Genomic DNA, 144,179 nt, shown 5'->3' with positions numbered 1-144,179 from the left:
AATTGGTCATATAGGGGTCTATTGGTTGAATTTTTGTCCAAATCGTCCTTGTTTTTGTGATTTCAAGGCATGTGTACCTAAAATTATCTATAATATGCATGTTATGAGATATAAATGGTCCATTAGGTCATAAATGATGAAAATAGGCAACAAATTGGTCATATAGGGGTCTATTGGTTGAATTTTGGTCCAAATCGTCCCCGGAACTTGGGGACTTGGTTTTTTTGTGATTTCAAGGCTTATACATGTAAAAATACCTATAATATACATTTTATGACAAATAAATGGTTCATTTGGTAAGAAATGTAGAAAAAAAGGCAAAGAATAGGTCATATAGGCCTTAGTTGGTTCTATTTGGGTCAAAATCGTCCCCGAAACTTAGGGAGTTGGTTTTTTTTGTGATTTCAAGGCTTATACATGTAAAAATACCTATAATATACATGTTTTGACAAAGAAATGGTTCATTTGGTTAGAAATGTAGAAAATAGGCAAAGACTAGGTCATATAGGCCTTAGTTGGTTCTATTTAGGTCCAATTCATTCCCAAAACTTAGGGACTTGGTTTTTTTGGTGATTTCAAGGCATTGACTTATAAAACTACCTATAATAGACATGTTATTACAAAGAAATGGTTCATTTGGTAAGAAATGTAGAAAATAGGCAAAGAATAGGTCATATAGGCCTCAGTTGGTTCTATTTGGGTCAAAATCGTCCTCGGAACATAGGGAATTTGTTTTTTTGTTATTTCAAGGATTATACAAGTAAAAATACCTATAATAGACATATTTTGACAAATAAATGGTTCATTTGGTTAGAAATGTAGAAAATAGGCAAAGAATAGGTAATATTGCCTCAGTTAGTTCTTTTTGGGTCCAATTCGTTCCCAAAACTTAGAGACTTGGTTTTTTTTGTGATTTGAAGGCATGTACATCTAAAACTACCTATATTAGACATGTTATGACAAAGAAATGGTTCATTTGGTAAGAAATGTAGAAAATAGGCAAAGAATAGGTCATATAAGCCTTAGTTGGTTCTATTTGGGTCAACATCGTCCCCGGAACTTAGGGAGTTGGTTTTTTTTTGTGATTTCAAGGCTTATACATGTAAAAATACCTATAATAGACATGTTATGACAAAGAAATGGTTCATTTGGTTATAAATGTAGAAAATAGGCAAAGAATAGGTCATATTGGCCTCAGTTGTATCTATTTGGGTCAAAATCGTTCCAAAAACTTAGGGAGTCGGTTTTTTTTTTGTGATTTCAAGGCATGTACATCTAAAAATACCTATAATAGACATGTTATGTCAAAGAAACGGTTCATTTGGTAAGAGATGTAGAAAATAGGCAAAGAATAGGTTATATAGGCCTCAACTGGTTCTATTGGGGTCCAATTCGTTCCCAAAACTTAGGGAGTTTGTTAATTTTGTGAATTCAAGGCTTGTACACCTAAAATTACCTATAATACCCATTTTACGAGAAAGAAATGGTTCATTTGGTAAGAAATGTAGATAATGGGCAAAGAATGGGTCGTATAGGCCTCAATTGGTTCTATTTTGTTCAGAATGTGCACCTTTTCATATGTGTATCTTGTAGGAGGCCTACCAGAAGAAAGTTGAAGAAGCCAGCACCCAAGGGATTCAGAAGAGTCCAAATGAGTTGTATTGGGAAACTGTAGGTGGTCGCAACAAGAAGGGTCGTGTGAAGGGACTTGGCCAAGGTGCAGACCTGTATTATGGCAACAGGAAGGGTTCCAAGTCTTCCCAGCAGTACACGCCTTCCTTCCTTTCCCAGATGCAAGATCAGATGGACTGGAGGGTGGAGCAAAGGTTGGAGGAGAGGGTGCAAGCTAAGCGGAGTGAAATTAAAGTCGAGATGGAGACTCGATTGGCCGAAATAGAAAGAAGAAACCAAGAGAGGTATGAAGATATGATGCATCGATTCTCCAGCAACGACCCATTTTCCAACATTCCACATCAGCGTCGAGACCCCACGAACGACCTGGGTAGCGGTGGTGCAGGGCAAGGTACTCTGGCTGTAGCTTAGAATTTGTGTATATAGTATGTACATGTATTTAGATTTAGATTATGTTGTATAGTTGCACAAAATGTATACATTATTTTTAATAAATATATAAAAATATTTTCGTAATTAAATCATCAATTCATAGTTATCTTAAATTAGGTGCGGGATATATAGGTGACCAAAATCAAATTAAATCATTTAATTTTTGCTAAATAAACAGGACTATTCCGACGGACTTTTTCGTTGGAACATATACTATTTCAACGGAATTTTTCGTCGGAACATATACGCTTCCGACAGAAAATTCCGTCGGAACATATAGTCTTCCGACGGAATTTTCCGTCAGAACATATACGCTTCCGACGAAATTTTCCGTTGGAACATATAAACTTCCGACGAATAAATCTGTCGGAACATTATATGTTCCGACGGAATTGTCCGTCGGAAGCGTATATGTTCCGACGGACTTTTTCGTCGCAAGAGTTTATATTCCGACAGATTATTTTTCGTCGGAACATTGCGAAGGACTCTCGTTTAAAGTCAAAATCAGCTCCGACAAACAGAAATCCGTCGGAGATTCCGTCGGAATTGGGGCTTCCGACGGAATTTTCCTCAGAAAACGTCGATTTTCCTACGAGGTGTATTGCGACAGACTTGTTCCGACGGAATTCCGTCGGAAAGCCCTATTCCGACGGATTTTTCGATGTTTCCGACGGAAAAATTCCGTCGGAATCCAGCTGTTTTCTTGTAGTGTCACACAATCTCTCTTTCACTTTGCACCTTGTAAGAAAAAATTTCTCTCTTTGATTGTTCTCCATAGGTACGGTTTGGGAGTGTAGTGCTCTTCTCAAAACCAAGCTTTTACCATGTGTCTCGGGCTCTACTTCACTCACATGATCCTCCTCTTCTTCATCGTTTTCTTGCTCCTTATCTTCCTCATAGTTACCAGCTTCTCACGCAACACTTGCTCTTGTTCCCACTCTTGTGCAGTCATCACTCTCTTTGAAGGACAAGTGCTTGATATGTGACCATAGCTCCCATACTTGAAACACTTTCTCTTATCCTCACCTTCAAGCTTCTTGTTAGGTTCGAACTTAGGTTTATCTTGCTTGGAAGTAGACGAATTACTAGCATTAAATTTACTGAAATTCGGCTTTACAAAAGTCTTAAAACCCCCTTTAGTGTACGGCCCCTTCTTCCCTTTTAATTGCTTTTCATTTCGAATGGCAACCTTACACACATCATCATCATAGTTCCAATATGGTTGTATCTCAACCTTTTCCGCAATATCTGCATTCAATCCAGCAATAAATCTAGCTATTTTATGCTCTTGCCTTTCATCTAAATCACAAAGCGTATCGAATCTTTCAAATTCAATAATAAAAGGTTCAACACTAGATGTACCTTGCTTGAAAGTTTGCATCTTTATGTAGAGATCTTGCACATAGTCTTCAGGAACAAATTCTTCTTCATGTGCTTCTTAAGTTGACTCCATGTATGAATCCTATCCCTACCTTCTCTTTTCCTTTTCTTTTTGAAGATATCATACCACAAGCTTGCATATCCAACCATTTTGCATTCAGCTACCATGCATCTTTTTCTCTCATCATAGTCCTTGAAATCAAATAAGGATTCGCCTCTCCTTACCCACTCAAGATACTTTTTGGGTTCAATTAGACTACCTTGGAAATCTGGAAGATCTAATCTCAAGATTTTATCATCATCCTTGCGCTTGTCTCTCCTTCTAGGCCTTGGAGATTCATCACTTGATGAGTAGTATTTCCTAGGTATTCTCCTTCTTGAACTCCCCTCATCAGTTGAGTCTAGATTAGAGTCAAAACTTCCCTTCTTTGAAGATGATTTGTCACGAACATCAAGTCTCCTTAGTACCTCATCCAACCTTCCTGCCAATTTGGTTATCTGTCTATCTCTTCGAAGGTTCTGTGCTTGTTCTAAGGTTAAATTCCTTGGAACTACTGGTTTCTCTTGGTCACTCATAATTTCTACACAAACACAATTAGTTTATGTAAAAACCTTAATTAAAAGATCGAATCTTGGATGAATAATGAAGCAAAACAAAATCGGGTTCTCAACCTCAAATCAGTGCAGCAACACCAAACGTTTGAGGCTGTGTAGAACTCGTTACTTATCCAAATATTACGAAATTTTAGGAAGTGGTAGATGGACGTGTTGGAGTCCAACGCAAAAAGAATCACTTATAAATTTCTAGTAGAAAGTTCCCAGTTTAATTTTTACCGAACCTGTACTCTGATACCAAGATGATGCGTATGTTCAAGAAACTTAAACACATACAAGGATAATTCAAGCCTATAATCACTTATAAATTTCTAGTAGAAAGTTCCCAATTTAATTTTTACCGAACATGTACTCTGATACCAAGATGATGCGTATGTTCAAGAAACTTAAACACATACAAGGATAATTCAAGCCTATTCCTCTATAGGATTCGTCCACCCCTTAATTAAGTTAAAGGTCACACCACCCCTTAATTAATCAACTTAAACAAACCTTAAAGAACCTAATCACCAGCTTCAAGAAACGAATGTTTTGATTGCAAAACAAACAAATACTTTGATTTATTAATCTAAAAAATCTTATATCTAAAAGTCATGAAATTACAACTATTTATAGACTAAAAACTAACTAATTCTAAGTCTAATAGGATTAGGACAAGTCCTTAGCCTTTATCCCCAAGTAACCCAAATAGAATAGGAAAACTAATTTTACTTAGATTAGGAAACTAATTCCAATTCTACTTAGATTAGGAAACTAACTATACTTAGTCTATATTTCCTAAATAAATAAAATTAATCCTAAGTGCTTAAACCAAGAAAAACCCTTTCAAGGGAAAGGTAAAAACTTGCAAGCAAAAACTAATTAAAAACCACTAAGTAGAGTAAGTAGAGTGATCTGGAGCTTGAGCTTGTACTAGACACCAAGTTCCTTTTCTTGAACCGTCCAAGAACCACCAATTTTTAGATTCTAATGAGTTAATGTTCAAGTTTAGGTTTTCCATGTAAAGATTTAACAAACTCTCGAAGTTCTCAATATCCGGATCAAACACTAATTATACCATTCGAAAGATAATTACATCATCCAAAAGATGATTATATCATATGACTAAATTGTTTAAAATACGACTATATCATTCAAAATATGACTCACAACAAGATTGTTATATCATCTAAAAAAGTGATTATATCATCCAGAATGTGACTATATTATTTGAGAGTGTTAAATATTAGGTCTACAAATAATTTATTTTAGACCGGGTCCATACACCTGTTGTTTTCTTTAAAGAAGAACAAGTTCTATCTATGTTTGATCTTTGAGAAATTAGTTTCTTTTGTTGGTTCAATTTTTTTGATATTGGAGTCAATCTTGTGTTATTGGTGAAACTAGGTTTTAATTGGATACACAATTTATATTGTTATACGTTTTATTGGTATAGATTTACTTACTTTTTTTGATATGTTCATTTTTTCATATATGTTGTAGATCTTTGAAATAAAATACTTGTAGAATAAAATACACTTGATAATCGAAACTATAAATTTTCAAGGGAAATCAAAACTAACCTCATTTTATAAAATTTCATAATTTCATAAATAATATTTTTAATTATGAAATTTAATATAATACATCAAAACAATCCAATAGGGCTTGGAAAATAAAGTAGATAAGGCCTTAAATGCATTAAGCAAGAAGGGAAGAAATAAACTTCAAAAATAATGAAATATACGGTAAATTTTTTTGACGGGGTTTCATCTAGTAGTTTCACATAATATTCCATTGTTTGTAAATCATTTTATGTAAATTGTTAATTCGTAAATAGTTTCATGTATATTATAAATTCATAAATAGTTACATGTTATAATATATTAATATTGACATTAAAATTTAAATTAATTAGCAAAAAATTAGCTTATTAATATTATAAGTATTAAAATCAAACTTACTAATCACAGTCAATACATTATGGACTATTGAAGTATTCTTTTGTCTATTCTGCCTAGAAAAGTTTTTTGTCCAAAGATAGAGTAAATTATTAAATTAATTCAATTAGAAAAATAATAATAATCATCTGTGAATCTGTAACTAGCCTGCCACAAATTGTACAAGTCTGTGATTTTTTTTTTCATAAATTATATCTTCAATTATTGAAATTTAATAAGGCCTAAATCTAATTAACTAAAAGTTTTCCTCCTTATGTCTCTTCCTTCTCTAGCATGTCATCCTATTTTCTTCCGAGAAACAAGCACTCAGACTTCATATGAGTCAATAGGGATTTTTCCGAGAGAAAGAACAAGCAAAATAATTTTTTAATTTTTTTTATTTATATAAAATAAAAATAAATATAAAATAACTACCTCATACAAAATACAGCAACTTTTGTGTGCGGCTAGCCACACCCTGTGGCCAGCTAACACTCGAGTAACCCCTCAAGTAACACCTAACCAAGTAACTCAAGTAACCCCTGACCAAACCCCTCAAGTAACCCCTGATCGAGTAACCCCTAACCGAAACCCTCAAGTAACTACTGATCGAGTAACTCGAGTAACCCTTGACTGAGTAACTCGAGTAACCCCGGCCGCCGGTGTTCCCAACTACATATAAAAATTTGTATATGCCAGAAAAGGAAAAGACCTGTAGAATTGTTTTTATAAAAAAATATTATTATTATTAAAAATAAATAGTGATTACAGGAATGGACAATTGCTTCATATATAGAAATGTTTTGAGAAGAATTAAATATAAGTGATTGCAAGAATGAATTGATATGACAGGTCTAAGAAGTCCCCCAAAAGAGCATCTTTCCAAACGTGTATTTTTTGTCACACCCCAAGTGCATCCCAAAGATATTAACTCAGGTAATGTACCTCCAATGTAGTGCTTATGAAATGAAATCTAAAATTAATAGGGGTGTCAATTCGGGTAAACGGTTCAGTTTCGGGTTGGGTTTATCGGTTTTGGGTTGTAACGGATTGGTTTAATTATAACGAGTTAAAATGATTAGTGGGTCGGTTTGGGTCGGTGTTGAAAATTATCTAGGCAAGTCAAACAAATTCGATTCAACTAGTCCTAATTGTTTCACAACAAAACTAGAAATAAAAGAATAGGAGGCTCCAGAATCAAACAAAGCTTTAACAAAAATAGAATGAATAGAAAAGTTACTAGTAACTACATTAGAAGACCTTTGAGCTTCCTTCTTGCCCATCACAGACAAACAACCTGGAGTGACATTCTTTCCATGATTCCCGGAGTTTTTGTTGCCAACATTTCTGTTCTTTGCATTCTAATTATGACCATTTGAATTCCCTCCTTGATTGCTTGTTAGGGTAAACTTGTTCCCATTCCTTTCCATCACAATCCTTTCTAGGATGATCCTTGCCACATCTCCTGCAGTTGTAATGCCTTTCAGCTTGGCCAATAGGTTTAGAAGATCCTCCATTGTTCTGAAAATTCCTATTTTAGAAATTCTCGTTCCTTAGCTTCTGAAAGTTACCTTGGTTACTCGAATTCCAAAATCCTTACGCTTTTCTCCAACATTTCCACTCTCAAGCGCACTCTTGACATTCAGACTATACATATGCGCTGCTCTCCCATAAACCTTATCAAGAGTCTTAAAGGTCTTTCCAGCCAAGTCCTTTTGTAACTACTTAGTCAAACCTTGCTCAAATCTTTGAGCCTTCAACTCCTCAGTAGGTACTACTTCTGGAGCAAACCTCGATAAGTTCATAAACTTTGTTATAGTACTCAGTAATCGACATGTTGTTCATTTGCAAATTGATGAACTCTTGAGCCTTTTGCTTCCTTAAGAATGGTGGATAGAAATTCTCTCTAAGTTTGGTCTTGAAAGTCTCCCAACCAAAAGTAGCCTTAGCACGAATCATATCTCCATTATCCCTCCACCAAATATCTACCTCTTCCTTCAAATACATGACAGCTTGATCAACTCTCATATTCTCAAGACAATTCAAAGCAGCAAAGATCTTATCAAACTCCCTAACCCACTTCTCCAGAAAAGTTGGGTCTTCATCTCCCTTAAAGTATGGTGGCTTGCTTGAGCAAGCTTCTTAAACATCTCACCAGCTGGATCAGGATTTTCACTGCGATTTTGGTTCAAATTCTCAGCTAGAAGCCTAATGGCATCGGCTAAAGCATCATTGTTAGCCATCCTCTTTCTCTGCCTAGAAATATAACGCACTCTTAGGCCAACATCAACACAAAAGTACTTTACTTGCACAACACATTACATACATGATCATCAAATATATTAAGGTAAAAAGGTGGACACGGCCACACGATCGCCCCTAATAAATCACTTTCAAAGGAAATGATTATTAAATTTTAATCATTCCTACACACAAGAAAAATAAATAAAAGAGTTCCCTTGATTCAATCCCCACCAAAATCCAAGCATTAAGTAAACAATATAATTAAATAAACATATATTAATAGTCACATAATTACATGCTTCACATAATAATTATTTACACATATCACATAGCACAAATCATCACATATCCTTCCATATTACATGCTTTAAACCTTAAACATGATACTAGGTGATCACTCAAATTTGCACCATTACATAAAACATACAATTAAATAACTTGCATAATCACTTCATACAATAATAAAAGCACAAAAGAATTAATTACAATGCATATAGAAAGAAATAACCTATCCTATACGCCCTTCCTAATACTACCCAAATCTCACCGATAGAATAAAATAAGCACACAAGTTTAAAGAATAAAATAATCAAATTCATTTTATTTCAAAATAACTAAATAACTCGAAAATACATTAAATAATTAAATACCTTTTTTTTTTTAAAATGCCAAACTAAATTTGGTAAATAATTTTTTTTTATTTTTAAATTTAGTTAACTTTGAATAAATTAATTAAATAAAATTCATTAGATTTCAAAAGATAGGCGCCTAAAAACTTTAAAAACAAAAATGGCTTTAGTGGTATTTAAAATATAACCTAAGCTCTCTGGTACCACTTTGTAACACCCTAATAATTCTGCCTTTTCTAAACCAATTACTTAAAATAAAACAGAGGAGAATCATTGGCATGTTACCGCCACGTGTTAAAACGTTAAGGCTTTATCAAAGTACCGCAGCGGGAAATCCAACTTAAATCTTAAAATAATATAGTTTAGAAAATCAATAAGTCAAAACTTACAAATTGGAACCATATAAGGCCTTTATTTAAAACCAAACCAATATTCAAAATCCAAAGCGTAAACAAAATAGTAAAACATAAATAAGTTTGAACACAAGGAACGAATACTCTCAATCACACCAAGCCCTTGACAATGCATTTGTCAAATCCAGAAATTTCACATTCATCAAGCTAACCTGTGAAATAATGCTCCCCAATAATACAAGTGTAATACTGGGATCATCACAAGGTCATTGAGAGGTGAAGGCCATACCAAAAGAAAACACACACAAAAGCACGCAATCAACAAAGCTGAGTACTTACAAGCTACAGCGCACCAACCTAGCATGCTCAACTAATTAAAGTAAATAAACATACATCACGAATTCATTAAACAAGACCCCTCACCTAAATAATTCAATCAACACAACATACTTACTAACCAATTTCAATCACTTGTTTCTTTATAATTAATTTAATTAATTGGAGTAAGCAATAGACGAGGTTGTCCAATCCACCAAACCAATTTGGTCCCAAATGACCATTTAAAATAAAAATATAGCGTGATGCAAGAATGGGCGCGACTCCATTTTCACAAAGTTAGTCTAGGATCTCATCTAACTTACATTATAAAATAAAAATAAAAATGCCAAAAAGAAAAGAGGACATGTTGATCAAACAAGCCTCGAAAAGCCACGGGCTACCACCATGTACCCCAATCCATATTGTCAATACTCTTGAAGTGCACACTTTCCAGAGCTTTATTGCTCATCCATGTTTCACTTTACGTGATTACAAGTTTAATTAATAGCCGGCACTACTATAAATAGGCCGGATTCCGACGGAGTTGTTCCGACGGAATTTGGGTCTGTCAGAAAAGTCCGTCGGAAAAGATAGGTTGCGATGGAAAATCCCTCGGAAATATTCCGACGGATTTTTTTTCCCTCGGAATTTACTGCTTCCGAAGGAAATTTCCCTCGGAAAATTGCTTTCGACGGAAATTTCTGTCGGAAGCTATAAATTCCGAGGGAAAAAAATCCGTCGGAACATATTAATTTCCTACGAATTTTAAATCCGTAGGAAAGTTTTGAGAGATTTTAATTCCGTCGGAAACTTCCAACGAAATTTAAAGCCCTTTCGACAGATTTATGAGTTTAAAAAAATAAATAAAAAAAACCAAAAACCGGAATCCCCATCCTCTTTTATTTCTCATTTCTCTCTCCTCTCTCCCCTCTCCTCTTCTCTCCGCCTCTCTTCTCCTTCTCTCTCCTCTCTTCTCCTTCTTCTTTTTTCTGTGCTCTTTCATTTCTCCATCACCTTTCTCTTTCTTCTCTTTCCTTTATCCTTCTTTTTTTCCTTTCTCCTTCTTCTCTTTCCTCTTGGTTATTTTTTTTCCTAGATTTTCGACAACAAATTGTATGGGTTTTTCGGATTTTCGTCAACAAGCAAATAATTATGGTATTTTTGATCAAATTCGACCATGCAAACTCTAAATTCGACGTTTTTCCGGTAGAATTGAAGTTATGTCTTCGTTTTCTTTCAATTAATTTGGTTTGTTTTTTTTTTTTTTAAATCTAGTTTTCAAAATTTTTGTATTAGAATTGTATATGTTTTTGTTTTTTTTTTTTGTTTTTTTTTCCCGGATTTTGTTCTTCAATTTGTGGGTTAGATCTGATTTTTTTTTATTTGTATATATTCAATTTTTTTTCTGTGTTTTCAATTTCCTGGGTTTGTATATATTCAATTTTTTTTTCAGATTTTGTTCTTCAATTTATGGGTTTTCAATTTCTGGATTTTTCGGATTTTGTATATTGTTCTGGATTTTGTTCTTCAATATATTTTTGGATTTTTTTCTTCAATTTCTGGGGGTGGGTGGGGGTGGTCTGGGTGGGCGTGGGGGTGATCTGGGTGAGGGTGGTCTGGGTAGGGGTGGTGGTGGGTGGGGGTGGTCTGGGTGGGCGTGGGGGTGATCTGGGTGAGGGTGGTCTGGGTAGAGGTGGTGGTGGGTGGGGGTGGTCTGGGTGGGTGTGGTGGTGGGTGGGGTGGTCTAGGTGGGTCCTGTTTGGTTAGGGGTAGGTGGTGCTCTGGTCTGGGTGTGGGTGGTGTGGGGTGGGGTGGTGGTCTGGTTTTTTTTTTCCTGCAGTTTCCAACAAAAAATCCGTTAGAATTCTTTGACGGATTTATATTCCGTCGAATTTCTGACGGATTTTTACAAGTGCCGGAATTCCACTTCCAACGGAAAAAGACCGCCAGAATTCCGTCGGAAAACTCCTTTACGACGGAAATTCCGTCGGAATATACAAAATTCCTACAAAATGTAATACGACGGTGCGTTCCGACAAAATTCCGTCGGAAACCGGCAGTTCCGACGGAATTTCAGGCTATTCCGACGGATTATTTCCATCGCTGATTAGCTGTTTTCTAGTAGTGCGACTCATTCAAGTAAACCATGCATAATCATACATATAATTTCACTTTTAATCTTATTTAGGACAACGATGATCACATCACAAATTGACCTTTAATTCCATTAAACTTCCAAGATGTCCAAAATTGTTGAACATAGTCAACCCACCTAGCCATTTCGGCTTAATCTACCTTTACTCAACATACTAACAAGTCATGTTTGAGTAATAAATAAAATAATAATAATCTCATGGGAATAATTAATAAATTCATTTCACTTAAACCATTCAATTACAATCCTTCAATATTCCAAATGTGGTTAATAAACCAATCCAATAAGAATATGCTTGTATCAACATTCCATACAAACTATTAATCCAATTCAACATGCTTGCATCCATAATTCCGCATACAAACATAATTAATTCACCAAAACATGTCTCATAAACATAAGTACATGAATTAATTCAATGTTTAACCAAACAATTTCCATCCAAGAGTCTCTAAACATGAAACTAAATTCTTTCCTTTAGGTACCTAAACATGATACTACTACAACGAAGTGGACACGTACGTACCTCGTGTAAATAATCCTTTGTGCCACTTTTAAGTACTTTTAATCACTTAAAAGTCTCCTAGTGAATAATCACCTCCTAGAAAACAATCAACAATAAAAAATTAATACCCAAAAAACTAATTTCCAGCAATATAAATTTGATTAAAACTCCTTACAACTTCCTTAAAAAAACATGTTTTTATACTTAATTAATCATTAGAAATACATTAGGTACAAAAGCCCCAATTTAATTACTCATTAGAACCCTAAAATCCCAATTTTAACAAATTAAAACCCTATGTTTTATAATCACAAAATCTGAAAATTAAAACAACAATTATAATATGAAATTATTACTTTAAATTATCAAAATATAGTTTTTCATACTAATAAAACTAATTTTAAACAATTAAAAACCAAAACTCAAAAATCAAATTATGAATGCACAAGTTTATAGAAACAAAGGAAGAAGAAGATAAGGAAGGTCAGCCACGTGGTGGTCGGCTGACAGGAGGTCGCCGGTGGCTAGGGCTGGCAATCCTTAACCCGGCACGATAACCCAGCCTGAAGTTACTAAGAGTAACATGACCCGAACCGAACCCGAATGACCCGAATTCGACTCTATTGACCCAAATTTTCATAATATTAAGTTTTACACTATTTTTGATAGTTTTTAAGCACAACCCGATATTGACCCGAACCCGATTGGCTAACCCGTATTGCCACCCCTACCGGCGGCGGCGTCGACTGGGCGGCTCATGGTGGCAGTAGGCAGCAATAATAAGAAGAGGGGGGCGTGAGAAGAGTTTCTCACGTAAAAAAAAAAGAAAAGAAAGAAAGAAAAGAAAAGAAAAGAAAAAGGAAAAAAGAAAAGAAAAAGGAAAGAAAGAAAATAAAGGAAAAAAGAAAAAGAAAATAAGAGGAAAGGAAATAAAAACTAACCTTTTGTGAGGGAAAAATTTGGGGATTAGTAAGGTATTTATAGGAAGAAAATTATAGGATATGTAGGGTAAGATTGGGCCTCATGAAAATAAATAATGGGCCACTTAATTAATGAAATATATTGGACTTTGTTTGATGGTCATGAGTTTGGAAAAATAGGAACATAAATATTCTTTTGTAATAAAATAATTTATCAACCCAAATTAGTAATTGAAATCTTTTAAAATAAATTCCGGAAAAATACAAATAAATATTATAAATAAAATAAAATTATATTTATAAGTATTTAAAGATATGGGGATTACAACTTGGTTCTTCTAAATTTAATTTATTAATAGTTTGGTGCTTAGGCGATGCCCAGATGGTTGATAAGATTTAAGATAAACATTTGGCGTGAATGTTAAATACGGTCATATAATCTCTTTTGATAATTTATATAGTAGTATACTTTTTTTAGTTTTGTTTGTAAATAGATATCTATGTTATTATTGACTTGAAATAATTTTTATTGAAATTTAATTTTTATCACTGAAATAGAAGTTTTTTTTTTAACCAATATTCAGTATTATTTTTTATAATAAATTAATTTATTATAAATGTATCTTATTTTAAAGAACTTTTTAAAACGAATTTTATGGTGGAAATAGAACTGAGTGATAGGATATTGATTAAAAGTTATGATTAATTTTGTATATATGAAATATTAGAAGTATATCGATAATAAAACTCTATACAACAATTTTATCTTAAAAAATCTATCCAAAATTCTCTTACTTAGCATCATATGTGTCACAATAATACCTAGTTTACGTCTATGTGGCGTGTCACTTGGCGAATAACTGGAATGCCAAGTGTCATTGTTTCTTGACATGGTTGCGAGACCGGTTTACTTATTAGTGATATGAATGATATGATATGATTATGCAGTTACACAAAAAATTAATAGTTTATCTTCCCTCTCTCACTTTTTACTCTTTCTATATCTTCTTTCTCTACTATTCCTCTCTTTCACCCAAAATCTATAATTTATCTCAAGTAAATAAAACTATCAAGATCTATACTTCAAGGAATAATAGTGGATTGGTGGTATTGAATTTAAGGGTGCATTCACATGTAAATGTTCTCAATTTTATTAACAAATAATTTTTTTTAATTAAGTTTTTAAATTGTTTACTTTCATTATTAGCTTCGCTTTGTTTCTGGTTACAATAGTAATAATTTAAGAAGAGTTTCTTTCTCAAAAAAAAATTAAGAAGAATTTTATGTGATAAGTTTTGTACAAATGATTTTATTCACCTTTGCATTGTCATAATAAAATCTTGATAGAAGTAATAGGGTTTTTTTAATGTTCTTTCTTTGATGAGAGAGATATATTGCATTACTTTATGTAGTATTACATTTTACTAATAAAATAATGCAATTTATATTTACACATGTTTTAATTTAAAAAAAAAAAAATTAAGAATAATCCAAATACACAATAGTACAATTCTTTATTAAAAACATATATTTAGCCAAAAAATTAACCCGTTTCTACTTTAATATAGTAACTATTTTGGTTCCCCGTGCGATGTCCGGGTTGTTTATTGAATTTTAAGATAAACTTTTTATTTATGTACCAATGTTTTAAAATATATTATTGATACAAAATTAGTTAGGAATTGATGTGATTTTGTGACGATTTAAATTATGTAGTAGGCACGTAATGACGAATAATAATATTGGTGTTCGATTTAAAAAATTATAAATTTTTTTGGCAAATTAAGCTTGAAATATTAAAAGTTTTTAAAAATTAGGCAAAAATAAATTAAACCAAAAAATTGTTTTAAGCCCGTTGGTTTGACCCGAACTTGAAACTTTGGGCTAGCCTTGAACATTTCTTGACCCATGACCTGAAATGACTCGACCCGAAATTACCCGTGACTCGACTTTATTAACAGGTCTACATACAACAATACTCCCTCTGTGTTTAAATAAATGAAATTAAACGTTTTCCTTTTTCTGGTCGTGTTTAAATAAATGAAACGTTTCCTATTTTAGTAAATTCTCTCCATTTTTAAAATAATATTCTCTCTATTTTATAATAATTATTAATATTCAATTAAGTTGTTATGGTCCCCACAAAACCCCTTACTTTCTTCTCTCTCCTCAAACTTATACTCCACTACCTATTATCTATGTTAAAGAGAAGAGGTGTTTAAAATTTAACCTTAAAATATAACTTTCATTTTTAATTACTCCATAAATTTAAAAAGATAACTTCTCTTATGGTGGTTATTTTTTCTCATATCAAATAATTCCTTCAAGTGTAGTTATGTTAGATGGTACATTAGTTTAATTCGAGAATGTTTATTTAATGATATAAATTTGACACTTGGTATTTTAAAAGTCGGTGTTTGTAAGTTTACATAGGTTTTTTCAACTTTTATATAAGTATAAAGCAACATACTATAGTTTAATTAGTAGTACGAATATTTACATTGTACACAAATTTTACAAGTATGTATAATTTAAATGATACAAGTTTAGAGGCACACGCAATGCGTGCACGATTATTCCCTTTAAATTTACTTAATCATTTGTAAATATAATACCTTGAATGGGTTCAATTCATCCTTTAAAAAAAATGAGTATGTATGTAATTTAGGATATATAACAAATGCACTGTAAAATTTAGGATTGTTTTGCATGGTTAAAAGCTAATCCCTTTAATGGATTCTTACCTTTACTAATTATAAAAAATACGGAGTAATAAAATTATGTCAATATATGCCATGTACGCAAATAAGTAAATTATAAAGATAACTTTATGCACAAAGTATAAAGAGGGGGGATAGTCGTGCACGCATTGCGTGCGCCTCTAAACTTGTTTTATTAATTTCAACTAGCCTTCTTAAAATTCGTAAAAGTCAAAACATTTCATTTATTTAAACACGGAGGGAGTAAAATCATATTAGATTGTGAAATATATTATTTCAATCGATAAGAATATATTATAAATGAATGTTGTACGTTTTTAACTACTTCCTTCGCTCCAAAAAAAATTATGATATAAAAATAAATTTATATGATAAATTATTTAATTGTTGTCTAAGTGGCGCAGCATTTGGTCAAAAGTTGAAACGTCAAGTGTCGGTGTCTCGTGGTCTTGCTAAACTTATAATTTATTTGTACCTGTGAAATATTGGTATTTTGTCAGAAATAAAACTCTAAAGCAAAAATTTTATCTTATAAATCTATCCAAATTTTATTGAAATAAACTCTAAACTAACTTTTTTTATCCAAAAAAAATCTATCCAAGTTTTTATCCTAATAAAAAAATACAACTTTTGTTATTTTATTCATAAAAATTTATTCAAATAAATCCTAATTTTGTGTCCCAAAAGATGTCTAGGCCAGGTTATTTATTAATATTTTAAAATAAATTTTTTGTCAAGTTGTGGGTGGTTTAGAGAAAGAATTTGGGTTATCTGGTAGTTCTTGAAACTTGAAAGTAACGCAAGTAGCATGGTCAAAAACAATTAGAAGAAACTAGTTTTGTGCCCCGTGCGATGCCTTGGTTGTTCATTGAATTTTAAGATTAATTTTTTGATCTATATGTCAAAATTTAAAATATATCATTGATTCAAAATTAGTTAGGAATTGATGTGTTTTTGTGACGATTTAAACTATATAGTAGGCATGTATGAATAATAATAATAATAATATTGGTGAAAATGTTCGATTAAATACATAAAAAAAAATATAGCAAAGTAAGCATGAAATATTAGAAATTTCTAATAATAACAAAAAGATAAATTAAATAAATAAATTGTTCTAAGCCTGTTGGGTTGACCCGAACCCAAAACTTTGGGCTAGGGTTGAACATTTCTTGACCCGTAACCTGAAGTGACCCGATATGAAATGACTCATGACCCAACCCGATAGACAGGTCTACATACAGTAATAAAATAATATTAGATCGTGAAGTATATTATTTGAATCGATTAGAATATATTATAAATGGATGTTGTACGTTTTGAACTATTTCCTTCGCTCCAAAAAATATTATGATATAAAATATAAATTTAGATGATAGTTCTTGAGGGTTATAATTCAATATTTTTTTGAATAAAATTATAATTCAATATGTACATATAAAATATTGGTATTTTATTGAAAATAAAACTCTAAACTAACAACTTTATCCTAAATTATATCCAAATTTGATTGAAAATAGAATTTTAAACCTACTTTTTTATTCGTCTATAGAAATCTATCCAACGTGGCGCGACACTTGAAGAAAAGTTAGAACGCCAAGTGTTGTTGTCTCGTGACCTGGCTAAAATTTTAGCTTTATATATTAGTTATGTGATTAGTTTGGAGATGCACCTATCTTCATGTTAGTTTGTGAGGTTTTATTTTTAATTGATTTAAATATATCATAAATTGAACGTGTTTTGAACTACTATTAAAAATAAATTTATGATGAAAATGTAACATTTTATACATATTATTGTTTCAAAGTTATAATTATTTTATACATATAAAAGATTTTTGCTGACTTAGTATCATACGTGTCACACTAATTCTTATGTGTTGTTTACATGACGTGACACTTGGCGAAAAGCCGAAATACCAAAAGTTGATTGAAATATATCATAAATGAATCTTGTTTTGTACAACTTTTTAAATAAATTTTATGATATATATATATATATATATATATATATATAACATATCTATAAGATATCTTTTGAAAGTTACGATCTATTTTATTCATACGGAAAATTAGAAGTACTATGAGTTAGTATTATATACTCTTGAATTAATATGGATCATGGTACCCAATATGCTTGAATTATTTCGCCTAAACTTTATGTTATTTTGCTTAAATCTTGTGTTATTTTGTTAAAATAATATGTTATTTACTTATTTAATTACTTCAACCTCATCTCATGCTATTTTACATAAAAGAACATGTACTTATTTTAAAAATAACATATATATAAATTAAAATAATAAAAAGTTCACATCAAAATAACATTAGCAGCGTTGAGTATTAGGGTATCGTGAAGAGAACCGAACACTTCAGGAGGTACTAAAATTCTGGACGTGAACACATTTGAACCCTTAAATGGCTTCGAATCCATTGATTTTTGGAACCCCGGAAAATTGGAAGAAGAAAAGAGGAAAGTGAAAGTGTGTTCGATTTTAAGTTGGAGTAGCTGAGAGGAAGAGAGAGAGTTAGTGTAGGAGGTTGATTTCTAGGAAACCCATAAAATTGTAAGAAGAAAAGAGGAGAGAGAAAGTGCGTTTGATTTTGAGTTGGGAGAAGGTATTGGGTGTGGACTGCCGCACGCAAATTATGCGTATGGCGGGCTAGCTGATATATTTTACTTGTTGGCTGATATATTTCATGTGTTGGCTGATATGTTTCATTTGGTTGTTGATATAGTTTTTGTATTGGCTAATACATTCCTTTTGCTGGCTTATATGTTTTTTATTTTTATTTTTTTTAATTTTTGATATGTTCCTTTTGTTGGCTGCTATCTGATAGCTTGCTTTATTGCGCGGTTTTAGAGTGATTTTATGCCTATTTATTATTCAAATCTGGCGATTTTGCCCACTTACTGCTCTAATCCCGCACTTTCCTCTTTTATCTCATGCTTCACAGGTGTGTTAGTGTTTTGATGCATTTTCAGGTATATTTTTGGGCACTATGAGACTTCCCGATGGTTGGCTATGAGGTTGAGGCCACGAGGTAGCCTTGGTAAAGCTTAAAGTTCATTTGAAGACCTCTTGGAGCTCTGCACGGTCGTGCAATGCTTGGCACGACCGTGCAAAGAAGTTTGAAAATTGACAAAGTCTTTTGTGAAGGCTGCACGGGCATGCCACCATCTTGCACGCCCGTGCTAAGAGCTGCACGGCCGTGCAAGATGGTGGCATGCCCGTGCAAGATTGTTGCTGGATACGTTGAAGTTTCTACCTAGGCAGCACGCCCGTGCCGTATGTGGCACGTCCGTGCCAGGCCCCAGTTCCAGATTTCCAGATCTTCTGCCTATGTTGCAAGGTCGTGCAATGTTTGGCACGTCCGTGCCGATCTGTTTTAGAGTAGTTTTCTCGCCCTATCCGCCCCCTTTGTTTTAGATTACTATAAATAGATTGATTGCCTCATTTATAAGGAGAACCAGATTTTAGAGAGAGAAAGGCTTGTAATAGCACTCTTATTGGGTTTTAAACAATTTCCTTCAAAGTTTTGCTAAGATTTCATCAACTTTGATACTTTGTACTAGCATTCAAGAATATTACCAAGAATTGGCAACATTTGTAATCAAGATTTTGAAGCTTCATTTTAGTAACTTTTCACTTTCCACTTTACTTAGTTTCTTATTTATTATGTTATACCTTGTTATTTGAATCCCTTTTATTTCTTTGATGATTGTTGTTGAATGTTAGTTCTATTTGAAATGAGTAGTGAGTAGTCATCTAGATAGGGGTTGGGTGAAACCCCACCTAATTGTGATTATGTAGATTTGGGAGTAGTTTTGATGCTGGATTGTGATTAAATTGATTGTGTGAGATTGCTTGTTAGTTCTTCATGATAGGAGTAGCTAACCTTGACTCTAGAACTTGATGGCATGTTATACTTAGTTTGACATGGAAATATGAATTGAGTATTTCATTACTTATTGCATTTTGACTATGTATCTCTTGTTGCTAAACTAATGAGGAATCTAAGTTTAGTAGTGTGAGTTGTTCTCCTATTGCATGAGGTTGATATATTATATGGTCCTTGCTATCCCTTTGTCTCTATTTCTCCCTATTTGCCTAATTGTCATGGTTGGGTGAATCCCATTCCCCTAGTGCTTTTAATCGCTTGATTTATATCTTTAGTTGTAGTTTACCTGTTAATCGCCTCCCTTTCAACTACCGATTTTGAATTAGCTTAGGTATTAAAGTCTTTAGCAATTAATACCCCGTTCTTTGTGGACCGAACCCTTACTTGTCATTATGCTTGGTTTGTGAGGAGTTTGTTATAAATGTGTTTGATCAAGTGTAGAATGTGCGATCGTTCTAACGCCTGTCACTATTAGACATCAGTTGGCTGATATATTTTTTTGATTGGCTGATATCTTTATTTTGTTGTCTAATATATATATTTTAATTGTTGGCTTATATGTTTCATTATGTTTGCTGATGTGTTTATTTTGTTGGCTTACCTGTACTTTTGTTTGCTGATTTCATCCTTTTGTTGGCTGATATGTTCCTTCTATTGGCTGATATGTTTCTTTTGTTGGCTGATATGTTCCATTTGTTAGCTGATATGTTTCATTTATTGGCTGATATGTTCCATGTGTTGACTGATACGTTTTTATTAATTTCTAACATGTCCCTAATATTGACTGATATCAGACATCAATTGGCTGATATGTTCATTTTAATGGTTGATATGCGTTATTTGTTGGCTAATATGATACTAGTATTTTTATTTCCTTTTCTCTCCTCTTTCCCCCTGTTCCTCTATTTCTTTCTCACGCCACTACCCAACAACCCACAACCCTGACCTCCCTCACCCTAACCCATGACACTAACCTCACGCCACCACCCAACCAGCCACCACCCAACTAGCCACCACCCTAACCCACGACCCTGACCTCACGCCACCAACCTAACCTTACTCACCGTACTAACCCACAACCTCTAAACACTAGACCTGTTACGAGCTCTATCATGAAGCCAGTAGGGCAGTAGTCAACCGCAGCCACGGCCAGCCGCGCAGCTAGGCAGAGTACCCAACCACGCAAACCAGCAGCGAACTCCACCGTACTAGGCCCTGCCTCACATCTAGGGTTTTAATTGCAAATCTACCATTGCTACCCCCATTTTCAAATCGTCATCGTCATCATAGTCTTCATCGTCATCTCCTCCGCTGCCGCACGAAACATATTGGGTACGGACCGCACCCAATAGTTTGTATTGAGTTGGAGTAGCTGAGAGGAAGTGAGTGTGAGTGTGGGAGGAAGATGACTGAGAAAAATGGCGATGAATTTTAATCAAAGTAGAGTGAGAGAAATATTTCATAGTCATATGCATGTATAAAATAACATGTACTTATTTAAAAATAACATATACTACCTCCGTTTCGTATTATCTGCAACAAACTTGGTTGCACAATCCCCAAGACAAAATTTCTTAAGCAAAGATTAGTAAAAAAGGGGCATGTGATTAATTGGATGAGAGAGAAAATAAACACCACTAAAACCCATCTTGTAACCACTCTCTCACCACCACTAAGATCTGAAACCCCACCACCACCATCCAAAACCCACCCAACCAACTCGCACTACCACCAATCAACTCGCACCACCGCCCAAAACCTACCCAACCAACTCGCACTACCACCCAAAACCCACCCAACCAACACGCACCACCAACGAATAGAGCCCCATGTCACCAGACCACCAACGAACGAAGCCCCACGTAACCAGGCCAACCACCACCAACGAACCGAAACAACCACCTTACCACCTCCAACAGACTGAAACCCCAACAAACCACCACTAATTTAGATCTGAAACCCCAACTTACCACCACCAAGGAAACGAATCGAAATCCCACCTCACCACACCAAGATCCAAAACACAACACCACCAAGACCTCACCTCGTATTGGTTAAGAAAAACCATCGAATTTGAAAGAGGCGGCAGTGAACTGGCAAGGGTGAGGTGAGATGGTCGGTGACTTGATCTGAGTGGTGGTGGTGGTGTGGTTGTGAGAGAAGAGAGAATAGGGCTGCTAGTGGTGGTGGTTGTGATGGAGGAGAGAGAAAATTTGGTGATGTTGTAGGTGGATGTGGTTGTGAGAGAGGAGGAAGAATGTGGGTTAGGGTTTTACTTATGGATAAATTAATTTGGGTTAAAGAGTTAATATGTTACTTATTGAAGTTAAGTAACATTTAGTAAGGGTATGCTGGTAGTTTTACACAAAAAAATTTACTAAAAGAGGAAACTTTTAGTTTGTTGCACATAATATGTAGCATCCGTTTTTGAAAATGTTGCAGATAATACGAAACGGAGGTAGTATATATATAAACTAGATGAAACTCGTGCGACGCACGATTTGTTTTTATTTTTTAAAACAAATATTTTTTGTATTTATTTGATAAAATTTGTTATTTTATTCGTTGTACGTAGTAATCATTAAATAGTTTTATTTTAAAATAATTGTGAATTTCCTCTCATACGTTATATATCAAGATAAAATTTCTAATTTAAAATATAATATTTTATATTTAATTAATTTAAACTTTAAAATCTCATTCGTCAATTTTGCTTACGTGGCATTTGAATTATTTAATTCTACAAGAAATTATAATCTATTATTTGATTGGCTATAACTAAAGTTTATAATCCTACATGGCGCGTTAAGAAAATTTCGTCCTATGTGGCTCTCTAAAAACTCTGGAAAAAACTCCCCTTTATATATATACAAGTTTGGTTCCCTTGGCGATGTTCAGGTTGTTTATTGAATTTTAGGATAAACCTTTTGGCTTGATTGTTAAATACGGTTATATAATCACTTTTGATGATGTAGGATATTTAGACATGAGATATCATACTTAAATTATTTTTTTTAACTGAAAGTTTTTTTACCAATTAAAACTTATTTTTACTAATTCTCTATTATTTTAAATATATTATAAATGGATCTTATTTTAAAGAACTTTTTAAAACGAATTTTATGATGAAAATAAAACCGAGCTATTAGATTTTTATTAAAAGTTATGATTAATTTTGTATATATGAAATATTAAAATTATATCAACAATAAAACACTATACAACAATTTTATCTTAAAAAATCTATGAAAAATTTGCTTACTTAACATCATATGTGTCACAATAATACCTAGTTTTTGCCTATGTGGCGTGACACTTGGTGAAAAACTAGAATGTCAAGTGTCGATGTCTCGTGGTCTAGCTGCGAGGCCGACTTTATTTATTAGTGAAGTACGTACCCTGGGCGATGCCCCGGGTTCCCTCCACAATATAAAATCCTTAAATTAATTGGCTAATTATAAAATAATTATAAAGTAATAATTTTATTCTCAAAGGCATTATCACTAATGTCTACATCTTTCCACGTTTGAATATTTGTTGCTTTAAATGTTCAAAATTAAATGAGTAATTTAATTTTACGGTTTCATTGACATTTAACAATTTGAACTTCCTGTCTACCAAAAAAAAAAAAAAAAAAAAAAAAGAACTCCTAGACTTATTCAAAACCTTTAGTTCGAAAGTAAGTTTTCGGCTCCTAGACTTTTAGGGTTTTTTTTTTTTTTAAAAACGATTGCTTATTTGGAATTTTAATTTTGGTGGCGATACCCGGTTTGTTTATTGAATTTTAAAATTTGGTGGCGATACCCGGTTTGTTTATTGAATTTTAAAATATTTTTTTTATCTATACGCTAGATTTTAAAACATATCATTGATACAAACATTGTTATGTAAGAGATGTATATCCCTTTTGATTTAGGATATTTTGACGAAGGAAACCATTGATTTTTGTAAGAGCACGCAATATATATATATACACATATATATATATATATATACACACTGTATATGAGAAAAATGATACGAAAATTCTCTCTTAGATTAATTCTGCTTGATTAATCCGATCCAATCTCCTTCAAAAAAAAAAAAAATTCTAAAGGATATTTAGACATACGATATCCTATCGCTTATTTATAGAATAGTGTACTTTTTGTAATTTTGTTTGTAAATAGATATCTATGTTATTATTGACTTGAATTTAAATTATTTTTACTAAACTGAAAGTATTTTTACCAAACCAAAATTATTTTTTACTGGTTAAACTTAATTTTGTTGATTATCTATTATTGTTTTTAATAAATTAAAAATTATAATTAAATATTTCTTTCTAAAACAAAAATTTCAAGGTAGTTTCAAAACTTGATATCTAAAAGCAAAAATAACTAAAAGCTAATTTAATTTTATCAGGAAAAAAAAGATAGATGATTTCAATTTTTATATATATGAATTTGACCGAATCAAAAAAAGAAAGATTTGTTGTTTATTAATAATTTCAGTTATTGATCTACTAAATAAATCAACCTGTAAATTAATTTTACGTTAGTTGGTATTGTTTTTAAGGATCTCAATGACATTCACCCAAATCATCCACAAACAATAATCAGGAAGATATAGGATGTTGCATGTAATGGTGTGTACAAAACTACAAATTCACCCAAATCAAGTCTTTTACAAATTCTATCGTCTAGCTTTGTGCTCTGGCGATGCCTATAGGTTTGATAAAAGTTTAGGATAAACTTTTTGGATGGAATGTTAAATGTGGTCATATAATCCCTTTTGATAATGCATGATATTTAGACATACTGAACTGAAATCATATTTTACTGAACTGAAAGTATTTTTACCAAAAATAAATTTTTTTCCCTTGTTAAAACTTATTTTCATTGATTTTCTATTATTTATGTAAATAAATTAAATATATTATAAATGGATCTTATTTTATAGAACTTTTTAAAACGAATTTTATGATGGAAATAATACCGGATATTTATTAAAAGTTATGATTAATTTTATATATATGAATATTAGAAGTATATCGATAATAAAACTCTATTCAATATTTTTATATTTAAAAATATATTCAAACTCCGCTTACTTAGCATCCTATGTGTCACAATAATACCTATTTATCGCCTACTTGGCTCGACACTTGGCAAAAAACTGGAATGTCCTGCGAGACCGGCTTTATTTGTTAGTGATATATATAAGGATATTTTTGATTTTAACACCTGAAAAAACCCGAAAATGGTTTTTAACACCCCAAAAAAAAAACTTTTATTTTAACACCTGACAAAAAATATAAAAATGCTTTTACCACCATTTAACTGATTCCGTTTAGGAATCCGTTAAGTGGGTTCATGAGCCACGTGTTGCTTTATTATTGGCCAAAAAAATAAAAAAAAATAAAAAAAAAACCTAAAACTACCCAGCCACCCTAGCCCACCGCCGCCCCACCACTACCACCTTCTTCTTCAGCTTGACCCACAGCCGGCGACGCAACGACCGACGCACCACCTCCCCCTCTCTCACCGGCCGACCTAAACCCATACCCACCCTTTTCCCGCAACCCTAATCCACCCTAGCCCGACCACCGCCATCACCAACCATGAATTTTTGGCCGTTGATTCGGCCACGAATTCGGCCATTGATGGCCGAAATTAGCCGTTTAAGGCCACTTAGCCCCAAAACCAGTCGATTTCAACCATTAATGGCCAAATTCGCCGGCGTTTTTGGGGAAGGAAGGTTGCTCAGCAGCAAAACCACCACCCTTGAAATTCGTCGCCGTTTTTTGGGCACGATTTTCGGTGGGGGTTCTCGAATTTTGCCTGCGGGAAGCAAGGGTACGTCAATTTCCGGCGTTAAGGAAGGTTCGGTGGCGAAACCCGGTGACGGGGGGCTGGGAGAGGGTGGTTCGGGAGTTGGCCGGGGAGAAGGATCACCGTTGGTGGCTGCCTTCTGGTTGTTTGAGTTTTTTTTAAAAAAAATCTATTTTTTTTTGTTTTTTTTTTATTTTTTATTTTTTGAAAACAAGTAAAATGGTGACACGTGTCACTGTGGACCCCACTTAACGGAATTTTTGAACGGAAACCGTTAAGTGGTGGTAAAAACCATTTTCGTAACATTTGTCTAGTGTTATAATAAACCTTTTTTTTTTTTGAGGTGTTAAAACCCATTTTCCGATTTTTGTAAAATATCCTATATATAATTTGATTTGATATGATATTAGATTGAAATAATAAGAAGCTCACGTTAGAATAACATGAATTTTATAAACCTACATTAATATAGAATTTGCAGTAAAGCGTAAAACGGGAGGAAATATTATACCATGCCGACGCTACACCGGAACACCAGGATGTGCGTCTATCACTTCTTTTCTCGTCGTTTTTCTTCCATTTCTTCACCCCTTCCTGCCGCTGCCACTGCAACAGGTCTGTTTTTCTTTGTCAATCAAACCTTATTTTCTTCTTCTTTTGTCGTTATCTTTTAATTGTAATTAATGTGAAATTGATGATTTATAATTGCTGAATTTGATATAGACAAAAAAGCCGAGAACTGACCACTTCTTGTTTGTTTATTGCCTTCTACAAAATTTTGATTACAACTGAATATGAACACTTTATGTATTTTAATTTAATTGGGTATTGTTGGAAATGCATTGTTTCATCGTTTAAAGCTTAGCAATTAGTTGCAATGTTTAAATTTTCACGCTTGCGAATGCATACCTTTAACCATTAAATGTCTGTAATTATCAATGAGTAAAGATTATTAAACAGTTGATGTTTTTTTTTTGAAACAAAACAGTTGATGTTTTGTAAGTATATGTTGAGACACATCTTACAAAATCATGCATGATTATGTTTTTTTGTAATTATAAATCATCAAACATAGTCCAATTAGAGTGTGTGAATAGTGTCCTAATATTTCTAAGTTAAGTATATTCATGGCAAGTTGAATATGGTTTTTCATTTTTTTCCCAGATTTTCAAATGCTTAAATGTGTTCTTGATGACTGTAAAACCTCCTCGGATTCGAAAGCAGTACTCGAAACCCATGCCAAGATTGTTAAATTAGGATTTGGCATGGACTATTCACTCGTATCTCATTTATTGCTGACTTATATTAATTGTGGGAAGCTTGATTTTGCCCGCCACCTCCTAGATGAAACCCCATGTTGGAAGGTTGATTTGATTACCGGCAATATAATGATTTCAAGGTTTATGAAGAATGGAGATGTTGAGGCTGCCAAAAGGGTGTTTTTTAACATGCCTCTAAAAGATGTTGTCTCATGGAATTCCTTGATTGGTGGCTGTGTTAAAAACTCTCGATTAGAGGAGGCATTAAGAATGTTTAAGGATATGTGCTTATTGGGTATTGAGCCAGATGAGTTTACATTTTCTTCTGTTATTGCTGGGTGTGCACGGCTTGGAGCTCTTGATCATGCTTTATGGATACATAATCTCTTGATCGAGAAGAAAATTGCTTTGAATGACATTTTGCTGTCTGCAATTATAGATATGTATGCAAAATGTGGGAAAATAGAAATAGCAAAAGAATTTTTTGATGGCTGCAGAAGCAGTAGTGTGTCTGTTTGGAATTCGATGATTACTGGCCTGGCAGTTCATGGTCTTGCCACTGATGCTATTTCTGTATTCTTTCGATTGGAAGAGGAAAAAATTTATCCTGACAGTATAACGTTTCTTGGAATTTTAGTTGCATGTAGTCATTGTGGTTTAGTTGAGCTGGGAAAGAAATATTTTGACATGATGAATAGAAAATTCTCTATAGAACCAGAACTTGAGCATTATGGAACCATGGTTGATATTTTAGGTCGTGCTGGACAACTAGATGAAGCTTATGCCACCATCAGAGCAATGCCAATGCAACCTGATGTGGTAATATGGAAGGCACTACTCAGTGCTTGTAGGACTTACAGAAATGCACCACTAGGCGAAATTGCTATTCGAAATATATCATCCCTTGATGGTGGTGATTATGTAATGCTGTCAAACACATATTGTTCTTTAAACAAGTGGAGCAGCTCTGCAAACATGAGAGAGGAGATGAAAAGGGAGGGGATCCACAAGGATCATGGAAAAAGTTGGATTGAATTGGCGGGGATCATACACCAGTTTAAGGCACGTAATCAGGCACACCCTGAAATGGAGGCAATATACAAGATTATGAAACAATTGATTAAAAGAGCCAAGTTAGGGGGTTATGTTCCTGCAACAGACTTGGTTTTAATGGATGTTTCAGAGGAGGAAAAGGAGGAGAATTTGATTTTCCACAGTGAGAAATTAGCATTAGCTTTTGGAGTACTTAAAACTAGTCTGAGAACGGAAATTCGAATTACAAAGAACTTACGAACTTGCTATGACTGTCATTCTTGGTTTAAAATAGTTTCAAGGATGTTGGCAAGGGTGATCATTGTCAGGGATCGTGTCCGATTTCACAAGTTTGAAGCTGGTTCTTGTTCTTGTGGGGACTACTGGTGAGTGCTGAACAAGTTCTAATGAACTTATGAAATTTCCTTCATACACGAGGCTGTTTCTTAGTGAGGATATACAAGGCTGACAAAGTTAGATTGGTAAGCTGACAGATCAGCTAATGCTAGAGAGAAGCAGTTAGTTTGTGTTGTTCCACTTCAAGTTTGGATATGAAGTAACGAAGGTATTCCACTTATGTTGAATCTGTTTTTGCCTGTTTCTTCTTCCATTAACCCCTCTTTGTAAGTCTTTGTTGGTCAATGTTAGAAGAAGAATTATGCATGTCCAAGCGTGTGAAACTTAGTTACTTAGTTATAATTCCAAGGTTATATTGGAAGAAATGAATGAAACTTAGTTATTCTTACAACTTTCAAGGTTCTATCGTACTCGGGTAATGAAATTCACTGCCCATCCGTTATTTTCTTATTTTTTTGGTCAGTTTGTTGTGCCAATAATTTGAATATTCTGAGGCACTAGTCTGTGGACCAGATAAATAGGTGTAATAATACACTCCAAAGTAAATTTCACCTTTGTCGGAAACCACTTAAACAATATGTAAGTGATTTTAGCCAATTATCATTCATTGTCTTTTATAAGATCTGTGGCTTAGAGTAGAAAAAGTAAATTCACGAACAATTAGAGGAACTAGTAAGATGTATCTACGTGTTTGAAATTGATGGCCATGAACTTTGTTTGGGTTTAGATTTGGCACAACGAACTGAACATGTTTGGTTATTAGTTCAATTAGAGAGTATGTTGTTATGTGATCAAGATTTTTTTTCTAGATTATAATATGTTCCTAGTGTAGCCTTTAGAATGCAGAATTGCACAAAAAGCGTACATGTTACTTCTAGTCACATGCCTCTCATGTACAAGGTATCAGAGAATTGGATTTAGAAAGTCTGCAGCTTCTAATCTTATTCTCGCAATAATTTAGTTTGTCTTTGTTTGGTTGGGTGTCTAGTCGATCCATTTTAGACTTTAGTCCAGGAGCTTCTCTGTCAGTGGATGTGCTCGGCTACCTATGAATCTATGATACCATTTTTTTGTCCCTTGAACTCCTTTTTAAATTATCATTTTTAGGTGATGACTTTGAATTTCTGCTCTGCAGGTGCTGTATTAGTCAATCTTACATTTTAACTGCTGACATGCTTCTAAGTGTCCTCAACAAGGTTGGTGCCTTTGATTGTAATTTGGATTCGTAGTCATCTAAAGATGTGACCTGGATTTTTATTTTTTTTTCCTCACAAGCTTGTTGAGTGCACAGTGTTCGTCTACATCGTCAACTGATTGTTATCTACCTTGCACCTGATGCTTTTGTTGAATGAAATCGATTGGTTCTATGATATACTTTGCTGTTCTTCCATACATAGATGGAACATGGAACTAAAGCACTGACCTATGTCTCTATATGTGGGTTACTATGCTGTAGAGATCATGGAAAGAATAGGAATCCACCCATATCTATATGTGGGTTACAATGTTGCACCTTATGAGGCTGGTTTATTAAAGGTCCAGTACAGTTGCTGGTGCTCCATATCAATTTCTTGGCTCTCAAGGATTCTGAGAAAATGTATGTTCCTACCTCTGCGAGTTCCTGACTTTCTTACTTAGTTGGGCCAGTCATATCCTAAAATTGTGACCCATGCAACTTTTTTGGTTAAGGTATCTGCTGCTAGACTTTGTAAAACTTTCCAGCTGAGATGTTGGTATAGAGGATTTTTCTCTCAGTTGTTTGTCATGCTTGATGGATTTTGAGGCCAAAGCTCAGTTTTATAAATTTAATGAATCTGTTTTTGAGCAAGTCTTACTGAAATGTAAAAGAAAGGGGATAGATTTCAGCTACGAGCGTTGCATCGAGTTACATATTTAAACAGGCTATGAGCTGCTAGTAATTTTGGAGTTACCAAATAAGTTTATGTTGTGTTAAATCTCAATTGAGCAGTGAAACTAGTGGTGACCTTTCCTTTTTTTTTTTTTTTTTTCATTGTGGGTTGACGACTTTCCCTTTTCTATCCTGCTTGCACTTGTAGATGAACTATGCTGGTTCTAAGAGGGGAAAGGGAGAAGTGTCTATTCATCCCTGGGCTGGGTCATCCTTTGGGTGTTATGGCTGGAATTGAATATTGGAATTATTTTGGAATAGGGAGGTGCCGAGGTGGGTCATGGACTCATGGCTGACTCGTAGAGTAGTTGTGTTTCCAATTGGTGTGGAATGGCAGATTTGGAAGCTTTTCCTTGACCCATTTAGAGGCATAACATAAAGGACCTTATATCTTATTTATTTCTTAAAATTTTTTTCCAGTGAACTTCTGCTGTATAAAATTTGTTTAAATGCCCAGAGCTTAACCTGTCAATACATACATGGGTAGAAAACTAGAAATGGTGGTATAACATAGTCTGCTAGAAATTATATGTTTGAATGCTATTGCTTAATCTGTTAATGCCTTGTATATACTCTAGGTAAACCATATATTCCCAAGCAAGCTTTGACTTGGAGTGTATTAGAACACTTGTAATTCCTTTACTTTGCAGGAATAATTGTGAGCTTTCTTATGAGACACAGAAAATTTTGTTTAGTATGTAGAGTACAGTTTTACCTTGGCTTCGCTGTGGGTTTCGCACAATAAAATAGGATAATCAGAATTTTTATATTGGTTCTACTAGCTTTAAAATATATTTGAATGTTTCTTGCTTATTCAAGCCTATAAAACTCGAAGAGTGACTTTATGTATTCAGTGTTATTATGATGTGATTGTTTTTTTCTGAATAGCTTATGTGATGCGTGTTGGTCTGTTTGATTCTCAAATTAGCATTCCGGATTTATATTATCCCAAATTGACCTTAGCTAAAGCATATAACATGGGATGGTACCTAAATCTTTGGGGTGTTGAACACTTGAACCTAATCCACAGACTATGAACTGTAACAATTCTGAATGGAGATTTATTTGGTTTCGAGTTTCTTGGTCATGGTAGTTAGCGAGCCATATCTATATGACATTTCGACTGTTTCCATATGCCTACCATGTACAATGCAGGGACATCATCACATCAGGAAGTGGGGGGAGAGTTTGGTTTCCTGTTTCAAGGAATTTAGCATAATTTTGGTACAGAATGTCAATTTTGAACTCAGTGAATATCAGTTTATCTGAAACTTAGATAAGCATATAATTTGTATTACATGTATTACTATAACTATTACTATGAAATTCATTGTGATTTGGAGAATGTTATCTATCTCTGCTTAGAAGTAGTAAGATTTATTCCTTTCTGGTGACGATGACAATATAAGCATTGCATGCAGGTACAGTGTATATATTAATATATATATTGTTGTCATCATACAGACATTGGTATTTCATAATTCAACAATAGCTAATCACGTAACAATTGTGGATTCTGCCTGCAAATCTAATGAATACACACTTTTCCAGAGATGATCGACGGGAGTGATCAGAAATGTAGGATCACACTGACTGAGTTCTTTTGACGGCTGTGGATCCTAAAGGGTGTCCTTGTGACTTTGTAGTGCTACAGTATCTTCAAGCATCTTGAATGGGCACTATTGGCAGTTTGCCTCCATATATGTCTGGAAGTTGGCTCTCCTCAATGTCTTCTAGCATGGTTGATTTTATCTGTTTTTTCTCCACAAACTCTATCTGCAAAAGTGTGAAGAATGGTGATGGTATGCAATCATGCTATGTAAGTAATACCCTCATGGTCTCATCCTTTATGTTAATGAGATTTAACAACCATCTCCCCCCCCCCCCCCCAACACACACACAAAAAAAAAAAAAAAAAAAAAAAAAAAAAAAAAAAAAAATCATAGAGGGCAAAGTGCTTTCGAGCACTCACTTTGGTCTTGGTGTTGTCATCGATGAAGGGGTAGATAACCTTCCATACTGCCATAAAGATTTTTGGTGCGTGCACTATTAACAGCTTCCCTAATCTTTCTGGGTAGCAGTCCTGAAACACACCCATAACACATAATTTTTTTCTGCAATGTAGAATTTATTTTTAATTTTTGATTTTTTCTTTTTGCTGTGTGATGGTTCATATGTGAGTAGTTTGTGACAAACATGCCATTGCCACAAACTCTAGGAGTCAAATGATCATTGAATTATAATCTTTCCCCTCTGATTTCTCTCAAGGGGCTCTTATTAGGAATTTGATCATAGTGTTTGTAAACATAGGGCCAAATGCAACTAAAACTGCATTTACCTGCAAAATAGAGAGAGCCCCAAGATATCCTCGGATGTCACTGTTGGAGTATCCCCAGCCCTGTAGATCACCTATAGCAAGAAACTTTTCCTGTCCAGCAGGCATCCTGTTTTATAATTACCTATATATATTAGTTACGCAACAAACGTTATTGAATGACACTTAACCACAATTATCCCTGAATTCTGCTGTAAGTCTAGGATTTGGGATGGCCTAAAACATTCCTTTGTTATTTAAGCAACTTGATCTCCCCATCGCCGAGATGGAATTATTTTGTTCATCTCTTCTGCTCCTCACTGTATAGATTTTTTTTATACGTAGTATGCAACATTGTGTCTGGATGGTTTGAGATTGGCAAATTATCACCCCAGAGATTGTGTACTAGAGATCAACAGAAAGAATTTTAATGAAGATGACCTTACTAAAATGCATTGTATACTTCGATTCGTGTACAAGAATGAAAACCAGAGAGGTACCTTGCGCATAATGTATCAAGAGTATACACAACAAGACCTGTTCAGGAACCCACCAGAGAAGTATGTTTAGAGCAGAAACTAACTTTTCTGTAGATTGTTGCAGCTCAAGTATAATAGAGCTATCTAATAGTTAAACAGTAAGAGACATACGCTTAAACTCATCAAGACCCCCTGATTTGGAATTTTGGTAGTGCCGACCTGCAAACGCAACCACTGTTTAGAATAGCAGAAGTATAGAGAATGTTTTTAGGGTTAATTTTTCTGTGTATTACTCTGTAGAAGATTGGTACATTTATACAGGAGGAAACAGAGAAAAATAAGGAAACTGTTATACAAGATATATGCCTAACATAATTAGTCATATTCTGTTCCTATAATTAAGGAGCTAAATATGACTATTTCCTACACTCCCCCTCAAGTTGGGCACTCAGAATCCCAATGCCTAACTTGCGCAAAGTATTACTGAAGGCTTCAGTACTGACAGCTTTTGTTAGGATATCTGCCAACTAATCCTTTGATCGAACAAATGGAAGTTTGACGATCTTATCTTCTAGCTTGTCTTTGATGAAGTGTCGATCAATCTCAACATGTTTTGTTCTGTCATGCTGAAAGGATTTCCAGAAATACTTATTGCTGCCTTGTTGTCACAAAACAATTTACAGGCTGTTTTCTGAGGAAAACCGAGCTCATTTAACAGTTTTCTAATCCACAGGATTTCAGTTATCCCTTTCACAATTCCTCTGAACTCAGCTTCTGCACTTGACAAGGCTACTACTTTTTGCTTCTTGCTTCTCCAAGTGACAAGGTTTCCTCCTACCAAGGTGAAGTATCCAGAAGTGGATTTCCTTCCATCCCGGTCCCCGGCCCAATCTGCATCGGTGTAAGCAATTAAATCGAGGTTTATAATATTTGCCAAAATAAATCCCGGTGCTGCTTGTACCCTTTAGATATCTCAGGATCCTCATTACGGCTGTCATGTGATGTATTTGAGGGAGATGCATGAATCTACTTACTACCCCTACTGCATATGCGATATCTGGTCTTGTGTGGGCTAGATAGATGAGTTTTCCCACAATCTTCTGATATTGTTCCCTATTGGTTGCCTTTGCCCCTTCTACGATATGAAGACCATGATTTGCTACAATTGGAGTGTCGGCCGGCTTACATCCTAACATTCCAGTTTCAGCTAAAAGATCGAGAATATACTTTCGTTGATGAATAAAAATCCCTTGCTTAGATCTTAGGACTTCTATACCAAGAAAGTATTTCAGGTTTCCCAGGTCTTTCATCTCAAATTCTTGAAACAACTTCCCTTTCAAGGCAGCAATTTCTTCCTCATCATCTCCGGTGATGATCATATCATCTACATATATGATTAGACAGGTGATCTTCTGGTTTGCCCTTTTTATGAATAAAGTGTGATCAGAATTACTCTGGCTATATCCGAACTTCTTCATAGCCTTAGTAAACCTTCCAAACCAAGCTCTTGGGGACTGTTTTAAACCATACAGGGCCTTCTTCAACTTGCATCCTTCTCCAACCTCAAAATCATGAGAATATCCTGGTGAAGCTTCCATATAGACCTCTTCTTCAATGCTTCCATGAAGGAAGGCATTTTTGACATCAAACTGATACAAGGGCCAATCTTTATTTGCTGCTATAGAGAACAACACTCGTATCGTATCTATCTTGGCTACCGGGGAAAACGTCTCTGAATAATCGATCCCATAAGTCTGAGTGTAGCCCTTGGCCACCAATCTTGCTTTGTATCTTTCAATAGTTCCATCTGCCCGGTGCTTAATGGAGAACACCCATCTACATCCCACCTTCTTCTTTCCTCTAGGCAGGATACATTTTTCCCATGTCTGGTTCTTTTTCAAGGCAACATACTCATCTTCCATAGCTTGTCTCCACTTCTCATCTTCAAGAGCTTCTTCCACGGTTTTAGGTATGGTTGTGGAGTATAGGGAGGCGGTGAAGGCAACAGCTGTGTTAGATAAGTTTTCATTGCTGATCTTTTCTATGGGGTATTTAGACCGTTGGTCTTCATATTCCGGGTCATATCTTTTGGGAGGAACACCTCTCGTGCTTTTGGGAGGTAACTCATATCTGTTTAGACAATTTTCACTAGGAACAGATACAGGGTCAGTAGGAACAGTACATGATTCATGGTTTTCAGAGTTTACCTCAACTGATATTGACTCAGGGTGCTCAGTGGTCACCATTAGAATGGATTGAAGAGAAGGAGCTGATACTGACGTTTCAGTGGCAACATCGGTGGTATTGCCTACTTGTGTTGGAGGGTCATGGTCCATCATTTCTGGATATATTAACCAGCTAAGGTCATCACTCGTAGTCTCCCCCTGAGGACCAAGCTGGGTATAGTAATAGGAGTGTTCAAAGAACTCACAGTCAAGAGTGGTGTAGATTTTATTTTGAATGGGATCATAGCATTGGTACCCTTTTTGATTAACCCCATACCCAATAAAAACGCATTTAATGGCTCGTGGTTCAAGTTTATTTCTAACCCTTTTTGGAAGATGAACATAGACAACACATCCGAACACCCGAGGAGGTAAAGAATGATAAGAAGGAATGGAAACATGGGAAGAAAGAGTGCCAAGAGGTGTTTGGTAGGCAAGAGGTTTTGTAGGTAGTCGGTTGGTTAAATATGTGGCTGTGGCAATAGCTTCTGGCCAAAAATGGACAGGAACATGGGATTCTAACATAATGGCTCTAGTAATTTCAAGAAGGGTTCGGTTTTTCCGTTCAGCTACCCCGTTTTGTTGGGGAGTATCCCGGCAGGTGGTCTGGTGAATAAGGCCGTGATCAGAAATAAACTGTTTCATATCCAGGTTTATGTATTCTCCCCCGTTATCAGATCGGAGGATTTGGGGATGGGCATCGAATTGAGTACAGATCATGTTGTAGAAATTTATAAACACATCATACACTTCAGATTTATTTTTTAGAAAATAAACCCAACTCATACGGGTGCAATCATCCACAAACAAGACAAAATAAGAATAGTTATGAAAAGCAAATTCAGGTGCAGGACCCCATACATCAGAATGAATTAAAGTAAATGGTCTAGCAGCATGAGTCAAACTAGGAAAGTAAGAGTGTTTATGGCTTTTTGCAAGTACACATGCTTCACAATCCAAAACAAAATCAATGTCCTTAAAAGAGGGAAATAATCGTTTAAGATAACCGAAAGATGGGTGACCTAGCCGTCGGTGCCACATCCAGATCTGATATTCCGGTGACCCATGAGCAAGCAAAGCGTTACCCTGTTGAGTCGCCTCGTCCACATAGTATAGGCCTCCTCGTTCAATACCACGACCAATGATCCGCCCTATGTGAGCATCCTGTACAATACAATCAAAAGAAGTCATTAGAATTGTATAGTTTAGTTCCTTGGTTAATTGACTAACGGATAAGAGTTTGTGAGTAAGACTCGGAATTAAGAGACAATTTTTTAAATGAATTTCTGATGTAATATCTACATTTCCGGCCTGAGTAATTGGAATAAATTCCCCATTTGCAGTCTGAATCTTGGTACGGGTAGTGGATTTGGAGGAATGAAAGTCGGACGGGTCGTAGGACATAGTGTCTGTGGCCCCACAGTAAAAAATCCAAGTGGATTTATTGCACATGAGGCCCAAACCGTAAGTTGTATGAAGGGAAGGAGTGTATTGGGCTTTAGTGGGTTGGGCTTCTGATTTAAAAGGAAGAAAATGAGGGGTACAGGGTGTTTGAGGGTTTCCGGTTTTTATGTTGTGGGTTTCATTTGTTGCCTCACAGAAAGTTTTAGAGTAAGCTTCCTCTAGAAACCTTCCATGTCCTTTTTCCGTCAATTCCTCCGTTTTCAGCCATGGTTCACCAGAAAATCCGGTGAACCCATCCTCGCTACTCGTACCTGTTCGCCTGTCAGTGACGGTAGTAGGTGGGTCCCCACTGGTATTGGTCGGTTCGCCTTCTCCGATGGCGGCATTAGCCTTGCGGCCGGTCTTTGTGGCCTTGGTGGCGGCTTTGCGCTGTCTTAGGTCCTCCCACCATTCTGGGTAGCCGATGAGCTTAAAACACCCCTCCTTGGTGTGTTTTGTCCCCCCGCAATGGCTGCACTTTAGGTGGTTTTTATCCTCTCGCCGGGATGAGGAATCCGAACGGCGTTGGGCGACGAGACCACTTCCAACCTCTGAGGGACCTCGTCTCAGTGATGATTCGCCGGTCATTATACCGCGACGGGCAATTTCCCGTCTGATAGAGGCATACGCGACATCAATGGTTGGAAGGGGATCTAAATACAGAATATCTCGTTTTTCCTTGTCAAGCGAGTCATTCACACCGGCCAAAAACTAATACAACCTCTGTCGTTGTATAAACGAGTTAAACAATGTGATGTCCTCTGCGCATTTCATCGGGTTGGGCATTCGTCTATCAATTTCTTTCCAGAGGGTATTTAATTTGCTAAAATACACCTCTATAGTGTCAGTCCCTTGTTTCATAGAAGCAGCCTTCGAATTCAGATCATAGATCTGCAGTTCATCTCTCCCGCTACTGAGGAGAGTCTCAATACCTTTCCATAAATCTCGGGCAGTTTTATAGTCCAAGAACTGGTTTACAAGGTCTCCGTCAATATTCTCAATGATCCATGAAAACACCATCGAGTCTCTTTGAGCCCATTGCTGGTACTCTGGATCGTCTGGTGAAACGGGGTTGGCGATGATGTGATTGAGCCTTCCCCGGCCACCAATCGCTATCTGCATCAGTTTACACCATTTGGTGTAATTGGTGAAGTTCAGTTTTTCAGCGACACGCACTGTTTGTGAGGTCCCTGTTTCGGTGTTGGTTGGGTTTTTGTTGAGTTTTTGAAACATTTGAAACATTTGTTCCATTTGTTCCATAGAAATAAGTTGGCTGGTGTTTTCCGGTGATTCTTCCATCACAGGTAAGTTACGGTAGATGATGAGCACCAGAAAAAGAACGATCTCCCGAGGATCGACCTTACGGCTCTGATACCATGTTTAGAATAGCAGAAGTATAGAGAATGTTTTTAGGGTTAATTTTTCTGTGTATTACTCTGTAGAAGATTGGTACATTTATACAGGAGGAAACAGAGAAAAATAAGGAAACTGTTATACAAGATATATGCCTAACATAATTAGTCATATTCTGTTCCTATAATTAAGGAGCTAAATATGACTATTTCCTACAACCACAATAGGGCGTCCTTTCTTGTCTACACCTCCTAGATGAATTTTGTTATGGGAAAGGTCATATTGTATCTCTTCCTTTGTGACACAACCCTTTGGTAAAAAAGTCTTCCTCCATTTCAAATACTTTAAGAACATGGCACCTGCCTTCTCCACATTTAGATCACGAGCTCTTAGAAATCTTCTCAACATCAAGTCATCTACCTCCTGGTGTGCACATCAGAAACCCTTCAGTTTTGTACAACACATAATTGTTTTTGGAATACATAAATAAAGTCACAAATGGTAAATGACATAGACGATAATACGAGATTCAATCTCGGCTCTTGAGTACAACCCCAAGAATACAATACATTGTTTTGTGATGTATATTGTAGCAACTTTAATTGTTTTGTGATCTTGAATCTTGATGAATAGTTAATTAGTTTGACTTCTGAATTCTAATGTCAGAGAGTTTTTAGAAATCAGTACTCGTAATGTTTAAGGCAACATGTTGTGGAGGACAATTAGCTATCGCTAGCATGAGCTGTAACACGAAATGCTTATTAAAGTACACAAGTTCATATGAAATCTTCCTAATTCATCTTTCTTGTTGGGGAAGGGAAGATTGAGCAAAAAAGTAGAGTAGAAAACCTTAGAAGAGGGAGGGGAAAAGAGGAGAGGGGAGGTGAAGCAAGGTTTTTCTTTCAAATCTTTCCACTTTCGAACGGATTTATCTTACGTAGTATTATAGAGTGGATATTATTTGGCCTCTCTCTCAGAGCTAATCAAACTTGGCTCAGTCCATAATCAGCTCTATTATCTAGCATTCTTTTGTCCGTCTACCAAATTGAGACCAGAATAACGGCAATGGATCCCTTGCTTTTCCTCTCAATCCCTTCTCTTTCAATTATTTGAAGAAAATGAACTAGTAGTTGGGATCACTTCTTTTTCAGGCAATTAATGAATGAAGATATACACGATCACAAAATAAAGTTTGTGAATGTGAATAATTGTAGAAGTAATCTGAAACTTACATTGGCAGCAAAGTGATGGAATATGTCATCTCATTTAGAAACTAATAGACAATGATCACATCCTAGTGATGTTATTAAACAAGTCAGTGATGGAGCAGTATGATGGATATCTTATACAGTCACAAAGCAAGCCCTAGTATTTCATAATTTAACATGAACTACAGAGGTTTATGCTATCGATTCTTCCGGCTACTTATATTCCCGTGGGAGTGTTAAGAGGTACTATCCATGGTGCAGGAATCATTTCAATTTTTTTTGAAAATTTTGTTTTCTGAATATAGTCTGTCTGTGTCTCGCTCTGTTATGCTAATTACTGTCAGGCATCTTGAATAGGTACTAGCGGCAGTTTGCCTCCATATATGTCAGGGAGCTGGCTCTCATCAATGTGTTCTAGCAAGGTTGATTTCAGGTGGCGATTCTCCACAAATACCATCTGCAAGGTTGAAAATGGTAATTTTAGTTACAGATGGGATCAATGGAATATTTCATATGAACTATGCTGTACATCTTACTTTACCACTAAAGTAAAAATCTTTCTATATGTTTGAAAATTGTTTAATGCATGTTTTGTATAACTAGCAAACTACATTATAACAGACTTATAAGATTATTTTGAAGTACCTTAGTCTTGGTTTTTTCATCTATGAAAGGGCAGATGATCTTCCACACTGTCATAAAGATTCTTGGGGCGTGTACAATCAACATCTTCCCCAATCTTTCTGGGTAGCATTCCTGCATTAAACGCAAGCATTGAAGCATCAATACATTGTTTTAGTCTGAACTCTGAAGATAGTACATCAGCAATTTGTCAGTAATGAGGGAATATGTTGATAAAATTGTCAGTATGTATGCCTTTGTTGCATAATTACATATACCTGCAGTAGAGAGAGAACCCCTATATATGCACGGACGTCACTGTTAGAATATCCCCATCCTTGAAGATCTGCAATACCCAGATACTTTTCCTGTCCAGGCGGTATCCTGGTATAGTAATCAGATACAATGTTGCAGTTTAGTCAGTCAGTAAAAATCATTTGATTGCACAACTAAAACGGACTGTCATATGAGATTGCGCAGAGCGTAACCTTGAGCATATCTTGTCAAGAGAGTAGACACAAAATCCTGTAAAACCAACGAAACCAGAGCAAGCTGGTTAGAACTTTTCCAGTGTTTCATAGTATTGCAGAAGATAGAAAATCTATGTTATCACAGATAGAGAGTAAGTAACATACGCTTGAACTCATCAAGACCTCCTGGTTTGGGATTCTGGAAATGTTTACTGCCCAAGACAACGTTAATAGGGCGGCCTTGCTTATCAAAGCCTTGCAGGAACATTTTTTTGTGGCCAAGATCATACTCTATCTCTGTCTCTGAGATAAAGCCATTGGGTACAAATGTCCTCCTCCATTTGAGATACCTCAAGAACAACCCTGCTGCTTTCTCCACATCTAGGTCGCGGGCTCTTAAGAATCTCCTCAACATCAAGTCATCTGCCTCCTGATGCATACAATACTCTTTGTTATGTTATGGAGACAATATCATTATACGTAGGTTTATGAATCATTGCAGTATTACAAGCCTTTGTTGTAATGTCACCGTGTCTACCATTTACTGTGCAAATTATACGGTTCTTTATTTTCTTCTCCGATTAGCTTAAAATCGAGAATGTGGTAATTATTGAGATAGTTTTGAAGTTTGTGGATCATTAAGCGAAATTTAAAACGTAGTATCTTGGAGATTATTTTGATATCTACTTCATTTGATGGTTTTCATGAAATTTTTTTTATTTGTCTTACTCATTTACTACTAGGCTAGATCATGGCCTTAAATGGGCCCCGCCTTGTTGCCGAGGCCTATCCTTAACCATGTTCATTTATCTAATACGAAATACGAGATTGAAATAAATTATTTTCATTAATTAAAACTGAATCTAGCACGATGATTTCTCATAAGCAATCATAACTAAAAACATTGATCGCACCCAGAAAAAATGTAATTATTGGAGAGCTGATCATCATTGTCGGCCTGATTTCATTTGGATTTGGTAAGAGAATTTCGGCCTTAAAGGTGGACTAATTTTGGCCATGGCCTCATGGGACGGACCACAAGCATTGAAGGGCTAGACCAATGATAACATGGAGTTAAAATGGTGTCGATTAGCTTAGTTGGTTAAATTCTAAATATCAGATAAAGATTTAATCTCGTATATATATCATTTGTTTAAATTTTGTAAGACCAAAAAGAAAAAGAAAAAAAAATCACAGATTCACTTAGTCACGTGCTGTCTTCTTCTGGATTTGGTGGCTGGTTATGAACAAAATCATAGGGTATTTGAATGTTATCATAGAACAATCCAGAGCATGATTGACACAATATTTTCTCCATGATTTCCGCTTTTGTCTTTGTTAATAATTTCTATTCCTTTTGCATAAAATTTAATCATGAACCTCTACTTGAACTATCACTTAGTATAACACACTCCACAATAATTCCGATCATAAATAGACTAAGCTTAAAATCATACAACCACTCTAAATTACCGAAGATGTTACACACATAAATTCAATACTAACCTTAGCCGAGGGATCTCGACGATCAACCATGGTTCTCATAAGAGAGACTTTATGTTGCTCCATAGAATTATCCTTGATTTCTTTGCCATTATTATTTTGATAAACTCTCTCTCCTTTAATTTCTGGGCTCTCTTCATCATGTGTTATTGCTTCATGGGTCTGCATTTCTTTGTTAGTTAATCTCTAAGTTTCTCTTTCAATTACCACAAATATATAGAGAGAGAAAGTGAGGGAGATATAGCAAAAGAACGGCAATAATATGAGCCAAGCATATGGGCTTAACAGAAATTTATGGCACGACTTGACTTAAGTAGTTTGTACAACTACAAAGTGTTGATTGTGGACCTTTCTTATACTAGTATTTTAATATTTGGGATTCCTTTTAAACTGTGAACTTTATTACGGAGTAGTAATATAAAGTTACAAAACTTATACTAGTAAATTAAAAAATGTTGGCTGGATGGTAAGGAAAATAAAAAATACCTTTTAACTATGAAGTTGATTGTTGAGAGTCCAATTTCAATTAGGGACATTTTAAAGATAGGGAGTCTTATTTGTTGCTCGGGTTAACTCATGACACTGACCTGTTTTTTTAGGAATAGCAAATAGCAGTTCTTTTTCTCTATAGAAATTCCTTAAATCTTTAACCTGTTTTTTTTAGCTACTGATTACAAATAAAAACAAACACAAACTATTGGGTGCGGCTTGCGGCAACCAAGTGTTTGTGCGGCAACCTTAATCCTCTCTTCCCTTCTCTTTCTCTCTCCTCTGCTCTCCTCCTTTTTACTGTACTTCTTCGATTTTTTATTTTTTTTTTCCATTCATAATTTCTATTAACACCCACAAAATCAATCAATCATTAACCCTAATTGAATGATTTTCAAAGCATCAACGTTCTGCTTCAAGAGGGAGTATTGTTCCCCGGAGAAGCGGCTGCGATTCGTTTGTTGTGACTGATTGGTGGACACTTTGAATTGAAATTAGGACTGCGAGTTCAGTGGAGGCTCAATTTGGTCATTGTACCATACCTATAAGTGTCCACCCTATACCATACCCATTAACTCCGCTTGTACAATGGCCATACTATGATATAAGTGCTTGTTCAAAGATTAATTTAAATACTTGAATTCAGAGTATTTGAATTAATCTTTTATTTTATTTTTTATTTTTTTTTTTCCAAACACATTTGAATTAATCTGATTTTTTTTTTTTAAAAAAAAAAAGAAAAAAAGAAAAAAAAACAATTAGTTATTAATCCAAATTAGTTAGCTCAAAGCCTCAAATTTGTTAAATTGAATTGTCAAAACTTATTTTTTTTTCCAAAATCCAAAATTAATAAAAGTTGAATAGAGCTTATAGGAGAAGTACGTTGATCGGTTGACGTTGGCATTGCAAATCAATAGTACTACTTGTAGTACTTTTTTTAACTTAACGTGAGGTCTTTTATAAAATAAAATAAAAAATGGATAATTATTAGTTTTTACTATTTTTTTTACAGCAATAAGTTTTTTACTTGCTACTCAGTACTTAAATAATAACTAGGTTGACACATGGCAATTCTCATTGAATACTTGTCAAAATTATTTGTAAAATGTTCTCTTTAAGAGAAGAATTGTACAGTGGCATTTAAAAAGAATTACTCGTGATAAACGCTACGCAACATATCTGTTATAAGCTAATCTGATCATATTTTCACTTTAGTTTGAAAGATTAAAGCTTAATTATGAAATAGTGTGTCGCATTATATCGGGTTGCTCCTTTAAACATAATGTTAGTGAGAAAGAGGATTTAAAGAGAATAACATTTTATTGTCTTGAAATTGTTGAGGCTATTGTTGTTTATTATTTTTTCAAGGCTACAAATAGTAAATTTTTTTTTTCTTTTTTTTTTTGCTTACTTAAAGATATACGAAGTATTTATCTGTGTATATAGAAAACACAAATTACGGTTGACTAAAATGGTATGAAATGTGATTTTAAATCTATGATTTCAATATTCGTTAAACGTATGGGATATTCTGTAAAATGGAGGTAGTATAATGGTACAACTAAATAGTCTTACTTTGTCTCCTTTTTCGATTTAGTACAGGGTGGCTAACGCGGCGATGCGCGCGTCATTAGAGATGTTAATGGGGCGGGTCAAGTAGGAGACCCGCTCCATCCCCGCCTCAATGGGACAGGGATGGGTCTCGGTTTGGCGGGTGGTGGGGCGGGGATGGGGATAAAAACCATATCCGCCATGGGTGATGGGGCGGAGATGGATTTTAGGTTGTACCTGCCCCATCCCGCTCCGCCCCATCTCTACCCCTTACCCATCCATATATTGTTTACAAAAAATTACATACTTTTATATTATTTCATATAAAAAAATTTTGTAAAATAAAGTAGTAAATATAATACATAGTTGATAATATACTTATATTATAAAAAATAAAAAAATAAATTAAAGTGTAATATAAACAATGAATTTTTTTTGTTGTAATCTATATTATGTAGTGTTGTTGTATTTGAGAGGCAGGGATTAAGCAGGTCTTGGAAGGGGATTAGGTAGGGGTGGATATCCAAGTGGGGGTGGGGCGGGGATGGTTTTAGAATTGGACCTGGCGAGGCGGGGATGGGGATGAATTTTGGACCTGTCGCGGGGATGGGGATGAAAATTAGGCGGGGATGGGGATGAGGATGGGAAAGCCAACATCCGTCCCGCCCCGCCCCCTTGACATCCCTACGCGCCATAGCTAACCATTTCCAGAGAGCTCTTTCAGTTGTTGGTAACATAATGAAGGAAAATATGTAAACAAATATTTGTAGGGGTATAAATGTCCGCACACTATTCTTAAGAGTTTAAAAAAAAACAATTAACATTAATGAGGGAAAAAGGTAAATAAAAATTTTAGAGGATACAATTGTCCAAACATTATTCGTAAGAGTTAAATTATTAAATCATATAAGAAAAAGCTTGGAGGCAATTAACATTTTATTAATAGGGGTATATAGGTAAACAAACATTTTAAGGTTATGATTGTCCTCACTCTATTAATAATTGTTTTCTTATACTTTTTAAAAGGTATGGATGTAATTTAGTTGTTCACTTGTTTGTGTTTCTATTATTGTCAAAAAAAAAAAAAAAAAAAGTACTCCATATTTAATATAATTATTATATTAGACTTGGCCTGAATAGAACGAACTTATCTGATCTTTTTTTTTTTTTTTATGAGATTTTTAATTAGATTATTGTGATATATATATATATATAATATAAAAGATACATATTATCTTGTATATATACTGATATTAGTCATGTATAATAATATTTTGAATGTAGCTTGAGTAAAATGTTTTCTAAATAAATACAAAGGAAGCTAAGTATGTTATTTAAAAATTATCATGCAATGGCAATGTTATATGATGAAATCAGTTTTAATAGTTTGTTACCAAGCAAAGCTTGGTGGAGTAGGTAGAGGAACTCACCTTGTGACCTTGTTCGAGCCCCACCAACTACATTTGCTTGGAAGTAGAGGGATTTTCTTACCTTCCCTCCCCCCCCTCTATTCTCAAGCGTTGATCTGCAAAGTTGGGATAGCTTAACCTGTGAAAGGTGTCGGTTCAGTAGTATCTTTCATCTTACCTTACAAAAATGTTTTAATAGTCTGTAATTTTTGAAATGACAATCTAATATATATCATATCACTAATAAATAAAGCCGGATCTCACAGCCAGACCACGAGACAACGACACTTGATATTCCAGTTTTTCGCCAAGTGTCATGCCACATAAGCAACAATAGGTATTATTGTGACACATATGATGCTAAGTAGACGAATTTAAAATAGATTTTATAAAATAAAAATATTGTATAGAGTTTTATTACCTATATACTTCTAATATTTCTTATATACAAAATTAATCATAACTTTTAATATATATCTTATAACTCAGCTCTATTTACATCATAAAATTCTTTTTAAGAAGTTTGTTAAAATAAGATCCATCTACAATATAGTAAATTATTTTTTAAAAAAAATAATATGGAATAATTATTTTAATTATTTTAGTACAAATAAGTTTTAATCGGTCTAAAATACTTTTGTTTAATAAAAATAATTTAAGTTTTATAAAAATAATTTCAAGTTAATAATAACATTTTTCCTCCGTTTCTTTATAGTTGCAACACTTTCCTAAAACGGAAATGTCACAATAGTTGCAACTAGGGGTGGGACTTTTCAAACCGAACCGTGAAACCGCCCGTTACCGAACCGAACCATCACGGACCGATCCGTTTATAAACCGATAAATGTAAACCGAAAACCGAACTGAACCGTTCAATATCAAACCGAAACCGAATTGAACCGCTCAATGTCAACCCGTTACGGACCGTAAACCGATAACAAACCAAACTGCGCAAATCCGAACCGAAACGAAACCGAACCGAATGGTTTATAAACCCGTTAATGACCCGAACCGTTTATAAACCGAAACCGTTTAAACCGAAAAAAAAACCGTTTAAACCGAACCATTTGTGAAACGCTAACCGTTTAAACCGACCCGTTTATGAACCGAAACCGTTTAAACCGCACGTATAAACCAAACCGTTATAATCCGCTAACCGTCTAAACAGAACTGCCATAACCCGTTAAACCGTTAAAATCGAACTGTTTTCGAATCGCAACCTGTTTAAACTTATCCAATTACAAACTGCTTAATTCAAATTGAATTATTTACAACCTAAAAGGCTAAATAGTAAATACAATTAAATAATTAATGTTAATAAATGTAGATCTAATCAAACGGCTTAGGTTTATACAAAGGTTTATATCACCTAGATCTAGGCCAACGACATTATTAATATCGTTTTAGATTACTTATTTATTTTAATTACAAGATATATCATTTGTATCTTTTCATTCCAGTAATAAAGTCCACCCAAATTATCTTCATTATTCCTTGATATTCATGATCATCCAATAAGATAACATAAGATTGGAGATAAATAACATTAAAATTAGAGTAATATCAACAAGAAATTAAAAAAAGTCACCATTTTCATTGATTAAAATTCACAATACATATACCAATACATAATGAAACTACTATCACTACTACCCAGATTAGATTTCAGATTTATCAACTGAAACATCATCAAGTTTAGGGTTGCAAAAAATGATACATGATAAGATGAAGGGAGGAGTGAGAATGTGAGTGATTTGGGAGCAGAATCTTGAAGCAGAATCTTGAAGCAGCAGCCCAGCACCCAAGAGCAGAGGAAATAGCAGCAACAAGCAGGAACCAGCACACGCAATAACAGATCAGCAACTTATCCGAAGCAAGGAATAATATAAGCAGAAGGGACTCAGCAAGAACTTATTTTTGTTTTTCAAATTGCTCTCAGATTTACGTTTATCGTATCATCACTGAGCAATGGCTGTTTAAAATTTAAAATTTTAGACCTAAGAGACCAACTGTTATCAACATAATGAGCAGTCAAAGTGAGATAGCCTCGGTTAGTACATGCAGTCCACAAGTCACATGTAAAGCTAACTCTACCAGAAACATTAGCCAAAGACTCAAGCAACAAGGATTTATATTTATCATGCTCAGCAATAACATACTTTAACATAGTTTTTCTACAAACATGCTGCACCTTAGGATTCAAATATGCATGAAGTTCCCTAAGATATTCATGCTCTACAATATTTAAAGGATATGCATGGCAGATTATAGCTTTAGCAAACTTTTGTAAATAAGTTTTTTGATCAAATTGTGATTCGTTACCGGACTGGAGACCATGCTTTTCCAAACATGCATTAATATGAGCTCTACAAGTTGAAGTACCCGCTTTACCAGGTGTTTTATATTCTTTGCCACACAAATTACAACGAGCATAATCTACATTTTCATTACCTATCGTCTTTACAAAAAAAGTGTAATGCTTCCATATACCTGCGGTTCTTTGACGTTTATTAACAGAAGGATTGATAGTGCCGGTATTACTAGCATCATCAACCGAGACAGAGGCAGCTTGAGAGCTAACAGTATCAAAATTTGATTGCCTCTCATAGTCAAATTCATCATACTCGCGAGACATGACTGAAACAAAAAAAAACAGCATTTATAACTTATAAGTACCAAATTAAGTGACAGATTCTACTAATAGTGAGCAATTAAGCATGCATTGTCTCATGTGACTGACACTGAAGTCACGACAGTGAATCCTATTCACTCAATACCAAAATTCAACTAAATAGATAGTTCATATTTCAGAATTTTATTTGCACTAGTCAATGTTTCAAAATTCAGAATTATACAACAAACGTGATTACAACATATATCCTAACAGAATATAGAAAGTTATATACGATACAGTCACATATGTGTACATTTTAAGTACTAACTTTAAGCCAATCATATACAATGCTTGTATTCCAACAATATGGGTTAAAAATATAAAGCTAAAATCCCAATAAATAAACAATGCATGTATTCCAACAATAATAATCACATAATCTGAACAACCCATCATCATTACTTTTAAATCGAGCATAATAAACAACAAAACAGCACAAATCTACCATTTTCCCGTAAAAAACAAAAATACAATCAACAACAGATTTTACTCATTTTAGGCATATTTCGACTATATTCAAGCAAGAACAACAACAATAATCAAATACAAAAACAGAAAAACTGTATTAAAAAAAAAAACAAAAAGGAAAAAGTAATTACCTTTGACGGCTTGAAGGAGATTTGAAGATGGAGAACTACATGAACTGGAGATCAAAAGAAAAAATCAAGAATGTAGATTATCAGAACTTGAAATAAAAAAAAAACGAAACGAAAACGAAAAAAATCGAATAAGTTAACAAAAAAATTACCTTAGGGTTTGACGGCTTGAAAGAGAGGAAGATTTGAAATCAGAAATCAGAAATCAGAACTTAGATCCAAAACAAAAATGAAACGAAAACAAAAACCCTAAATAAACAAACCGAAACAAAAACGAAAAAATCAAAACGAAAACAACAAAAATTAACAAAAAAACGAGAATGTAAAGCGAGAAATCAGAAATGTAGATCCAAAACACAAATGAAACGAAAACAAAAACCCTAAATAAACAAACCGGAACAAAAACGAAAAAAATCAAAACGAAAACAACAAAAATTAACAAAAAAACGAGAATGTAAAGCTAGAAATCAGAAATGTAGATCCAAAACACAAATGAAACGAAATTGAGCTTGAGATTCTTGAGAATTTCAGAACGAAAGAGTGAGAAACTGAGAAGTTAGAGAGAGAAACTATGACAGATTGTGAGATTGAGAGAGAAACGGCTGAATGAGTGAATGAGAATGGCTGAGAGAGTGAGAGTGGGTTTTTTTTCTAGGTTTAGGTTTTACTTCAGTTGATCTAACCGTCCATATTCAATCTCAACATCTAAGTTAGATCTAACCGTTCATTTTTTTTTTTTGATTCTAGAATATTCATCTAGATCTAACGGTCTAGATTTTCTTTGTGCTTTTCTAGGTCTTTTTGACCGTTTTTTTTAATTATTTATTATTATTATTATTATTATTATTGTTAGTATAATTATTTGTTAATATTATTATTATTACTAGTTTACTACTACTATTATTATAATATTATTATAATTATTATTATTATTATTATTACTATTATTATTATTATTATTATTAGTTTATTACTTATAAGTTATAAATTGTAAGAAACGCAAATGTTTCAAAATTGAAATTGATTCAATACGACATAGTTAATGACTTAATGAGTTAATGGCTTAATGCTCATCAATATGACAATATCTGACATCTGTGAGTCCGTGATTGTTATCAGTATATATAATAAACTATAAAACTAATAATAACTTAATAAGTAATAATACTAATAACTAATAAAGTAATGAAAATATAACCATTGTTTTTCATGGGCATTCAATCTAACCGTTGTATATTTGACTATTCGTACATTAGTATTGCATAATGCTTTCATCACCACTTTAATTAGTGATTTCGTGATTTCGTCCATTTAACTTATTAAGTTGTTTGAGTTAGTAATCTAAATAAAGTAACAAACTAAATAACGAATCCATTTCATCTCGTGTAAGTTATAATTTATAAGAAATGCAATGTTTGGAAATGGAAATTGATTCAATACGATATTGTTAATGTATATGTAATTATATTATTATGTATATGATGTATATCATATCGTACGAATGTACGGTTGGTATCATTATCATACTATCATAAGTATCATTGCCTCATTGAATTATTGGTATGTACTATAATCGATAAACATATTTAGTTATTTACATATCTGATCATTAAAACTTAAAAGTTTAAAACACTTGTTGATCAATCTAATTGAATACTTGTACATTCTTAATTATCGATTTATCGTATTATAAGTATCAACTCATTAAATCATGGTCATGATTTCGTGATTTCGTCCATTTAACTTATTAAGTTGTTTGAGTTAGTAATCTAAATAAAGTAACAAACTAAATAACGAATCCATTTAATCTCGTGTAAGTTATAATTTATAAGAAATGCAATGTTTGGAAATGGAAATTGATTCAATACGATATTGTTAATGTATATGTAATTATAGATTAATTATTATGTATATCATATCGTACGAATGTATGGTTGGTATCATTATCATACTATCATAAGTATCATTACCTCATTGAATTATTGGTATGTACTACAAATCTACAATCGATAAACATATTTACATATCTGATTATTAAAACTTAAAAGTTTAAAACACTTGTTGATCAATCTAATTGAATATTTGTACATTCTTAATTATCGATTTATCGTATTATAAGTATCAACTCATTAAATCATGGTCATGACGCGATCTTTAAAACAATCATGAATTCAATTCATGACCCAAACCGCTTATAAACCGAACCGACATGATCCAAACCGTTCATAAACCGAACCAATTGAACTGTGTAAACCCTCTACTAAACCGGCCCATTTCAAACTGAACCGACATGATTCGCACCGTTTATAAACCGAACCGATATTGACCCGGGTAAATCCGCCCCTAAACCGACCCATTTCAAACAAAACCGGCTTGATCCAAACCGTTTGTAAACCGAACTGACATTGACCCGGGTAAACCCGCCCCTTAAACCGACCCGTATCAAACCGAACCGACATAATCCGAATCGTTTATAAACCGACCCGCTTATGACCCAAACCGAATTTAAACCGCAAAGAAATAAACCGAAACCAAACCGAGCCGTGACTAACCCAAACCGAACCAAACCGACCCGCCAGCTAAACTAAACCGTTTCAATCCGAACCGCTCCAAACCGAAACTGACTCAAACCGAGGTCAAACCGAACTGCCAGACCGAAGTCCCACCCCTAGTTGCAACACACTATAAAGGGAAGGTTTTTATGGTGAAAATTATACTATTACCTTTATTTAAAGCTCATGGGCCCACTTTATTATACTCCTAACAATCTCTTAACCCTATTTTAAGTGTATTATATCATGTGAGGTCCACTTTTTTTTAAATACCATGATAAAGTGTGTGTTGCAAGTATAAAGAAACGGAGGAAGTAGATATCTATTTACAAACAAAACTATAAAAAAAATTACATTCTTATATAAATAAGCGATATAATATAGTATGTCTAAATATCATGCATTATCTTATCAAAAAGGATTATATGACCGTAGTTAATATTTAAGTCAAAAATTTATCCTAAAATTTTATCAACTACCTTGGCCTGGGCATCGCCCGAGCACAAAACTAATCTAATACATACATACATACATACATACATACATACATACATACATACATACATACATACATACATACATACATACATACATACATACATACATACATACATACATACATACATACATACATACATACATATATATATATATATAGGAAGAGGATCATGTAAAAACAAGATTAAATCTAAAAACTGAAAACGGACAATCTCCATCGTCCATAAAAATCAACGGCTGAGATTAGAGGAAAAAAAGTTATGCTGACATTCTATCTCCTTCTTAGGTCCTTTTTCTCTCTCCTCTCTTTAAGTTCTTCTCATTCTCTTTCTAAAGAATTCACAATTTCTGGCTGATTTCCAATAGGTTCGAGCTCCGATCTTCGATCTTCCTCTGGTTTGATGTCATCTTCATCTTCTTACTCTATCAATTTTAAAATCAAAATTTTGTTGTTTCAATTCTAATATTGATTAGAATATAAATTTGGAAATTCTTGATCGAGTGAGCAGACGAGTCGAAATTCGAAGAATGCGAATGTTTATCGAGGCTTACTGAGCAATAATTCTCACATATTTCTCTCGCACTCGTTCTCGATACGATCCTTGATGAGAGAAAATGCTGCTAAAGCCTTTGTTTGAGGTCAGTCTATCAATTGCCTGCTAAGTGTTTGTTAAAATGTCAATGAGAATTTCTTGCGATTTTAGTTCAAGAAAAATTGGATTTCGTTGAATTTTTCTGCAATTATGAACATCTAAGTGTTAATTACACTGTTAATTGGGGATTTCGGTTGATATGGTTACGTTATAGTTTTTCTGTAGATTCTAGGGTTTGTGTTGTGGAAATTTGGTAGAATTTTCAATTTCTGTTTTGAGTTATTGGTGATGGCGGATAAGGAATTAGGGTTTGTAAAGCCGAGTGCACCAAACTTAAAGGAACAACTTGCTAGGAAACCTTAAAGAATGTTAGATTGCAGAGGCATACATTATTGATCTTAGAGAAGATGGGATTTATATTTTTTTGTACCTTGTGTTTGGCGCCGTGTTATAGCGATTTATATTTTTCAGTACCTTGTGTTTGTCCACCTTTTATCGTTTGTCAATCTGTCATCATTTATCAGGTGTTGAGGTTATATAAAACAAAATGAATTTCGTTACTGATTGTATATTATACTTGGTGTTCTTTTATCTATAGTGTCAATATGCTGCAGTTGCATACTAACTTTTGGAGATAGAGTTGGGGTATTTTTTTTCTTGCGCGACTAATATCTAACAACTTTGAAAACACATTTCTGAGAGAGTTTTATGGCAGATCCTTCATCCATATTGACTGGGATAATTTGTTTGCTATTGGAATTGAGCATTTATTATTGAATTGTCTCTATTGCGAAGATTGTGTAACAATGTGAGATGGTTTTTGTTTCAGACAATTGAGAAATAGAGATGTCGCAATGAGATCAAGGGAAAGGAAGAAGATGTATGTCAAGGATTTGGAGATAAAGAGTCGGTATATGGAAGCGAAGTGTAGGAGATTGGGGAGTGACCTTTGTGTAAATGTGGTCAAAATTGATAGTTATCTTATTTTTGTAAATAGTGACTTTTTTATAAATGTGGTCAATGTTGTCAAAATTGATATAATTACCTTATTTTTATATATAGTGACCTTCGTCATTTTAATATATAATGGCCTCTATATAAATATGGTCAAAATTGATATAGTTACCTTATTTTTGTATATAGTGACCTTTATGTAAATGTGGTCAAAATTGATATAATTATCCTATTTTTGTATATAGTGACCTCTAAGTAAATATTGTAAAAATTGATATAGTTACCATATTTCTATATATAGTGACCTCGGTGCAAATGTCATCAAAATTAGTATAACTTGATATAATTACCTTATTTTTGTATATAGTGACCCCTGGGTTGTTTTACACCATCAGATTATCTAGTGAACATCCAATGGCTAAGATTGCTTGTTTTTAGTTTTCACCATAAGCTCTGTTTTTAGCGGAACCTCCCCGTATATATATATATATATATAAACGACTCACATCAAACGACCTCCATATCCATTCCATTTGTTGCACTCCTAAACGACCTCTCCGATACCACCGTCATCTTCTCCAACTTGCCCGCGCTTCTCCATTTCCAACTCTTTCCAGGTACTTCCTATCTCCCTTCTTTCTATTTACGCCATTTTTGGACCTCAAGCTTTTTCTGCAAGCTTTTATACTTACAACATTGGAGCTTATTGTATAGTCGGAAGGCTACAATGGTCCGAAACCGACCAAAAATTTGGTTGCTGACCGGGTCTCTGTCAACGACAATGTCGCTCGTAGCTTGCCTATTTATGTCGGCGGTTTCTTTCTCCTCGCCATCCTCTTCAATCGTACTGTTTCCAGCATTGCTCCTGTTGCCGACGCTAGTAGGTTAGTAATTTGACTGGCGAATTTCCGGAGATTGTTGTTTGATTTAATTGTTTTGCTTGTTGATTTCATTGTATTTTGTTTATTAATTAACGCTTTGATTTTCGAATTTAAATGATCAATTTTTATCTGGAATTTGTATTTTTGTTGTTGTTGCTACGACAAATTCGACCTGAGATAAATTAGGGTACATGCGGTTTGATAATTGCTGTAGATGATGTCGAATATTTGTTGTTTAATCATGTTTCTGATTATTGCATGAATGCATCGTATTATGCTGTAATTGATAGGACTAGTTTTAAAAGTTAAATATTGGTATTTTAGTTGATAATTGAAGGCAGGAAAACAGCTCAATTCGTCATACCAACCAACTCAATTTATAAGAGAACAAAGAAAATCAGAGGATGGTTACAATTGGAGGAAATATGGGCAGAAATAGGTAAAAGGGAGTGAAAATCCAAGGAGTTATTACAAGTGTACATTTCCAAATTGTCCAATGAAGAAGAAGATTAAAAGGGCAATTGATGGTCAAATTACTGAGATTGTTTACAAGGGTACTCATAATCATCCTAAGTCTGTAAACACCAGAAGATCCTCCACTTCTGCAGCTTTTCAGCAAGGTTCTGTTCCTCAATCATCTAATGGTTACCATGACCATTCATTGGGCCCACAGAGATCATCATCCGGGCAAATGGATTCCGTTGCTACACCAGAGAATTCGTCGATTTCGATGGCCGATGATGAGGTTGGTTCTCAGAGGAGTAGATCAGTTGGGACTAATCTTGACGATGTTGATCGGCCTGAGGCTAAAAGATGGTATACTTTTTAATTTACTCATGATTTTATGTTTTTTTCCCCTATTATGTCAACTAGATTAGTCGATTAAAATCTTGGGATCAATCCCATTTATGATTAATGCTAATAATTTGATTTGTTTATGTGAAATTAGGAGAGGAGAAGTGAAGAATGAATGTATGTCAACTGCACCAGGGAGTAGAGTAGTGAGAGAGCCAAGAGTAGTAGTTCAAACAACAAGTGATATTGATATATTGGATGATTGATATAGATGGAGGAAATATGGTCAGAAAGTTGTTAAGGGAAATCCAAATCCAAGGTAAATTCATACTTTTTTCCTTATTATAACTATTATCTTGTTTTTGGTTCAAAAAGTTAGTATTGGATTTTGGCTAGTTTTAGTATATAAAAAGTGAACATATTTGTATAAAAATTTGTCTGCCTTTTTTATGCATTTTAGGTCTAGGCAATAAAAAAAATACATATTAATGAATGATGATGGAATGGCTTTAATCTCATTACTTGGCTAATTAATGTATGATTGATTTGATGATAACCCGGGATGTTTGAGGATGGGTGTGATGCCGTGTCACTAGCTGTTGTTGAGTGCGTTAGGCAGTTGGGCATGTGGTGTATTGCAGGGTAGCTGAGGCTAGCATCAAGTGGGTGGTAAAATGAGCAACCATTTGTAAAATAAACAAACAATTCTTTGATCATTTGGAAAATGAGCAATCGATTTTTTGCTCTTTCATCAAATGAGCAAATAGTTGATTGCTTATTTGTCAAATGAGCAAATAATTAGTTCCTCATTTGTCAAATGAGCAAAAACTTAGTTGCTCATTTGTCAAATGAGAAAATGATTAGTTGCTCATTTACCAAATGAGCAAACATTTCCTTAATCATTCATTAAATCAACAAACATTTCTTTGCTCATTTGTAAAATGAGCAATCATTAGTTTGCTCATTTGTCAAATAAGCAAATAATTAGTTACTCATTTGTAAAATAAGCAAACATTTTGTTTGATCATTTGGAAAATGAGCTATCAATTTTTTGATCATTTGGGAAATGAGCAGGTAGTTAGTTGCTCATTTGTCAAATGAGCAAATATTTAGTTGCTAATTTAAAAAATGAACAAAAACTTAGTTGTTTATTTGTCAAATGGCAAATAGTTAGTTGCTCATTTGTCAAATGAGCAAACATTTCTTTAATCATTTATTAAATCAACAAGTATTTCTTTGCTCATTTATCAAATGAGAAACAATTCTTTTTTCATTTTATCAAATGAGCAAACAATTCCTTGTTGATTTATCAAATGAACTGATTAAAAATTCATAACATAAAAATGATTTAAAACATATGATAAAACCTATTAGCTCAATTGGTAGAGCACTATGCAAATGCATAGGGGATGTAGGTTCAATTCCTACATAGGTTATCTCTATAAACAAAATTAATTTAAAAAAAAAAATCAAATTCGTACTAAATTATATGAGCAAAAAACTGGTTTGAAATGATTTATAACTATATAAACTTAGTTATTACAATTGAAATCTCATACAAACTTGTGTCTCCACTTTACATAAATGAACCTACGCGGGATTTGAACACACATCTTTTGTGCATTTGCACAATGCTCTACCCTTGAGGTAGTAGGCTAACGTATTTAAAACATTCAAACACACTCACAAATGAGCATTTATTTGACAAAATGAGCAAGAATCATTTGCTCATTTGACAAATGAGCAAAAAATTAATTGCTCATTTTGCCAAATTATTTGCTCATTTTTGACAAATTAGTAAAGAATAAATCAGCAAATGAGCAAACATTTGTTTAATTATTGCTGATAGCATGAACAGCAAAAGACCTCACCAAATTACGATGTCAAGTAGAATAGCTCAAGAAATCATGCTAATTTTCTAAGCAATTCACATCTTCGAGGAACCTTGCAAATCTAAAGTAAATCATTTGCCAAAGCTTAATATTAGGTATTAAGAAGTTCCCTGTCATCAAATTCAACTACTACACATCAGACTAGCAATGTATATATTACACCTAATGATTAATTTGTAGATTCAGGAATATCTAGGCTCTGTTTCAGGCATTAAGTCAGAAAGCACATAACAGGAGCTCAGAACTACACTAATGCCAAGATGGTCAATACTTTCTTGGTCAATCTTGGAATGGTATTAGAATCATATATGTAAATTCTTGGTCATTCCTTTCTTGTTAAATAGACGCAAAAAAACCCTCCTTCCTTTTGCGCATCATGGCCACTGTAGAGAGGTAAAAGTATTTATTTTGACATAATTCATGCACATATATTGCATGCACCTGTTAAAACGAGAGAATGCATTTTTCATAATCTTCACGTTACCATACCTTGGGTAATCCTAGCACACTCACATCAAGTATTATAAAGCTAAACTGCAAAGCTACTTGTTATGCTCAAAGGATTCCAGCACTAGGAAAAGAACTTACCCTGATATTCCCATGACAACTGTAGGATCAGGTGTTCCATCATTGATGATACACCAATTATCAGATGAAGAACGAAGCAACTTTTCTTCAAGATGTAGTTGTTGTAGTATAGGTACTCCATTCATTCTTATTAGATTCATCAGCGGAAGCCTAGAGTTTCTCAGTTGGGATATAGCCATTACAGAAGTAACCTACAATCACCTCAGTTCCAATTTTACTAATTAATAAAATGCTTTTCATAAATTATGATGCAGTGTTACTCCTCTGATTTCTAGATGTTCTAGGAAAAAAAAATAAAAAAAAAAGACTCTGCAAAGGATAGAAGAGATTCAAGACAGGCTACTAACGGCATATTCTTATCTGCTGGAGCCATAATTTACATCTTGGAAGGGCCAGAACTCATTTTTCAACATTCTAACCCACCAACATCATTAGCACAGCTTATCTATAATCAGCCAAGTATACAAACTACAAAGTTATTAGAACTAACAAGAAGCAAAATGCAATATTTCCCTAAAGATCACGTAAATAACATTGGCTGAAACGCAATAATATTGACCAGAAAGTAATCAAAAAGACCCTTCTCTGAGTTCTCCCTATTTGGTAGATGGCAAATTACCCTCTCCTCTCAACATTGTTCATACTTCAGAATATAAATTCCTCAATCAAACCATCCTTTACAATTCCCACATCCTCTTAATATTAATAATTAGTTCTTTATCCATTGAAGCGCCCAATCAAATCACAATCTCTCTCTATACACTATACAGCTTGCTTCATACCTTTTTAATGCTTACTTGCTTCTTCCCAGCAACAGAAATAAAAAATTTGTACTTTTATGAAAAAAGAACAACATTCTGTTAAAAAGGGTGAAATTGGTTGCTAAAAAGAAAGCTAAAATTCGAGAGAACATCTATGACAATTGGCTGTATTCAAGTTCAAACATTAAAACTTCCAACAAAATTAGATTATACCCTGTATTACAATCTTCAATTTGTAATTAAGTACTCAATTTTCAGGGTTTTTTTTCTAATCAATTGAAAAAACCAATCTTGGGGGTCCAAAGCTTCAAACATTTAGCTTTTCGCTTAGACATTTTATCGAACATTTTACGTGCATCCTCAATTCCTCCCTCACAATAACCATACATGTCTAGTTTAAGCACCGACCCATGAAGCTATTTCTACAATCTCAAATCCTCGACTCCAGTATAGACCTAAAGAACAAAAGGGTATGAAATAGCTTGAAACACCAAATAGATATATAATTTAAAGATGGAAGATAAAATTAAACTAACCTTCGAAGCTTTGCCCCCTTCAGCTAGATCCGAAAGAAATGTTGGTGACCACCTCGCTGGAAGATCGTCGGATACGGTGGTTTAAATCTATGTTGAAACTATTTTGAAATTCAATAAATCTAGGGTTTTTGTTCTTTAATTCGAATGTGGGAGATCGTACAACATTCGATTGTGGGAGATCGAAATCAGTATTTAGAACAATAAACTACAAAATGTATAAGAATTGAAGTAGAAATTTTAAGGAATTAAAGTCGACATTTTTGGGGATAAAATGTCAGAGAGGGAGAATATCAGCTGCACCAATTTTAGAGAGAGAAAGAGCTAGAACGATTTTTATAAACTTTATTATATACAACTTAGAAAGTTCTTTAATTTACAATAGTGCCATTACTTTGACAGGAGTAGATATGGAGCGTTGGATCTTGATTGATCTAAAGGCTGTAAGTTGTTCTCACATATAATGAGTTCTCACATAAAGGAGGAGTTCTCACATGATCCCATTTATATATATATATATATATATATATATATATATATATATATATATATATATATATATATATATATATATATATATATATATATATCATATCACTAATAATTAAAGTCGGTCTCGCAACCAGGCCATGACACATCGACACTTAACATTTAAGTTTTTCGCCACGTGTCGCACCACATAAGCAACAAATATGTATTATTGTGACAAATATGATGCTAAGTAAGCGAATTTGAAGTAGGTTTTTGAAGATAAAAATATTGTATAGAGTTTTATTATTGATATACTTCTAATATTTCATATATATAAAAAATTATTTCTTTTAATAAATATCGTATAACTCGGTTCTATTTTTATCATAAAATTCGTTTTAAAAAGTTTTTTAAAATAAGATCCATTTATAATATTTAATTTATTTAAAAAAATAATAGAGAATCAATAAAAATAAGTTAAAATATAATTTAAGTTCAATAAAAATAATTTCCAATTAATAACAACATAGATATCTATTTACAAACAAAACTACAAAAAGTACACTATTATATAAATATAAGCGATATGCTATCGTATATCTAAATTTCCTGCATTATCAAAAGAGATTATATGATCGTATTAACATTCAAGTCAAAAATTTTATCCAAAAATTTTATCATCCATTTGGGCATCGCCCAAGTACAAAACTAGTCACTAATAAATAAAGCTGGTCTTGCAGCTAGGCCATGAGACAGTGACACTTGACATTTCAACTATTTACCAAATGTCGTGTCACATTAGCAACAAATATGTTTTACTATGACACATATGATGCTAAATAAGCGAATTTTTGATAGATTTTGTAAGATAAAAATATTATATATAGTTTTATTATCGATATATTTTCAATCTTTCATATATACAAAATTAATCATTACATTAAATAAATATCCTATAACTAGGTTCTATTTCCATCATAAAATTAGTTTTAAAAAGTTCCTTAATATAAGATCCATTTATAATTTATTAATTTTCTAAAAAATAATTAAGAATTAGTAAAAATAAGTTTTAATCAGTAAAAATAATTTTAGTTTGATAAAAATACTTTCAATTCAGTAAAAATAACTTAAGTTCAATAAAAATAATTTCAAATCAATAATAACATAGATATCTATTTACAAAAAAATTACAAAAAGTACACTATAATATAAATAAGCGATATGATATCGTATGTCTAAATATCCTAAATTATCAAAATGGATTATATGACCGTATATAACATTCAAACCAAAAAGTTTATCCAAAAATTTTATCAACCATTGGGGCATCGTTCGGACACAAAACTAGTATATATATAAAGGGGATTTTTTCCTGAGTTTTTAGAGAGCCACGTAGGATTAAAGTTTCTTAACGCACCATGTAGAATTATAAATTTTAGTTATAGCCAATTAAATAAGAGATTTGTAATTTCTTTTAAAATTAAATGATTCAAATGCCACATAAGCAAAATTAATGAATAGGATTTTAGAGTTTAAATTAATTAAATATAAAATATTATCTTTTAAAATTAGGAATTCAATCTAAATATATAGCAAATGAGAGGAAATTCACACTTTTTAAAAAAATAAAAATATTAAATGATATACTAGGTACAACGAATATACATTTTTTTGTATGAAGCTGGCCACATGGTGTGGCCAACTACAATATAAGGCCCATAGCGTTTCAAGCCCAACAAATTACGAACCCCATCTAAAATTTAACAGACCCATTAAATTTCCCGTTATTTTAGATTTTCAACCGTTTTATTTGAACTTCCCACTTTCCTTCTTATTTTCCCCAAACCGTCATTACTACTATGAGAGACTTGTCACTTCCATTTAATTTTTGCTCCAGTTTTCTTTAATTTTTCTCTCTATTTATTTTCGCTCCTCCTGCAGTTTATTTTATTCTATCTTCTCCTATACTTTTCTTTTATTCTCTCTCCTCTAAATTCTCTACATTTGTACGAGTTATATGTGTGTTTGTTATAAGTGTATTTCGTATGGCATTACTATTTCGTAGGGGTTGAGTATCCATACATATTCACGAATCTTTGTTGAAATTCAAGCTTCTGCCATGTTGTGTTCTGAATTTCTCTCTCCTCCATTGCATTTTTCTACAATTCTCTCTCCTCTAAATTCTTGTTCTTCGTTGCACTATGACTAAATATAAGGGTTACTTGTTAATTAACAAAAAATGGGGTCACTTGTTAGTAAAAGTGAGGTACTGGGTTACTTGTTAGTCTAGTAATATAGGGGTTACTTATTTATTAATGGAGTTACTTAATTGCTAAGTTATAACGGGGTTACCTACTAAGTAATACAGAGGTCGGCTAAATTACTTAGCATTTATGGGGTCACTTCATCAATAATAGTAGGATGACAAGGGAATAAACACGCCGTAAATTGTCTATTCCTAGATCAAATACATTTTATAAACAAACCTAATACGAGTATAAGGCAAGCATAGGGATCGTACCGCAGGGAACGATTAAACACCACCAAATGTTATCAACAACTAAGCTAGTCCAGAATAGGGGAAATGTAAACTAAAGTCTAAAGATGCTAAAAACAAGAAATAAAAAAAGCACTAAGGGAAATGGTTTAGGTATAGCATTCAATCAAGCATAAACAAAGCATGGAATTGAATCGAAATGTGAACTAAGCAACTCATGTCAATGATTTAAAGCACAATCTAACCACCTATCGGGGCTAATTGATTTATCAACTCAAGCGTAATTTACACTGTCATCATAAGCCACACGAATCGAGATACAAAATAAGTAAATCATTCAATGGACATTCCTAGATCACGCTATCGCCATAACCTAGTTCAACCCACCCAACTACAACAATTGATGGGCCCCTCAAATGCAATAATTGGTAAGACATGAAAAACAAGTGAATCGCTAAACATCGCCTGCAAATCTCCACATAAAGCCCACAAATTTGTATTGAAGTGACTTTATTGCCCTTTTCTTTTTTAAAAAAAACACTCTCTACATCTCTCTAAAAAAAATCAGAAAAATCTACCTCTCTGAAAAAAATTAATTACGACAATGTCGAGGCGGCAAGGGAAAGAGGTGGCGGCGGAGGAAAGGCGGCGACCTGGTGGCAAGGTAATTATTTAAATAATTTTTTTATAAAAAAAAAAATTAAAGGGCGAAGGTGGAGCGCCAGCTCCGGCAGCCAACGCCGGTGGCGTGGCGTCTGGCTTGGAAGCCCAGCCACCGGAGAGGCGTCCAAACCAGACACCAGGCCATAGGCTGTGGCTGCCAGAGTTGGCGCCTCTGCCTATGGGTGGGCATCCAGTTCAGGCGCCTGCCCACTAGCTATGGCTGCCGGATCTAGCGCCACCGCCAGTGGGTGGGCGTCCTGGCCAGGCGCCCCACCTGCCTTTAAATTTTTTTTTTTTTTTTTTTTGGAAAATCAAAAAAAAAATTTATTTTAAATAATTTTGTTTTATGTCTAATTTTTTTTGTTAATGTGTTTGATTTTTTTTAAATATTTATTAACTTTATGTGTTATTTTTTATAAATCTAGTATATATATTTTTTATAAAATCAGATTTATTTTTTGTGTTAATGTTTAATTTTTTTATGTTTGATGTGTAAACATTTTTTATGTCTTAATTGATGTAGTATGTGGAAATTGTTTGTGTTAATGTGTAATTGTTTTTTTTAAATGTGTAATACATTAGGGTATTATGTGTGTATTTGTGTATGTGTAATATATATATATATATATATATATATATATATATATATATATATTATGTTTAATTATTTGAAATAATTTTTTTTTTTTGGAAATCAGAAATTTTGTAATACATTAGGGTATTATGTGTGTATTTGTGTATGCTGTATAATATTTTTCTATGTTTAATTATTTGAAATAATTTGAAATTTTTGTTTTGTGTCCTATTTATTTATTATGTGTTTGATTTTTTATAATCTTTATTAATTTTATGTTTATAAACATGACGATATGTTGTAAGTGTTGGTATTTTGTATGTGTTTGTAGTTATTTATTTTTCTAACAAACTTTTGTATGTTTATATATTTTTTAATTTTTTGTAGAATTCACTGGGTCGTCATGGTGCGGGGAAGAATCTAGAGCTTCTTAGTAGAAGCTATTCAGTGGAGAGGTCGGGGCATAGACATGTTAGATCCCGTGGTATTTCGGCCTCGGCTCGTAGAGAACGGATCCACCGTCGGGATGAGGATGACGATGACGATGATGATGCTGAGGAGGGTGACCAGGAGGAGTAGGAGGAGGACGCATATGAGGATGAGGATGTGGACGATGGGAGTGGACCGTATGATGATTACGGTCCATTCATTCAGAGGGTTGATGACATGTACGAGACACATATGGTAGAGGTGCGTAAGGGTAGGGGTGGTAGGTTTGTTAGTAGATCTGGCACATCATCTGCGTCCACTGTGTCTGGGGCAAGCAGGAAACGGTCGAGGGTCGTTAATGATTCTTGGGTTGTTAGGAGTGAGGTGCCCGGTGGGCCTGTAGACGGGAGTGTGATTCCTAGCTTTCTAGGACACATAGCTACCCGTATTTGGGAGGACCAGGAGAGGCCTTCAGTTACGGGCTTGTTGAAATGTCATACCCGGGAAAAGACATGTAGCTTTTTGCGTACATGGGTTGAGGCTTGGCCGGCGGAAAGCGAGATGTTCGAGCGATTAGAGGGTACTGGGGTGAATCACGTTCCTGCCACCATGCACGATAAGATAGACACTACGCTGATCACGACTTTCGTTGAGCGATGGCAGCCGGATACAAACTCTTTCCACCTTCCGTTCGGTGAGATGACGATCATGTTACATGACGTCGAGGCCATTCTAGGGATTCGTGTTGAGGGTAAACGACTTTGTGCTGTGACTGATGCGGATCAGACAGATTTGCTGGCGGAGTTGTTGGCGGTGGACAGGGCTGCACTGTACACCTAGGTGCTTGGTGTTTGGGAACACGGCGGTGTGAAGACCGCATCCGTGTTGCAGCGGTGTTTGTACCCCAGTGCACGTAGGACGCACGATGCACAGCTGGCTGCTTATGTTTTTCTACTCCTCGGATGTACCTTGTTTCTAGATAAGAGCGGCGGAAACAAGCTCAGGCCGCGCGACATAGTTGAGGCGTGTGACCCCGATAGTGTAGGCCAGTTTTCTTGGGGATCGGCTACGTTGGCGTATTTGTATCGCCAGCTAGGATTTGCTAGTCGGGCTGACGCGGCAGGTATCACAGGGTGTCTGACTTTATTGCAGACATGAATATACGAGTACTTTCCTGCATTGCGACCACATCGTGACCCGGTTCCTATTGATGAGGGGATGCTGCGTGCTTGTGCGTGGAGTCCGCGCTCGAAAAAGAAGTCTGTTGACTGCCTCCGATCGATACGGTTATTGCTTGACAGGCTGTCCCCCTTAGAGGTAGAGTTTATAAATTATTTCTACAATTTATTATATGCATTTATTATATTCATGTTACTAAATTTTAAAATTATGTGCAGGTGAACTGGATGCCTTTCGGCCCGAACCCTAGTGTTAGGGTACCCAGGACCCTGTACACGGGACTCATTCAGTATCGTGAGATCGTGGAGGCGTACATGCCCCAGCGTTGTCTTCGCCAGCTTGGATTTGTCCAAGTTGTCCCTCCTCCCCCGGCATGCCCGATGAAGGCGGTCCGATCCGCATCGTCGAAGGACTACGTCGTGCATTGGCCGGATATCATGACTGGGACGTAGGACCAGTTTTCGATGGTTGCCCGCTTATGGACTGCGGAGTTGCAGAGGCTGCCATCTGGGGTTCCTCCCATGTGTGACCACTACTAAATGGAATGGTTCAACCGGTATTCGCACCCGAGGTTGATTGCAGATCTCGACCACAACGATGCTGATTATATGCCACCGCCTACTGCCGTGGAAGCGGTATGTCTCATAAAACATTTATCGTTGTTTTTTAATTAAGTTTTATATGTTCTTATTGTATTTCATGTTTTATTTTTTGTTGTATGTAGTGGATGGGAAAGATAATGCAAGACGTTCAGAAACTCTCTCTGGAGAAGGACAGCATGAGTGCAACAGTGAGAGCTGCTGTTGATAGTTTGGAACAGACCCTTGCGCATTGGGAGTCGGCGTCCAAGAGGGATTACTGATGGTTTTGGCATTTTATTTGTAGAGCACTTTAAATATTATCATTTTAGTTTTTTAAATTGGACATTATGTTTTAAGTTTGTAACATTTTAGATTATTGTTTTAGCTTTCAACTTTGACATATTATCATTTTGACATAACCTTTCGTGGATCCGCGCAACTTACCCATGCAACATATAAATGTAGTAAGCAATACAATATAAAAAATTAATGTTCTCATTAAAATAGCAACGTACAAATAAGGTTACATAGAAACAATGTAAACATGAAAAACTAAAAGGCAGCTAGGGTGTTCCATTCGTGGATCCGGTCATGATATAGCGCACCCAACCCTCTACGCTCGTTGTGCGAATGGTGTACCACTGAGGTATAATCGGTGGCACGGGAAAATCGGATGACATGTCTAGTCGGATGAAATGTTTGTATGACGACCCAAGAAACGCAATAGCTACCTCTCTGACCGCTGTAGTGACAGTCTCACGCGAAAGCCAAGGGAGAATTGTGGTACAAGGATAATAAGCTCGACTATGCAATCCCAGCCCGAAATGCATGACTGTACACTTGTAAATGTTTGCAACGACAAACAGATCTAGGGGCGCGTCAAAATAATGATTTTGACTGCAAGGTCCACCTCCCACCGGATACGCCGCAGAGCGCCATCCAAGTCATCCTGGTACACATGACGATAAACATTTCGGTTAGAGGCAATTTCGATGTACATCAACTGACGCACCAAACCGTAGTTGTCTTCGCCCATTTGAAAAACATCAGCCACGACCCGAAATCCGTAGTTACCATCTCCGACTACATCATTCCACCCTTCCAAGTACGGCATGATGATGTTAGGTATCCTTTCCTTGTACGGAAACTGATAAATATCGTTTCTTCCTATTCACCATATAATTAAACACAGTTAACAAGGCAGAAGTAACCTAAAAAACAATGTGCAATGTAAAAAAACCAACCGTACCAGTTCTCAGGGGCATATTCACAGACGATGAAGAATGACTACGACTAGATGACGATGTCCGACCACGACCACGACCACGACCAAGACCACGAATGTACTCAAACACACTCCTGTTCCGCCGTTGGCGACCTCGAGGACGGTCAACTCCTTCGGGTTCCTCATAATCTAAGGTAGACGTGTTGAACATGTCATGAAGTACATGAGTAGCGTCACGAATAATAGAAGGATGACTGGAGGACACTCGGTCGTACATCAAACGAAACTGCTCCAACTCCTCCTGTTCACGGTCGACCATTTGAGTATCTGCATGCTCACCAATAACGAGCGTCTATGAGTATGAATGAACCTGATCAACATGCAACGACGCCCTTTCTTCTGTAATAACGCGGTGAATGGTGCATGTGCAAGGTAATCCATGAGTTACTGAAATAGCACACCCGCACCGAGCATACACTTCATTAGCCAAGTCCCTCATCCTGTTCAGCTCAGTCAGAATCAACCCCAAGCAGTAGTGTGACACACGACCATGGAGAATCTTAAATATGAAATGGCTATACATTGTACCATGTCGTCGTCTGGAGTACTCTAGAGAGTTCCTGATGTCGTTCTTCTGAGTTTCAATTGACTTGTTAAGTCTATCGAACAGTGTATCCAAAGCAGCGGTCGAAGAATCAATCCAGTCCTTGGTAGCTCTATGAGCGCTCTCAACTCTACATGTTATAGTGTTCCCGAAATGAAGTACTTGGCTTGTCCAATATTTGACAAACTTTTCCTTGTGAGGGACCCGTTGCTGCATCACATAGTCCACCAGTGCCAGACACCACTGGTACGAATCCCTGAAGTTAGCCAATTCTCGCTCATACACTGCCTCTGTGGTAGCCTGTAGGATCTTCCGCCACTTACCATTCACCAATCTCTCTGCCATTTCCAAATTCTTGTTGAAAAGGTTGTAGGCTTTCACTTTCACGCAGTTGTTGATGTGCCATGTGCACAACAAGTGCTTCGACTCTGGAAACAACTCCCTAATGGGGGCAAAGAGACCTCCCTCACAGTCACTGACGATGGCTGCTGGATGAACATTAGGCCCGATGTAGTTTCTCAGCTTCTCCAAGACCCAATAATAACTTGGAGCCGTCTCATCCTTGATGATTGCATGACCAATCAGAAAGTTCTGGTTCGTTGGAGTCATCCCCATGATCTCAACCAGTGGGAACTTGTACTTGTTTGTCTTGTACGTTGAGTCGATCAAAATCACAAATGGCCAAGACTTGATCATATCAGCACAATCAGGATGCACAAGGAAAAGATGAGTCACCTCCGCTGTATCTTCATAAGAATTAAACCAGAACAGGTAACCACGTGATTGTGCCTGGTGTAGCAGCTGCTGTATAGGGTTCCTTCCCTCTGACCGTTCAAACCTGAGTTGTTGTCTGACGTTGTAGATGTGTCTTCGGTTTGGATGGTCTTCTGGAAATTTCTCTAACACAGATGCTAATATTTTAGCAGGCTTGACTTGAGCATCACTCATTTCTTTCACAACTAGTTTCGCAGCAGGACTTAAGCCACTCAGCTGTCGATGACCTTCTTCATATACTATCATCTCATGGTTGTGATACCCCCATTTAGAGTAACCAATCACTTCCCAACCGTCACGACTCCGTAGTTGTCGAACCTTAACTCTGAACTCATACCCACAACCTTTCCCCTTTGTATCAAACCGAGTGGCTGTACGAAAATCTCTTTCTTCTCTTTTGCGATAACGGTCGCATCTCAAAATGCGATCCATTCTACCATCCTGTTGAGATTTATGAGTTACTACTACCAAGCAAAATCCAGCTGTAATTGCAACCTGTTTTGCCCAATCAATCGCTTGTTGAGCATCTTCGAATGGACCATCATGTCCAAATATCCCACAGTAATCATTTCCGTCTCCACCATAATCCTGCATCAATTATATCTTATAATAAATATTAATTCAAGCTTAAATTAATACATTTAACACAACATTAACACATAATTAATATCTACATTTTTAATTTGTAAATTTCATTTCTACATTTAACGGATAATACATTTAATTTCTATATTTACACAGAATTAACACAAAATTAAAAACATAATTATGTATAATATTATTCATACACATACAAATTTAAAACACAATCATTTATAAAAGTTTTCATACACATAAACAATTAAAGCATAATAATATACATTAACACAAATCTACTCACATCATCAATAAAAACATTAAATTATTAAACTTAATTTAAAAAAAAAAAACCGTTTTGAATTTTTAATTTTAAATAAAAAAAAACCATTTCCAATTTTTTTTTAATACAATTTCGATTTTTCAAACTTCATTTAAAAAAAAAAACCATTCTGAATTTTCAAACTTAATTTTTAAAAAAAACCATTTCGAATTTTCAAACTTAATTTTAAAAAAAAAAACCATTTCGAATTTTCAAACTTAATTTTAAAAAAAGCCATTTCGAATTTTCAAACTTAATTTTAAAAAAACCCATTTCAAATTTTCAAATATAAAACAATTTCGAATTTTTTTTAATACATTTTCGATTTTTCAAATTTAAAAAAAAAATAAAAAATAATAATAATAAAAAAAAAACAGCAGGGCCGCCACAGCCACTGGACTGGCGCCTGGCCAGGACGCCTGTGTGGTGGTTCTGGCGTCAGGGCTGGACGCCGGTGCGGTGGTTCTGGCGTTTGGCTTGGACGTCCATGCTACGGTACTGGCGTCCAACCTAGGCGCCTGCGCCACTGCACGACCACCTCTTTCAGACGCCATTACGTACAACGTGAATTTTAACGGTGCTTTACCTCGTTTTCCGTCAACGACGACGTACCTCCGGCGTCCCCCACATCTCCGGCCTGCCCTCCGGTCTCCCCCGGCGAGCCAGTACGGCCCCACATTTTTTAGATCGAGATTTGTTCAATTTTAGAAAATGGGCATAATTGTCATATCAAGTCTAATTTGTGGGCTTTATATGGTAATTTGCGGGCGATGTTTAACAAATCCCGAAAACAAAGCATTTTAATCACAAACAAATCAATTTGAAACCCTAAAACATGCTCAAGATCTAACTCCACCACAACCATCCCCTTAGTTGGGGAACACTCACTAATCATGCTAATCACAAGATTAATCAACAAATTAACAAGCATCAACATGATTAACAAGCAATACTAACAACTAAAGCAATAATCAAAAACAATAATTAAAATAGAGAAGAGAAGGTAAGAAATTGCTCATTGATTGATGTTGGAAATCTTCAATACAAGTGGTGTTCTTAAATCTTCAACAACCAAAATCCACCATTGATTTCCTCACTTTCTCTCTCTATAAAACTACTCCTAAAGCTAACCCTAAAAACTAAACAGAGAGAGAGCTAAAAATATCTCATTAAGAGGTCCAATCATTGTTTAGACCTAAAAATGGGTATTTATACTAAGGTAGAAAAATAGAAAATAAAATAGGGGAAAAATAATAAAGAAAGAAAGAAAGTAAAAAGAAAATAAAAGAAAAATAAAAGAAAGTACAGAGGAAATAAAAATAAATAATAGGAAAACAAAAATGATAAAACTCAAAATAAATCCCCCAAAGCCAAACGGTTGTCATCTTCTTCGATTTGCTGCTCTTACTCTTCGTCAAAACGCATCACCATGAGGCTTCATAATTCAATCACCACCGTTCATCACCATCGTCTATCATGGAGCATCAAATCAAGACCGTTCGATCTTCTTTAATAATCACGTGCAAAGCTCGTGATTAAACCCAGATTTGCGCGCCCGCAAAGACACCACACAAATTAAAGGGCGCACAGAGTTACTGCCTGAAATTGCAATTGTTGCTTAGTCTTGTATGCTCCCGCGCATGTAAATTGCGCTCTCACGACTAAATTGGATCGAAATTGCCGAATTGAGGTTGCTTGATTATTTGCGAATTAGTGATATAGGGGTTACTTGCTTAATGATACAGGGGTTTCTTAGTGATAAGGGTTACTCGATTATTTTAAAATGATTACTTAGTTATATAAGGGGTTTTGGTTAGTTATTATACATGGGATATTTCTAATTCATTTTAATTGAGAGATTTGTGAGTGATTCGTGAAATAAATAAGAAAGTGTGTGCTTTTGTGCAATTAAGAGCACTCCCGGCAGTGAGGAAAAAAGCCCTCACGAGTAAAAATAAAGGTGTAAAAAAAATACCCGAGCATTACGTTAGTGAGGGAAAAAACCCTCACCGTTGAGAGCTATGGAAAACGCACAAGAGTTGAGGGGAAATACTCGTGAACAGTAACCGGTGGGCCCCACATGTACACGCTGCTTTCCTTTTTTTTTCCTTTCTGGCTTGCAAAACGACGTCGTTTTGCCTTAAAGAAGGGCGAAACGACGCCGTTTTGAGGGGCAAAAAGGGAAAAAAAAATAAGGGGGCACTGGCCTGACGCGCGTCAGACCCAGCCAATGGGGATGCGACACGCGTCAGGCTTTGTCCTTCCAACCAATCAGATTTTTTTGCTTTTATTACAACGGTTATATTTTTGTAAGGTAAATATAACCGTTGTAATTATAAAAAAAAAAAAAAAAAAAAAAAAATTCACCAACGGATAGATTTTTTTTTTTCTATAAATAGACATGCATTTTGATATATTTTGATATACTTTCAAAAAACCCATAAATACTACAAATTTTCTTCTTTTCCCAATTTCTTTGAGTTATATTATTTTTAAACGTAATTGAAAAGTAAATATAAAACTTATAAATTGTTATTAAATTATACATTTTTATTAAATTATTTTTAAACGTAATTAAAAAATAAATTATTTTCACATATTTTAATTGTATTGGAAAATTAAATATGTAGTATAAATATTATTTCAAAATAAAGATAAAATAAAAAGATGATGTGTATTATGGTGGGGTATAGTAAATAGTGGAGGAAAAAGTGATGAGAGGTTTTTTTTTCTCCTCATTGATGTAGTGAAAAAAACATTTGATGAGAGAAATTGTATGGGAGGAGTGAGAAAGTGGGTAGAGAGAGATTGAGAGGTTTTTTTTTTCCTCACTGCTGATAGTGGTCTAATGTAGTGTGTCGAAGCATTTTTTATTAGCTTTTAGGGTATGGGTCAAAGTGTGTTTTAATAAAGTGGTGTGTCAGTGTGTTTTTTAAGAGTAGTATGTTAGTGTGCTTTTTGAGAGTTTTAGGTTTTTGTTTTTTTTTTTTTTTTTTTTTTTTTTTTTTTTTTTTTTTTTTAAGAAAGTAGTGTGTGTTAGTCCTTTTTAAGAGTAGTATGTCAATGCGCTTTTATAGGAATTGACGAGTTAGCGCGCTTTTTTAATAAGTGTGTGAACTTCGTTAATTTTTTTCATTGTCCGTTATTTCAGTTTGTTTTTATTGGAAAGAAAAGCGCATGAAAGCAAATCCCGTTATGCCCATCAAATCTCGTTATTTTTGCTGAGTTGGCAGCTGGCCACACGGTGTGGCCTGCTGCACTAAAAAGGCTCTGTGAAATAACAAATTTTATCACATAAATACAAAAAGTATTTATTTTAAAAATACAAACAAACCGTGCATCGCACGGTCTGCATCTAGTATCATATCACTAAAAAATTAAGCCGGTCTCGCAGCCAGACCACGAGACAGTGACACTTGGCATTCCAGTTTTTTGCCAAGTGTCGCGCCACGTAGGAGATAAATAGGTATTATTGTGACACATATGATGCTAAGTAAGCAATTCTTGGATAGATTTTTTAAGATAAAATTTTTTTGACACAATTAATCATAAAAAATTTTTAAGATAAAATTGTTGTATAGAGTTTTATTATCACTATACTTCTAATATTTCATATATACAAATTAATCATAACTTTTAATAAATATCGTATAACTCGGTTTTATTTCCATCATAAAATTCGTTTCAAAAAGTTCTTTAAAATAAGATCCATTTATTATATATGTAATTTAGTTAAAAATATAATAGAGAATCAATAAAAATAAGTTTGAATTGGTAAAAATAATTTTGATTTGGTAAAAAGACTTTCAGTTCAGTAAGAATAATTTAAGTTCAATAACAATAATTTCAAGTCCATAATAACATAGATATCTATTTACAAACAAAACTAAAAAAGTACACTATTATATGATATCGTAGGTCTAAATATCTTGCATTATCAAAGGGATTGTATGTCTATATTTAACATCCAAGCCAAAATTTTATTCTAAAATTTTATAAACAATCTGGGCATTGTCTAGGCACAAAACTAGAGTTGTATTATGGATATAGTTCTAAAGTTCTAATATTTCATATATACAAAATTAATCATAACTTTTACTTCCTCCGTTTCATATTTTTTCCAACTTTGGGATATTATTTGTGAAATATAAAATATTCCAAAGTTGCAAAAAATATGAAACAGATGTAGTAATAAATATCATATAACTCGATTCTATTTCCATCATAAAATTCGTTTTAAAAAGTTCTTTAAAATAAAATCCATTTATAATATATTTAATTTATTTAAAAAAATAGAGGATTAGTAAAAAAAACAATTTAAGTTCGATAAAAATAATTTCAAGTCAATAACAACATAGATATCAATTCACAAACAAAACTACAAAAAGTACTCTATTATTTAATTAAATAAGCAATACGGCATTATCCTACATCAACAAAAAAGGGATTGTAGGACCGTATTTAACAATCAAGAAAATTAGTTTATACTTAAATTTTATCAACAATTTGGGCATCGCCCGGGCACAAACCATTCACAGGCATAGAACATCACATATCACTAATAAATAAAGTCGGTCTCGCAGCCAGGCCACGAGAAAACGACACTTGGTATTCCAGTTTTTCTCCAATGTCACGCCACATAGGCGACAAATAGGTTTTATTGTTACACATATGATACTAAGTAAGCAAAGTTTGGATAGATTTTTATAGATAAAAATGTTGTATAGAGTTTTATTATCGATATACTTCTAAATAATATTTCATATATATTAATCATAACTTTTAATAAATATCTTATAACGCGGTATTATTTCTATCATAAAATTTGTTTTAAAAAGTTCTTTACAATAAGATTCATTTATAATATATTTAATTTATTTACAAAAATAATAGAGAATAAGTGAAAATAAATTTTAATTAGAAAAAATAATTTTAGTTTCGGTAAAAATACTTTCAATTTAGTAAAAATAATTTCAGTTCAATAAAATATAATTTCAGTTCTGTTTGTCTAAATATCCTGCATTATCAAAAAGGACTATATAACGGCATTTAACATTCAATCCAAAAAATTTATCCTAAACTTTTATCAACCATTTGGGCATTTCCAGGGCACAAAGCTAGTATATATAACGGGGAGTTTTTTCCCGAGTTCTTAGAGAGCCACATAGGATTAAAATTTCTTAATGCGCCATGTAGGATTATAAATTTTAGTTATAACCAATTAAATAAGAGATTTATAATTTCTCTTAAAATTAATAATACAAATGCCACACAAGCAAAATTGGTGAATGAGATTTTAATGTTTAAATTAATTAAATATAAAATATTATCTTTTAATATTAGGAATTTTATCTAAATATATAATGAATAAAATTATTAAATGATATACTACGTATAACGTATAAAATAACTAATTTTATCACATACATACAAAAAAAATATATGTTTTAAGAAAATACAAACAACCGTATATCGCACGGAGTTCATCTAGTTTTTTATATGACTTTAGTAGTAATATTTATCTGCTATGTTACTCCATAATTTTTGAAATAAACTCACTAATTAAATTTCATACCCTTATTGTTAAGGGGTATGTAAATTTTGTTATTAGGTGATTTAGGTCACAAAGGACACTAAAATCGACAACATTCTCTCTCATTTCTCACGTATATTTAATTAATTATTAGTACAAAATTGTAAAAAGTTAACAACTTGAAAATATACATTGAGACTAAAGTTGGTTTAATAACCTTTACAAATATTAAAAATATTTATTGTTGTAATACAATAGTAAAAAAAAAATGTTCATTATATGGTGTACAATTAATCTAAAAGTGAAAATATTAAATATACATAAAATGGGAAGAAGTGTTAGTTGGAGTTTTAAGTTGTGTTTTGCCTAATCACAACTTAAGATATGGTTTAGACCTTAAGAGAGTATAAATATAAATAAAATAAAAGTCAAAATATTGTGATTATAATACAACGGTGAAGTAGTAGCTGGAAAAAAGTGTCAAATAAGTTTTGACGTCGGGAGTAGCTAGCATAATTGGGCGGATTTTGCCAACTACTTGTATTTATGTTAGCGTGAAAGATATGGTTGTTTCCAAAATTGATATAGCAAAACTGATTGGACTCTACCAACCACTTTTATATCACTAACAAGCAGTTTCCTGGAATTGTTAGAAGTTTTCTGTGCTTGTATATTTTTAATTTTTTGTTTTCTTTTTAACCATTTGATGACAACTTGTACAATTTTCAATTAATCGAAAACATACTGATATAACTTGCACACGTGAAATCCTCAAATAATTGAAATAACTATTGAATACGGAAGCTTTTACAATGACTACAATTTTGTCGGTGTCTTTGATAACCAATGAGGTTGGGTAATGCTAATAATGGTAAGTGCCTATCTGTCACGGTAGCGATTATAAAGGGGGAGAGGTAAGGTTTTGGAGTCCTGGTTTATAGGAGAATATGAAAATAATCAAATTCATGTCACACATCTTTTTCAATTGAGGAAATCAGCTCATTTTAGTTTTAGTACTCCTTCTCTTGTCACATTCAATAATCAACCACATGTGATTGGGTGTGATTAAGTTAGACTACGTACCATAATTCTCCTTTGAAAATTGAATTTTTATTTGCTCAAACTATTGTTGTCTTAATTTTGAGAAACGAAAGTACTAAATTAGAAATATGACATATAGTAAAGTGACGGAAATGTTACACTAACACGAGTATGAGACATATAGGTCATACTGGTAATCCGTTTCGTCAAATAATGACATAAAATAACACTACGTAAGTTGCGAAAATAATGTCTGTAGTACGTTCAATTACTAGTGCTTAGCTTGCCAATTCAGAGAATATTATGTACTTCTGCTCAGATAGTCAGATGGTACGTTCAAAGGGATTAAAAATGAATAATATTGATAACAGTTGGACTGTTGGAGCTCTACTTCTGAAACGCTATATTTTTGTACTGTCAGGCAACCTGAATAGGCTTCAGTGGCAGTTTGCCTCCATATATATCAGGAAGTTGACTCTCGTCGATATCTTCTAGCATAGTTGGTGTTAGCTGCCGTTTCTCCACAAATACTATCTGTCAATAACCGCGAAAATGGATTATGGTTTCAGTCATGAAATCTGGCCTTGTAAATCAGTCTAAATTCATCTGTTGATGAACTTTTAAACTTTTGATTTGGAATACTTACTTTGGTCTTGGTGTTATCGTCGATGAATGGGTAAATAATCTTCCATACTGCCATAAAGATTCTTGGTGCATGGACTATGAACAGCTTACCTAATCTTTCTGGGTAGCAATCCTGAAAACAAACTCTCCATATGAACAAGAAACTCAACAGAAATAATTTCTATTTAAATTTGTTACTGAATTGTATGAAAATTAGGTAACGCAATTCGTATGAAATGGTTGAAATGGGTAAATACAAGTTTCTCTTATTGATTAACAAGATTGTATCTCAAGAGGGTAAACTTGTAATTTCGACAAATAAGTTAGGGTTAATATTGTAACTTTGTAGAAGAATGGAAGAACTTCAATGGAGATATTCACAGCTTCAATGGAGGAGGATGCAGATTCAATGGAGTAATCGAAGCTTGGGAAATAGTTTCAATGGAGGATGAAGATAACCTTTTCCGTTTGGAGTTAACCATGCCCTAATTTCTCTATTTTTTTCTTAGGGTTTTCGTTTAATTCGGCGGCGAAGCCGTTGGAAATTTAGTGGTGGAGATGGTGGTTGGATGGAGGAGGAAAGCATGAGTAGATGGAGGAGGAAACTAGTAACAATGATGATGTGCGAATTTCGATGACGGAGGTAAACAGGGAAGATGAAGGAGAAGAACAGGGAAATAAAAGTACAGAAAAAAAAAATACAGCAGAAAAATATAAAATATGAAAATTATTGATATTATTTACCATTGTGCCATCTTGGAGAAACAATTTTGTTTCTCAAGAAGAGAAACTCGGGCAGCCCCGAATTAAATTAGGCCATACGGCTATATTGTGATCATATATTACCACCTACGAAAGGGGCCGTCAAAATACTAATCCCATTTGTCTAAAGCAGAACAAAAACTGGTTTTACCTGTAAGATAGAGAGAGCCCCAAGATATCCACGGATGTCGCTGTTCGAGTAACCCCATCCTTGAAGATCTCCAATAGCACAAAATTTCTCCTGTCCAAGGGGCATCCTGTTTGAATAATTAGATCAAATGATACATTTAGTTAGGCTTTCAACATCAATGTTTGACACTCATTAACCACAAAATATACCAATAAACCTTATATTTCAGGTTATCTAATATAAATTCAAACATTATTCACTAGCTAGTAGAATTACTCAACCAAAAAAAAAAAACCACAAAGTCAACAAATTTGCTGTAGTAACCTTGTGCATATCTTGTCAAGAAAATATGCAGCAAATCCTGTAAAACCACCAGAAAACCATGTCATCAGAACACCGAATTTCCTGCAGCTGGTGCGCGCAGCTGTAGAATATGGGAGCCTATATATCTAGCGTGAAGAAAAGGATGAGATAGCATACTTTTGAATTCATCAGAGCCTCCAGGTGTGGTGTTTTGGAAGTGTCGACGAGCCAATACAACTAATATAGGACGTCCTTTCTTATCATTACCTCCTACAAAAGCTTTGTTTTGGGAAAGTTCATTTTGTATTTCTGCCTCTGAGACATATCCATCAGGTATGAATGTTTTCCTCCATTTCAGATACTTCAAGAACATCGCCCCTGCCTTCTCCACATCTAGATCGCGTGCTCTTAAGAATCTTCTAAGTGTCATGTCATCTACCTCCTGCTGTGCATTATAGAAACTTTTTTAGCTTAAGTTTTAAAGAGAAATATACGTAGTATTTAATTTTGTAACGCTGTTTATGTTATTGGATCAAGTAAAAATATATAAAGAAAATATTCATGCATAACTTTGTGTATTAGACATTCTCAAACTATTCATTTTTAGCGCCTTCTTACTTGCTCAATCAAAGTAACGCTTATTAGTAATTAGCAGAAGAAATGGAGGACACCGAAAATTTTGTTACGTTGATCAAAAGAAGGTAAAACACTTGAAGACATTACATAATTTTAGTCCAATGCTTTTGACATTTTCGTACTGTTTAAATATTGTGTTTGTACTTTTTCCATTTATATGCAGAACATATAAAACTAAAAATATATATTTGTAACAAACAGTTAAGAATTGAAAGGGAGGAAACCTTAGTAGAGGGATCACGACATTCGAGTAAGGCTCTCATCTGTGACAATTTATCTTGTTCTGCAGTATTTTCCTTGCCTTGAATGCTTTCCTTGATATCACTCCCTTCACCGGTTACTTCCATTCGCGACTCTTTCCTTTATTTTTTCTTGGTTTTTTTGTTTGGAAGTTTATTCGTGTTGTCTATGTAATAATCTTTCTCTCTAACTCAAGTAGACGAGAAGCTTATGCAACAACAATTACGTGACAAGAGGGGGAAGCGTGATTAACCAAATAATTATGTATCAACCGAAATTAAATGAGCGGAATTATTTCTAGAATGTAGTACATATGCAGTATATGGTCCTGAAAAAATACGCACACAATTATTATAATGTTAGAGTGTTAGTATGTTATAATTCGGCATTCAAATAACCAACTACTAGAATTTATGAGTAATTTGCGTAATTGAGTATGTAGGCCAGTTGGAATGGGTTGATGAATGGGACAACAACGTGAGCTGCATGTTGGCTAAAAAATATTTTGTTGTTTTTGAATTGAATGCGTTTAAAGAGAGTAACTAGAAAGTGGAAAGACAATCATCTAACTACATTTATTTTGGAATGCATAATTCATGTATGATTTTGTATCGGTGATGTTGACTAGTTGTACTCATTCTAGAAGATGGGAGATTTGTCACTAGTTTTGTGTTACGATTAAATTAAACGGGTTGTATGTAAAACATCATTTCGTTATTATCTTGTAAAGCTTTGAGATCAGATTAGATTTGAAAACGCCGAAATCTATCTAGTGCTTACTGAGGGGATCATCATTTTGTGGTGCACAACATTGTAATGTACACTTCATAATCTTGTTAGAGAAGAGATGGAAACCAATTTATTGGAAGCTCACCGACTAATAACCTTTTTTTTTTTTAATAGGTTATGTATGAATACTCTATAGCAAGACTTCATTCACCACTTGTTTTTTTAAAAAAACATATTATGTATAGTAGGACTTCACCTTGGTGGCCTTACATTACAATCCATTTCAATATTCATTTCAAGCAATAATATATCCTACATTTAAGGATATACTAATAGTTATCATTGTATATGTTAAATTGTTCTTCCAATTATTATGTTTTAGGTTCTTCTAATCTCTTTGTATTAATTCACTCGTTACTAATTTTGATTCCATTACTATGCATATATGCTTGATTTTGAAAAGCATAGAAGCACTGAAGCACCGCTAAAGCATGACATGTCTGGAAACATATCAAGCGTGCGGGTAAAAATCTAGCTCATAACGTTACTCGTTGGGATGCTAGAGGTTTGATTCCATTACGTTAATCAATGGCTTCTCTGGCGTGGGCCTCTTGGCATTGCAGGAATATGTCTGTTTTTGAGCAGACATCATTCAATGCGGTGGAGGTTGCGAAGGGGTGGGTTAAGTTGGTTCAGGAAAGCAATGTGTATGCTGCTAAGGTTTTTAACAGGGCTGTCCCTCTGGCTAGCAGGTCTGGAAACTCGTGGCATTGTCCGGATGCAGGGGTGGTGAAGATTAACTGTGACGCTCACCTTGGTGCTGAATCTGGCTTGGGTGTGGTGTTCAGAATTGAGCAGGGGTCCCTGCTAGCTGCTGCTGTTCGCAAAGAAGGGGGAGGCTGGGATGTTGAGGTTGCTGAAGTTGCTGCGTGTCGCTTTGGTTTGCTACTGGCGAGAAGATTGGGCTATTCACAGGTGCAGCTCGAGTGTGATGCTGAGAGGGTGGTTCGGGCAATCAATTCTAAGGCTGTAGGATTTTCTCCAATTTATTTGCTTTATGAAGATATCAATTAGTCTATTTAGTGTGTCCCATATCAAGCGTGCGGGTAATAATAATCTAGCTCATAACGTTGCTCGTTGGGATGCTAGAGGTTGTAATGAATTTGTATCTTTTGGTCCGTTTTCCCCCAAAGTTTAACGACTCTGACGGAAATTGATTTGCTTTAATGAAATTCACAGCTTGATTTCAAAAAAAAAAAAAAAATTTACATTTTATAAGAAAAAGATTGATTAACTTATATATGTTTTGATCCAACTTATGCTCATACGAATATAAAAGTTTCATTTAATTTTCTATGTGTAAGGGAAATATTTCTACATTGAAGGATGTATCCGCTGCAATAATGTAATTTCCATAAAAAAAAAGCTACAATAACATTTTTATTTCTTGTGCTATGATCGAATGGGGTTATTATAAATAGGATAAAATATGTAAATTTAACAAGTTTTATTTATTATAATAAGAAAAATTATAAAGACTATTGATTAAAGTTTTATGTAGGGATGATCTATATTTTCAAATATTCCCTCTGTCCCTTATTTTTCGCCCCATTTAAGTTTTTACGTTGTTCAAGACGCGTCTTCAAATGTTTATATATATTTCCATTTCTATATACATAAAAATTATTAAAATTTGATATTAATAAACTAGACAATGAGATAACAAGATCTCACATGAATATATTATTACTTATAGATTAACAAGAATTCTTGGTCAAAGTTTTAAAAGTTTGACCCATATTTTTTCAATGGGGCCAAAAAAAGGGACGAAGGAAGTATGTTGTATTTCTTTTAGTCAAAGGTCAAAATTAAAAGATTAAAAAATGCAAAAATTAGCCTCAACACTCTGAACTATGCTTTAAGTACACCCAGCACCCTTTACTTTGCATAATAGTTAAAACACCCCAAACTAATGACTTGGGTGCATAGCATACCTTTAGTGAGTTTTCCAACCACCATTCTCGCCAGAGCTGGTGAATTAGGTTTTGTAACTTTGACCCTTAAGGATCCAAATTAAGCTCCGAATAAGAAAAAAAATAGCGTAAATGACTGGTTTTGCGTGTTAGAAAATATCGATTAGTGTGTCATTGTTTTTTAAGCCGAGTTAAGTCATTTACATTATTTTTTTTGCTTATTTCGAGCTCAATTTGGACTCTTAAGGACTAAAATAACCCCAAAACCTTAACGGGACATTTTTTGGCATGCAAATCGAAAGATAAAAATTTAATTCACCGGCTCCGACGAGAATGGTGGCCGGAAAGCTTACTAAAGGCACGCTTTGCACCCAAGTCATTAGTTTGTGGTGTTTTAGCTACTACGCAAAGTATAGGGTGATGAGTGCACTCGAGCCATATTTCAGAGCGTTGAGGTCAATTTTGCCAAAAAAATAAATCAGTTTACAAACTCTTATAATTTAATGCAAGTTGTTGCCTTGGTAAAGTGAGCGTAGATCACCCATGCATTTGAATTGCCAAGGTTGCAACAAGCATTGTAAACTAGTACGAAGTATAAGTGAAGATAACAACACCCACTAACAATAACTTGCACCAGACACATGCATCAATATGGGCACAAGGCCTAAGGATCGGGAGCTGCCTCATATGGGACATGCAATGCTATGCCAGAGCGTTGGAGCTATTGTTAGCACATGACAAACTCCCCCACATAAGCCAAAAAAGCCCTTATTGTGGCGCTGGGATGCTCGGTCCACATTGCTTCCCAGCACAACAACATACCACCAGAAAGTGATGACATGTTTTTAACACGCTTGCCTAACGATGAAGTTATATGCCGGCACAACGCATCCCCTACTTAAGCACGAAAAGACAAATCCTCTTTGACACCATTTCTTGTTGATGCTTCACCATTTTCTACACTTCGTCCTTCCCTAGGCACTCAAAAATATTCCCTTGAGTTAGGTCCCTCTATGTAGCTATCACGAACATACCCTCAATCTCGTCGAGAGGCGTTCATTCACCGAGCTCGCTTGCCTATTCTCATTGTTACCTCACCACTACTTCAACCAATATAGTTCTCCACCAATCACTCCCGATGCCCCCTACACGACGAGTTTCAGATGCCCTTTATATTCGTGCCAGACATGGTGAACTAAACCTTGTCCCCCTGAACGATGTTAATAAGTCAACTCGCTCTAATACCACTTGGTACTGGACAAGCACAGATCGCCCATGCAATGCCTGAATCCCGTGGCTTGTTCCAGACCAGCCTTCTCCAACGTGCAACAATCATTATAAATAGCTATAAGTGAGGATAACAACACCCAATGATACAAATCTGCACCCAAAACATATAACAGTAGTATAGGCACACATGCAAAGGAAGTTGCCTTATAAGACTTATTCTGCCAGAGGATTAGGAAAACTGTTAGCACGTGACAATGAGCTAACATTTAAAGAAGGGGAGATTAGTAAACTAAAGATCTAATGTTCCAAATCCAATTTAAAATGGATAGTATATATGTACAATATTTCATATTTTACTGATCATTTAGCTAAACCAAAATCACAAATCCATCTATTTAAAAGATCATATAAAAAGTTTCACAATATAAATATCCAAAAATTACTTTTAGCTAGGTGCTTAATTTACTTATCCCTCAAACAACATATAAAACACAAGTGTTAACTAATCAACCAATCGTAATCTTTATATAAATTTAATTTATAATATAAATATAAAAATACCTTAAAGACCACATTATATGTATATTTTTTAATTAGACATAAGGTCGTAATGCTAAAGTTGATCATGTTGACCCAATTTTGGGCGAGGTTTGGGCAAAAAAATTTAGCTGAAGTCGGGTTGGGCCTATCATGGACGATTTTTTTTAATTTTCATGCGGGCCTTGAGTATGCATTTTTAAGTTTTTTTTTTTTTTTTTTTGTTTTTATGACCTGATTTGAAAAGCCCGTTAGACCTGATCTAATTTCATGAGTTTAGCATTTTTGGCTCGAACCTTGGCTCGACCCAACCCGGCTTGATCAATCGAGCCGAATTCTACCCTCGGCCTGGCTCGGACTGCTCTTTGGTCACCTCTTAGTCATGCAAATGAAATTTCACACATACATCGCGTAGACGCGTACCGCGTACATATACGCTAATTTACCATGGGCGAGGTGGTCGGCGAAAGAAAAGGAATGTAAATAATGAGACTGTAAAACTAAGAGCCGAGAAACAGGTTGTAAGAAAGATTTTGGTACATGAAGTTGACTCTTTATCGACCAATCTACACTATTCAAATTTACTGAAAACAATATTCTTGCAAAAAGGCAACTATTATAAGCTATTTCAATTTACTGCACCCATCTCAGCTTCATCAGACAACGATACTATCGTCTTCCCTTGCAATCCCAGCAAACAATTCCAAAGGGAAAGCTTTGGTGTATGAAGTAGACTTCCTATCCAACAATTTCAGCTTCAAATACCCAATTTTTCTCTTCGAAATTACAATAATTTGATGAGATTTAGTTGATTTTCCAGTTTGTTTCGTAACCCAGAAGTTTGATTTTGTTAAGAAGAGTAAAAATGGAGATTTGGAAGTTGGGTTTGTTTCTGATTGCTGTAATTTCGTTTTCTGGGGTGAGAATTGATGCAAAGAGGATGTCTCAGCCTCATCCGACAGAGCGCATTTCAGGTTAGATTTCCTTTGATTTTAGTATTTGGGTGTGTAATTGTTTGTTTGAAATAATGGAATGTGTGTTGATTACTAGATTTGAAGTATAATCTATGTGTTTCTAGGGTCTTTGTGAAGTTGGGTTTTCTTGTTTTTGGTGAATTTCTGATTTTGGTTGATTATTTTGCTTACTTTTGGGATTTTTTTCAGTACCCTGGTTTTTGTTGGATTAGTATGACTAGATGTTGAAAATGTTCTTATTTCCCCGCATTTTTGAGGCGGATTTAGGGGAATTGTTGCTTGTGGAGTTGGGTGAGCAAATGAAAGTTTCAATAAGTTATTTCGTATTAGATTGATTTTGTTCTTGATTTTGAATGTGATTTTGATGTTTTAGTGTTTGGAGTTTTGCTTAATTGATGACATTCTTCTGATGTTCTTACATAAACGTTTGATATGATTTCGATAACAAATGGTGTTATATTTTACCAATATGTTTAATTTAGTCTCTTGTGAACTCCTAGAACTCTAGAAGTAATCATACTACGTACTAGTATCTATTTTGAATCCTTAATCCTCGTGTTAGAAAGATCATGGACGTGGTAGTGACACAGCTGATTGGACTGAAATAGCCATTTTAAGTGGGTATGCCCATAGCAAAAAATAATCCTTGTCTTACAAAATGGAAAATCTGGAATTCTGGATTCTGCATTAAATATGGTGGTGCCAAACTCAAAAACTAAAACCCCCTATTTACATTTTATTGGAAGATACGGTCATACGGAGTGACTTTTTCTTTGCAGTCCAGATGCATAGCAAACAAGCACATCTAAACATGATATTTGGTTTATAGAGGACAAATTTGGTGAATTTGGAATACTGTCATGGGTTTTTTAGTTACTATTTATTTTGGATAGCAGTTGCTTTTGGGTTTACATTTGGATTAATTGTGTGAAAGATGAACTTGCTCGTTGAGTAGGGATCTGAATAATTGCAAAGGCAACTAAAATGAAGAGCTCCTACCATTTACTTAATCGATTGTTTGAACCATTGCTATCAATGAAGACCCTTCTAAACTTGTATATTTTGCATTATTGAATTGATATAAGTTGTTTGCCTATTGTTTGATGACTTAAATGATGAGGATCTAAAGTCATCCTAAGTTAAGTGGGGTTCTCTGCTGATATTACAGATGCCGGTTTTCTGTGCCCATGCTTTGTTTCTGTTGTCAAATGTGGAAAGTTTGGAGGACATAAGTATTACCATGTGGTCAGATTCTAGGGGGATAATGGTTTCTGTAGAGAAAAGGGAAGGATGGCTAAAGAAGTGTTAGTCATTATGAAGTACTTATCACTGTGACGGTGTTACAGTTGTTAGAACTGATGCAGAAGAGAAAAGAGGGGAAGAGAGGCAGGAGGCATAACAGGCAGAGACCGAAATAAGGAAAGAATAGCATAGAGATAAGATCTAAACAATTGTGTTGCGACAAATGCGGTCTTTAATTCTTAGGTGTATTTTTTTTTTGGGTTGCTGTACTATTTGGTTGTCACTTGTCAGTTGTTAGATATTGAAAACATTGAAACTATGATAGATTCGTTGTTTTGACATGTTCCATTTCATCAATAATCTCTTAGTCTTAGTCTCTGAGGCGAAGCTGTCACAAGCAGTATGTTTTGGTGAAATCTTTTGGTTATTCTCCAAGCTAACAAGCAAATTACATTGTTTTGTCTTTATCACTCTATAAAGTTAGTGTGCTACTTGTGGAAAGAAGTGTAAATATGCTCATTATGGTATGCAATGACTCATTAAACTAGCTACCCCTTTCATATGTTGTGAATAGCAAATTATCATTACTCTTTGGATCAAGGTCTCAAGGATCTATTGAAAACAACTTCTATTTTCATAGAGGATCAGGGTCTCAAGGATCTATTGTAAACAACTTCTATATTCATAGAGGATCAAGGTTGCAAGGATCTATTGCAAAATAGCTACTCTGCAATGGGTGCAGGAACTATCTAGATGTAATGGAATAATATTAATGTTAATACTTTATGTCACTGTTCCCGTGGTTGATACTTGATAGCCTAGTATACTTACAATAGGAATAGGAATTGTTCTGATGAGTTGTCGAGCTGTTTAGACCTTTATGCCTATTCTTTTTTAATAATTCCTAGAAGTTACACACTTGTAGACTTGTAGTAAGTGGGCGTTGATTGAGTTATCATTTTAGGAATACTAAGTGCATCTTGAATACTCAAAGTCTAAATAAATGAGGTATTTTCAAGAAACTGGCCATTCGACCATATCGATTGGTTCAAAGGAATAAAAGAAAATGTTGCTTTTGGGGATTATGTGTTGGTTTTGGGCTTGACCATGGAACTGATTTTATAACCTATAATCTGAACTTTTACTTCTTATAGGTTTAAACTGAAAACAATGTATTAGTTTAACCAATTCATTGTAGATTTAGGGGGTATTTGGTACAAGCATTGGAAATGGAATAGAAAGGAAACAAATAAGAAGGGGGAAATGAATCATTAAACTCTTGGTTTTATATGGAAAGGAGTCACTTAGACTTAACTCTATTTCTTCTTGTTTGGGTTATCTAATGGAAAGCTTGTTTGGGTTATCTAATGGAAAGAAATCACTTGCAAGATGAGAGAGGAGGAGAAAGAAAGTGAAATTGTTGAGAGTGAGAGAAAAGCTGGAATTTTGGTGTTTGAGGATGGCAATGTTAATTGATACCTTAGGTTTTAAAGAGGTAAAAAGTAAGTGGAAACCATTGTAATGGTAATTATTATCCGAACCTTATAACCAGACACTCGATAATAGTAATGATATATTCAATCCATTTCCAATAAAAAAAATAAAAAAATACTCTTACCAAACATGCTCTTAGAGTAACGATGGTTTTAAGGGAATATTTGTGGTCTGGTACAACCATTTTCTTTGTGTGCTAACTTTAGTAAGGATTTTTGCAATGTTAATTAATTAAAATAGAATAACTTATTCTTATTAGAAATCATTGATGCAACTTGCAGTACAAGAATGTCAATAATTTTTCTAAAAATAATTCCCTCCATTCCGTAAAGCTTTACCCATATTTCCATTTTTGTTTGTCTCGATTACCTTATTCACTTCCTTATTTGAAGTGGATCTCATTATCATATTATTTCTATGACCTCTCTTAATCAATTTTCATTCTTTATTCTCCTAAACGCAATTACTTCCTCTTTCCTTAATAAATAAAAAATAAAAAAAACAACTGCCCACTAATATTATTTAGTTTTCATATCTTTTCTCAACAAAACCCCATCATCAAATTTCTCCTAACATCGTGTGCCCTAAGAATGGGTAAGCCTTTGTGGGACTAAGGAAGTAGTAATATTGAAATGAAGTGTTAATTATGTCTCATGAACTTATCTTTCATAGTTTCTAATCGTCTTGAGTAATTATGTCAATTACTCATATGTGTTTCATGTTACTCAGACTCTTCATTTTACCTTAAGTAGTCAGGTAAGATCCTCGATATTTGGAAATGATAATCTGGCCCTTTATTTTGACCAAAATCATTAATCTTTTTTCCATAAAAAGGCGAGTTGAACACGTTCACGAGTCCCAGCGGCCTGGCTCATGTTACACAAATAGAAAGGGTAAAAAAAACAAAGAAAAAAAAAAGAAAAGAAAAAACCATATTCAGAATCACGATTAGATTGCTCCTTGCTGGATCCACTTGTGTACCAAGGTGGAGCGATTTGTTGAAGGAATTGTGAATTTTGCTAAGGGACAAAGACTTGTATATGGATTTTTTACTTCTCCTTAGATGTATCAACTTGTTGAGGATATGGAAGCTATTAGTCCAAAAAACTTACTTCGTATGAAAGTAAGAAAGATTATGCAAATAAATATGTCTCCTGTCCAAACTCTTTTTTAATACAAAAATATGGATAAGCAAAAAATATCCTTTATTCAGCTAAAAACTGTTATTTAGGGGTTTGAAATGAATAGATGATCTTCTAGGCTTAAGCATTTGATTTAAGAGGCCCAACTCAGTCAAATACCTTCCAAGTCCTTCCATTTGCAGTTTTTGTTACATTGCTCTTGCTTACAAAAGCTTTGTGCCCACTTGACAGTTAACACTTCCTTAGACTTCACAAATTATCTGAGCAAAGGATTTAATGAGCATAAGAGGGGGAAGAAAAACCAGAAATACACTGAAACAAAGTATAAACCATGCTTATTTCTGACAATCAAAGTGTTTTACATAAGATGTGGAGTTCATGTGAGGATCGTTCCTTGAAGGTCAAGATAAATAAATTTCTCTCTAATATTACCTTTCATGTAGATGGTCAGATCAAGTGGATTGGGTTGGGGTTGGAGAATTACAAGTTTAGATCCAACAATGCTTGTTCAATGTTCATGACCCAAAAATTTGAAATTCGAGTCCATACTAATAAAATATATAAAATATACGTGCCCAAAAAAAAAAAGCCAAATCCAACCATACAAATGATACTTATTCCAATAATCTGAATTGCTAAATTATACGAAGTATATCCATTATTCCAGAATTTTCAGTGATAACACAAAGAAGGAACATATTTCCTGCCTTGCTGATTGTTCTTGACATTTACTTCATATTTCAGGTAGTGCTGGTGATGTCCTGGATGATAACCCTGTTGGCAGACTGAAAGTTTTTGTTTATGAGCTTCCAAGCAAATACAACAAAAAGATCTTGCAGAAGGATCCAAGATGCCTTACCCACATGTTTGCAGCTGAGATATTTATGCACCGGTTTCTTCTTGCTAGCCCGGTCCGAACCCTTAATCCTGAAGAAGCTGATTGGTTTTACACCCCAGTGTATAGCACTTGTGATTTGACACCAAATGGTCTTCCGCTGCCATTTAAATCCCCACGCATGATGAGAAGTGCTGTACAGCTTATTTCATCAAATTGGCCTTATTGGAACAGGACAGAAGGAGCAGATCATTTTTTTGTGGTACCTCATGATTTTGGTGCTTGCTTCCATTACCAGGTTAGAAAAATATTGAACTCATTTTTCTACCACCTCAGAAAGTAACAGTAGAACCAAATAAAAAAAGGGTCTGTAAGAAATGGTTCAGAAGGGAACAATATTTTTACAAGCATTTCTTCTATTTATTTTTCCTTTTTGTTGATGTCATATTTTTATTATGCAGGAAGAAAAAGCAATCGAAAGAGGCATTCTTCCTTTGCTCCAACGTGCTACTTTGGTTCAGACTTTTGGTCAGCGAAATCATGTATGCCTGAAGGAGGGCGCAATCACCATTCCTCCATATGCTCCTCCACAGAAAATGCAAGCTCATTTAATCCCTCCAGATACACCTCGCTCCATCTTTGTTTACTTCCGAGGTCTCTTTTATGATGTCGGAAATGACCCCGAAGGAGGTTACTATGCTAGGTTTGCTCTCTCTCTCTCTCTCTTTCATAGAAGATAAGAAAGTTGGAGAAGAAAATATTTCTGCTTAAGCTCTAATGGACTTGAGAACAACTTATGCTGATTATATCTTACTTTCTTATTATACAGAGGTGCTAGAGCAGCTGTTTGGGAAAACTTCAAGGACAACCCACTTTTCGACATCTCAACAGAGCATCCAACAACATACTATGAGGATATGCAAAGAGCTGTTTTTTGCTTGTGCCCTCTAGGCTGGGCACCTTGGAGTCCAAGATTGGTTGAAGCTGTTATATTTGGGTGCATTCCTGTCATTATAGCAGATGATATCGTTCTTCCATTTGCAGATGCCATCCCATGGGAAGAAATTGGATTGTTTGTGGATGAGAAGGATGTGCCGAATTTGGATACAATACTTACTTCAATCCCTCCGGAAGTTATCTTGAGGAAACAAAGGTTACTTGCTAACCCTTCAGTTAAACAAGCTATGCTTTTCCCTACACCTGCTCAACCTGGTGACGCTTTTCATCAAATATTGAATGGACTTGCACGTAAATTGCCACACAACCAAAACGTTTTCTTGAAACCTGGGGAGAAGGTTTTGAACTGGACTGCAGGACCTGTGGGTGACCTTAAGCCTTGGTAGATGGTACTGGGTAGAAAATTTCAGGTGGCCGAACATTTTTCCCCATGAAGATAATACTTCTAGAGGTGGGCATTTGTTTGCTGTTGTAAATGATATATCCATTCATTTAGTGTAAAACTGTTAACTTCTTTTTGCCAATACAAAATGAGATCATTCTGTAATTTTGCAGCATTAATGGCTTTATTTTTGCGATGTGGTATTTGGTCTCTCAAGGAAAGTTGCTTAGATTTGAATCTTATCATGCTCCATTTTTAGTGTGAAACATCAATTTTCGGTACAATGGTGTAATGTATTGTATTTACACTTAAAAGCCTGCTTGGCTGCTTGTTGCCCTATACATCGAGTTCTCAATATTCTCAATGTTAGAACTACAAAGTCTTATCACATATCATTTCAATCAGAAGGTAATGGGATGGATCATCTGCTTGATTGGCCAATCGTGGTAGGTTAAGTGAGCCTCTAGTATACGACGAAGAAAGGAGGGTAACGGGAAATGGAAAATCCCATGTGCTCTAGTGGGATACTGTAGTTGAGTACCTAAAGCTTCATAAACTACTCTCCACCACTAGATCAAGCCAAATTTAGTAAAGTACCAATTACATAACATAGTTACTATAATTACTCTCTCCGTTGAAGTTTCCTTGTGTTATTCAATTTAGTCCTACTCTAAATTAGTAGATTGTTAATGAGGTGTAATTAGTAATAAGTATAATAGATTTTGGGAAAATACTACTTGTCACGATGTCAACCTAGTAGGACGTCGATGTACGTTTCATATAAAAGCCAAAGGCCTTGTCGAACGGTGGAACCTCAACATCCTTATGACAAATATTTTGCATCCGCAATTGTTGTAATGTATGAACATGCATATAATAGTAATAATTCCTTAATAGGAAAATATCATTCACTTTTTACAATAATATAGTTTATAAAAGTGTGGTATATCTATAGTCAAAGTGCAAACCAATAGCCACTCTATTGGTATGTACCCAAGACATACGTACTAACAAAATCATCGGACCATATTATGGTATATCAACATGATCTGAAATAGTACCACCGAAACAGCAAAAGATAGTGCCTAAACGTAAAGTACTAACATCACGTACTAGCAGCATCACCTTCACATATTTTTTCAACCACAAAAATATTTACAAATTGGAATGTATTGAGGTAAATAATTTCCCGTGCCCTTTATTCCATGCCTCCATTAACTTATTAACCTCCTCCCGGCGTTCGTTGGACGATCATAGTAGGTCACCCAAAAGAGCGGACTACTCTTCGAAATCACCGTAGCTCAAATCACAAACTGGTGTTCGCAACCTTCAAATCGTCACCTTCGAATTGCAATTTTCGTCGACCTTTTACTCTATAAAACCCTTATGTTTTCTCTCTCCTCTAGCAATCCTATTTTTTACTGTACAATTGATTTTTCATTTACCCTTTTCTTTTATTTATTAAAATTCATTTCTAACACCACCTGACAATGTGTAAGATGGGGGCTACTACTTTTCTCTTTCTCTTCAATCAACAAGAAAATTACCAAAAATACCTTCCCTTCATTCCATAAGAACTATAGATACTATACCCTGAGAATTGCTCCTCTAAAAGCTCCTCACACTTTGCAGTATTTTAATTAATTTGACCAAAAAAAAAATGACAACTTTTACCTTCCATACCTTGCAACATTTACACATATCTACTCATTTTCTATTAATTTCCCACTTTCTTTCTTACACCTACTTATTTTCAAAAAATAAAAATTCTTACAACTACTCACCTTATTAACATGTTATCGTCGTCTTAATTTGTGTGTAATTAACAATGGTAAAAAACAGGTAGTACTAATTAGTACAATAATATGTTTTTTTGACGAATCCTTCAACACTAAGTATAAATGGTTATCGCAATTATTTAAGTGCTTATTTTGCATTTGAATGTTGTCCAAATACACAACACTAATATAAATGAAGAGAAAAAAATATATACAAAAACAAAACAAAAGCAACTAGCACTTTTTGTTTCTTTTATTTGATTTTATAATATATTTATTTATTTTTAGAAGGGGAAAAAGTAACACACTTGGATTCTCCTGTACAAGAAGATAAGGAAAGCAATGAAAAGAAATGAGGGCATGTGGGGAGTGAGTATGCCACGCTTTCAACTCCTACCACAATCCCTTCTACAATCTCCCTTTATCTTCACTCCCCTCCTTTCTTTTCTTGCATTACTTGATTAAAAATTCATGGCAATGACATTACAGTTGCAGCAACAAGCAACTTCTACCAAGTCATGGACTATACCTTCTGCACTGGTGCCTCCTGCAGGCACCAGCATCGGCCTTAGACGCGCTGCTGATCGCTTTGCGTTACGATCATCTTTCTTGTCTTCCTCCCTCCGTCTCCCCGGTGTTAATGTTACTGCTGCCCCTAAGTTATCTATGCGTGTTGCTTCCAAACAGGCCTATATATGCCGCGATTGTGGGTATGAGTTACTCTTTCTGTTTGACTATGCTATCCTCTGTTTTTTTAGTCTTTTGCATCTTTTTAGTGACTTTATTGGATCAACTGATTGGTATACAGGTACATTTACAATGATCCTCGCAAACCTTTCGAGAAATTACCTGACAATTACTTCTGTCCTGGTAAGTCAGATACCCAACAGTTTCATTCCACTGCATCAGAATTATACAATTTTTTTTTTATCAGCTAAAAAGATAAATTATTGCAGTAAAATGTATGGCTTCAATTGGTCATTCAATCAGACTACATAATTGCGAAACAAAGACAGATTGACAATTTTTTCATATTAATAAACAAGTTTCAAATATTTATATTCGAAGTATCGAACAGATGCAATATTAGTATATTGCATAGCAATCTGTAATGATCCCAGAGATCGTAGTTTTAACTCAGATAGGAAACTTGTGCAGTGTGTGGAGCTCCAAAGCGCAGATTCAGGGCATATGACCCGCCTGTAACCAAAAATGTAAATGACAAAGATGTTCGAAAAGCAAGGAAAGAACAGATTAAAAAAAAAGAAGCCATTGGGTAAGTTCAATACAATTTGATTCTGTGATGCTACAAAACTGTGGGTCTATTACATTATAAAAGTTTTGATGTTTTTTACTTCTATTTTGTAGACGAGCATTGCCTATTGCCATTGTTGTTGGAATCGCAATACTTGGTGGAATATACTTCTACCTGAACAACACCTATTAAGGTCTTTAATTGAAGTTTTGTACTCAACATAGCTTTTTTTCTCATCACCCTGTACTTGTGAGGGTAGTGATCTCTTTTAACATCGATACTGCTACTCTTAATTCTTTTTGTATAATTGTACTAGTGAGAAATATTGAAGCATAAACATGATGAAAGCATATTGATATCATATTCTATATCATCTCAATGTCCTCATTCCTGTTTTTAAGTTTTCTGGTTATTTGACGAATTAGTTTAACTGATGATGGAGAATACTGACAGCAGGAAACACACAGTATCATCTGAGGTGCTTCAGTGCTTCAGCTTTGATGTTTTACCACATACTAGTTGTTTCCTATGTACTTAGCTTAACATTCATCCAATCTCTTCAATCACGTTGGTCAAATACTCAAACATATCAGCAGCATCAACTATTGTGATAATCCTTGCATCCAGCAGTCACTCAATCAGTCTTCTACAAAACTACATGTCAAACTATGCTCTCAATAGTTTGTCATAATTTCAACCTGACTTTCCTAAAAATCTAATATTTTGATCAGTACTGGCCCTCAAGAGCTGACAAGGTCATGCAAATAAAACTCCATCAGGTTTCTTTGGATTAAAATCATTGAGTTGACAGTCTAATCGTTCACATTTATTTGCCAAGCAGAATTTATTAAGACATAATCTATTGCCTATTCAACCAAAAATATTCTGAGAGAGATCATCTGCAAAAGAAGAAGAAATAACTGCCATTTTTTAGGTATTCAATTAACTTGGATCTTATCTCATACGCCTCAATGGACAGCTGCAAGTCTGCAACTAGTTATCTTGAATATCCAAAGTTGCAAATGGACACTAAATCATTCCCCTCCACCATAGCTAACAGTCATAATGCACCCGCAAGAATAAAATGCCATGCAACGACCAACATTGAAAAAAGTCTCTTTGCTGTGCAGGGGAGAGGGTGTTTTGTTTTTTTTTTTTTTTTTTTTGGGGGGGGGGGGGGGGGAGGGGCATCTACAGGTTCAGACCACATTCTGGTTGTAGCAAACATTCTGATGATCATAACGTGGCATGGCAATACTTATGGTCTTAGTCTTGGAATCAGTTCTCATGTTTGCCAGAGGCTGGTGGGAAAACATGCCAAAACTGATGCACAAAGCTTTGGTGTGTACCACCAAATCAAGAAGAGCAAGCCATGCCCAAGTATCTTCCCATGGAACATTTTACTGTTGAACATAACTTATAGTTGACGGCAAGTGAACTTAAAGACATTTCATTATTTAAGAATTAAGATTCAAGAACGAGGACTTCAAGTGGTTTACTGGCTGCACTAGATCCACCATCCAGCTGTATACGTATAATACAGGAGAAATTTGCTCATAATAACACTTATTTCCTCGCTATCTTGAAAATGTCAAAAAGATTTACATAATGCATGTACAGCTAGCTTGTAATCACTCCTGTAGAACAAATGATCCCTCTATCCTTTTGTCCAAGGATAATGGGGATAACAAATTCGCCGGTGAGTACATGTCCTTGAAACTCGACGTTGATGCAGGCTTAAATTCATAAGGTCCTTCTTTGACCCCCCATACCTGTAGCATATATAGCATTCAGTTCTACAGTTAACAATTCAATAACCAGCCACAAAATAACCAACACAAAAATGCATCTGTCAACCACATTATATATAATTATATACCACAAATATAACTTACTTGATTCCCATCTTCATCATATCCTCTATCCCACATGTGTATCTCATTGTTCTTCAAGACCGATAGCTCTGATTTACAGTATGAGGCATTGTTCTGTACACACAAGGAAATATTGGTCAAATATGAACAAGAAAGAAGCTTTCCTGCATCAAGGAATAGAAAAATACTCACCCAAGTATTAGGAAATCCCTCTGATGGTGTTTTCCCTTCATATAAGCAGCGTTTTCCACGTTCACACCGTTTGAGATGAATAGTAGTCAAATGTTCCGCGATATCCTGCAAAATGGCGACTGAAATAAGCAGCCATGAAAGTGTATGATGGGATATCCAGATATGTAAGTTGCTTAATGGGATACAGCTATCCTAGCTTTACTTAACCACCAAGGATTATGTGGTTCAATCCCTACAAGGCCTATCCTATTAATTATGAAGAAGTGAGGGGTAGCCAAATTTGTTAGGGCTTTGGACTGTCCCTCCACCACTTGACATCATTCATAGCCAAACAGCTAACATAGGATGACGTGCCCATACTTTATCTAGCTAAGAAGGAAAATTAATTACTTTATTAACTATAATTATCAAATGGAAACATTTACCAAGGATCTCACAAGTCAAATTTGAGGATTTATTTAAAATTCTTTGCCATCCTTCAACTACCAATAGTCTAGGGGGGGAAAAAAAAGTATATGAGATTGGGTCTACAATGCCCAGTTCCACTTCTACTAAGTGTGACAGGTCCCATAAGTATCTAATTTATGGCAATCAAGGTTCATCGCCAGTTGACTGTTTAGCTAATGTCACAATTGGAAGGGAAAGGCGAGGTAAAAGTTGGGGCAAAGGGAAAATCAGATAGATCAATCCAGAAAACTGGACCCAAAACCATATATACCAAACCAATATATAGGGTAAATGGACCGAAAAAATCGGATTTGGGATGTCATTAAAGAAAAAAAAAACCGAGATTTCAGATTGAATATGGTTAATGATTTTTCTGTAATTCGGATGCCTAAACCAACCACATATGAATTTAATGGTTAAAAAATTACTGAAAATAAATTTTAGCTCATTGGTATGGTTACCACTTGCCAATCATAAATTTGTCCTTGATTTGGCTTTTGACATTCCCTGTCTGCACTTCTTTTTTTTTTTCAATTAGTGTTAGAAATTAGATTTTGAATACAGCTGTCTCACTCGGGTACATTTTACCTAGGAAAAGGCAGTTCATAAATTTTGCCTAAATGAATTTCAATCCTGCTGGTCTCTTTTAAGCCAAAACATGACGCAGTAAGTCCTTTGACTTCATGACCATACCAATATGTTTTTATAAGCTGATGCAAGGTTGGCAAAGCAAACTAAAATAGCTTATTACCCGAACAAACTAAACTGATTTTCCGATTATATGGTTAACCAAAATTACAAATACGATTTAGGGTAGGAAAATGTGCTGCCATTATATACTACTTACAACAAACAGTTCACCAAATCCAGTTTTTCACACCCATGATGGAGCATGTGGAATGTCTAGTACTGAAAAAACCGATATAGATCCCCCTAATCAATCCCAACGAGTGCACGTAATTCAATCAGTCATAAAAAATAAGATGTTCTTACTGAAGAAAACCCATTTCCCATCACCATATATGTAAGCATTATAATATGATACATGTACATAGCAAGTACTTATGGCATTAAAAAAAATCACAGGTGAGTAGATGACCCTCCAGCACCATTAGAAGGAGATATTCGATTTTTGAAGTAAAAAATAGCAGGATTAGTTCTAGCATGATGGATAAACTATTTAACAGGAGAAATATCCCATAAGGTTGACAGCAGTGATGGACATATTTGGTATTTCTTCCAGCAACTTATACTCACAGCTTAACCATGTAGAAAATCTGGTATAGTCCATTTTCTATTACATAGAAAAACTATCACAGCAAGACCTAAAAGGTACTACAACATAAGTATATAATTATATATACATTTTGAACCTACTATACCTCTTCATTGTGTTACACGTATCAGAATGTTCTTGGAAGAACAAAGCTTGAAATGAATTTTTATGAAACTAACCTTATTCTAGCAAATTAATGTTAAGAGTTCAGTTCAAAGGATGTTTAAACATAAAGTATGCTAAAGCAAACTCACCCGAATAACTTCTTCAGGAAGTGGACGTTGATCCTTTGACCGATCACAGAAGTTCTTATACTCCTCCATGTCTCTAATGGCATATGTACTCAACTGCCATTGTAAGTAAGAAGCCTTTATCAGAACTTCAACTAGCCAGTGCACAAACTTGATAGTAATATGAGAAACTAAATCATCTAATGGAGAAAAAGAATGTGGCCGTCAAATATTTCTGCAAGCAGAAGTGTTGGAAACATGAGAACTAAAAATGGAAGGGAAAAGTATTCAGGGGCTAATTGCTACTTCAAAGAGGCAAAAAAAAAGAAGAAAAAAAAATGTACACATCTGAGGGAGATCAGAGATAAAGGTGGCCTTATAAAAGCTAATAGCTCAAAAATGAAGAACAATTTAAAACATAAGGCCCACCTCAACATCACATTTCATCTCCTTGGGACAAGGTTTAACCATATAAAATCTCTGCAATGCAATAGCAGCAATATTAGCAACCAAAAGGAGAATAATTTCCTACAGAATTTAATCCTGAGTATATGTAGAAACAAACATTGTTTACAAGAGTAAGTGACATTATATATCGATGAAAATTAAAACACATTTGGATTTCTGCCAACATCTTAAATTTCTATATTTATTTTTGGAGTAAGGCAGGTGAGGACTCCTGCTTCTAAAACCATATAAACTGAGGAAAGTGTGAAGAGACTCCAATCCAAGATAAATAGAAATATATATATAACCAGAGAAAGAGTATGTAAAAGAGCAAAAGAAGATAAAAGCCAAGAAACAAGAAACTAGCACATGACAAACGCACTCAAGTGTTCACACTGAACTTACTGAAGCCCTATTACAAAAATTAAAATATAAAGTATAACGAAATAAAAATTTCCAATTTCTAATACTCCCTCTATTCTTCAGTTTGGTAGATATGCAATTTAAGAAAATATTGAAAATGGTTATCGGGTGTAAATTTAGTAAGAGTGAGAATGGAAAAATAAAAAGATGAGTGGATGTTGAAAAAAAGTGAACAAAGTAAGAGAGAATGTGAAAACGTGTAATTTTTGTGGGGTAAAAGGGGTAAGTTGTTAAAGGGGGGTATACAAGTGAGTAGAAAAAAAAAAAAAAAAAGAACCGACTAATGGAAAATGAGTAGAACAATAAAAGAACGGAGGGAGTATTTGGGTTCAAAATGAATGTCAAATGTTCATACCAGGACAGCATGCCAAGTAATTTGTGAAGAAAACTCAAGGTTGAAATAACAGTTCTAGCAAGTAACAAAGAAGAAATGAGAAATAGTTATGATTAGGCATCGCAAATGATCTCCTCCATATATAAGGGGGCATACCTGGCGAAAGGGTTTCTGAGGAGTTCTCCAGAATGCCTGGTAACAGAACATCATACCAGTTAACGAAATATTTCCATGGATTAAAAAGCCAAACAATACACTGTATCTTAATTACCTGCTCGAAGTATAGAACTTTTGAGCCATCCACCATATCTGCAGCTGGACAGGCAATCATTCTACAAAACAGAATCCTCCAAATTACTTAATTCTGCATATGAAATGTTCTAGACAAACGATTCTTCTTAAACACCCTCAAACACTCAGAAACAGACAAGGTTAAGCAATTCTACTACAGTGATTTGGACAACAAAGGCCATGCTTTAAATGAAAGAAAAACATTTGGATATATACATTGTAAGATTTGTAACATCTAATTAGTTGAGCTGGTGGTTGCGGTTGTTAGGAATTGGTGACAGAGAGAAGAGGAAGGACATAGTTATTTCTCAAAGGACATGAAACCTATCACTTCCATTTTGAAGTGATATATTATCCTTTCTTTCTTCTTATTACACTCACATGAGTACATGACAGCATTGTACTTCGTATAATCTTTTTCCACAATAGTCAACATCCCCTAACCAAGTCCCTTCGCTCCGTGACTAAATTGGAAACAAGAAACCTACTAGTAATTCCATGATCAATCAAAAACATACTTACTCTGTCCCGATAGTTGTCACATTGCGAGTTCAAATTATACCACCATCAAGACTACTAATTCTATACAAAGGGAGTATATTTTTGATTGATCATGGCATCGACTAATAATGTGATAACTAAATCTAAATACCTCAATCCAAACCCCCAAAAGATAATTACCAACTCGAATACATTCTATAAAGACCCAAAAATCTAATTAACAACCACAAAAATTCTAATAATCAAGCTGAAAAACAAAACAAAACAAAACCTCAAATTTTCAACATTTCCTACAACATTTGATGAAAGAAAACATAGTAGCATAACAATACCTCAAATTGAAAAAATGATCAGGGTCTCTCGCAGCTTGTTCCCTTGAATTCTACACAAACCCAACAAACAAATACCCTCAAATTCAACAAACAAAAATCCCCAAAATCAAATATTCACAAAAAACAAAAAACAAAAAAAAAAAAAAAAAAAAAAAAAAAAAAAAAAAAAGAGGGAGAAAAAACCTTTTCGTCGGAGAGGGAATGGGAGACGAAGCGAGCATGGTCACGGCGGGTGGTGGATTTAGTAAGCCGGCGAACGAACAACGCGCCGCCAACCACAATTAGAGTTTTAATGACCCAACCACTTGCTTTGCTCCACCCTCCATTTGTTGGTTCTGTATCTCCTTCACCCATTTCTTTTCTGTGATTTTTCTATGATTCTGGCATAATTCTGGGAGTATTGGCAAAATTTCAAGCTTTATTTTTCTGGGTTTTCTGGGAACTTCAATTCAAAATGATTTTGCACAAAGATTGTTACCTGTATTGGTAAGAGAGAAGGAATTTGAGAGTGGAAAAGAGGGTTGAGTGTGAATTTGGAGGATATTCAGTGGTTCAAATTTTCATACATATCGACGGGAAAAATGACTAACTGTAAGACGGAAGTGGTGGATATCAACGCCTATAATAATCACACTTAACTTAAATTATTTTTATTAAAATAAAATTATTTTTTCTGAATTGAAATTAATTTTGTTAAACTGAAATTATTTTTACTAATTCTCTATAATGTTTTTCTTTAAAGTTACAAAATTTTGCTGAACTAAGATTATTTTAACTGAAATAAAATTAATTTTGTTGAACTGAAATTATTTTTAATGAATTGAAACTATTGTTACAGAATATTATTATTTTTTAGGTGAAAGAGGGAAAAACAATTACGGAGCGTATTATTTGGTTCCTTTTTACTAATAATCCGTACTTCATATGAGTTTGTAGAAATGATTGTTTGATATCCATTGTGTTGTATCCGCTTGCCTTGCACTTGGTTTAGCTTGGCTTATGCCTGACCATACAAACTACTCGTATCATGTTGAAATTTCTAAACGTCGATATAGTGTATAGTGTATAGGAACTAAGCCTATGTATTCACTAAGTTGGAATGTTTGTGTGAATAAAATTTTACCTATTTCATAGAGTTAATCACTATTTCTCTCAGGATTCCAATCACTATCAATATAATCAGATTTGATTTTATAAACAAGACATCATTGAAATTCACTCATATATTGAGCAGTTATCTTGGCACTGAAGAGCCACAGCTATGAAATTAAGCTAGTGGTAATCCAAGCAACCAAGAATACAGCCAGTATGAATAGATGGGGCTGCGCGCATAGGGATGGGCAGCATGCTAGCAATCAACTCTTATGGCTAAAGATGAGCATATTCGCAACTCCATCCAAACATTGCAGTGGCACACAAGTCAATGAAAACACCGTGTTTTTTTGGAAAGAACAAAAAAGTTCAGCTCTGTTACCCTAGATAATGCAATTTCGGAGCGCCACTAAAACAGGAGAGCAAAACTGAAATGGATTTAAACAGAACATAGTTGGGACCAAGACTATTTAAATGATTAGATTTTCTTTTCATTTCTTTATTTAAAGAGAAACTTGGTTACGTACAAGCATGCAACTAAGTTTCATATAACATACATGACAAGTACTAATTATATTACCATGTTCATCTTCCAGGTAAATAAACATATGAAGTACATTCTTATTTTCCTGTTGGTGAAACTTTCAAAGCAGTTTAAAAATTTCATCGATTAGAACTACTGATTTCCGGAGACAGGAGTGTCTTTGCCTCTCTTAATGTCATCCCATCCTCTAACCCATGGCTTCCCTGGTGATGCTCGCGTCTCAGGAGCAGCATGGCTGTTTAGATTGCTAGAAACCTTCTCGCGAATAGCAGTAAATACCTACAAATATAAATTGTTTTGAATCAAATTCCAATTTTTTAACGAAGTATGGAAGATAACAATGATTTCTTCTCAGTTAGAATCTCACAGGATTCACACTGATTGACTCAGGTGGTTGTTCTTGCCCACTCAGCCAGTTCCACAAATCTGGGTTCTCCTGTAGACATGAACATAAAAAAAAAATGAGTTCATCCATACAAGCACAGTATAGTCCAGTATCCAGATTTTCCCAGCAAGTACAAAAGCACTCAGAATTCTTAATTCCAGTTTTACCATAGAAGAATAATTGAAATATATAGGAATGTCTCTTAACCAAACAACAATTAAATTATAGCTTCTTGGATAACAAGATACAAGCATATTAACAAAAGGGGTCAAATTTTGAATATAAAGGGACTTAAAAGATTCCTTCAGTGATTCAAAGTACGTTACAAAATAAAATAAAAACATTTTGATCACGAAATGAAAGGTATAAGACATTTTTTGTACAAAGATGAATTAATTCATAGTATTTTCAAATACATGATCCAATAACTTGACAAATGTTGAATCAGATATGAGAGCTAAAACTGTAAATTTTATGCGTAGCAGTTTTTTTCCCTATTTTTGTTATGGTAAGCATTATAAGCAATACAATGTGAACATTCTATATATCAGGCATGCTATCCTACATTCCTACTAAACCCTCATATCCTGTACCAACACCCAAAAAAATCACAAGAAGAGTATTATCCCATTTCACTATTTCCAACTAAAATCCACTTCTTGGAACCTGAGAGGACACCACAATCATCTGCAGGTCTAATACACTACAAATTAAATACAGAATACCTCTAAATCTCACTCCCTAAGCTATCTTAAAGGGCTTAAACAGTTGTTGACAATCATCTGGTGAAACCTCTAACCTTGCAGAAAGTAAGCATGCAAACATATTGGGCATATCACTTTAATTTTGTATCATATTTTAACTTCATAGCAAAATTGGACAATAGAACATAAAGCATATCAGAGGGAAAAAAAAATGACAAACCAGGTCAAGAACTTCAATCAGAGATTTAATTCTACTTTCATCCATCGAATGGATATTATCTTCAACCCATTTTCCTAAGACCAAATCCAGTTCCAAGAACCCACGTTGCTTGCTCCGATACAGCAACCTACACCATAAAAAATTACATAATGCAAAACATAATCTAAACAGCTTGATCAACAATTATAACTTCCCAATATTGCGCAAAGCAATGTAGAAGATAACTAGATTAACCTGTTCATCGTACGCCTTCTACTCTCCACATCAGAAAGATCAATCTCACTCGAATAAAATCGATACGTCACAGGAACCAACTGCGAATTCCTGAATATTTTAACACCAAAACAAATAGAAAACATTAATCAATCGATTACATATCAACAAACTGAGACACAAAAATCAAAGAAAACGAAGGAGATAATTACACAATTCTGCAAGGTGCAACGGTTGGTGAAGCAAATGAAATGCAATTTGTAGAAGCAACTTTCAAATTGATGATCCTATTGAGAGTTGTCGCCGCTCTTCGAAGCATCGCCATCTGATAGCAATTCAGCTAGTATTATTAAACAAATTCGACTTTGAAACTTGAAATCTTAACTTAACAGCTTGCCATTCAAATTGAAACAAATTCCAATAACTCATCCCATCACATTTGCAAAGCAATCAATAGCAAAAATATAGTCGCAAACCTTAAGGTTTAAACTATGGTGGAATTGGAATCACGAATTCACCCAAAATACAGATTAAAAATGAAAAATAACATAAAGTTAAAATGTCCAATTAATCTAATAATTATAAATTAAGAATCTCACACTATCAAAATTGAATTCCTCAGCTCTAATAATGCAATATAGCTACATTAAAATTCATTGAAATCTACGTGATTTCTCGTGCAATATTATTATTCAAAATTACAAAAACAAGGTGAAATTTCCCAAACCTACATATAAAATGAAGTAATAAAGTGCATGAATTCTGCAAATTACCAGAAAAATAGAATGCAAAAGGAGGAAAGAAAAAAAATGAGAAAACTGACCTCAATTCAAAAGCTAGTTTACTTGCCACCGTTTAGAAACCGGTGCAGAAAACGATTTAATTAAATTGGTTTAAAGAATAAGAGGGGAATAACGACGAACACGTCTCCCTTCTAATAACCAGACAACTGAAAATAAAAGTACTGCTTGTACCTAAGCATGTTCAATGGGTTAGGGGCCCATTTAAAGCCCTGATCCGGCCCTTTTATAAAAGAGTTATATCAATACAATATTTAAATTTTAAAGGGTTATTAAATAATGGGCTTTTAAATGGTTGGATCTAAGTCAAAAAGACTGAAATTGGATGGTTTATTAAATACCAAGTAATTCAAGCTGCCCGACGAGATTAATAATGATGGAGTGAGGACGAAGGCGTTTCAATTTGGAATTGGCAGTGAATAGCTGACTGAAAAGGATGACAGAAGGAAGAAGACGCAAAGAGATCAATTGATTGAAGAGGGAAAGGGGAAAATCTGAGATCGGAAAACCCTAATTTGCAGTGTTCTCTAACAGAATCGAGAAACAGAAGACGATCATCAGTTAGAACTTGGAAGAATCCTTTTACTGGAAAAATTTCGGAATTGAAAAGGAAAGAGGGATGAAAATAGGGAAATGAGAGGTACCTCCATTAAAACGCAGAGCTTTAATCATCTTCTTAGTCTTTTGTTCTCCAGTGAAGCAGAGTTTAAGGTGTTGCTGCAATTTCTGTAATTTCCCAAACAAGAAAGACGGAAATTGGAGGGTAACAAACTAACAACTGACATCAGTCGGAGATTGGTCAAAAAATAAAAATAATATAAGTATATTAAAAAAATTTAAGAAAAATAAAAACATTACTAATTAATTAATTAATTAATTAAAGAACCACCCTCCCCGCCAACCGGACCTCTGTCCCCCAACTCCGGCGGCACCCAGACCCCCCTTCTCCCCTTCTATGTCCCGATTACGACCCTCCTCCCCTTCCCCTGTCCCGATTCTGGCCCCCTCCCCTTCTCCGCCCCGATTATAGCCCCCTTCCCTCGTCCCGATTACGGCCCCCTCCCCTTCTTAATATACAATTGTATGTATATCTTTACTACTTAATCCAAGGGTTATTGCTTATTATGATGTAATTGATTTAGCTTTGATTAAATAATGCCTACAATATTAACAACTAATTGTACTGTAAAAAGGAGTAGACAACATTAGATTTATTGAGTTTGGGAGTAGCTAGTTTGATTTGATTTTTTTATTTTTTTTTTATATGTATGGATTATATAGTAATTTTTTTACTCTAATTTGTAGGAAAATGTCATTTGAAAATCCATCAAATAGTACATATAGTAGGTTGTTCACAAATGACCAATATTTTTTTGATCAAGTTACTAATGCTCATACATTAGAGGATGGTCATAATTCTCAATATACACACTTGTAATGATGTTGACGTCAAGGAGGGTGATAGAGAAGTTGATGAAGCTAATGAGGAATTAAATATGGTGAATAAGGGTGACATAACTGCCGAAAGTAACGAAGATAAGCAAAGTGATGTTGTATCTTCTAGTGCTCCAATCCCTGAGTTTACACAAATTAACGAAATTGACAAAGATGAAGTTAATAAGTGGGTGTCATGGGTTTATGTGGCTTCTTACAAGTCAGTGGTTGAATTTTGCATTGGTCAAGAATTTGCAAACAAAGATGCAATGATTGAGGCAATGACAAGTTACCCTGTACAAAAAAAATCAACGTTTTAAAGTGAGTGAATCAAGACCAACCACAATAACCTTTATTTGTGGTAGGAAACTTGTGAATTGTTCTTGGAAGTTAAGAGCTACACACAAGACTTTAGTCTCCGATAAATTTACAATTGTCATATACAAGGGTCCTCATACTTCCACTTGTGTTAGTGACATTCTTCCTAAGGATCACTCTAACTTGAAATCTAAGTTTATTGCTCATCATATACGCAACATTGTAGAGGTTGATACACCCGTTAAGGTTCGTGTTTTGATTGAGGTGGTGAAAAATCTATTCAATTACACTATCTCATACAAAAAAGCTTGGAATGCAAAACAAATGGCTATAGTTGAAATCTTTGGTGATTGGGAGGAGTCATATGAAGTTCTTCCACAATTCATGCAAGCTATGGTGGAGGCAAATCCCGGTACCATTGTTCACTTTGCCAATTGTGAAACCGAGGATCCTAAACTTCATATTTTCCAGAGAGTTTTTTGGGCTTTTGATCCTTCTATAGAGGGATTTCAGCATTGTCACCCTCTAATCACCATAGATGGGACTCATTTATATGGAAAATATAAGGGGACTCTCTTAATTGCAATGAGCGTTGATGCTAATAACCAGCTTTTTCCACTTGCTTTTGCATTGTTGAATGTGAAGATGGCAACACTTGGCCATTGTTTATGGTATGTATAAGAAGATTTGTTACACAACGATCTGGCTCGTGTGTTATTTCAGATAGACACGGTGGCATTATGAAAGCAATGAAGGAAGAAAACACCGGATGGAGGGAGCCATATGTGTATCATAGATTTTGTATTCTTGGCCTCAAATGTTCATACTCAATTTAAGAACAAAGAGCTAAAGAAAATATTTGGTTGGACTGCTTTCCAACATCAAAAGAAAAAGTTTGACCATGGATTGCAAAAAATAGGTGAGATGAATGTAGAAGCTCGTCGATATTTAGGTAATATTGATGCTAGTATGTGGCCTCTTTGCCATGATGGTGGTTTTAGATATGGGCTAAAAACATCCAACTTAGCTGAGGTCTTCAATAATGTGCTTAAGGAAGCTCATTTTTTTACCTATTACAACACTAGTTAAATTGACATTCTTTCGAGTGAATACGTATTTTGTACAAAGACGTGAATCATCGAAAAAAGGTTTCTTGATGGACATTTGTATAGCGATAAAACAACGAAGGACATAGAAGCTAATGATGTTAAAGCAGTTCATCACAAGGTTGAGATGTATCACCAAGACGATGACATCTAACAAGTGACAACTAGACATGGCAATAGGGAACAAAAAAAAGAGTTCTCATACCCATACAGTCAACCTTAGTCGCAAAACTTGCACATGTAACAAGCTTCATACATACAAAATTCCTTGTTCCCATGTTCTTGTTGTATGTAGGTCATATAATTTGTCACCAGCTCAATTTGTTGACCCATTTTTTTCAAGTGGAGAATATATGGGAACATATAGAGCTACATTTCATCCTATCCTTGATAAAGACTATTGGACACATTATAATGGACCAAAAGTTGTTGCCGAAGCTAGTCACAAGCGTAGTCCTGGACGACCTCCTTCCCAAACATTACGAAATGAGATGGATGAAGGTAATCGAGCGAGGGTGACATGTAGTGTTTGTCGACAAAAGGGACACAATAATAAAAAATAAAAAAAAAAAAAAAAAAAAAAAAAAACTTGTTCATCAAGGTTAGCTAATTTTGTAAGATAATTTTCTTATATGTATATATAGTTGTTCAAACGGAATTACTTTTCTTACTAACAATGTTGCATGTCTACTTTTTAATAGATCAAATGGAGCTTCTAACTCTACTTCTTGGCAAACATGACTCTTCAAATTTTCATTTGAAGCATGAGCACACATCTGTACCTTGAAGGCTGCCTGATCATCATCTCCAAATTCATAAAAACTAGTGCTAAATTGAGCTTTTTACTTAGCTAGTATGACATGTTTTGAGTTATTTTGTAATAAAGTAATATCATCTCCAAATTGATATTGCATTGTAGAACTAGCAATTGGTTTCAAGAATGGTGATTGAGTGCCCTTTGATAATTTAAATCCGACTAAATAATGCATTATGTATCATGTTACATATAAATTTTTTGACAAGGTTATATCCATAACAAAAATGCTAGAAATTTTTTAAACATTTATATTACTTTGTATTCACTCTGGTCAAGATACCGTAAGCGTTAAAGATAAAGAATTTGATGGTATACATATATATTTGTAGTGTATTAGCCATTAATTATTAACCACTAGCTTTGTAATTTCCGAACCTACATGGACACTACTTTAAGAAATTTTTTTTAAGTGAACACTATTTTAGTAATTTATTTATTTTTTACACTAGTTTGGCAAATCGTTCTTTTTCGTTTTCCTCTTATCTTTCCTGGAATTATGATATACTAAAATAAGGGTGAATGTTGTTATTGCCTAGGTACCCTGCTATTAACAAGCCTGCTGGTGTTTTGCATTGGCTCCGGCATACTGAGGATGCTAGGAATTACAGGTGGGCAACTTGCCGTGCCGGGCCACCGCAGGCCGTGCTTGGCGGGCCACGGTCTCCGGCGTGCTGTGCCGTGCCGTGCCACGTGCCACCCAAAATCGCAGGCCAGCCCACGGTACGGCACGGCCCACGTGCCGAGCAGGCTCGTGCCGGGTTGGCCTGCGTGCTCGCCTATGTGCCGCCACCGTGCGGCATTACTTCTTTGTTTTTTTTTTTTAAATGTTTATACTTTATAGTTTATACTATTATTTTTCTTAAAATAAATTAAGTTTAATATTTATGTTTTATTATACTTAATATTTATATTTATATTTAGTTTATACTATTACTTTATAGTTTAATGTTTATAATTTATTATATTTATTTTTGTATTATTAATTATTACAATTTTTTTTTGTTATATTAATTTACAAATTATAACTTAACCGGAAAAAAAAGGAAAATTGGACTTTGGATGTGAATAATGCATACTTCATATTATTATTACTTGAAAAAATTATGCAATGATAATAATAATGATAAAAATCGTACAACGATTTAAAAAAAATTGGATAATGATAAAAATCGTACAATGATAATATTGATAATGATAAAAATCGTACAATATACAAAAATTGTCTATTCTTCATCTATTCTTCTTCGTCTTCGTCTTCGTCTTCGCCTTCAAGGTCATCAGCTAGTTGAATAGATTGGGAACTAACCGAACCCGAACGGTCGAAACCGGAGGTTCCTTCATCATTGTTGTTGTCGTCGTAAGAACGGTCTTGTGAGCGATTTTCAGCATCTAACCAATCTTTGAAACACACGCACATTTCAAGTGTTTCGGGTTTTAGACTTGTTATTCCATCGTTTAAAACCCTCCCGGATGCGCTGAAAGCTCGTTCAGAGGCAACGAAGGAGACTTGGATACCAAGAATGTCTCGTGCCATTGCCGCCAAAGTTGGATGCTTCGAGCTTTGTTGTTTCCACCATGCAAGGAGGTTAAGGCTGTTTATCTCATCGTCGTCCATGCCCTTGGTGAAGTCGTAACTCAGGTACATTTGCAACTCCGAAACATCGCTTTGCGTTCTCCTTATTGATGAATCACCTGAAAACCTTTAAATCAAGTTAGTAGCTTGTAAAAATAAATGCTTGGCCTTTTTACTTACGTTTTTGGATGGTTGGGAAGGGCCAGAGCGAGGAACGATGCTATATTTGGTTTTATAAACTCTATATAAAACAAAAAAAATTGATCCTTCACATTACTCTTATAGGTTTCTACATTATCGTCAATAAGCATGCATTGAAAATAAATGTCAACTAACATAAATTTATTTTCATACTTTTACCTAGGATCTAATATAAAAGCAAAAATATAAATTAAAAGAATTTCTGTATAATATTTACGCCACTTTGTTTCCATTGCTGGAAGATATTGATCATAATCACTTTGGTTGCGATGATCAGCGAAAAGCTGAGCAAGTAAACATGCATTTGAAAGAAAGTTTTGATCACAAGGATTATAAACAGAAGAAAAACAAAATGTCATGTTATAATAATTGTAAAAATTGCATATATCTTTCACATTTATCCCAATCATCCCCATATATAGCATTGTTTGGAAATTTTCCGTTGTAAATTTTTTTTAAAGGATTCTTATATTCAATTGCCTTGGTTAACATGTCATAGGTGGAATTCCACCTAGTTGGACTATCGATTTTGATTTTTATTGCTCTTATCTTTTGTTATCTTAGAAAACTTTTCCATTCTTGGTATCTCATGATTGAGCTATTAATAGACATAATAGTTTCTCTAATTTTGTTATAGTATGGACCAATTTCTCTAATTCCATCTTGTACACATAAGTTAAGAACATGGCAAACACATCTAGTATGAAGTGCGTCACCATCTAATATTACATCGGTTAAATTTTGTTTCACATAATTAGCAGTATATGTCATTGAGGTTGCATTGTCAGATGTCATAGACATGATTTTTTTCTCTAAAGTTGTATTTATTTATAGCTTCCATTAAATGATGAGCAATGTTAATACCGGTATAGGGGTATTCCAGCATTTTGAAATGGATTATTCGTTTTTGTAACAACCATTGATCATCTACCTAATGGCAAGTCACACATAAATAGTGATATTTATAACCACTATCCCAAGAATCGACAGTCAAAGACACTCTACAATTATGCTTACTCAATTCGTCTTGTAACCGCATTTTGTACTCTAGGAAGTTTTTCATGGCGGTGGAACGAACGGTTTTCCTAGAGATTCTTTTATGTTGGGATTGTAATGTTTTATTAATGTAAGTTTTAAATGGGTCACTTTCGGAGAAAATAAAAGGTTGTTTGACGTGTACTATCATTTTCCCTAGTTCATCTCTATCCCTCTCATAGTTGTAGGTAAAGCCGTGTGGATGGAATTGGGAAATTTTTGGCTGGGTTGGATCACTAGCTGGTTGTGCACATGTTCTAAAGTGTCTACTTAAGTGTCCTGTCCCGGACTTGGATTTTTCCGAGTATATTTTACCACATGTTTTACATTTTGCTCTTGATTGGGCTTTATTTAGCACAAAATAATTCCACACATCACTTTTGCGACTTTTAATATTTACCATGTCACTTTCGGTTAACCATTGCTCTTGTGTGTTTGGGAATTGGGTGTTTGTAGATTCGAGGGTTTGTTGGTTAGTAGTAGAATCAGAGGCATTTGGGTTATCTTGTTTGTTACCTTGGCTAGTATAAAAATTTTGTGAGTAAAAGAAATTAGTTGGGAATTGACCGAATTGTGGAATTGGTTTTGTGGTGGAAATTGGTTTTGTGGAAATTGGGTTTGTGGAAATCCGGGCATATTCATGTTATAGGGTTGAAAACCAGAAGTACCACCATGCCTATATTGCTCAAAACCTAGGGGGGCAGTTCCAGAGTCATTGGTCGGACTCAAAATTGGGGGGTCCATTGGATTAGGTGATTCCCTAGAACTAAGATCACGAACAAATTGGGCTTTCCTAGTGGATGATGGGTTGTTCGCGTTTAGTGAGGCCATAATTAACAATTTTAATAATAACTAATTAACAATAATAATAATTAATAACAACAATTTAATAATAATAATAACAATAATAATAATTAATAACAACAATTATAACAATAATAATAACAATAATAATAATTAATAACAATAATTATAACAATAATAATAACAAGAATAATAAATTAAAGATTAGTTTAGATCTTACAACCGTGCTTCAATGTTTTCCACTAATTACTATTACGAACTTTTAATTTTTTCGATATTATGAGATAATAATTAGAGAATTTAAGAGATTAAGAGAACTATTAGAGAATATATGAGACTAAGAGCAGAGATTGTGAATTTGTGATCTGGAATGAAAAAGATGGAGCTTTCATTAACCATTGGCCACACCTTCTTCCCGGAAAAAGATGGAGCTTTCATTACCCATTGGCGGGAAGAAAGGTGTGAGTTTTCCGGTGTACGGTGTGGCAGGGGTGGCCAAGGAAGGGAAGGGGGTTTTCTGAAAAAAAATCTAATTTTCAAGGTTTCTGAGTTTTTTTTTTTTGTTTTTTTTTTGTTGTTTTTTAAATTAAATTTTCATTAACCAATTAACTTGTGACACGTGTCACTTTTTAAAATAAAAATAAAAAAATAACCCATTCAACTGGTCACCGATTTTTGGGATTGAAAAATAATAGGCCACCTTAAAGTTGGGGTTATTGAGGAATAATCCAAAGTTGGGATTAATGAAAATAAACTGGTGAAAGTTGGGATTAAAAAACAGTATTAATCCTAAAGAAAATTAATAAACATGGCTTAGTGAAAAAAGTTTCTATTGTATCTAACTTTGTAATACCCCGTAGTTTTATACGTATTTCAAATTTAAATAAGTATTTCATGAAGTATTCAAATAATACAAAATGAATTATTTAGGGTTTCTTCAATACAAAAAGAATGATTTTAATTAAAAATATATTTTATTATTTAATAATCTTGAAAATATTGGATTTTATGATTTAAAATATTGGGGCACATTATTTTATATTAAATAATTTAAAAGCCAAAGTTTTAAAGAAAGTCAAATCCTAATTTGATTAGGAAAGGGATTATTAAGGGATGTAAGTAGGAGGATTAAGAGAGAGGGTATAAATACCCCTTATGTGCCTAGGGTGGAGTTCACCCAAAGGTGTATTTTCTTTCTCTCCTCTTATTTTATTTTCCCCTTAATTTTCCCCTTTCCTTTTAATTAATTAATTTAATTATTTATTGTTTAACCACCACACATCACCACCACACACGCCGCCCACCACCACCAACCTTTGCCGGTGGCAGCAACCATCAAGCAGCGTGGCAGCGGCGGTTAGGTGGTTGCGTGTTGCGTATTCTCCGTTTGTAATTTTCTTAATTTCGATGTAATCACGTTTAAATTCTAACTCATCCGGTTTTTTAAAAAAAATAGTGTTTTTCGTGTATAAACAATATTCTAAACAAAACTCACTACCTATGGTAATGAACACCACCCTTTCGTGGCCAAATTCAGCCTCTAAATATGGTTTTCGGGAAGTTTTTGATTTTAACGAAAGATTTATGTTGTTTTTCTTATTTTAATTAAATCTATCCTAAATCTAATTATTGTTTTTGGGTTTTGTGATGATTCTTAGAATGTTTAATAATAAGTATTTTAATTAAAAATTTCAGATTTTGGTTTTTAATTAAAAAGCCCCAAGATTGGAAACCCTAGGTTTTTTTAAATTAATGTTTATGGAAGGAATTTGATTGTGGTTGATTGAAATTATTAAAATTAATGTTTTAAAACCAAATTACAGCAATTTTATAAGTTTTAAGAATGCTGGAATTTTTTATATATAAGTCTAATTTAAGTCTTTTGAAAAGATCTTTAGTTACCCATTTAATTGGGAATAAAGTAAGGGTTTTAAATAAAAAATTCAAATTATTTTAAAGGGGTTTTTGAGTGATTTAAAGAGAGTATATATTGCTGGAATTTTGTGTTAGAAGGGTATTAATACTCCTTTATAATTGTGGTTTGTAGGAGACTTCCAAGTGAGTGACTTTGTGTAATCGTGGCTATTTTGAGATCGTATTCAAGGTACGTTCGCGTACTTGGTAAAGTTTAAATGTATAGAAGCATGCTAGGCTTTGTTAAATTAATTCCAAGTAGTATCATGATAGGTGTTGGATGGAATTTGTTGATTGGATTGATGTTGGTGAATGATTTGTGATTATGAATTATTTATGGTGATTTGGTGATTGGAATTAATTATATTGGCATGTTGATATTGAACCATACTTTTATTATTGGCATGTTAGAAAGCATGTTTGGTTAAACTGGATGTTTATTTTGGTTTGGATTATGGAAGAGGAATTTTATTATGATTCATATAATTTTTATTGATGCTGTAAGCATGAGGAAGGAGCTATTTAAGTGTCCTAGTACACATAGATAAATTATATTACGGTGCCTATATGCACTTAAGGTGTTTCTAACACTGAGGAATAGGATTTGCGGTGCCTTATGCACTTAAGGTGTTATTTTAACACCGAGGTAGTTTAAAAAGGATTTCCACACTTATGTGGTCACTAAATATTCAAGAATTAAATTGGTTTGTTTGATTGCTTGAATAAATTGTAGTGTTTGGTTTGTGTTGTGTTAAGAGTCATCACCTAGTTTAATAATTTGTAAATAACGTAAAGCGAAAGAGATTACGCACCAAAACTCTTGGAACGTATATACCTTGAGTATGAACATATGGGGGAGTTATGGGGTTTTATATTTAACCATAACTTCTACTGGGGGTACAGGACGCTGTACTTTCCATTTTATTATTTATTATGCGCAGGATCCAGTCACTTCATGTGGCATTTGCCTACCCGGTTAGCTCCCGGTGTAGTTTACCTCAATTTATTCGATGAGGCAGGTAGTTGGTTGGAAACCCGTTTGATGTGTAATCAAAAAAATTAAATAAATATTAATTAGTAGTCGAGTCAAGTGATGAATGTTGTGTGCTTGTAAACAGGTGCATCGAGGTAAGTTGTATGTGGATAGGATGAAAGCATGTTAGTCTGTGCTAATTACGCTTATGTACTCAGCTTTGCTGATTGTGTGTTTGTTTGGCCTTGTCTTTACCTTGGCCCTAAGACGACCCATTTCTAATGGCGAGTAGTGGGGACAAGTAGAGAGAAGCTTTTCGGGTGATGAAGCATACTCATGATGGGCCTGAGTGAAGAGGGGATCATGCTTAGTTCTCATAAGAATATAATGTGTTATTGCTTTGAATTATTATTGCTATTCGTTGATTGTGAGACTAACGCAAAAAAAAAAAAAAAAAAAAAAAAAAAAAAAAAAAAAAAAAAGATTTTTGAGTGTTTTGGTTCGAGGGACTACAATGGTTCCAAGTTGTAGGTTGACTTTGTTTGACTTTTACTTTCGTTCAGTTTGACTTTTAAAGTTGACTTGATTTTCAAATAGTTTTAAAGGTAGTCTTCCGCTGTGTGTCTTTGATAATTGCCTTAGCCGTTTTCACGGTGGCGGTAATATCTTAGATTTTCCTTTTTCGTATTTAAAAAAAAAGGGCAGAACAGGTATTTTAAAGAGAAGGAATTTCTAGGGTGTTACAAATTTTTGGGGAAAAAGGATTCAACTTAATAATATCTCATTGCTTACATTCAAGTTTAGCAATGTTTTTGGTAAAGTAATTTGTCTGTTAATGTGAGTAATTAATTTATATTTTGTATCTACTGAGCTTATTCAAATAATTATTTAGGCATGTTGATATTTCTTGCTTAATGTGTTTAATTACAGTTTACTTTGTATTAATTTTGAATTTTTTTACACCGTTTGTTTATTAAAAAGTATATAAAAATAACCGCATGCATCGGATCACGTGCATAGAGTACTAGTATTGATTAAGCTAATAACATACATTTATTGCATTTATGGAAATAGTTTTAGCACCAACAAGAAGAAAGTGTTAAGTTGTTGTTATAATTTAAATTTTTTAGCTTAACATGTCTGTTTACCCTATTTAATCACTTTCTCGAAGTGTGAGGATAAAATGTGTTGCAAATATAAAGAAAACATAGTAGTTTAGTTTATTAAGTTAGTAATAACATGGAAACAAAGAATATTATATCTTGAAAAAGTGATTATAATAAGGAAAAATTGTTTGAGAATAAAATGACCTTTACTGGTGTTCTAAAAAAAAATTAAAAATGACATTTTGATTATCTCAGAAATTTGGGGGTATCTTTTCAAAACAAACGTGACCGGTTGGTAACTTGTTTTTGTTAAGGACTAAGGAGGAAGAGGTGACAACTTGAATGGAAAAGTAGTATATATTTATTTGTTTGGGTTTTATAAATAGTATAGATAGAGGAATATATAGTTAGCATTTTTCTTAATCTTTCATACCTCATCTAAACTTGTCTAGAGATGGAATATAAACTTAATTTTCATGAATTTTATTTTGAATTTGTGGAACATATTCAATTTTCCAAATATCAGTATACATAATTTTGATTTGAGGGTGTAGCATCAAGATGAAGGGAATTGGTGGTTATCAGTAACCAGTGATAGAAAGCCAATTGGATATTGGCCCAAAGGATTATTTAATCAATTGGCAGACGTTGCTGATAAAGTTGAATGGGGAGGTGAGGTTTATAGTTATGGACCAGGGCCTGAAATGGGCAACGGTCTGCTAGCAACTATATTCAGCAGCTATTGCACATGCTACAAATGTTGATGAAAGATTTAAGAATGTGTTAAATCCCGAAGACACTCATTTGGTTTGGGATTGTGATCCACACTATACACTGTTATAGATGGTGGCTATGACACTGTTTTTCATGGTCGCATGATATTTTATGGAGGTACTCATAAAGCATAAGTATCATCATGATGAGCACATTTTGCAATAACAAATTTTATTTCAAGCTTTATTGTAAGTTCATAGTGTGTAATTTTATATGTTGGATATGAAACACACAATTAGCCTATGAGTTCAAGCCAAGATACATAAACCAAGAATTTAGCATGTATCAAAACTTGAATTCCATATAAATCAATTTGGGACAAAAAAAAACTTTAAAACATGAATCAAGAGGAGAATTAATATTATTGACTATGAAGATAAACTCTCAATTTGGAATGACTAGAGATAGAACTTTTAAGGGTTGACAAAGGAAGATATTGATTGTTTAGTTTTCTTATTTAAAAAATGAAATCACATGTAATTATTAATAAACTGATCTAATTGAAAAGACGCATATCGAAGACGTCTAATGAAGGCCAAAGTTGCTGCAAAATAGGTTAAGATAACAATGGTAATTATATAGCTGTTTAATAGGTAGTATTTAATATAGTGTAACATATTTTTACAAGGTAGTAACTAACATTGGGCCTAATTTGCTAGGTAGCAAGTAACAAATTTTATTTAAAATAACGGAAATATAATCAACAATACAAGAGGGAAGGTGCAAGACTAGGAGAAAAAAAATTAGAAATACGATTAAAAAAATATATTTTAGAGTGGATTCAAGAAAATACGCACAAATTAAACAGCTACTCCCTCTTTCGTAATAATCGCATGCAACACTTTAATTTTTGCACTATTCGTATGCTTACTTTAACACTATACTTTTTATCAATATATACAAAAACATATATTTCCATGTAGAATATTTTTGGATTGGTCTTTATGTATATTTTCATTAGATTAAGCTTTTATACTTTTTAATAATATATAATTATCAAATATTAATGATCAAAGCTGTGAATTGACATGTCTGTCAGTCAAGCTATTGCGAGTATTATGAAATAGAGGCAGTACAAAATATATTTGCTCGGCGTTAATTAATTGATATATAACTTCTTACATTGAAAGTTTAATAAATTTGAAATAAAACCTTTTTTTTAACATTAACATAAGAAAAATTGGTTTTAAGAATCAAACTTTTGTCCGATTTTCTTATAATAATCCCAGCGTTGAATCATTCATGAGATTTAATTTCTTTGTTTAATTCAATTTCATTTTTCATATATTTTATTTTCTGGTTTGTTACCGTCAGTGATAATATTTTAATCATTAGTAAAATTTTAAATTGCCGAATATCAAAATACCGATGGCCAATTATTGAGGCTAGTTGTCGGTAACAGATTTTTAACAACTTTACCGACAACTTTGCATTTTCTTGTTGTGGGAGATAAAGAGATAACTTATGTCAAAGTAACATGAACAAGTAGGAAGAACAACAAACAAATTTCATAATATTTTCAATAATTAAAATTATTAAATAAGCTAGAAGAAAAAGAGTGGAGGATATTGGAAGAGGGTAAGAAGGGGAGGAAGAAAGGAGGGAGAGAGAGATAATGAAACAAGCTAGAAGAGATGGAGAGAGAGAGAAAGAGAGAGATTTATTACTTTAAAAATATGCTAAATGAGTGGGTGGATGTTAAATTTAAACGGATGGAGTGGAGCACCCCATGAATCCGATTCAATGCATCACCCGTTTCTCATTTATTTAGTTTGAATTTTTGTTTGTTTATCTAAAGTAGCTGGATAGAATTCACCAATATACATTTAATATTAACATCTTTAAGTAATGATGAAATAAAATACATCTGAAATAACTCAAGAAGAGAAACAATTTGTTGCGTCCACTTATATAGTTGGCCTTAGGGGTGTACACCGGTCCAAAACCGGACCGGACCTGGACCGGACCTGTTTGGACCGGGGACCTGAATTGGGTAATTATGAGGACCGGGGACCGGACCTGAATTAACAGGTCCGGTTCCGGGCCAGACCTGAAAAATCAGGTCCGGTCCGGGTTTGGACCTGAATGGACCTGTTTTGTGTCTTTTTCGTTTTTTTTTTTTAATACAAAACCTGTTGGACCTGCATATGGACCTGTTTTGTGATTTTTAGACCTGTTGCATAATTTAATAATTACATACAAACCAAAATTATCAATTACAAAACTACATAAAGTCTATAAAGTCCCGATTCTCAAACACCAAAAATACAAATGAGTCCACCGAAAATACAAATAAGTCCACGAAAACTCATAAAATTACATAAATTCTCTTAAGTCTCAACTCTCAACTCTCAAGTACTAGGAATACATAAATTCTCCAACGAGTTGTTTTCCCTTTGATCGCGTGATTCACACTAATGAGTCCACGAAAACAACTTCATCGTCTACATCGTTAGATTCACCACGTTGCACCTCTAAATAAAATACAATATAGAATATATTAATGATTGATAACAATGAAATAATAAATTTGGTGTAACAAAATTTCAAATACATAAAATTATTACTACCTTTCTCTATTTCCTCTAACTCTTTCAAATTTTCTTCCACATCAACAATTGGCACTTCCTTAGCTCTAAGCCAATCTTGTGTGCAAAGTAACGCTTGAACCATCTTCAATACAAAAATATTACACAAATATGTATAAACAAAGTCATATTAAGATATAAACAAACTTGATTTTATAAAATAAAAAGATAACGATGCATTACCTTAGGAGTTAAAGAACTCCGAAATGGATCTAGAGTACGACCTCCCGTACTAAAAGCAGATTCCGATGCAACGGTCGACAATGGGATGGCTAGTATGTCACGTGCCATGCGATTAAGAATCACATAACGCTGACCATTCTTACCCCACCATGTCAATGCATCTTGTTCTTCCTCCTCCGGCCCTAATTGATCATTTAAGTACCTATCCAACTCACTTATCGCATACCCACTTGTCCCCTTCAATCGTTTTGCTCTTTCTTTTAGTTTCCTCACATAATCGGAACCCACTCCTTTACTATTATCAATATCCATTGACATATTATCTCCACAATCTGGAATATTAGAAGTAGCATACATTTTTCTATATTCCTCAAATAAAGAGTAAGCGAACTCCTTCACATCATTAGCAAGTTTTGTACCCTTTTCCGGTCCATGCATATCCGTTAGTGTCAATTCAACAATGACCATCTTAGAGTGAGGGTCGAGAAGAAGAGCAACATAAATGAACTTATTCATCTTATCCACATCCCCCCAATACTTATCAAACTTTTTTTTCATTGCAATGGCCATGGCTTGAAAATTCAAGTCCTCACTTTGTTCCCAATTATTCAACATATCATACATAGAAGCAATTTCTCCTAAACCTTTATTAGCTGTCACATAATGGGAACCAGAAATTCGTTTAGTTAACAGATAAAACCCCCCTAGAAACAAAACCAACCTCTCCACTTTTTCCCAATCTTCGGGTTCGGGAGGCCTTTCATTGTCATTCAAATCCTCTCCATCAGGAAGAGATAACCCACTAAAAACACGTCGAAACTTCAAAGCCGTTTCCAACATTATGTATGTGGAGTTCCAACGAGTGGGGACATCAAAGGATAAAGAAGATTTTGAATCTATGTTTGCTTTTTGCACAAGATCTTTGAATCTAAGTATACTTGCAGGGGAATTCTTAACATATTTCACAGCATTTCTAACTCTATCAATGCACACACCATGTTCTCTAATACCATCCCACACAATTAAATTAATGATATGAGCAATGCATCTAACATGAAGATTTTTTCCATCATTTATACATCCTGTTCTTCTAACCATTCTACTCAAGTGTGCACAAGCAACATCATTTGAAGAAGCATTATCAACAGTGACAGTAAAAAGTTTATCATCAATACCCCAATACTCTAAACATGCCTCAACTGCTTTTCCAATAGCCTCTCCTTTATGACTAGAAATTGGACAAAAATTTATGATCTTTTTATTCAATTTCCAGTCATTATCAATGAAATGAGCTGTAAGACACATATAATTAATTCTTTGTATTGAAGTCCAAGTATCAGTGGTCACATAAATTCTTTGACATGTCTTAAACATTTCTCTCAATTTCTCTTTTTCACTATAATACAACTTTAAACAATCACGAGCAATGGTAACACGAGATGGAATGTGAAATTGTGGACATGCAACTTGCACAAAGTGCCTAAAACCGGGTTTTTCCACATGCTTAAATGGTAACTCATCAACAATAATCATGTGAATCAATGCCTCTCTAACATCATTCAAGTTAATAATCCTACTCCCACACTTTAATTCACTACTCTCATGTTCTTGATCAAAATACAATTTAGTTTGCTTTTCTTTGCCCTTTTCTTTTTCTATATTAATAGGATTACCGAGACATGATTCTGCATGGTTTTTAACATTTTTTGAACCATTAAGATTACCATCAGCAGCAAAAGTTTTAGGACAGAACTTACATTCAGCTCGTAGTTTTCCATTCTCGACGTACTCTAAGTAATATTTCCAATACTCAGCTTTCCTCTTACTTTTTCTGTTCCATATATATTCCCGCCCCGCTTTTAGCTTCTTATCAGGAGGCAAAGTAGATTGCAATTCTTCCATATCCTTTTCAGAAAGTGGTTGTGACGTTTGTTCAGAAAAAGAAGCAGACCGTTTGGATTGAGAGCTCTCCATCTACAATATAATTATATACAATATAAGTAATTTTAAAGTAACAATTATATACACATACCATTTTATAAAAAAAATTTAAGAGCAACTTACATTGCAAGAATAAGAATCCGTGGTTCCTTGACTTCCTTCACTCCCTGCAAGAATAAAAACAAAAATAAGAACCCCTGAACTACACACAGGTTAGCCAACTTATTTAATCTTAATAATCTGAGTCCATACTTTTAGCAGCCTAGCAGGAATAAACACAAATTTTAAAGTATAAGTTAGCTTAAAAAGTGTCCATATATACACATTAGAAATATCAATACACATTAGAAATACTTTAAACTTTCTGAAATTTATGTTAAGAAAAAAATGAGAGAGGCATTGCCCACACAACACAACACAACCAACTTTCTGAAATTTATGTCAATACCCAGATCCACCACTGCCCACACAACACAACACAAGTACACAACCAGCTTCATTGGCAGCCCCACCCCTAGCCGCCTTCCCTGACACTCCAACCATGGAATCCACCCCACAATAGGTAGCAGCCCTTGAGTGTATAGTAAAGGCAGTAGCAGCCCCCCTATTTTCCTCATTTAAGGCTGCTATGTTAATATCAAGGAGCTCCACAAAACTATCTTTGTCATCACGTTTGAGTATGCCATCCAATTCAGCATAGAACTCCTCATTCAACATCGTAGTCTGAAGCGTAAAGTAAATAAACAAAAAAGATAAAAGGAATCGAGTAATATAGGATAGAAATCGGAACAGGGGGTACAAATACGAACCCAAAGACTAAAGTTATAACCAAAGACACTCAATTTCAGAGGCACATTCCAACTTATCATATATCAACCAAGCTAATTTCTACCTTTCTCTCAATTTCTAATTTTGAAATCAAAATAATTGCATTTTCTCTAATTTCAAAGTCCAACCAAAAGAAGTCTAAGAAATTCAGGTACTTGACAAAAATAAACAATGCAATCATGATGAAAAACTAATTGTCCTCTGCTACAATCCCATTACCAAAACATAAAAATAAATAAATTCGAAGATAAACCATACTTGTTATCAATTCTAAACATTAAACCCTAAAACCCTAAACTTTAAACTAAAAAAAACCAAAAAAAAAAACATAAATTCGAAAGAAATTCGAAAATAAACCAAAAAAGAAAAAACATAAATTCGAAAACATTGAAGTAAAAAAAAGAAATTCAACATGCAAACATCAAATAATCATTATAAGCAATTGAAACATGAATAAACATATAAATTCTAACACTTAATTCATTATTTCGAATACAAAATACCCAAACATAATTAGATAATTTAGATTTACATTAAAAAAAAAATAACTTACCGGAGAAATGGAAAATCGCGCAGTAGCTGTCTCATGCGGTGGTCGGTGGGCGCCTGGGCTTCGCCTGAGAGAGTGAGGAAGGCAGGAGGTGTCGGCGGTGGGCGTTGCCGCGTTGGGCTGAGACTTGCGTGACTGCGTGAGGGAGAGGGGGAGACAGCCTGTTTGTTAGGGTTAGAATGAAATGAAAGAGAATTCAAGCGTCACTCAAGCTGTCAAGCAGCAGCGTTATTTTAATTTTTTTTTTTTTTTTTTTTTAAAAATACAATTTTTCCGGGTTTCAGGTCCGGACCTGAAAACCCCGGGTTTAGACCGGGTCCGGACCGGAACCGGGAACCTTGATTTTTAAGGACCGGGACCGGACCTGAATCAACAGGTCCGGGTCAGGTCCGGTCCGGATCAGGTCGGTTCAGGTCCGGTTTCAGGTCCGGTCCAGTTTTTGTACACCCCTACCTTGGCCTTAAATCTATAATACTATTACTATAGCAAAAACCATTATTAATTTTTTCCCCTCCTAAAATCCCTTCAATTCCCCCACACACACCCCCCCCCCGGTACTACCAATTTTAGGAAAGGTTTTTATTTTGTTTCAAAGCACTATAAACATACTTCGAAAATTGTTGTGAATATGTGGGTTAGTATAAGTTAAATAAGGTTAGTTTTGACTATTAAGTGTTGTATTTTGCAAGTATTTTCTAATAAAAAACAATTTAAACTAAAAAAAAAGAGTTAAAAAATTATTTAATCTGTTTATGACATTATTATTTGGTCAAATTGTTATTAGTAGATCTATACCCTTAATTAATTAACTTGCACCACCTTCGGCAACCCCTTTACCACCTCCGACAGCTCACCCTCCACGAAATCCACCCCCTTTTGCTCATCCACCGCAAAACCCAACCCCCTCTCGTTCCCCCACAACGAAACCCACCTCCCTCTCGTTCCCTCACCGCGAAACCGGCCCTCTTCTATTTCTCCACCACAAAATCCACCTCCATCCTGCTCCCCCACCACAATTACCGCCCCTCTCCTTGCCCCAAACCTCAAAACCCATCCCATCCACTTTCCCCAACCATGATTACCGCCCCTTTCCTTTCCCTAACCCCCCAAAACATCCATCCATGTGACAGGGGTGAGTTTATTTGGCTGTAAGGGAACGGGAGGCGAATATGTTTCGTGGTGGGGGAACGAGAAGTGGTAGGAATTGTGGTGGGTTTCATGGTACGGGAGCCACCGGAGGTGGTAATGGGGGTTGTCGGAGGTGGTGCAATGGTGGTGTGGAGGTGGTGAGAGGGTTTAATTAATCAAGGTTTAAAAGCCACTAGTTACAATTTGGTTGGATAATGATGTCATTAAGTTGTTAAGTAGGCTGATTAGGGAAAAAGGTAATTGTTGCTAGAATTAATCAATTTTAGGGGTAATAAGTCACAAATGACGTTTTTTAGGGGTAGTAATTGAAAAATTTTCAATGATCATTTTTTTAAAATGTTCACTTTGTAGTACTAAATAACCATTTTGTATAACAATTGGATAGCGATTATCCACAATATCTGATCTAAAAACTTTCGAATATAGAATATTGGATATATGAAGTTTTTGCATCAGATTTGGATCGGTAGGGGCTTTTGGAGATTGCTCGTTGATCTTACACGGTCTTTGGAACCTTAAGATTCGGGTCCATAACGACTGATTTGTTTTGGACATAGTACGTTTAGTGCACAATGCATAGTACTATCTTAGAACACACCCAATAGATTTGAGCATGCATAATTACTCAGTTTGAATTAATATACTTTGAGGAAATCCAAGTTACTCCCCCTGTCCCTTATTTTTTGCCCCCATTTGACTTTTCACGATCTTCTAGACGCGTGTTCAAACGTATATATCTTAATTTCTATACGCATAAAAATTATAAAAGTTTGATATTAATTAAATATATAATGAGATGATTCTAACAAGACCCCACATGAATATATTATCACTTATAGATTATCGGGAATTTATGGTCAAAGTTGTATAAGTTTGACCCATAAAATTGCAATGGGGCAAAAAATAAGGGACGGAGGGAGTACTCAACATGAGTAACAAAATCTGTTACTCAAAGGGGTACTATTATCTTTTTAATACTGCATTACTACCATTCAACTTTCTCTCTCCTCACATGGCAGCATCCCGACCTCACTTCTTCACCACCACAACCACCATCATCACAGCCACACCATGGCAGCACCCGAACCTCACTTCTTCACCGCCACAATCACCACCTCTCCGGTTGAACACATCATAACAGCCACCACCATCACTTCTTCGCTTATATTATCTTCGAAAGTTAAGCACAATTGAGGGAGCTTCAATGGAGGAAATGATCACCCCTTCCCTTTAGGATTGACCATGCCCTTAATTTCACCCTTCATTCATAAGATTTTTGTTTTGTTCCGATTTGGGTGGAGATCAGGGAAGGTGGGTGGAAATCGGGGAAGGTGGGTGGAGATGGGGAAGCTTGAGTTTTGTTCCACCGTGGCGTTGCGGGCTTGAATCAGGACAAAGAAGAGGAGGTCAACGGGGGAAGAAGAAGATCGGAGGTCAACGGGTTTGAGAAAGGACGGAGGTTGACGAGGGTCGAGGAAGAAGAAGATCGGCGGGTTTGAGATATGGCGGTTGTGTTCGACAGAGAGATATGGCTGTGATGATGGTGGTGGTTGTGGTGGCTGTGGTGGTTGTAGTGGTTGTGATGATGGGTGAAATGGTGGGAATTGTACCCTCGGGAAGAAGATCGGTGAATGGTGGGAATTGCCGAGTCAACTTGTAAAAATAATAATAAAAAAAAGGAAATTTTCACTTTTAATACCACTAAAACACCCTTATTTCACTTTTGCTACCCCTTAAATTTTTTTTTATTTTACTATCACCTAAAAACACCTTTGTTAAAATTTGCTACCACTTAACGGAATCCGTTAAGATTCCGTTAAGTTTATTCAAGATTCCGTTAAGTTTATTCAAAAAAAAAAATAAAAAAAAAAATTAAAATGTATAAAAAAAAATAAAAAAAAAAACCCAGCCACCCTTAATTTCCCCCCCTCCCGTCAGCCACCCTCCCCCCTCCCGACGATCGGCGGCCAAAACTTGGGCCAACGCCGGCGACCCCACCCCAATCCCTTTCCCCCCACCTACGCAGCCACCCCCCTCGCTTTTCCTCCTCTTGTTGCCCCGACCCCCACCCCGAACTGGAAACCACCCCCCTCCCCATTCCCCCACCGAAATCGACCCCCCCTCCCTTTCCCCTACCCTTTTCGGCCACCCTAACCCTAAACCTTTTCGATCTCCGATGACCCCCTCGAAACCCCAACAACCCCACCCTCGAAACCCCAACTACCCCACCCTCGAAACTCTCACCGTCGCCTGAGTTGAGGTTATGGGGTAGTGCATCAATTTTGGGGAGCGGCAGGGGAAGGGGAGATGCAGGACAGGTGGCTAGGGGGTGGAGGGGGAGTGGCAGGGGAAGGGGATTGGTGGCTGGGGAAGGAGGAGAGAGAGGCAGGGGAAGGGGATTGGTGGCTGGGGAAGGAGGAGAGAGAGGGGCAGGGGTGAAGTGGGGCCCACAAACAGCAAAACTAACAGCTTCCGTCAACTGATAGCGAATTTTAAAATATGTGATTTGTAGTGGTAGTAAAATAAAAAAATAAAAAATTGAGCGGTAGCAAAAGTGAAACAAGGTTGTTTTAGTGGTAGCAAAAGTGAAAATTTCCTTAAAAAAAATAAAAAAAGTTGTTCAAATTTACATTAGTGTCATTTGAGTAATGAAAATTGTTACTCAAATTGAGTAATTGGGGCTAGCCCATACACTTCAATGAGGAAGTTGTAATGCATAATAGTTATGCACAACTAATTTACATAACAAACTTTTTCACCTCAAGTAGTGCTACTGACAGGTGTTCTGTATTACTGGGATCATGAAAAGTACTACTGAAAATATTCGGTAGTACTTTTTTACCTCACAGTAGTACTTTCAATTTGTTATATACAAAATTGCCACTGATATGCATGTGTTTGTGTATAACGGTTATGTCTTTAAACTCCCTCCACTTCGACAGACTACAGATGTTTGTAACGTGATCTCTTCGAATTAGTCATATGACTTGCATGTTTAACTAGGTTGTTAATGTATTTGTTACTAAGCTAGATAATCCTCGAGTAAATGCCTGAATTTCTAAGTTATTTGCAAATTAAGAAATTTTGTTTAAATATAATCATAAAAGTTTGACATTATTGGAGAAATAAATAATTAAAAAATTACAATCTTTAATTTACTTTGACATGAACAAAAAAAAAAATGATAGACTGATAGTAGGTTGATTAGGAAATAAGGTAGTAGTTTCTAGAATTAATTAGTTTTAGGGGTAGTAATTAACAACTTTTTTTTAGGGGTATTAATTCACAAAGGCCTCTTTTATGAGGTAGTAATTGACAAATTTTCCTATTAAAAATGAATATGATTATCATATATAATTATAAAATTGCTGGACCACGCCCTTAAAAATAAACATTTAGTAAACAAATTATGAGCACATAAAAAAAAGAACATTTAGTAACAAAAAATGATTACGTAAGAAAATTGAAAATCTATAATATAATTAAAACTCATAGGGACAAAATGTTAACGCTATGTGTCACCCTTGCCCGCTTCAATATGATTTGGCGTCACATGTGTCACCAGATGTGTCATTAACTTTCTTTCATTACATGAAATTGTATTAATGTTTAGTCTCTAAAAAAAAAAAATCTTCATTGGCATAACTTTAATTCTTGTAAATAATGTTTAATTTGTTCTTTCAAAAAAAAAAAAAAGAATAATAATGTTTAATTGCTTAGAAACTTTCATATGTATAACTTTCCTATGTAATTTAGATACATCTTATATATATTAATAAAAGATTATATAGATTATTATATATTCATTCAATTGTTAATATATTAACCCCTCTTAATTAATTATGATCAAACTTATAAGGAAAAAACACTTTAATAATTCCAACTTTGCCCAATTTATTTTAAATAATTCCAACTTACGATTATTCTGCAATAATCCCAACTTTTCACTTGTATTTTCTTTTTTCAATCCCAAACCGGTCAACAAAAGTCAACTACCCTTTACTCTAGGTCACCTATGTAACACCCCCAAATCTCCCTCTACGGAAATACTAGTATAATACGTATAATTATACCATAGAGATAGAGTTAGGCGTATTACCGCCGCATGATTACGCAAGGCTACTCAAAATACTTAACTCAATAACAAAACTTGCAGTGGAAAACTCAACTTTCTTTTATTAATACTTATAAAAATAGCAACATTGCTATGAGTACTCAAAATAAAGACAAAACCAACATTCCTAAACTAGGTGAAGCAAATCTCGGGACTCCCATATGCTCATTCATGACTCCACCTAAAAATAGACAACACTGCTTACCATTAAAGTAAACAGGGCGAACAAAAACAAATAGGAAATACGAATTAGCAAAATATGCTCAGTATGATAAGTGCAAGATAATGTAAACTCAATTTATTAGCAAACATGCTTTTAAAACCAATTCCAATAATTTCAAAACTCATGATTCAAAACCAATTCTCAATATTCTCAAAACAATTCCAATAACTTAATAATTCAATAAAAACAATTTATAAAACCAATTCCTCTTTTTAAAAATCAATTCCTCACTCAAGTGTGCACACCCCCCAGGTAAGTGTCCTAATGTAGAAGGCTATCCTTGAGGAAAGACTAGGTCATACAAAGTCCATAGTCTTATCAACCAAATTCACATAGTGGGATTAATATAATCATGCTTGTAAGGCTTTAATAAATAATTCAATAATTCTCATGAAATTCCTCTTTTGAATAAAATCAAACTTTATAATAGAATAACACAAAAACTCCTTTTTATTCAATTCAACATGCTTTCAAAATCTACCTTATAGTAAATACTTGAGAATTAAATCTCATATAAATAACTTTTCAAAATCAATAACTCTTCCTTTGAAAAACCTTTTATTTAATTCAACCCTTTTCAAATCAATTACTTTATTTAAATATGATAAGTAATTCAAACCATTCAAAACACGATATTAAAATCTATCCTTCAAAAATACATTTATTAAAACAAATATTAAAATCAATACCTCCAAACATACTTTATTTCATAAATCATAATTCAAATCAATATTCAATCACCAATAAAATCATATAAAATATGTTATTCAAACCAATCACTGTCAAAAGTATCTAGCCACCTAAACGTACCTTGATTCCAAATCTCAATCAACACTTCACACTTTCAAAGTTCAATCAGGAATACACCTTGCAATTAACATAACCATAAGGTTATCACAACATCTTTAGACATAAACCCAAATCTAATGTGCATGGACTATAAAAATCTTTAAAAAATAATACTTCAATATAAAAATATAACTTTGAAATAGGTATTTATATTTTAGAAAACTAACCATGATGAAAATAAAGGAATAGGATTAAACAGAATTGAATTTGCATTGAAAAGAATTGGTTGAACTTGCAGAGGCTATAAATCCTTCAATATAACTCTTAATTGGGTGGTTCTTGAACCTTACCTCAAGGATTTTTCGAAAGGAACAATTTTTTGTGAAATAGTAAAATCCTAAAACTAACCATAAGTGCTCGAAAATTGGATCCAAAGATATATGGGCTGATTTTCTTTTAGAAAAGAGGAGAAGAAAAGTAGGAAAAGGTTGAGGGAAAAGAAAATTAAGAGAGAAGAGAGAATTGGGTTTTGGTGTGTAGGATATGAGAGGTATGAGGGGGTATTTATAGGCTCATGAATAAAAATATTAAGGTAAGATTTTGTAAGAAGAATTATGGTAATTTTGGTTTAAGGCATTACTTGGAAAAGAGAGTTTAAAGTATTGAGGAAAGTCTAGTTTATGGTGATTAAGAAATGAAGAAATAAGGTAAGTTGCTTGATCATGAAATGGAAGATGGCAAGTAAGCTTGTTTGGAGAATAATCAAGAAAGATTTAAGGCAAATAAATTCCATGATCAAATCTTTGTGAGATGGGAAAAAGGAATTAAGGAAATAAAGGAATTTAAGGAAGATAATTAAAATACAAAACTATCAAAATAATTAACCCAAAATTATCATGAAGTGGCCGAAAATATTGAGTATTCCTAAGCTCATATTTTCGAACCTCATAGATAGATTTTAGGAAATATCTTGCTAGAATTTAAGGATTAAAAATGATTGTGTAAATAATATATTTTGTAGAAAATAATTAATTACAAAATACCAACTTAAACTAACTTAATTAACCAAGAAAAATCGAATTTTCTAAGAAAATCCGAAATTACTAGCTAATTAAATAGGATTTTCGGCCCTTTTAATTATATAGGAAAATATAATTTTTGCTTAATTAAAATATCCGAAATATATATATATATATATATATATATATATATATATATATATATATATATATATATATATATATATATATAATCCGATTTTTAAAATAATATAAATGGATAATAAATCTTATTCAAAATCCAAAATAATAATTGAGTTTTTAAAAATGTTTTTGGCGCCAAAATTCAAATATCATTTTGGCTCCAAAATTCAAATTGTAAAATAAATTTCTAACATACCCTTTTTAGAAAATACTAATTAATTAATTTGAAAATACGTTTCAAAAATACGGGGTATTACAACCTAGCACGTGTCAACATGTGATTGGTCATAAAAAAATTGGTTATTTCACCAAATGCCACTGAGTAATTTCGAAATTCACCAAATGCCATCGAACTTTTCCAAATTCACCAAATGCCATCGAGTTTTAACAAAATTCACCAAATGCCATTTCCGTTAGTTGACCGTCAATGTCCATTAGTTGACCGTTAGTTAGACCCCACCACTTGCCACGTGTCACCTTCTGATTGGTCCGTTTTAAAAATATATATATATTTTTAATAAAATTAAAAAAATAACAAAAATAAGAATTAAAAACTTTTAAAAATAGTAAAATATAAAAATTAAGAGGTGGCAACCACCACCTCCTCCGTGACTGCCCACCCCAAAAACCTAGCCACCACCACCTCCTCCATGATTACCCACCCCAAAACCCTAGCCACCACCACCCCTGCCGCCAGGGCTAGCACCGGAAGGCGCGTTGGCCTCCGGCGACCCCTCTTCTTCCCCTTCCCTACCCCGTTGGAACCCCTTAACCCGCAAAACCCCACCCCCCTTCCTCCACCACCCCGAAATACAGTGGGGACTGGGGATTCGCTGGTGGGTCGCGACAGGAAAGGGGAGGGGGCTGCGACGGGGGGAGGCGAAGGGGAGGGGGGCTGTGACGGGAAAGGGGAGGGGAAGGGGAGGGAGCTGCGACGGGGAGAGGGGAAGGGGAAGGGGGCTGTGACGGGAAAAGGGAGGGGAAGGGGCTGCGATGGGTTAGGGGGGGTTGCAACGGGATAAGGCTAGGGGAAGGGTCGCCGGCGGCCGGCGCGCCTGCAGGTTCTAGCCCCGGCGGCAAAAGGGTGCGGTGGCGGCTTCGTGGGCTGGCCGGTGGTGTGTGGACCAATTAGAAAGTGACACGTGGTAAGTATTTTACTATTTTTAATTTTTTTTTAATTTTTTTTATAATTTTTATTTAATTAAATTTTTTTTTTCAAAAATGGACCAATTAGAAAGTGACACGTGGTAAGTGGTGGGGTCCACTAACGGTCAACTAACGGTTGTCAGTCATTAATGACATTTGGTGAATTTTGTTAAAACTCGGTGGCATTTGGTGAATTTGAAAAAGTTCGATGGCATTTAGTGAATTTCGAAATTACTCAATGGCATTTGGTGAAATAGCCTAAAAAAATAAAAAGTAAAAAAAGATTTTTTTTTTTTTCAAAACTCAAACAACCACCAGGCAGCCACCAACGGTGGCTCTTCTCCCTAGCCAACTCCCGAACCACCCCCTCCCAGCCCTCCGCCACCGGGTTTCGCCACCGAACCAACCCTAACACCGGAAAACGAGCTCCCAACCCTACCCACTTCGGGAACCGTCGCCAACGTTGAAACCATTCCCCACTTTCGATTCGAATTTTCGCTCTACGCCACAAATCGCCACCGCCCTTCACTGCCATGAAACCATTCCCCTCCCCAACCTTCTAAATTGGACCCCCTGTCGAAAGTGGCGTACCGTCACTTCCCAAAAAACCAAAACCCCAGAAATCGGAAACCGCCACCAACGTTGAAACCATTCACCCACCTTCGAAATTGGTCCCAACAACTACGGTTTTGGGGCTAGGTTGGGGTTAGAAATGGGTGGTGGGCGAGGGAAATCGGGATGGGCTGGGGAGGTCGTGGCCATCGGCGGTGGTCATGGCAGGTTTGGTTTTGTAGTTTTTTTTTTTTTTTTTTTTAATTTTTTTTTTAAAAAAAGTTATTAAATTTTTTTTGAACCAATAAATAAGCGATACGTGGCAATTATTTTTTTTTACAAAAAAATTTAACCCTTTTTCCATGTACTGGTAATCGGGATTGAAGAAAGAAAATGCAGATGAAAGTTGAGATTATTGCAGAATAAACGAAAGTTGGAATTATTTAAAGTAAATTGAGCAAAGTTGGGATTGTTAAAGTGTATTTTTCCAACTTATAAATCTATTATGAATCGGGCATCGCCAGGGCCAATAGTTAGTTTAGTAGTATAATAAAAAGTGAACACGTCAAAAAAATAAACCTTTAGTATATTAAAAATGAACATTTATCATACAATCATAAAATAATTTGACCGTATTCAACAAAAAAAAAAAAAGAATAGCTAAACCATACCTATAAATATGAACATTTTATTAAAATATATTTTGTTTTACATTTATCATACTTTGTTAGGATTATTAAAAGTAAATTAGCCAAAGTTCAGATTATTAGAATAAATTTTTCCTTCTTATTTACGCTTGTTTAAGTGGAGAATATGGTATAAGATTAATAAAATCCTCCAATACCCATTACAGATCGGATATCCAAAATTTTGAAAATCAATATCCAAATGAGCATACAATATTCCTATTTTAGATATCCAAAATATCGGATCGAATGCGATCGTATTCTCATATAATTTTACACAACCCTAATAAATAATGCCCTTTACGTGGCAACTACTATTGTGTTTTGACTTGCTTATTGATTGTATACATAGCAACAGGGCAAAAAAAAAGTTTAAGGAACATTAAGTGGACAATTGCAAAATATCTATCATAATCAATAACCATCCCAAAATGAGTTAATGGTACTTCATTACACAATAAGCAAAACATACAGATTCCAGTTACAAAACAATGTAAATGTAGTTTTTAAGAAACAGAGCAAGCACCATACTCCAGCAAATATAGATGGGACTAAAACGAGTCGCTGGAAGCTATCGTGTACAGAGAGGATGCTAATTTTGGATACATGCCAACACCAAGGGCAGATGCAAATCAGCTAAAACGAGCATAGTCCATACATTACTTTCCGACACACTTGAAAACAGAAATGCCATCGAGGAATCTCTGATTAGAGATATTGTTAAGTTAAATATTAGTCTAGTAATGACCATGCCTATCACCTAAACCATTTAAGACTTGCCTCAATTTAATTACAAAATTTGTATGTTTTCAGCTTTTCACTAATATGATAAACAGTAATTCTATCATGAAAGAATTACCCAGAGAAACTAAATCCAATACCTTCAAGGTGTAGCCAAAGTTTCTTAAAAGTGTATTTCACGTCTTTCAGCAAAAAATTTTCCATTGACAACAGGCTGCCCAGCAAGCAGTGCAAGCCAAACACCAGTGTCTGCACCGATTTCAACAGACACATTACCAGTCCAACCTGTCATGGCAGTTTTTACCCAGCCAGGGCAAAAACAGTTTACACTAATTTTTTCACCCTCAGGTCGATCACACAGTTTTCTTGCCAGATACCTGGAGTAACAATTAACAGCAAGCTTTGACATTGAGTACACAGTGGAGTTTTGAGGCCACCCACCTAATGTCCAGCTACCATCTTTTGTTTGTTGCAGAAAGGTTTTCAGAGTATTGTCAATCAACTCCTCTGTAAGCAAGTCGTCGTTAGATAGTTGTTCTCTCAAGCTAACATCTTCAATCCTCTGAAAAAAATAGATATTTTCTGGGTTGATTAGAGTATGCAAGCATAAAATCAACTCAAGTATGTTACTTTTTGCTTTAGGGTGCTAAAAGACTGGAAAAAAAAATTGAGACAGTCTTCAGCTTACATTTCTTCTGCCATTTAATCGGCCAAGCCTTGAGCTGACATTAACAATACGAGCACCAAATGAAGAAGGTTTCATTAAAGGAATCATAGAATCAGTTAAATTCTTTGTGCCATAGTAGTTTGTATTAATAACCTGCTCTGCATGTTCAACAGAATTCTCTGATCCAACATCGAAATTGACACCTGCATTATTTACCTGAAAAGCAGTGAATGCTAGACAATTATGAAGCAGCAACCTTACTTTATGCTAACGCAGAACTGTAATAAACGAAGTAAGTTTTTTTTTCAATGATATTACTATAAACTAACCCAACAGATTAAAGTCCATAGGGCTATATCATTGTATAGGGTTATGACTGTTATCTACTCTAATTATTTCAAAAACTGACATCTAGTGATCTAGCACCATAATAATTAAAAAAATAATATGAGGACATAGCCATAAGCACCAAACTGTATGTCTCATCCCCAGCCATGGAAAGTGAGCACAGCAGAAAAGTGGTTAGAAGCCCAATTAGGGAATGGACAATCTTCCCCCTTAAATCCTATAAGGGCATAAATGGCCTTGAGATACTCTCAATCATCTAATGAACCATCTACGTATATCTCTATCTCTCCATACTATGAAACTTGACTTTTATTTTTTTTAGTGTTTAGAGAGCCACAACGGCGGGGATGAGAATCGATCCCAGGATCCCCTGTAACCGGGAGGAGGCTCTAACCACTTGCTATCCCTCACTCTCATGAAACTTGACTTTTATTAGTACTTTGTAAGTTACTATGCAAAAGAATGGCTGGCTAAGCATTGAAATAAAAGTTGCAAATCAAAGAAATATAGTAAGCCTAAGATGTGCTCGTCTCGGCCAAACAGGGTGGGGGGACGCAACAGAAATAGGTATACAGCAACAACAACAAAGCCTTAGTCCCAAAATGATTTGGGAACGCAACAGAAATAGGTATGCTTACTAAAATATCCAAGCCGCCATAAATCACTTTGATCCATTCAGCGAACTCTTTGATCGACTGAGGATCAACAATATCCAATTGGTGGAAATCCACCAACAGATCAGCCTCCTGCAGAACTTTCACAGCCTCAATACCAACTTCAGTATCTCTTGAGGTCAGTACAACAGTCATCCCATGACCAGCAAGTTGCCGAATAATCTCAAAGCCAATTCCCCTGTTACCTCCAGTCACTACTGCAACAGTTTCAGAGGTCCACCACCTAAGACACTCCAAAAAGAAGAAATGACAGGAGTCAACTTCCAAAGCAAATAAAAGCGCCCGGGAAAATCAACATACCAAAACTCATTCGTTCTATAGAACTCTTCATTTTTAAACAACACCTAAATTTTTTTCTCATGCTAGGTAAGAAAGTGATTAATTGAGTTATGGTCCTTCTTCTAACATTCAATAATATATTTACTACGCCACTCAAGAGGAATCTAAACACACATGAGACTAGTCATAAAAGTGAGCTAAGTGGTTAATTTCCATAAAGGATGTAGTGTTGTACCAATGTACCCTATTTCGCTGATATGATAAGCCTCATGTTCGTTTAGATCCCAATTGAGCACTGTAGGAAACAGCGCCATAACTTGGTCACAGTCTCACAGAACAAATCAAATGGTGACAGTAATCAGTACACAAATTTACTTTTCATAACCAAAGCAACTAGGCCTTTTATCAGCACAATCCATGTTCATGTTCAGCCATATCGCTACACAGAGTGTGGCTAGACAAAATGATACGTTCCCGCCTCATATACTTAAAAAATGCAAACAATAACCATACATACAAGCTACCATCTGAGGCAATATATCATGCTGAATCCTGCTATACCCATTTGATTAAATAATTTGGATACAAAACACTGATAAAGATTAATTAAGAGACAACGCACTAGCCTATTTCCTATATAAAGACCATCAGCAATAACCTGATAGACATATTTTATACATTGCTGCTTCCTCAATTGCTGTTTGCTAATGGTATCTGGATTCAGAGAGGTCAAAACACTTTCAATTTTACCCAAACATAGGCCAAGATTGAAGGCATTAAATGCTTAATTGCTAATGATGAAGGGTTTCCAGGTTGTCTAAACATATTCAATGTTACCCAAATTTGAAACATAGGCCAACATTTTGGGCGTTGGATGCTCAATTTCGAAAGGTTTGAATTCCCGGGAGGTCAAAAGATATTAAACTTTACCCAGTTTCGAAACATTAGCCAACACTTTGGGCATTGGATGCATAATTTCTAATGCTGACAAGTTTCCAGGAGGTTAAAATATATTACATTTCACCCAAATTTGAAACATTGGCCACCATTTTGGGCATTGGATGCTCATTATCTAAAGTAACAAGTTTCCGGGAGATCAAAATATATTCAATTTCACCCCATTTTTAAACATTGTCCAACATCTACAGCATTGAAGCTCAATTGCTAATGGTGACTAGTTTCCGGGAGGTCAATATATATTCGATTTCACCCAAATTTGAAACATTGGCCAACATTTTGGGCATTGGATGCTCAATTACTAACGGCGACGAGTAAAATTTGAAACATTGGCCAACATTATAGCATTAGATGAAAAAGAAAGCAGGTTTCCGGAAGGTCAAAACATATTCAATTATTACCAGAAATTAAAGCATTGCCCAAAATTTTGAGCATTGGATTCTCAATTGCTAACGGTGGCCGGTTTCCGGGAGGTCAAAACATATTAATCATCACCCAAATCTATGAACATTGGCCAACATGTGACACCAGTTACTCAAATGCTGAAGATAACAATCAATCATTTTACAAAACAATGAATCAAAATTTCAAAACATTTTTGATTTTTGAACAAAAAAATATGAACATAGGGAAAGAAAATACCGCTGATTAGAATAAGACATTGTGCGAAGCAGAGAAATTTCTGTAATTCTACGTTCACGACGCTCCTTTGCGCGCTCTTTTGATCCTTTTCCCATTTTTAATTTTACTTCTTTATTCTTCCTAGAATTTAACAAAAATGAAGATCAATTGACGCAATTTACACAAAAATCACAGAGAAATTATACAATTAAGAACCCTAGAATTCAAGAATGAGGGGAAGAAAAAGGAAGCCATTACCTTGTGTAATGTAGATGAGAAGGGAAATTGAGAGAAAGAGAGAAAGAAATGGTATGGAAGTTCAGAAATGATAGTATTGAGAGGTCAAGAAATGGCGGTTGTATGCTGCCATTTTTGATTGATCAACAGCTTTGCCAAGCGGGAGGAAAGGAAGATCTAGGATAAAGTTGGGGGGCTTGGCTTTGTTCAAATTTTTAAGAGTTAGAAGGGATTTTTTTGCCTTTTATACCGTGTATCTTTTGTCTCAAATTAGTTGCGAACAGACTTGAGAAAAAGAGGTGTCAAAATCCGATCAATCTAATCCGATTTGTTCTGACAAAACTTTCAAATTTTGATTCGCATTGACACAATAATTTGGCGCGACTCAACTTTGAAATATACTCGCCTCGATCTCACTAAACCCGACCGGAGTATACGAACTTACGCCTCAAGCCAAAATAGTTGGCTGATTTGGCTTTGCCGCTTTGGTATGGGTGATTTATGTTATGGTCATTTAGATTAGGTATTTATTTAGGTAAAACAGCTTGTAATACTACTTAGATACAAGTTGATCGATTAGGCAGTACTAAACGCTTTCTTTGTTTTTATTTTGTTCAATATATTTTGGGAAAAATTTAAGTTGGTTTATATTTTAAGAATTACGGATTATATTATTGTATGAGATGGTGGGTGAAAGACGTGAGATTTGGAGGTAGTTGTTACTCTTATTAGTTGGTGAAGGGAGTGATAGGTAGACATTTTCGAAGGTGTGGTAAAGATGGGTTGAAAGGGGGTGGAGAAGGAGGTTCTGATGAGTTAATATGCTTGAGGTAAGTCGATTGAATTGAAAAAAGTTTCACGACTATGACGAGTTAATGAACTTGAGTAAAGTCGAGTGTTTTGAAAGATGATTCATATATCAGTTAACGAGCTTGAGTAAAGTCAAGGGAATTGAAAGAGATTTCATGATTAGGTGACTAAATGAGCTAGAGTAATAAGATTGAGTGAATCGAAAAATGTTTCATAGTGTTCATTATTCCATGAAGTAAATGATGGAATACTGAGTGAAAAGGGCACCCAAAATTTATATAAAATCTTTGTACATAATTAGTTTTTTAACTCATTGTGAGCCACAAACATAAACAATACTTCTTTTGTTTTTTTAATATTACAATGTTTGTAATTATGATACTATCTAAACACTTTTTTAAGCACCTGTTGTGATTCATAAGTAAGGAACAATAGTATATTTTTCGAGTGCATTTGTATGTCATTTCGAGTTTTATTCATTTTAAATTAGGTTTAGATCATCTCAAGTCGGTCACAAACTTAGTTTGGTTAATGAATATTGTAAGTCATGTTCGTCTAGTCATATACAGTTCAGTGCAATTTTCGTTCAATTCTTGAATTATTCTCAGGTTAACTTAGGTGTCAAGTTGATCTGGAATCAAATTTATTCAACTTGGATCATATCTTGAGAGGTTTATGAAGTTGTTATTTTGTTTTATGAAGTTTTTCTCATTTAGGTTCAAGTTCGTTCCATAAAGTTCTTCCCACTTTTACTTTATTATTTGTTTTTTCTTTTGTCAAAGATATACTATTTCCCGCTTTTTAAAGCTACTTTAATTTTCTTATTACACTCTATCTATCTCGTTTTAAAGTAATCACAAATAAACTTATATAACTTTACTTTATTTTTCTCGTTGACCCTGCGAAACGGAAAGAGTATGTTAGTAGCTTTAGCTATAGGAATATAATATATCTTCCCCATATTATAAAATAGGTAGTTATCGGAGTCCACAATGTTACATGTAACTCGTCAAAATAATTAGTGGGCTGGATGAATACGTCGATTTATACTGTCACTGCATATTGCTGGGTCAAATGACTCAAATCCACAGTAGTTGGACACTAGTAGTACACTACTACTTCATTGCAGCCGCCCGTGCAAATTATTGTTGTCACTTGTGAGATGTGCCTGGTAATCTGGTATGATTGAGGCTAAATTCCTAAATCCTAGCTGTTGGATTTGTATAATTGACCAATGGAGCTTTATTCTCTAAAATTGAGTTTCCATATTCTACATCGTTTGAATAATTTAGCTAGCCTAGTCTATTTTATATTGCACTAATTTATGCTTTGAATACTCCGTAATATCATGTTGTATTGTTTATAACATCGCTATATAGAAAGATTCGACTGTGACATGAGCACATGACCCATACCAAGTAGTTTTAACATGGGACATTAATCTGACTTGAAAACTATAAGGTTATATTTATGTTAAAGCTAAACATTCCAACCCAAATTAAATCGGCCAAATTTGTTAATATTCAACTTTTTTTTTTTTTTTTTTTTTTTTTATTATTCATCGATCATGTTTACTAATCCGGGCATTCTCTTGTAGAAATAGGTGGTGCATGGGGCAACTCTTGAGCGATTGCAAGAGAGAAAATGTGAACTGTTTTTAAGGCGAGGTAGCTCGAGAAACCCATTTTAATAGTTAACTAAGCGTTTAGAGGAGAGAATGTCTAAATTCAAAGAGATTTTTTGTATATTAACACTTTTCTTGAGGCATATGGAACTATGGAAGGGTATTTATAGTGTATGGACGGCTAGTGGTTCTTTGAAGTCGTTCGTTGACTTAACTCTACTCAAATTTGTTAGTAGTATGAGAGACTACACCATGATAAGTCTACTGGTGAGAAAAATACGAGCAGGAGCTACTCTATTCATGTACATTGTAAGCTTGTTGATGGCAAATAACTTAGGTCAAGCCTAGGCCAATTTATATTTATATACGGTTAATAAATCAATGACGTATATTTTATAAAGAGGAAATAGCCAATTGATCCCCCTTTTATTTTACTTAGGTATTGTTCTCTTCACCTTATTCAATTAATATGCAGTAGTAATAATTTAAGATCAATAAAAATAAGCTAAGTTCAACAAAAATAAGTTCAATTCAATAAAAATAAGTTTTTATTAATAAAAATGAGTTTTTATTAATAAAAATGAGTTTTTATTAATAAAAATAAACAACTCTAAAAACAAATATAATAGAGAACTATTAAAAATTATTTAACTTTAGCAAAATAAATTTAGTTTAGCAAAATAAATTCAATTCCATTCAATATACTTAGGAAAGTTGGCTTAAAATAATACCAACTATCAACGGTGTGTGCAAAATAATACGAACCCAACTATTTGCTATTAGTGGTACACCTTTTGTATTATATGTGAAAAATAGTACGCCGGTCAACGAAAAAGTATTTCGAGAAATATTCCGTCTACATTTATTATTATTTTTTATTTTTTTATTAATTTTATATTTTCTTTACAAAACATATTATGCAACAATTTTCTTTATAATCCAAATTAATAATGCCTCACCCCTTTGTTAGGATTTTTTTTTTTTTTTTTTTGTTTTGAAGTGTCAATATGTATTAATTATTTTTTTTTTTCAAAATACTTGTAGTAATTTCTACTACCACACAATAGTAAATATTGTATTTAATACATTTGACAAATAAAAAATAATAAATAAATAAATAAAATAAATAAATAAATAAAAAAAGCCTAACAAAGAGGTGGCCATTATCCATATAATTTGTATTGTGCTGTAAAGGAAATTGTTAACATAATACTACCCCCATTTCTGAAAGTTCGACTCGCTTACTATTCATGTAGTCAAAATAAAATAAGTTTGACTATATTTTATGACTTATACAATAGAAATAAATTAGCATGTGAGATCTTATTAGATTCACCTTATTATAAAATTTTCAAATATCAACTTTTTGTAATTTTTACTCATACATAACCAAAGATATTCACGGTCAAAGATGTTCATTGGAGATCACGCAAATGCAAACTGAGTCGAACTTTCGGGAACGGAGGGAGTATGTATTTTGAAAAGAAAACAAAAAATATATAACAAAAAAAATTTATAAATATAGATGGAATATTCCTCATGATTCTTTTCTGGTGAGTGGCGTACTATTTTGCACATATATTACAAAAGGTGGTAGCGTTAATTGCAAATAGTTGAGTTCGTATTATTTTGCACACACCGTTGATAGTTGGTATTATTTAAAGCCAATTTTTCAAATACTTATTCTGTAAATATAATATCAATCCATTAAAATAATTTCAATTCAGCAATAATAAAGTGAATAAAACATGTTAGTCGTAATTTTATATCTCTCAAATTCACATTATCACTTTTTCCAATGTTCTCATTTTTCATGTTCTCCACTTTATTTCTACATCTTCATGAAAAATGTTTGATCATTTTAATAAAGGAAAAATTAGTTTTAATAATCCCAACTTTGACCAATTTTCTTATAATAATCTTAACTTTTGACTATTCTGGAATAATCCCAACTTATATAGGTATCTTCTAATAATAAACCCGAACTTTCATTTTTGTTTAAATAATAGTCCCAAAAGGGATCAGCAAAAGCAACAAAAACAAAGTTCGGATTTTTTTAGAAAGATACCTATATAATTTGGGATTATTCAAGAATAATCAAAAGTTGGGATTATTTACAGAAAATCGGTCAAAGTTGAGATTATTAAAATCAATTTTTCCATTAATAATAAATTAATATACACAGTATACTTTTATAATCACTCAAAAATACAAGTACCATAGCAGAAGCAGTGCAATTTTACAATCACAATTTAAATATTGTCTAAATAAGAGTAACGTACACTTGGTCAAATTTATGAAAAGTGTAGCTTAGGATGAGAAAGACCTCTTGGAGCAGTGGCCCAAAGGTCGCCTTGCATCCTTGAGTTGCGTGATTCGATCCTCATCAGGCACAAAAACCCATCCCCCTACCTCCTTCAGGCATTGCCAACCAGACTTCCTGTAATAGGAGCCACATGTCATAAACTCATTCCAAATTCGACTTGACACAACCCGACCTTGAAATAGAACATTAATTATATCTTAATCCGACATAACTATAAATGAGCGTCTGTTATACTTGAAGTGATACATCTCATTTAGATTAATTATAGAAATAATCCCAACTTTCGATTATTTTTTAAAAATCCGAACTTTAATATGAATTTGCTTCCAATGGTCCCATGTGACCAGTTGTAATCCCCCATGTTTTTAGAGTAAATTATAATATATTTTTATTATTTATACAAATATTTTATTTTGATTTCATTATATAAATTATTTTATGCAAAATTTATTTGAACTTTATTAAATGAATAAGTTTTATTTTAAATTAAAATCCTCTTCCTACCTACTAACCATGATTTGACAACAATGTTATAATATTAGTAGTCCAATTTTAAGTGAATGAAGCCTATTTTTCATCTTACCGGTGCCCCCAAAACAAGTCATAACCTTATTAGGATTAGAATAAGAGCTACCTATATAAACCCCAAAACTCTCAAAATTTCCCCCTTCTAATCTCACGTAAAACTCACAAAGCTGCTACTGCTTGCCTCTTCTTCTTATTCACGATCAAACACACACACACACACACAAAAAGGCTGAACCGCCGCTACTGCCGAGCACCACCACCTGTCCACCTGCTGCCGCGCCATCGCAGCTCCACCCGCAGCACCCCACGACCACCAGTTTGCCCCCCTTCTCTCTCCTTTCTTTATTTCTCTTTTGTTTTGTTAAATTGATTCAAGTCTCAATCTTTATTAAGTTTTTGTTCTTAAATTGTTATTATTATGATTTGATTATGCTTATAAAGTGTAAAAGACTAAATTATGAATTATACTATGTTTAATTTATGGAATAAAATTCCAGATTTGGTTTAATTAAGAATTAAGAGTCGAAATCTTGATTTTTCATGGTTTTAGGGTTTAAAACGTGTTGATTAAGTTATCTAGTTATATTATGTCTAAATTATATTTAAGCATAATTATTTTGATTATATATAAAATTTCAGATTTATTAAAGTTTCAATTTTAAGTTTAAATTGTATTAATTTCATATTTTTATGTTCCTAATCTCATAAAACAATGATTGTGAGTATTTTATGATTATAAAGCCTTGAACTTTAAAGTCTAATCTCAAGAATTAATTTTCAGATTATTGATTCGTGTTTTTGAAGCCTCTAATTACATTTAATTGGTGTATTTTTGGGTTTAAAGCATACTAACCTTCTATATTATGTATGTGATAAAAATCTCTATAATTTCAAGATTTCAAGTGTAAAATAAATTTTCAGATTTTTATAAAGCTCTAATTTTCCTGTAATTTTATGAATAAGTATGTATTTTAAGGTTTTTACGTAGGAAACTTAAAGAACTATATATAAGCTTTTAATTTTAGTATAAGGGGAGGTTTTAAAGTGTTGTTTAATTGGATTTTGAAGGTTTTAAAGTAAGTTAGTATTGCTGTAAATTTAATTGCTTGGGTATTGATTGAATTGTTGTTGTTTGGTATAGGAGAGGACTTCGTAAAAGGCGATTTCTAGTTCCTAAAGCGGTCAACCAACTCGTTTACTCAAGGTACATACAAGGATACGAAATCCTTAGACTCTAGGAGCATGTTTAAGAACTTGGAAAATCTAGAATCATGTTAGGAAACTTGTGGATTGGTTGAAATTGTATGGTAGTAAGTTTGATTGGTGATTAATGTGATGATTGGTTTTGATTAATGTGTGAGAAACGTGTATTGATCTATCTTGTAAGTATTATTTATTCACTAACTTGCAAGATAAGCTTAGAGGCAAAGGTACATGAATATGTTGAGTGAATTATTTTATTACTCGTTCATTATTATTGAAATGGAATGAGTAAAGGAAGAATTGAAGTCTATAAGACGAGGTTGAGGATTTGAGGTGCCTTATGCACTTAAGGTGTTTATACACCGAGGTAGGTCAAAGGGTTCAACACTAAATGTTGTTTGTCACTAATAATTCAAGAATTTAATTGGAAATTTGAATTGCTTGAATGATTAATGTTTGATTGGTTGTATTGTTTTGCATTTGAGACATCACTAAGTTTAAACTTGTAAATCACGTAAAGTGCAAGATGAATAAGCAATAAAACTCTGAATTTGTGCACATCTAGAGTAATGACAAACAGGGGTTGGGGTACACGGGGTATTAACCGTGCACTTTTCTAGAGGTCGTCTAATCTACGAGTATCTTGTTTTCAAATACTTTTTACAGCTATAAGGAGTTAGATGAGATCCCATACTAGCTATGGCCACAGAGTCGCGCCCGTTTGCCATTGGATGTTTATTGATGTTTGCAAAAGGAGGCATGGGGTTTTTCTTTTATTGATGTTCCGAATTGGAGCATGGGGAGACAACCTTGTCTATTGCTTAATCCAATAAATAAAATGAAATGAAATAATCAGTATTAATTAGAGAAGTCTTAGTAATGTTAACAGTTGAGTTATGTATTTGAGTCAATAATTAAATTGTTGTGTGTTGATTGATAAATAGTAGCATGCTAGAAATTCTTTATTATATTCGTAGCTTGTATGTACTCAGCGTTGCGGATTGCGTAATTTTGTGCGCCTTTTTCTTGGTCATGGCCTTCGCCTTTCAATGACCCTGTAATGATCCAATCTTTACACTTGTAATATTGGGTAGCAGACTTATCACAGGTGTTTACATAGTTTGGACTTGCATCAAGGTTGTGGGAGTGGAGAGTTGGTTATCGTTCGCATTTTATTTCATTTCATAAGTTTGAATTTACATAAACTCTAGTTTCATTTATTTACTACTTTTGTTGGGTTTTGAATAAGGGCCTTAATGGTTCCAACTTGTAAGACTTAATTTGGTTTTGTGTGTTGATTTTGATACTTATTTATAACTGAGTTAGTTTTTCCGCTGCTAAATTCTGAATTAGCCTTAACGTTTGAACACGTGGCGGTAGCACGTCAATAATTCTCTTGCATTTTATTAAAGGTATTTACAGGTTTAAAGAGAGAATTATTGGGGTGTTACACCAGTAACCTGTTGAATAGGTAAATTTTTTCTTAAAAAGTTTTATGTACTCGTGTCATCACGTGATTGGTCAAAAATAAGTTTACTTTTAATTTTAATTTATATTACTGGTTTAATTATTTAATTAATTAACTTAAAAAATATTATTTAAAATAAAAACCATCAATCCAACCACCGCCGCCCTCAGCCCAACGTGACCCTAACCACCGATTGTCGGCACCTAGCTGGCCCATTCCCCCCATCCCGTCGGCGAAGCCCACCCCACCCCTCTCCCCAATCTGTTTGGTTTTTAGGTTGTTTTGGGTTTTCTAGGTTGTTTTGGGGTAGGGCTTATGGTTTTGGGGGACGACAAATAGGGGAGGGGGTCATTTCGTGGAGAGAGGGGCGTTTATGCGGTGGATTGGGGAAAGGGGAAGAGGGTGGCGCGTCGCGGTAAGGGAATTTGGGGAAGGAGAAGGAGCGGGCTTCTAAGGTTCTTCGTGGGAAGAGAAAAAGGGGTGAGGTGGGCTTCGCCAGCGAGGGAGGGAATGAGTCGGCGGAGGAGGGGGGAAATGCGCCTGCAGGATCCGCCAGCGGGGAAGGCCAGTTAGGCGTCGGCAGCTGAGGTAGGGGTCAGGCGCTGGGCGGTGGTGGCTGGCTGGTGGAAGTTTTTTTTTAAAAAAAGTTTTTTAATTTTTTTTTTACTTTTTAGTTTAATATTTAAATTTTTTATTTTTTTTTTTGACCAATCACGTCTTGACACGTGTAAGGTGACTTGTTATAACAAGTTTTATGACCGGTTGGGACCATTAGAAGCAAATTCATATTAAAGTTCGGATTATTAAAAAATATCGAAAGTTGGGATTATTTTGGCCGAATCGAACAAATTAAAGGGGATTATTCCTGTGAATTTTTCCTTAATTATATTATGTCATATATTAGAATATTATTGTCAGATATTAGATTATTATTGTCAGATATATTAGACTCACCGTGAGTCCGACTCACCTAATTTTTTTTTTCAAATTTCAATAGGTTTAAGTATGGCATTAAATGAACCCAAACCAAATTGATTGACTTTTATCATTCAAAAACAATTTAAATTGATTGATTAACAACCCAAATGATTTGATTTTCATTTCTACAAAACTCAAAATAGTTAACATAAAATTATGGTGCACTCGAATTTAAGAAAGATCATACTTCAACATAAACCAAATTTGACACTTATAATTACTCCTTTTTTTTTTTAGTC

General features: G+C 34.4%; 10 protein-coding genes and 1 long non-coding RNA gene across 19 annotated transcripts; 5 read left to right on the top strand and 6 right to left on the bottom strand.

The window, feature by feature from the left end:
- The first annotated feature begins 24,879 nt into the window (after positions 1-24,879).
- On the top strand, positions 24,880-32,232 carry LOC110698640 (pentatricopeptide repeat-containing protein At5g50990-like). 4 transcript variants are annotated; one of them, XM_021876136.1, is made up of 4 exons: positions 24,880-26,152; positions 26,702-28,393; positions 29,321-29,381; positions 31,646-32,232. In XM_021876136.1, exons 1-2 carry the CDS (start codon positions 26,050-26,052, stop codon positions 28,216-28,218), a joined length of 1,620 nt encoding a protein of 539 aa, XP_021731828.1. In that variant the 5' UTR covers positions 24,880-26,049; the 3' UTR covers positions 28,219-28,393; positions 29,321-29,381; positions 31,646-32,232. The 4 variants fall into 4 exon arrangements, with proteins under 4 accessions (XP_021731828.1, XP_021731840.1, XP_021731821.1 ...); XM_021876148.1 differs by having other exon boundaries at positions 29,642-32,232; XM_021876129.1 differs by having other exon boundaries at positions 29,321-29,782.
- A 6,847-nt stretch (positions 32,233-39,079) lies between these two features.
- LOC110698662 (random slug protein 5-like) lies at positions 39,080-42,009 on the bottom strand. Its single transcript, XM_021876158.1, has 6 exons — positions 41,714-42,009; positions 40,373-40,637; positions 40,226-40,262; positions 40,016-40,121; positions 39,762-39,872; positions 39,080-39,573 (listed from the first exon to the last, which is right to left on the bottom strand). The coding sequence occupies exons 1-6, from the start codon at positions 41,876-41,878 to the stop codon at positions 39,457-39,459; spliced, it is 801 nt and encodes a 266-aa protein (XP_021731850.1). The 5' UTR covers positions 41,879-42,009; the 3' UTR covers positions 39,080-39,456.
- Positions 42,010-53,833: 11,824 nt separating this feature from the next.
- LOC110697323 (WRKY transcription factor WRKY24-like) lies at positions 53,834-55,466 on the top strand. The gene is made up of 2 exons (XM_021874708.1): positions 53,834-54,723; positions 54,857-55,466. Exons 1-2 carry the CDS (start codon positions 54,404-54,406, stop codon positions 54,966-54,968), a joined length of 432 nt encoding a protein of 143 aa, XP_021730400.1. The 5' UTR covers positions 53,834-54,403; the 3' UTR covers positions 54,969-55,466.
- Positions 55,467-56,517: 1,051 nt separating this feature from the next.
- On the bottom strand, positions 56,518-58,932 carry LOC110698633. Of its 2 annotated transcripts, none has more exons than XR_002506758.1 (3): positions 58,480-58,932; positions 57,183-57,373; positions 56,518-57,035 (listed from the first exon to the last, which is right to left on the bottom strand). It is a non-coding gene; the product is annotated as an uncharacterized LOC110698633 (long non-coding RNA). The 2 variants fall into 2 exon arrangements; XR_002506757.1 differs by having other exon boundaries at positions 56,520-56,977.
- Positions 58,933-75,058: 16,126 nt separating this feature from the next.
- Positions 75,059-78,092, bottom strand: LOC110698607 (random slug protein 5-like). 2 transcript variants are annotated; one of them, XM_021876069.1, is made up of 6 exons: positions 77,625-78,092; positions 76,942-77,209; positions 76,786-76,822; positions 76,483-76,588; positions 75,592-75,702; positions 75,059-75,479 (listed from the first exon to the last, which is right to left on the bottom strand). In XM_021876069.1, exons 1-6 carry the CDS (start codon positions 77,745-77,747, stop codon positions 75,363-75,365), a joined length of 762 nt encoding a protein of 253 aa, XP_021731761.1. In that variant the 5' UTR covers positions 77,748-78,092; the 3' UTR covers positions 75,059-75,362. The 2 variants fall into 2 exon arrangements, with proteins under 2 accessions (XP_021731761.1, XP_021731769.1); XM_021876077.1 differs by having other exon boundaries at positions 76,942-77,206; positions 77,625-78,087.
- Positions 77,007-79,823, top strand: LOC110698619. Of its 2 annotated transcripts, none has more exons than XM_021876088.1 (2): positions 77,007-77,097; positions 78,833-79,823. In XM_021876088.1, the coding sequence occupies exon 2, from the start codon at positions 78,958-78,960 to the stop codon at positions 79,441-79,443; it is 486 nt and encodes a 161-aa protein (XP_021731780.1). In that variant the 5' UTR covers positions 77,007-77,097; positions 78,833-78,957; the 3' UTR covers positions 79,444-79,823. The 2 variants fall into 2 exon arrangements, with proteins under 2 accessions (XP_021731780.1, XP_021731788.1); XM_021876096.1 differs by having other exon boundaries at positions 77,008-77,097; positions 78,838-79,823.
- Positions 79,824-82,808: 2,985 nt separating this feature from the next.
- On the top strand, positions 82,809-89,338 carry LOC110698597 (probable beta-1,4-xylosyltransferase IRX10L). The gene is made up of 4 exons (XM_021876059.1): positions 82,809-83,083; positions 87,706-88,094; positions 88,258-88,499; positions 88,626-89,338. Exons 1-4 carry the CDS (start codon positions 82,975-82,977, stop codon positions 89,137-89,139), a joined length of 1,254 nt encoding a protein of 417 aa, XP_021731751.1. The 5' UTR covers positions 82,809-82,974; the 3' UTR covers positions 89,140-89,338.
- Positions 89,339-91,253: 1,915 nt separating this feature from the next.
- LOC110698587 lies at positions 91,254-92,555 on the top strand. Its single transcript, XM_021876049.1, has 4 exons — positions 91,254-91,623; positions 91,722-91,783; positions 92,072-92,189; positions 92,282-92,555. The coding sequence occupies exons 1-4, from the start codon at positions 91,385-91,387 to the stop codon at positions 92,358-92,360; spliced, it is 498 nt and encodes a 165-aa protein (XP_021731741.1). The 5' UTR covers positions 91,254-91,384; the 3' UTR covers positions 92,361-92,555.
- Positions 92,556-93,346: 791 nt separating this feature from the next.
- On the bottom strand, positions 93,347-99,126 carry LOC110698574 (chromophore lyase CRL, chloroplastic-like). Of its 2 annotated transcripts, none has more exons than XM_021876029.1 (9): positions 98,699-99,126; positions 98,516-98,565; positions 97,663-97,723; positions 97,548-97,583; positions 96,617-96,667; positions 96,212-96,304; positions 94,235-94,339; positions 94,064-94,156; positions 93,347-93,940 (listed from the first exon to the last, which is right to left on the bottom strand). In XM_021876029.1, the coding sequence occupies exons 1-9, from the start codon at positions 98,867-98,869 to the stop codon at positions 93,800-93,802; spliced, it is 801 nt and encodes a 266-aa protein (XP_021731721.1). In that variant the 5' UTR covers positions 98,870-99,126; the 3' UTR covers positions 93,347-93,799. The 2 variants fall into 2 exon arrangements, with proteins under 2 accessions (XP_021731721.1, XP_021731729.1); XM_021876037.1 differs by having other exon boundaries at positions 96,656-96,667.
- Positions 99,127-100,074: 948 nt separating this feature from the next.
- On the bottom strand, positions 100,075-103,443 carry LOC110698560 (succinate dehydrogenase assembly factor 2, mitochondrial-like). 2 transcript variants are annotated; one of them, XM_021876007.1, is made up of 6 exons: positions 103,118-103,443; positions 101,886-101,998; positions 101,695-101,784; positions 101,461-101,587; positions 100,519-100,587; positions 100,075-100,430 (listed from the first exon to the last, which is right to left on the bottom strand). In XM_021876007.1, exons 1-6 carry the CDS (start codon positions 103,121-103,123, stop codon positions 100,284-100,286), a joined length of 552 nt encoding a protein of 183 aa, XP_021731699.1. In that variant the 5' UTR covers positions 103,124-103,443; the 3' UTR covers positions 100,075-100,283. The 2 variants fall into 2 exon arrangements, with proteins under 2 accessions (XP_021731699.1, XP_021731707.1); XM_021876015.1 differs by having other exon boundaries at positions 102,497-103,442.
- A 27,430-nt stretch (positions 103,444-130,873) lies between these two features.
- LOC110698550 (carbonyl reductase [NADPH] 1-like) lies at positions 130,874-135,506 on the bottom strand. The gene is made up of 5 exons (XM_021875996.1): positions 135,025-135,506; positions 134,788-134,907; positions 132,874-133,132; positions 131,909-132,103; positions 130,874-131,782 (listed from the first exon to the last, which is right to left on the bottom strand). The coding sequence occupies exons 2-5, from the start codon at positions 134,880-134,882 to the stop codon at positions 131,384-131,386; spliced, it is 948 nt and encodes a 315-aa protein (XP_021731688.1). The 5' UTR covers positions 134,883-134,907; positions 135,025-135,506; the 3' UTR covers positions 130,874-131,383.
- Positions 135,507-144,179: the final 8,673 nt, after the last annotated feature.

This window comes from Chenopodium quinoa, unplaced genomic scaffold (genome assembly GCF_001683475.1).
Source record: "Chenopodium quinoa cultivar QQ74 unplaced genomic scaffold, ASM168347v1, whole genome shotgun sequence".
NCBI classification, from domain to species: domain Eukaryota; kingdom Viridiplantae; phylum Streptophyta; class Magnoliopsida; order Caryophyllales; family Amaranthaceae; genus Chenopodium; species Chenopodium quinoa.
This window is presented reverse-complemented; position numbering and strand designations above follow the sequence as displayed.

Coding starts and splice junctions, on each gene's coding strand:
- LOC110698662 (XM_021876158.1), bottom strand. CDS start 41,878: ATGCAGACCCATGAAGCAATAACACATGATGAAGAGAGCCCAGAAATT. Junction 40,263..40,372: donor AGGTCTTGATGAGTTCAAGC/GTATGTTACTTA, acceptor TTGGTTTTACAG/GATTTTGTGTCTACTCTCTT. Junction 39,873..40,015: donor GGGTTCTCTCTCTACTGCAG/GTATATGTAATT, acceptor CGTTTAATGCAG/GAATGCTACCCAGAAAGATT.
- LOC110698574 (XM_021876029.1), bottom strand. CDS start 98,869: ATGGGTGAAGGAGATACAGAACCAACAAATGGAGGGTGGAGCAAAGCA. Junction 97,584..97,662: donor AAGTTCTATACTTCGAGCAG/GTAATTAAGATA, acceptor TTCTGTTACCAG/GCATTCTGGAGAACTCCTCA. Junction 94,157..94,234: donor AGGGATTTCCTAATACTTGG/GTGAGTATTTTT, acceptor TTGTGTGTACAG/AACAATGCCTCATACTGTAA.
- LOC110697323 (XM_021874708.1), top strand. CDS start 54,404: ATGAAGAAGAAGATTAAAAGGGCAATTGATGGTCAAATTACTGAGATT. Junction 54,724..54,856: donor CGGCCTGAGGCTAAAAGATG/GTATACTTTTTA, acceptor ATGTGAAATTAG/GAGAGGAGAAGTGAAGAATG.
- LOC110698560 (XM_021876007.1), bottom strand. Junction 101,785..101,885: donor GTTGCACCTTGCAGAATTGT/GTAATTATCTCC, acceptor TAAAATATTCAG/GAATTCGCAGTTGGTTCCTG. Junction 100,588..101,460: donor TGATTGAAGTTCTTGACCTG/GTTTGTCATTTT, acceptor TCATGTCTACAG/GAGAACCCAGATTTGTGGAA.
- LOC110698597 (XM_021876059.1), top strand. CDS start 82,975: ATGGAGATTTGGAAGTTGGGTTTGTTTCTGATTGCTGTAATTTCGTTT. Junction 88,095..88,257: donor GTGCTTGCTTCCATTACCAG/GTTAGAAAAATA, acceptor TTTATTATGCAG/GAAGAAAAAGCAATCGAAAG. Junction 88,500..88,625: donor GAAGGAGGTTACTATGCTAG/GTTTGCTCTCTC, acceptor CTTATTATACAG/AGGTGCTAGAGCAGCTGTTT.
- LOC110698587 (XM_021876049.1), top strand. CDS start 91,385: ATGGCAATGACATTACAGTTGCAGCAACAAGCAACTTCTACCAAGTCA. Junction 91,624..91,721: donor TATATATGCCGCGATTGTGG/GTATGAGTTACT, acceptor ATTGGTATACAG/GTACATTTACAATGATCCTC. Junction 91,784..92,071: donor TGACAATTACTTCTGTCCTG/GTAAGTCAGATA, acceptor AAACTTGTGCAG/TGTGTGGAGCTCCAAAGCGC.
- LOC110698607 (XM_021876069.1), bottom strand. CDS start 77,747: ATGGAAGTAACCGGTGAAGGGAGTGATATCAAGGAAAGCATTCAAGGC. Junction 76,589..76,785: donor CTTGACAAGATATGCACAAG/GTTACTACAGCA, acceptor TTATTCAAACAG/GATGCCCCTTGGACAGGAGA. Junction 75,703..76,482: donor GGGCTCTCTCTATCTTACAG/GTAAAACCAGTT, acceptor GTTTGTTTTCAG/GATTGCTACCCAGAAAGATT.
- LOC110698619 (XM_021876088.1), top strand. CDS start 78,958: ATGGCTTCTCTGGCGTGGGCCTCTTGGCATTGCAGGAATATGTCTGTT.
- LOC110698550 (XM_021875996.1), bottom strand. CDS start 134,882: ATGGGAAAAGGATCAAAAGAGCGCGCAAAGGAGCGTCGTGAACGTAGA. Junction 133,133..134,787: donor ATGTCTTATTCTAATCAGCG/GTATTTTCTTTC, acceptor GGAGTGTCTTAG/GTGGTGGACCTCTGAAACTG. Junction 131,783..131,908: donor GATTAAATGGCAGAAGAAAT/GTAAGCTGAAGA, acceptor TATTTTTTTCAG/AGGATTGAAGATGTTAGCTT.
- LOC110698640 (XM_021876136.1), top strand. CDS start 26,050: ATGCCGACGCTACACCGGAACACCAGGATGTGCGTCTATCACTTCTTT. Junction 26,153..26,701: donor TGCCGCTGCCACTGCAACAG/GTCTGTTTTTCT, acceptor TTTTTTTCCCAG/ATTTTCAAATGCTTAAATGT.